Here is a 143,328-nt window from a genome sequence, read left to right as displayed (position 1 = left end):
TCTTCAGTCTTATGATGGGGGACATTTGTGTTTTTTATAGTTTTTGGCTATATACACATATGATGAGGGACATTTGTGTTTGTAGTTTTTGTTGCTTGGAACATACTTGTACATATATCTAGGTGTGCATATGTACCAGTTTATGTTATATACCTAGGGAAAAATATATCTGCAACATTAATTTTTAAAAACCAAGTGGCTTATACCACCAGGATGGCTGAGTGTTCTCATTGGTCAATATCCTTGTTAACATTTGATGTTGTCAGATCGCCTGTGAGGTGGTTGTATAACAGTATCTCATTGAGGTTTTCATTTCTACAACTCTTCATTTAATTTTTACTCATGGATTTTGTTTTTTGAGGTACCTTTTCCAAGTGTTATGCCTCTTTTTTTTTTGAGATGGAGTTCTGCTTTTTTATTTTTATTTTTTTGAGATGGCACCCCCTCTGTTGCCTGGCCATGCTGGAGTGCAGTGGCACAATCTCGGCTCACTGCAACCTCCGTCTCCCAGGTTCAAGCGATTCTCCTGTCTCAGCCTCCTGAGTAGCTGGTACTACAGGCGTGCGCTAACATGCCTGGCTAATTTTTATATTTTTAGTAGAGAAAGAGTTTTGCCATGTTGGCCTGGCTGGTCTCAAACTCCTGACCTCAGGTTATCTGCTTGTCTTGGCCTCCCGAAGTGATAGGATTACAGGTGTGAGCCACTGCGCCTGGCTGGAGTTCGCCCAGGCTGGAGTGCAGTGGTACAATCTCAGCTCACTACAACCTCCACCTCCCAGTTTCAAGTGATTGTCTGGCCTCAGCCTCCAGGGTAGCTGGGATTACAGGCGCCCACCACCACGCCCAGCTAATTTTTGTATATTTAGTAGAGAAGGGGTTTTGCCATTTTGGTCAGGCTGGTCTTGAACTCCCGACCTCAAGTGATCCGCCCACCTTGGCCTCCCAAAGTCCTGGGATTACAGGCATGAGCCGTTCCCGGCCGTGTTATGCCTCATTTTTCTGTTACATTGTCCATCTGTTTTTTGGAAGGAGCTTTATTTTTGTAGGAGATCTGTATATATTCTCTCTTTTTTTTAACCAATTTTAAATATTGCAGATGTCTTCACTGAGTTTGACTTTTCTTTTTTGTTTTTTTTTTTTGAGATGGGTCTCACTCTCTCACCCAGGTTGGAGTGCAGTGATGTGATACCAGCTCACTGTAACCTCCACCTCCTGGATTCAAGCCATCCTCCCACCTCAGCCTCCTGAGTAGCTGGGACTACAGGCAAGTGCCTCCACTCCTGGCTAATTTTTTTATTATTGGCATATATGGGGTTTGATCATGTTGGCCAGGCTGGTCTTGAACTGCTGAGCTCAGGTGATCCGCCCACCTCAACTTCCCAAAGTGCTGTGATTACAGACATGAACCACCATGCCCAGCTTAATTTTCTTTATATTGTTCCAAAGCTCCTAAATTGAATATCAAATTTACCAATTTTTTTCCATTATAGTGATTTATGTGTTGCTTAAGAAAGCTTTTTCCTATCATGTCATGAAGATATTCTTCTATTATATCTTCTAAAAGCTTTATAGCATAGCCTTCCTTTCACATTTACATCTTTAATCAACCTAGAGTTGATTTTTGTGTGAAGTAGAAGTGTTCCAGCACCATTTACTGAAAGGTTAATCTTTTTCCACCAATCTCTAGGGCCACCTTTATTGTATGCCGGGTGTTTATATATGTATGGGCCTGTTTCTGAGCCATTTTATACCACTTTTCTATTTGTCTATCCATACCTCATTATGTCCACATCCTGATACCATTGAGAGCAAGTTCTACCTTTTTTTTCAAGGTTGTATTGGTTATTCTTGGCCCTCATTCTGTTGCCCAGGCTGGAGTGCAGTGGCATGATCTCAGCTCACTGCAACCTCTGCCTCCTGGGTTCAAGCGATTCTTCTGCATCAGCCTCCCAAGTAGCTGGGATTACAGGCACGCACCACCATGCCCGGCTTATTTTTGTGTTTTTAGTAGAGACAGGGTTTCACCATATTGGCCAGGCTGGTCTCAAACTCCTGACCTCGTGACCCGCCCGTGTCGGCCTCCCAAAGTGCTGGGATTACAGGCATGAGCTACCACGCCCGGCAGTCCTTTGCATTTTTATGTGTAAACATTAGACTCAGATTGTCAAGTTCCACAAATCTGTTGTATTTTTGTTTGGAATTACATTAAATTTAGAAACCAGTTTAGAAAGAAATTATGTCTCTTTTTTTTTAAGCTTCTTTTTTATATTAGAAAAAATTTTATGGGCAGCCTCCCAAGCCAAAGTATGCTTAGGGAGACCCCCAATAATTTACATCTTTACATTATTGGGTGTCCTAACCCGTGAATGGGTATGAGAGCTCTTGATTTCTTTAGGTAGTTTTTAGTATCCTTTAGAACTTTCTAATTTTTCCATAGGAGTCTGAAATTTTTATATTCTTAAAATGTAGACTTGAAAATAGTTTATGCATTGATGCAGAGGTATAATTTAACTTTCTTTTTTTTTTTTTTTGAGACAGAGTCTCGCTCTGTCACCCAGGCTGGAGTGCAGTGGCCGGATCTCAGCTCACTGCAAGCTCCGCCCCCCGGGTTCACGCCATTCTCCTGCCTCCGCCTCCCGAGTAACTGGGACTACAGGCGCCCGCCACCTCGCCCGGCTAGTTTTTTGTATTTTTTTTGGTAGAGACGGGGTTTCACCGTGTTAGTCAGGCTGGTCTCGATCTCCTGACCTTGTGATCCGCCCGTCTCGGCCTTCCTAAGTGCTGGAATTACAGGCGTGAGCCACCGCGCCCGGCCTAATTTAACTTTCTAATAATTTTATATCCAACAACTTTGCTTAGCTTCTAAAAATTCTGTTTCATCCATATTTTTTTCATTTTTCTATGTATGCAGTCATCTGTGAAGAATGCATTTTGTTTATTTTCTAACCTTTTAATTTTGATTTATTTTTACTTTTTGTTTTTTGAGACGGAGTTTCTTTCTTGTTGCCCAGATTGGAGTGCAATGATGCGATATCTGCTCAGCGCAACCTCTGCATCCCAGGTTCAAGTGATTCTCCTGCCTCAGCCTCCTGAGTAGCTGGGACTACAGGCATGCGCCACCACGCCCGGCTAATTTTGTATTTTTGGTAGAGATGGGTTTCTCCATGTTGGTCAGGCAGGTCTCAAACTCCCGACCCCAGGTGATCCACCCGCCTCGGCCTCCCAGAGTACTGGGGTTACTGGTGTGAGCCACCGCGCCCGGCCTCTTTTTACTTATTCTTAATGTGCTGGCTATTACCTCCAGTACAGTGTTCAGTAGAAGTGGGAATAGTGAACTGCCTCATCTCACTCCCAGTCTCAGGGGGAAAAGCACTATTTCACCATTTAGAATGATGTTTATTGTAGGTTTTTCTTGTAGCTATTCCTTATCTGATTAAGGAAGTTCCCTTCTCTCCTTAGTTCACTGAAGGTCCTGTTTTTAAAATAATGAATTATTTGTAGATCGTATTAAATATTTTTTCTATGTCTATTGAAGTGATCACATAATTTCTCTCCTTACCTGTTCATGTGATAAAGTATAATTGATTTTCAAGTGTTAAACCACCTTTGCATGTCGGGAATAGACCCAACTAGGTCATGATCTTTTTTTAATAGAAATTGCTGAACTTGGTTTGCCAATATATGAAGATTTTTTTTTTCTACATTCATGTGTGAGATTGATGCACATATTTTTATTTTTTTATTTTTTATTTTTTGAGATGGAGTCTCACTCTGTCGCCCAGACTGGAGTGCAGTGGTGTGATTTCGGCTCACTGCAACTTCCTTCGCCAGGTTCAAGTGATTATCCTGCCTCAGCCTCCAGAGTAGCTGAGATTGCAGGCACCCACCACCATGCCCAGCTAATTTTTTTATGTTTTTAATAGAGACGTGGTTTTACCATGTTGGCGAGGCTGGTTTCAAACTCCTGACCTCAAGTGATCCTCCCACCTCTGCCTCCCAAAGTGCTAGGATTACAGGTGTGAGCCACCACACCCAGCAATGCACAAATTTCTTTTTTTCTTGTCCTGCCTTTGATTTTGGTGTCAAGGTCATGCTTGCCTTATAAATAAGTTGAGGCGTCTGTCTTTTTTGTTGTCTGGAAGAGTCTGTGTAAAAATGAAGTCATTGCTCTTTCAGTGTTGGGTAGAATTTACCAGTAAAGTCTGGGCCTGGGTAATTTTTTTGTGGGAAGGTTTTTGATCAGTGATCCTAGAGCTGTATTCTCATTTTTCTAGAGTTAGTTTTAAAAGTTACTTTCTAAGGATTTGTCCATTTCATCTTGTTTATTAGTATTAAACTTTATTATTTTAATATTAAAGCATCTACTGAGATGCCCACTAGTGTGAATTTTTCTTTTTTAAAATTGAGGTGTGTGACATTCACATAACATGATCTGTTAGCTCAGGTGATCCACCCACCTCGGCTTCCCAAAGCGCTGTGATTACAGGCATGAGCCACCATGCCCTACTTCATTTTCTTTATATTGTTAGGTTTGCTAATCAGAAGTTAACCCATGTTCCCTACGTTGTTCCATGACACATGTACAATGCATCTCACTATGTGAGTAAATAATCTGTTGTAAAAGGAGACTCAGATATTTATTACTTACCATAATATATTTACATATGGCAGCAAAGGAGCAAAATTATTAGAATGTAAGTGTATAATACATACTCCAAGATGCTCAGATATTATTTACTGATAGGTTAATTTGTTAATCAGAGAATGGTATTTGAACACAGTACTTTTAAAACACTGCCTTTTTTTTTTTTTTTTGAGAGGGTGTCTCTCTCTGTTGCCCAGGCTGGAGTACAGTGGCCTGATCTCGGCTCACTGCAACCTCTGCCTCCTGAGTTGAAGTGATACTCCTGCCTCTGCCTCCCCGAGTAGCTGGGACTACAGGTGTGCGCCACCACATCCACGTAATTTTTTTCGTATTTTTAGTAGAGACAAGATTTCACCACGTTGGCCAGGCTGGTCTCAAACTCTTGACCTCAGGTGATCCACCTGTCTCAGCCTCCTAAAGTGCTGGGATTAGAGGCATGAGCACCCAGCCTGTTTTTTTTAATAACAGTTTCATCAAGATATAATTCACATACCATACAGTTCACACATTTAAAGTGTGTAAGTCAGTGGGTTTTAGTATATTCCTAGAGTTGGGCAACTATCACTTCACTTCCTGTTTTCACCCCAGAAAAATAATCTCTTATTCATTACCTGTCACTCTTCATTTTCTGTCAATCTCGCACCACCTGAGGCAACTACTAATCTACTTTCTATCTCTATAGATTTATCTGTTCTGGATATTTTGTGTAAATGGAACTATGAAATAGATGATCTTTTGTAACTGGCTTCCTTCACTTAGCATGTTTTCAATATTGGAGAGTGTATCAGTACTTCATTTTTTATGGCTGAATAGTACTTCATTGAATGGATATATACTGTATTTGTGTGTTCATTCATCAGTTTCTACTTTTTGGCTACTGTGATTAATACTACTATGAACATTCTATTTTTTGTGTGTGTCAACGTAGAAAATATTTAGCAATGTCTTGAGATTATGGACTTTTATGCTAGTTATATTTTATTTTGGCTTCTTATAAATAATATATGGGGAGGAATCCTAATCTAATGAATAAATTCAAAATAATATGAAAATATTATTTGTAGATAACTAATATAACCATAACTAGTGTCTATTCTTTGTTGGCATTGTTTACTTTTTAAACCTTGGTTACCTTTTTAAACTATTCATGAATAGCTCATGAATATAGAACCATTAGTTCTATATTTGTGATAAATCAGTTATTCTTTTCAATTATTTTCTTTTTGGTTTTAACATTTTTTTATTTTTTTAACTCTTTTCTGACAGGAGCTACTGATTTCTGTTGTTTATCACTTAATATAATTTGGCAACATACTTGATAAATTCTGTGAGAACTGTATAGCATGGTAACCAGGTTATTCTTTGGTACTTGTATACACCTGTACTTATTAAAATGGTCACATTCCATTCCCTCTTTTTGATGGGTTCTTATTCGTTGGTCTCGTCTCTTCTGTTAAGTTACTTAACCAAATCTGTGATTGGTACATGGTTGAAAAAGGAAAATTCAGTTGTTTTTAAATCCTGCCTTTTCAAATTATGATTTACATTTTTAAAAGTACCCATATTCAAATGAAAATTACTCAAATTCCTAGGTATGTTCAAGATCAATAAATTTAGAAAAAGCTTCAGAGTCTTTGAAAGGAAACATGGCTGCTTTTCTAAAGTAAGTATCTTTCTTTTATTTTTTTTCTTTCTTTCTTTCTTTCTTTTTTTAACTTTGAACTTAGTCCTATGAAAAAAATATCTGTATTATATTTGTTTTTGTCTTGGGTATCTTTTAACCAAGGAGTAACTGGTGTTTGAGAACCCATTAAGTTCAAATTTGTATAGCCACGTGAGACGTTAGGATTATATAGTTACCTTTTTTTTAATATTGTAGCATTGACATCACAATTTTAAATAAGGACCAAAAGGAAATTTTAAAATCTATTTTAAAATATCGTTATACAGCTTCTTTAATGGTGACTTTTTAAATAGCTTATTAAAATTGGTTGATATGATTGTTTTTCTCAAACTAAATTATACACTTTTTTGTTTCACAATATTTCTTACTGATCTAGGAATGTGTGTCTGGGGTTGGAAGATCTGCAGTATGTTTTCATGATTTCTTCACATGAGCTTTTCATTACATTGTTGAAAGATGAAGAACGAAAGCTACTTGTTGATCAGATGAGGAAGAGATCCCCTAGAGTAAATCTGTGCATTAAACCTGTAACTTCATTTTATGATATCCCAGGTTAGCTCTCTAGTCTGCCAGCCAAAATATTGGCATGTTTTGCCCCTCTATTCAAATTAACATTGAAATATATTTGAGGATTCTCTCTTATTTGTTTTAATTAACACTTGCGTTGGTAATTAATAGAAATTCACCTGTCTTCCATATCAGATTTCTGTATAAGCAGCTATGCTCTGGAGCTCTGCCAAGCCAATGATTAGTGCAGATTCAGGCCTAGATACATAAAAGATTTTAGCTGGGGAAATAGACCAAGGTAACACTGCTGCCAATATGTTCATGGAGGTAAAAAAAAAAAAAAAAAAAAAAAAAAGAGGGGGAGAGGAGTGGTGAGAGATGCTGGGACCAAAAAGACGACAGACTTTCGTGCATGTCAGTCTGTATCACTGTGCTAGTATCTGCTAGCTGAACATTTTTGTCAGTATTGGCATTTTTGCCTTATTTATTTGATTTTTTTTCCCGTTTTTGCCCTTACAAATGTAAGTAGAAAATAACAAGGCTATTTTAAAATAAGAAACATACACTTCAACATTTAATATAGATGAGAGAGAATTCAGTTTAACAAAAGCAAAATTTTAGTTTCTTTGACCTTCACTAGATTTAAACTGGTTGAATGTCCAGTTATAAAGGAAAAGGGTAAGGTTAACACATACAGAAATGCTGGAAATGCATTATTGAAGACTGTGCCTGATAGCTGAGCTGTAATTAGGTATTTTGGTAATCATTTTTGGTTCTCTGGGAAGAGCATGCCCCTTTCTCTCAAAAACCACATGCTTAATGTTTATTACTCAAAATTAACATTTTATATATGCTTTTGTTAACACATTATGTTCAAAAGTAGTGTATAAGTAGTGTATAAGTGTGTATAAGTTAATTATTTTCATATATTCCACATAGTTCTTTGCATGAATTAAATATTGATTTTATCTTGTTTATATTTTTCATTATCTTTATTTTTAAAACGCATTCATTTATTAAATGTAGATATAGTAAAATTGTGTTAGGTTTTCTATGTGAGGATAAAGTTAATATGTAATTTACACAATGTTGAATCAGTTCTCAAGATGATAGCAGCTTTTAATTTATAGATGTAATACAAAATACATAATTTTAAGTAAATTTTCATTCTCATATGTATATCTTTGAATTAAATCGCTGAAATATAAATCTTTTTTTAGCTTCAGCAAGTGTCAACATTGGTCAGTTAGAGCATCAACTGATATTGTCAGTGGATCCTTGGAGGATTAGACAAATTTTGATTGAATTACATGGTATGACTTCAGAGCGCCAATTCTGGACAGTGTCTAATAAGGTAAACCCTATGTCAAGGAACAAATAAGAAAATTGCCCTTGTTTTCTGAGGTAATTTAATAGAAAAGCTGTTCCCTAACCTTTTTGATAATAAGGACCTCTTTTACTTAACACTTTTAAGACCTTCATATGACCATAATTGCATTTTTAACATCCATTGACAGAGAAAATAGGAAATGTCAGAAACAAAAAGATACCATTGAATGAATAACATCTAAAAATCAGTTTTTCCATTTATTGACAAAATATATGCATTTTATTTCATTTATTTATTTATTTTTTGAGATGGAATTTCACTCTGTCGCTCAGGCTGGAGTGCAGTGGTACGATCTTGGTTCACTGCAACCTCTGCCTCCCAGATTCAAGTGATTCTCCTGCTTCAGCCTCCCAGGTAGCTGGGATTACAGGCATCTGTCACCATGCCCGGCTAATTTTGGTATTTTTAGTAGAGATGGGGTTTCACCATGTTGCCTAGGATGGTCTTGAATTCCTGACCACAAGTGATCTACCCACCTCTGCCTCCCCAAGTGTTGGGATTACAGGTGTGAGCCACCACGCCTGGCTGCATTTTAAAAATAGTTGTAAATATATGTTACTGGTATATTATTTATGCATTCTGTAGCATAATATTTCATCATGGAGCATTTTTGGCTTTAAATGTTCCTTTAAAAATTTCCAGCTAATACATTTACCTGTTTCTGAGTTTATCTATTAGAAAGTTTTCCTGCATAGAAAGTGCAAATGAAAATAGCTTTTAACATGCCATGTCAGTGGAATGTAGCTTAGAGATACAAGGGAAGTAATCTACAGATACAGTAGAAAGTAAAGCAATATCGTAATGCTCCTAATTAACTCCGTACTTACTCTTCCTCTGCTGAAGATGTAGTAAAAAGGCAGCCAGAAATGTATGGGTTTTTTTTTTGGGGGGGACAGAGTTTCATTATTGTTGCCCAGTTTAGAGTGCAGTGGCGCGATCTTGGCACACTGCAACCTCTGCCTCCCGGGTTCAAGCAGTTCTCCTGCCTCAGCCTTCCGAGTAGCTGGGATTACAGGGCTTGCCCCACCACACCTGACTAGTTTTGTATTTTTAGTAGAGACAGGTTTCTCCATGTTGTTCTCCATGTTGGTCAGGCTGGTCTCAAACTCCTGACCTCCTGACCTCAGGTGATCCGCCTGCCTCATCCTCTCAAAGTGCTGGGATTATAGGTATGAGCCACTGCGCCCGACCTGTATTTTTTAAAATTGGGTTTAAACATACAAGTAGCGTGAAAAGAAAAAAATTGCTCTAAAAATTAGTTGGGGTTTTTTTTTTTAGTATTGATGCTATTTGTTAGTGTGAATTTTTAAGATGAAGGCCAGGTGCAGTGGCTCATGCCTGTAATCCCAGTACTTTGGGGAGCTGAGGTGGGTGGATCACTTGAGGCCAGGAGTTCAAGACCAGCCTAGCCAACATAGCAAAACCCCGTCTCTACTAAAAATACAAAAATTAGCCGGTCATGGTGGCGTGCACCTGTATTTCCAGCTACTTGGGAGGATGAGGCAGGAGAATCACTCAAACCTGGGAGACAGAGGTTGCAGTGAGCAGAGATCACACCACTGCACTCCAGCCTGGGTGATGGAGCAAGACTATCTCAAAAATCAAAAACCAAAAATTTTTAAGATGAACAAGTATAGCATAATAGTTATGATAGGGGATTCTGGGACTAACTGCCTGCTTGAGCTTGAATGCCAGCTCATACTTAAATAGCCGTATAATCTTGAACAAGTTATTTAACTTGTTTGTGTTGTAGTTTTCTCATTTGCAAAATGACAGTAGTAGCATAATAATACTTACCTTGGTATTGTTGTGAGGATTACCTGAATTAATATATATAAAACTCCTAGTCTTTGTCTTTTTTTCCTAATAGTAATCCCAATCCATTATTTATTACTTGTTGATTGTAGTGAATGTGTTCATTTTCATTAGTGTTATATTATGGCTGTGATTTTCCTTTCTCTTTAAGAGACGACCTGTGAATTATTTTTTTTTAATGCGATTGAAGATTATTGAAAGATTCTTATCCAGATTTGGCTTTCTCTCTCTGTGTGTGTGTGTGTGTGTGTATATATATGTATGTATGTATTTTTTGTTTCTTTTAGTGGGAAGTACCTTCTGTCTATAGTGGTGTTATCCTGGGAATTAAAGACAATTTAACAAGAGATTTGGTTTATATTCTTATGGCCAAAGGTTTGCACTGCAGTACTGTTAAGGTGAGTAAAAGTGTGTATCAAACACTTGTTAAGAATATGCTTTATGGCCAGGTGCCGTGGCTCACACCTATAATCCCAGGACTTTGGGAGACTGAGGTGGATAGATCGACTGAGGTCAGGACCAGCCTGGCCAACATGTTGAAACCTTGTCTCTACTAAAAATACAAAAATTAGGTCGGTGCCTGTAATCTCAGCTACTCTGGAGTCTGAGGCAGGAGAATCTCATGGGAGGTGGAGGTTGGAGTGAGCTGAGATTGCATCACTGTACTCCAACCTGGGTGACAGAGTGATAGTCCATCTCAAAAAAAAAAAGAATATGCTTTACTAATTTTAGCAGGAAGTCAGGAACCAGAACTTACCTTTTCCTAATCTTTAAAATCACAGTCATAGGCTTAAAAGGATATTTGAAAAGGCATTTTGGTTTGTTCTCTTTCCTTTACTGTTATAATTATACTAAAATAGTCTTGATCAAATGAATACTGCTCTGTGCTAAAAGTTTAGAGAACATGCAAAGATATTATTTGTGTTCTTTAGGATTCAGCTAGTAAAGATTGTGTACCAAGATTAGAAAACAAAATTTTTAAAAATTACTTCTGTAGTGTATTTTACATGAGTTTGTAGTCTGGGATGTTGAGACTTAAGTGTAATGTTAAATCATATAAGACAGTGCAGTTGCGTGACTGATCATACACTGAGTTCTTTAGGAAGGTTAAAGACAGCATCTGGAAGGCAGAAGTGAACTAAAATTGAGGCTTAAATAAGTTAACTACATCCCCACACCAGCAGCATCTGTGACATTTGGGAACTTTTTGTTTGAGACAGGGTGTTGCTTTGTCGCCCAGACCAGGTGCAGTGGCATGATCACTGCAGCCTGGACTTCCTTGGCTCAAGCAATCCTCCCACCTCAGCCCCCTAAGTAGCTGGGACCACAGGCATGTGCCACCATGCCCAGCTTATTTGAAAGAATTTTTTTTTTTTTTTTTTTTTGCAGGGGCAGCGTCTCCTTATATTGCCCAGGCTGACCTTGAACTCCTGGGCTCAAACAGTCCTTCCACATCAGCCTCCCAAAGTGCTGACATTACAGGCATGAACCACTGCACGTGGCTGGAACTTGCTGGAATAAAAATTTGGGGGCCGCATCCTAGACCTAATGAATCAGAAATTCTGGGATGGGGCCCAACATCTTTTTAAATAAGCCCTCAAGTAATTCTGTTGCATGCTAAAGTTTGAAAACTGCTGCTGTAGACCATCATTGTCAATGGAAACATAATGTAGGCCATGTGTGTAATCTATAATTTCATAAAAAAGTGTAATTGATTGAAATAATTTATTTAACTCAATATGTCTACACTATCATTTCAATGTGTAATTGATATAAAAAGTTGAGATGTTTTGTATTTTGAAAATGTATGTGCTAAGTCTTCAAAATCCAGTAAGTGTTTTATACTTACAGAATCTCTCAATTTGGACTAGTCACATTTCACATGCTCAATAGCCACATCTTATCTAGTGGCTGCCATATTGGACAGTGCATCATGAGACAATTGTAAGCCATTGAAAAGTTTTAATAGGAGGAATGTAGTTAGCAGCTTTTCTCCTTCCACACCTAAAATAACATTTACTGGGCACAAAGACTGTTCTGCAATTTCATATATGTTTATTGTTTCATTTATTCACAAAAACTTTGTGGAAGGTATTATCTCAGTTTTAAAGGTATTAAATTGTGCACACAGCTAGTGTCACAAGTGTTAGAAGGGATAGAAGAGAACATATTAGAGAACTATTTAGGAGATAAAATCTGGAAGCAATTGGTAACTGACTTCATGTGGAAGGCAAGAGAAGGAGAACGAATCGAGCATGATGCTCAGACTTCTGGTTTGAGAGTCAGAGAACCAGTGGCAATGCTAGCAAGTGAATGTGCAGAAACACATTTTTGCAGGGCAGATTATGAGTTTATTTTTACAATTTTAATTTGAAGCTACAGTTGGAAACAGCCTAAAGCTTGGAGAATGGTCTGGACTGAGTTACAGATTTGGGAGTTACCAGAGATCACCCAGAGAGAATATAAAGAGCGTGAGACCCTCGGGAATGCAATACTAAGTCCAAGAAATAGTGGTGTGATGGGCGTGAGGACCAGACAAATGTAGAAGGTGTAATAGCTAGGGGAAAAGAAAATGTCAAGAAAAGGGCAATACACAGCACTGAGTTGCAGCCCCCTAATTCCTGTAAGATAACAGAAGAGCGTTCAGTAGATTGGACAATTAAAAGATCTTTGGCTTGGCCGGGCGCGATGGCTCAAGCCTGTAATCCCAGCACTTTGGGAGGCTGAGACGGGCGGATCACGAGGTCAGGAGATCGAGACCATTCTGGCTAACCCGGTGAAACCCCGTCTCTACTAAAAATTACAAAAAACTAGCCGGGCGAGGTGGCGGGCGCCTGTAGTCCCAGCTACTCAGGAGGCTGAGGCGGGAGAATGGCATAAACCTGGGAGGCGGAGCGTGCAGTGAGCTGAGATCCAGCCACTGCACCCCAGCCTGGGCGACAGAGCGAGACTCCACCTCAAAGAAAAAAAAAAAAAAGGTCTTTGGCTTGTGAGGGCTACTTCTTTGTAATGATAGGGGTAGAAGCCAGATTATGGGAGTGAATGAAGTATGTGGAGCGATAGAATCTAGTCTTTGGAAACATAAGAGATGTGTAGGAAAGGACTTGGATCATAGCTGATTTATTTCATTTTATTTGTTAGCCAATTTTATAGGCTAGTAAGGTGGTGTGCAAAGATTTTGAAATGTGTAATCCTTGAATGGTTTAAGATCTAATTCTGAATATGTTGGATGGAGGAGGGTGCTTGTAATAGAATTTTACACCTGTATAATACAGAAGTCTTTGGTTATTTTATACCTTTTATAAAAGTTGCATAATACAGCAGGTATTTTATATTGTTTACTGGATTTTTTTAAATTACAAAGGTATTAAATATGTATTGGAATAAATCAACAATACAGAGATGAAAATCCTATCGAGCCTTACTCCCTGAGAAAAGCAACGTTAACCATTTGAACTAATCCTTCTCCTCTCTTTGCTCTGTCATCATAAAGGCACACATTTTTTGGCGCCAAAGGAAAGGTGACCCAGGCTATTCTTTTTCTTTTCATAGGACTTTTCCCATGCTAAACAGCTCTTTGCTGCTTGTTTGGAGTTGGTAACAGAGTTCTCACCAAAGCTTCGTCAGGTCATGCTGAATGAGATGTTGCTTTTGGATATTCATACACATGAAGCTGGGACAGGGCAGGCAGGAGAGAGACCGCCATCCGACCTTATAAGTAGGGTACGAGGCTATCTGGAAATGAGGCTTCCTGGTAAGACTGGTTCACAAAGACAAATTTCAGAAACTCAGTACTTAGATAATTGTGGGGGAAAATTTAAAAGCACATTTATTTGAGTTTGTAATCATCTTTTTTTTTATTTTTGAGACAAGAGTGTGGCTCTGTCACTCAGGCTGGATGTAATGCCGCGGTCTCGGCCCACTGCAATCTCTGCCTTTTGGGTTAAAGTGACTCTCCTGCCTCAGCCTCCTGAGTTGCTGGGATTTCAGGAACCCGCCATCATGCCCGGCTAATTTTTGTATTTTTGTAGAGATGGGGTTTCACCATGTTGGCCAGACTGGTTTTGAACTCCTGACCTCAGGTGATCCACCTTCCTTGCCCCCGCAAAGTGCTGGGATTAGAGGCATGAATCACCACACCCAGCTGAATTTTTATCATCTTTGAAAAAAGTTATTTCACTCCTAAAACAGAATTTGGGTTTGGTGTTCACTTGAGAACATTGGGAAAAATGAAGGAAACTGTTCGTTTCTGGGTTTCTGTAACAAGGTACCACAAACTGGGTAACTTAAAACAATGGAAATATATTATCTCCCAGTTCTGGAGGCCGGATGTCTGAAGTCAGGGTGTCTGCAGGGCTGTACTGCCCAGAAAGGCTCCAGGAAAGACTCTTTCCTTGCATCTTCCTGGCTTCTGGTGGCCCAGCAGTCTTTGGTTTGTGGCTGCATTGCTCCAGTCTCTGCTGCTGTCTTCACATGGCCTTCTCCCTGTGTATGTCCATGTTCTCTTCTTATAAGGACACCAGTCATTGGATCCAGGTTCAGCCCTAATCCAGCTGACTTGATCATAGCTAATTACATCTGCAAAGACTATTTCCAAATAAGGTCACATTCTCAGGTTCCAGGTACACATGAATTTTAGGGGATACTTCTGCACACTAGAGAAACTATATTGCAATTTTCAGGTGTTTGAAAGAATCAAAATGTCCTTTAGTATGCAGATTGAAGTTTTATTTCCTCATTACAGCCATAAAATGCCTTCACACTGATTGCCATTGGGCTAGAAATTCACTGGTGGCTACTTTAGGAACAGATCTTGAGTGTTTAATTCTAATTGTAAATGTCTTACTATGAAAAGGGGCTTACCATATAAATGATCATCTGTGACACATATAAATCTTTCTTAGTTAAAGCAGTTTCTTATTTGTCTGCTTTAGGAGTATTTAGAGCAATTAAATCATACTGTACACATTTAATAGTATAAACAGTGGAATTGCATTATAAAGGAAGGTGATAGTAATGTGTCAGAATAGAAGCAAGTGCTACCATCTTGAGTCCTATGGGGTTAACTTAATTTCTCATTAAATCTAATTTCCAGCAGGGGCATGCAGTGATAGATCACAACTTTTTAGTACCCTATAGAGAGAATGCCTTTGAGCTTTAACACATCAGTGCTCTTAAATATTATAATGTCTTCATGAGAATTGATCTAATAATATGCTGGCACTAAAGGACACATGCTGCTGTATACATGTTTACTTTTTAAAAGTGGGAGGTAGGTTTTCCATGCATGGTTTTTCTGAAATGAGACAATGTTTAAACTTTAATGTTTGTTGAGTGCTAACTACGTGTCAGGCATTGTTCTAAGCTTCAGGTGCATAACTCATTTAGTCCTCATAGCAGCTCTGTGAAATAGCTGCTGTTTCCTTATCCCCATTTTGTAACTAAGAAACCAAGGTGCAGAGAGGTTGAGGAATTTGCCCACAGTCACACAGGAAGAGACAGAGCTATGACTTTACTCCATCAGCCCAACTTCGAAGCCTATGCTTTTACTCTTTGAAATGGGTGAAAGTTCCTTTAAATTATTAGTCTCTTTGTACTACCTTTTTGGCTTATCAGTTTGTAGTTCACATCCCTTTTTTGGGGATAGGGAGGGTAAAGGACTGATAACTCTGCATATAATTTTTGTAAACTCCTAACTTACTAAATGTTCAGCAACTTGTCCTATAGCTTGTGCTTATGATCAGTATTTAAAATAAGGAGGCTGGGTGTGGTGGCTCATGCCTGTAATCCCAGCACTTTGGGAGGCTGAAGCAGGCAGATCACTGGAGTTCAGGAGTTCAAAACCGGCCTGGACAACATAGTGAGACCCCATCTCTACAAAAATGCAAAAATTAGCCAGGTATGGTGGCATTAGCCAGGTGTGGTGGGACCTGTGGTCCCAGCTACTTGGGGAGGTTGAGGTGGAAGGATCGCTTGAGCCTGGGAACTCAAGGCTGCAGTGAGCCATGATCACACCATTGCACTGCATTCTGGTGACAGAGCGAGACCCTGTCTCTACAAAATTTTGTTTGTTTTTTGAGACAAGGTCTCACTCTGTTGCCCAGGCTGGACTTGAACTCCTGGTCTCAAGTGATCCTCCTCCTTGGCTCCCAAAGTGTTGGGATTACAGGTGTCAGCCACCATACCCAGCCTGTTTTTTTAATTCAATTGAAATCTGAGCAAGTATTTGCTTTGTTCTTATTTTAATGTTGTGATGGTAATTCCAACTGTTTTCCTCTTTGCTTTTTAGATATTCCTCTTCGTCAAGTTATAGCTGAGGAATGTGTTGCCTTTATGTTAAACTGGAGGGAAAGTGAATACCTTACACTCCAAGTTCCTGCATTTTTGCTTCAGAGTAATCCATATGTTAAGGTAATTAATGTTTAAATAAAAGGATTGTGAGGATAGTATTATACTTGTTTCTTTAACTTTATACTAGTTTGGGAACTTGTCTAATTTCTGTGATACAAATGATTGGACAAATGCTTGTTGATTTGTAGTTAAAGGATAGTTTTTGGTAATTCATGCACTTGACCTTGTTCTAATATTTCTTTCTAATGCCCTATAATTCATGAGCATGTAGTCACAGATTATTTAGTTAACAGATAACACGTTGGTGTAATCCTAAGATAATGAGAGATTCACTTTCTTTGCTTTGGTTGCTATAATCACACTCTAGAGCTGATGGAGTCCGTCAGGGATGCACTTTTCCTTGTTTCCATTTGAACATTTTATTCTTCTTTAGAATTTTACCCTTCTAAGTTTGCTAACTCTGAATCTCTAACAGGTTTGCTATTAGTAATTATTCCCCTAATAAAATAATTTATTTAGTAAATTGGTAGTAAGTTGTTTATTTTGTTGTCTTAATTATATCCTTTGCAACCTGAAATGCTTCTGAGTACAGAAAATATCAAAACTAATGAGAAACTGGAGGTTTCTTCTAAGATTATATCTTTCATGTGTTAATATTATACTGAATAAGTAGTAGGTTTTTCTCACTTTCTGGTGTTACAGTTAAAAAAAAAAAAAACAAGGTAGGCCAGGCACAGTGGCTCATGCCTGTAATCCCAGCACTTTGGGAGGCCAAGGTGTGTGGATCACAAGGTCAGGAGTTTGAGACCAGCCTGGCCGATATGGTGAAACCCTGTCTTTACTAAAAATGCAAAAATTAGCCGGGCATGGTGGTGGACACCTGTAGTCCTAGCTACTCAGGAGGCTGAGGCAGGAGAATCGCTTGAACCCGGGAGGCAGAGGTTGCAGTGAGCCGAGATCACACCATTGCACTCCAGCCTGGGCAACAAGAGCGAAACTCCATCTCAAAAAAAAACACCAAAAAACAAAGTTAAACATGTAGTGATTTAACATTGTAAGTCCCGCTCTCCTTTTTGGGTATATTTGGTCCTTCAGATTTTCTCATTATTTTATTTGTTCCTATTACCTTTTGTTATTCTTCCTCGTTTGTCCCAACTTATCTTTAGTAATACAAAATCCTTTAAATCTGTGTTTATCTGGGAACTCTTGTAAAACTGTACCACTTCGTAACATTTGTGTTTGGTTACTTGTTTCTTCCTTCATATTTCATGTATGTCCTTTTAAAAACTGAACTCATTTCATTTTAACCCTTTGAGGATTTATTGAGAGTTTATTGATTTTTTTCAGTTTTCCACCTCTTTTTGTTATCTTTACACTTGCTCATGAAAATTGCCATACTTGAATTATCCTTTTCTTTGAAATTTCAGACATTGAATCATATCTATCTCTTCTTTTTTTTCTTTTTTTTTTTTTTTTTTTTTTTTTTTGGAGACTGAGTCCCCCTCTGTCGCCCAGGCTGGAGTGCATTGGCACAGTCTCGGCTCACTGCAACCTCCACCTCCCAGTTTCAACCCATTCTTGTGCCTCAGCCTCCCAAGTAGCTGGGATTACAGGCGTGCACCACCACACCCGGGTAATTTTTTTTTGTTTTGTATTTTTAATAGAGACGGGTTTCGCCACGGCTGGTCTCGAACTCCTGACCTCAGGTGATCCGCCTGGGCCTCCCAAAGTGCTGGGATTACAGGCATAAGCTACCTCACCCAGCCTGAATCATTTCTGTCTCTTTAGTGAACTTTCTGGAATGTGAGTTCTTAATTTCTTGGGTACTTGTCTCATTATGCCCAACAGTCTTTTCTTAGCCTTTAAGAAAATCAGATGAGGGAACCATTTTGTTCCAAGGTTACTATCTCTTACAGTTAGAATCGTAGCTTGTCACTGAGTGCAAAGACAGTAGAGTAACTCTTCTCTTTACCTCTGGCAATGACTTCTGTGGAGCTGTGCACCAGGAGAGATAGGCGTGTGTTTGTGTAATGAATGCTTGAGGGTCTACAATGTGTAAGGACACAGGAAATTGTTTTGTTGGTTGCCTTACTCTGGGAGAGGCTGTCTCACTGCTTCCTGCAGTTCCCCTGATCTGGTCCAAAAGCAGGAAGGATGTGTGGTGACTTTGCGAAAGAATTGTCACTTAGGTGTCTCCTCATATGTCATCTGGTGGTTAGGGTTTTGTGTGCCACCTTCCATACATGATTGCCCTCTCACTGCCTTGTTAATGTCAAGGAAAAAGGAATTAGAGAAAGAAGTTTAGAATGAGGGATGGTGTTTTGAAAAAAAATATAATCAGAATCAGTGTCCACACTTCCAGTTTGGCGTGGAATACACCACACACACACGCACACACGTGTAGGAAAAAGTCTGAAAGGATATTAACAGCTATTATCTCTGGATAATGGGGTATTAGTGATTTTAATGTTTTCTATTCTGTTATATTTTCCTACTCATATATTATGTAATCACAAATAGGAACAGAAAATTCTTAAGCATGTGACTAAAATGCACCCTTTTGAAATAATATAAAACTGTCTAGTCTGCCCCTTAGATCAGAGAGAGTGGTAGTGTCACATAATGGAAAGGGCACAGGTTTATAGGCACTCGGATGATAAGAGCCTAGGTGGTAGTAGTAGGGGTTGGCAGCCACAGTGGTCCTAGTGTAGGCTAAAACCTTAGGTTGTTCATGTGGCCTACCAGCCCTCTTAAGGTGTGCATGCTTCTCCTCCTCCAGGTGCAGCTCCCCTGCCCCTTGGTGTTCCAGCCCTGTGCTGGCAGCACCAGCATGCCCACGCCATGTTTCCATTTTGCACCTGTGCACATGCTGTTTGTCATCTTAGCCAGGATGTCCTTCCCAGCTTTGCCTGTTCGTGTGATTTCTTTAATGCTTTCCCATATTATTTTCTCTGTAAATGAGTAAATCACTTCCTCTTCTTGCTTCCTTTGTACTGTTGTACTGTTGACTATTTCTTTTGTTGTGTTTATGCTGAATAATAAGTTATTTATCCACTTGTCTTCTCTATAAGACAATGAACTGCTTCAGGACAGTTAATTTTTATGTTGTGCTTTCCATGATGCCCACCCATAGTCGGTGCTCAAGAATGTTTGTGGAATTCAGTTGATTTGGGGCCTAAGACCTCTGAACATTTTAAAAATGTAATTTATGTAATAAATTCAGTGACCTAAAGCATATGATCCCTGACAACAGAAGATGAATTTGAGCTAAGAGCACCAGTATCCCTGGCGTTACACTGCAGTGAATAGTTGCATGTATCGTGATTCCATTTGTCAGAGGCGAGTATTTTAGGTGAGCGTGCAGGATGAAATATCCTACTAGGCCATTGGTCCATATCCATTCACCTGGTATAGGTAGGATTTTTATGTTATTCTCATGAGCTTTGGAAAGCCACAGTACTCTCGTTAATTTTCTTAGGCATGATCACAGAGTTGTGGTTATGGAGAAGAATGTCCTTGTCCTTAGAAGATGTATATGGAAGTATTTAGGGATGAAATATTGTGTCTAACTTAGTTTAATATGGTTTAACAAAACAATTTATGTAGATATATAAAGCAAACATGGCAGAATAGTCACAGCGTGTCAGGTATTTATTGAATTTTTTTTTTTTTTTTTTTCTGTTTGAAATTTTTCATAACAGAAGATGTAGAGAAAAACCACCAATTTTTGTCTTTGTTGCAATCTTGCTGCCGCCTTAAAAAAGCTGCCTTAAGCAGTACGGACCCCTAGAAAATTTTCTTTTTTTTTTTTTTTTTTTTTGAGACGGAGTCTCGCTCTGTCGCCCAGGCTGGAGTGCAGTGGCCGGATCTCAGCTCACTGCAAGCTCCGCCTCCCGGGTTCACGCCATTCTCCTGCCTCAGCCTCCCGAGTAGCTGGGACTACAGGCGCCCGCCACCTCGCCCGGCTAGTTTTTTTGTATTTTTTAGTAGAGACGGGGTTTCACCGTACTAGCCAGGATGGTCTCGATCTCCTAACCTCGTGATCCGCCCGTCTCGGCCTCCCAAAGTGCTGGGATTACAGGCTTGAGCCACCGCGCCCGGCCTAGAAAATTTTCTAGGTCCATTTTAAGTAGAAACAAGGGGTTCCTGATGGATTTGAAATTATCCTTGTTACTGCACCCTCTACAAGAGCCATGGAGTATAAAAGTTAATATGAACAAGAATAACGTCCCAATTCTGAATTTGGCCAGGTGCCATGGCTCACGCCTGTGATCTCAACACTTTGGGAGGCCGAAGTGGATGGATCACTTGAGGCCAGAAGTTTGAGACCAGCCTGGCCAACATGGTGAAACCCCGTCTCCACTAAAAATACAGAAATTAGCTGGGCGTGGTGGCACATGCCTGTAATTCCAGCTACTCGGGAGGCTGAGGCACAAGAATCGTTTGAGCCTGGGAGGCGGAGGTTGCAGTGAGCCAATATCATGCCACTGCACTCCAGCCTGGGTGCAGAGCAAGACCCTGTCTCCAAAAAAAAAAAGAAATTCTGAATTTATTGTAAGTTAGTTTTTCTCTTTTGCTTTCAGCTTTTCCACTCTTTATTTCTGGGTGCTCCCTACGTCTTAGGTCCTTGAGGCTGCATTTATTCACACCAGTCACTTTATATAACCTGTCCTGCCTTAATTCTACCTCCTCAGATGAGCAGTAGCTCCATTCCCAGTTGCTACCAATTTTCTTAGAGAAAAATTGCTTTAAATCTGTATCCCTTAATTCCACCAACTTCAGTTTCCTTATTCCTTTCCTTATTTTTTTCATTGAAACAATTTTTTTTTAGTGATAAGAAGTTGTATGTGTGCATATGTGTGCAAGGGAGAGAGAAAAATCTAAGTATTTTAATCTCACCCCCTGGGCTTTTACTACAGTTAACATTTAGGTGTATGCCTTCCATTACACAATTTTTTCCCGATGTAACGTGGGATAATACTATGTGTATTTAGCATCTCGGGTTTTTTTCCACTTAATAAATCACCTATCTCTTTGCATTGTCTCATTTTCATTTTCACTAGACTATAACTGTTCAGAGACAAAGTTTGTATGCTCGAACCAGAGGATCTTTCTCAGATTCAGATCTGTCAGTAGACAATGAGCCCTAAATTCCTCAAAGGTTGTACAGAATGCACAGCATAAAATAACTGTGCTTAGTATGTTTGGGCAGTCATTCCATGTTTCCTCCAGTGTGCCTTGATAATAGAACTAATGTGCATGACATTACAGATTATCTTTTGTGTGTTTTGTTTTTCATGTTATAGCTTGGACAGCTTTTAGCAGCTACATGCAAAGAACTTCCAGGCCCTAAAGAAAGTAGACGGACTGCCAAAGACCTTTGGGAAGTTGTTGTTCAAATCTGTAGTGTGTCCAGTCAGCACAAACGAGGAAATGATGGCAGAGTTAGTCTAATAAAGCAGAGGGAATCTACGTTAGGTATCATGTATCGGTATGTATTGGTATGTTTCTGTCAGTTGTGTTCGAGTTCTTAATATTTATCCTGTTTATACTATTGACCTATTAAAGGTTGATTTCAAGAACATCAGCTTTTATTGTGTATATCATAAAGTTGGACAATCTTACGAGTTCTGTAGTACTCGTCTGTGATGAACCTGTCTGCCTTGGCCACTTTTGGAAATATCTTCTGTTTATGTGTCATTTTAAGAAACTATTAGTCATTTAATCAACTGGAATTAAAAATCAGTAGTGTTTAAGGTTGGATAGTATTGAAGACTTCACATGTGATTAAAACAGGGAAGAAATGTTATTAGGTTAGTATGACGATAGAATATTACATTCCTTTTCATACTTGCCGAATTGGAGCATTAAGAATAAACCTTCATCTATAATTTACTTTCTTGATTTTATTTTTAATTTCTAGTATTTAATGTATATTCAAAAATTTTTGTTTTGTAGGAGTGAACTGCTTTCTTTTATCAAAAAATTACGAGTAAGTTTTATTAAAAATTGCTCTAATTACTATTGCTGGTTATTGTAGACTATGACTAAAAATCATTGGGTACTTCAAATACTGATTAAATTATTGTTTGTTTTTTAATTTAAATTTTTTTTTAAGAGAGAGGGTCTTGATCTGTCACCCAAGCTGGAGTGCTGAGGTATGATCATAACTCACTGCATCTTCTAACTCTTGAGGTTAAGCAGTCCTTCTGCCTCAGCTTTCTGAGGAACTGGGACTACAGGCACATGTCACCATGCCCAGCTCACTTTTTGTAGAGATGAGGTCTCCCCTTGTTGCCCAGGCTAGTTTCTAACTCCTGGTCTCAAATGATCCTCCCTCCTTGGCCCCTCAAAGTGCTGGGATTACAGGTGTTAGCCACCTTGCCTGGCTTCTGCTTAAATTATTAAAGTGGCCTGTTAATGTGCTTTTCTTCAGTGATCATTATTGTTGGGTGGGATAATCTGATTGGAAAAGTTTTTCATTTACTTTACCATGTTTTAGTGAACGGAGCAGGTATTTCTTTAAATTGTAAAAAAGTCTTCATAATAGGGACTAGATGTGTGAAGCCTGGCTTTAATTTTTGCTTAGTAGGATCAATGTCATATTTATTTACTGGACATAACCTGGGTTTCACCCTTTTAACATTATTTGAAGGAATAAAAAGTCACTTAAGGGTCATGTGAGGAGTTGAGCTTGGAGATAGCACCATAAGCCAAACATTTAAATATGCTAATTTTATATAAATTATGTGCTATGATCCACCCCCCTGCCCACATGCGATTAAAAATAAAGTTGATTTTTAGTGTGCTAAAGCACATGCTAAAACAGATGCTAAATTTTAAAAAGGCAAGGGTCTTTTAAATTGCTTGATGTCTGTGAGGTTGACAGGAGAAAAATAAATATACACACACACTGTTTAAGGATTCTGTGTTTTCTTTCTCATAGGAACCACTGGTTTTGACTATTATTTTATCACTCTTTGTGAAACTTCACAATGTTCGGGTAAGTATTTCATAATTTCATTTAAAAAATTTGAAAGAAATTTCTTTGTAAATCACACCTTTTTTCTTTTTAAAGGAGGACATTGTGAATGATATTACAGCTGAACACATTTCTATTTGGCCATCTTCCATTCCCAAGTAAGTAGTGGTATAGCTTATATTTTATTAAATGAGTTATGTATTTGGAAACCATTCTGACTAGCAAAGATACCTTTAGATAGTTTTATTAAAGGACCAGAAATCTGCTGAGATTCTACAGTCTTTGTGTTTCTCTATTTGTGTGTGTTTTTTTTTTTTTTTTTTTTTTTTGAGACGGAGTCTCGCTCTGCCGCCCAGGCTGGAGTGCAGTGGCCGGATCTCAGCTCACTGCAAGCTCCGCCTCCCGGGTTCATGCCATTCTCCTGCCTCAGCCTCCCGAGTAGCTGGGACTGCAGGCGCCCGCCACCTCGCCCGGCTAGTTTTTTGTATTTTTTAGTAGAGACTGGGTTTCACCGTGTCAGCCAGGGTGGTCTCGATCTCCTGACCTCGTGATCCGCCCGTCTCGGCCTCCCAAAGTGCTGGGATTACAGGCTTGAGCCACCGCGCCCGGCCATGTTTCTCTATTTGATAATTATTTTCCTATAAATTGTGGATAAGGCATAACTTTTTTTTTTTTTGAGGCGGAGTCTCACTCTGTTGCCCAGGCTGGAATGCGGTGATACAATTTCTGCTCACTGCACCCCCCGCCTCCCGGGTTCAAGTGATTCTCATGCCTCAGCCTCCCAAATAGCTGGGATTACAGGTGTCCGCCACCACGCCTGGCTAATTTTTGTATTTTTAGTAGAGACGTGGGTTTGCCATGTTGGCCAGGCTGGTCTCAAACTCCTGACCTCAAGTGATGCACCTACCTCAGCCTCCCGAAGTGCTGGGATTACAGGCAGGAGCTACCACACCCGGCCCAGCATAACTCTTAAGTAGGAGTTAAGATTTATCAGCCTTAGAACAGAAGATAAAGTGGTCCTGATTGTCAGTAGAATTTGAAAATTGGGGCCAATGAAAGAAAGACTTTCTATCAGGTTTCCAGCATCTTACTTCTTTTACGAGTATCCATTTGAAAGTGATTTGTTTTTTCATAATTTTTTTGTATGTCTCATCCAATGCTGTAGTTATCAAAAGTCTCCCAATCTCTTTTAGTTGCTGTAGGAACTAAGCTAAACTTTTTTAATTACTTTGAGAAATATTCCCTTTTGCGTGCATTACCTAAGAATCACAGTAAGATGATGGGGACATTTTTTAGGGAAGGAGAAAGTGTTCATTTACTTGAAGGAATCATTTACATTTTTCTTTTCCCACACATAGCAACTTCTCATATAGGGGAATCCACTTGTTTCCTCCCAAGTGTTTTTCCTCCCTGCCTTCCCTCTCACTCTTCTTACTTTGTGCTTGTTCAAGCCTTGTGTTATTACTCTTAGTGGCATCTTTGAGGAATAAAAGATTTCAGTGCACAGGCAAGCTGATAATAGAATAACAGTAAAGAATTTGTTTCCATCTCAATCTTAGAGATTGGAAAAGCTCCCTTGTCTTGTCCAGGGATTTGGAGGGTCAGAGCAGGTGAGTGCCCCTGCCTTCCACTTACTGAGGCTTGTTTCCCAAGGGAGCACCATGCTGCATGAAGCACATGTGCGTGCTTCACAGCATTTGAACTGCAGAGTCCGTCATGCTGTGTTTCTGATTTTTATATAAAATCTGTTAGATAGCAGTCCAAGAATCAGGTAGAGACACTTTTTCTTTCTTTTTTTTTTTTTGAGACATAGTGTTGCTCTGTTGCCCAGGCTGGAGTGCAGTGGCAAGATCTCACCTCACTGCAACCTACATCTGCCAGGTTCAAGCAATTCTCATGCCTCAGCCTCCCAAGTATCTGAGATTACAGGTGCACGCCACCACCCCCAGCTATTTATTTTTATATTTTTAGTAGAGATGGGGTTTCACCATGTTTCCTATGCTGGTCTTGAACCCCTAGCCTCAAGAGATCCGCCAACCTTGGCCTCCCAGAGCTCTGGGATTATAGGCGTGAGTACCATGCCTGCCCAGTTTTTGATTTTTTTTTTTTTTTTTCTGAGACAAAGTTTCGCTCTTTTTGCCCAGGCTGGAGTACAATGGCGCAATCTCGGCTCACCGCAACCTCTGTCTCCCCGGTTCAAGCGATTCTTCTGCCTCAGCCTCCCGAGTACCTGGGATTACAGGCGTGTGCCACCACGCTTGGCAAATTTTGTATTTTTAGTAGATACAGGGTTTCTCCATGTTGGTCAGGCAGGTCCCAAACTCCTGACCTCAGGTGATCTGTACCCCTCAGCCTCCCAAAGTGCTAGGATTACAGGCATAAGCCACCGTGGCCAGCCCAGTTTTGCATTTTTAATTGGTGGTTTCAATGGTTGCGTTTTTGGGGTTTTTTTGGGTTTTTTTTGAGACAGAGTCTCACTCTTGTCACCCAAGCTGGAGTGCAGTGGTATGATCTCGGCTTACTGCAACCTCCACCTTCTGAGTTTGAGCAATTCTCCAGCCTCAGCCTCTTGAGTAGCTGAGACTACAGGCATGTGCCACCACACCTGGCTAATTCTCTGTTGCCCATGCTGGAGTGCTGTGGCATGATCTCAGCTCAGTGCAACCTCCGCCTCATAGGTTCAAGCAATTCTCCTGCCTCAGCCTCCTGAGTAGCTGGGATTACAGGCACATGCCAGCACACCCAGCTAATTTTTGTATTTTTAGGAGAGATGAGGTTTCACCATGTTGGTCAGGCTGATCTGGAACTTCTGACCTTGTGATCTGCCCCCCTCGGCCTCCTAAAGTGCTGGGATTACAGGCATGAGCCACCACGCCCCACCCAGTGGTTGTGTTTTTTAGCCTCTGTAGTAGTACCTCTGTGGCCTAAGTTTAGACTGCCATGATTGATTTCCAGCGTGTTTATAAATGAGGCATAGGAATTGTTTACCCTAGGGTTTGTTTACCCTAGGGTTTGAGCCCTAGCCTTTTCACTTAGAGGTATATGCCTTCAGTAAGTTGCTTTCTGTGCCATGTTCCCCGTCTCTAAAATAATACCTGCCTCAGAATTGATGAAATAGTACATTTTCTTTTCTTTTTTAAATTTTTTTTAATTTTATTTTTTATTTTTTGTTTTTTTGAGACGGAGTCTTGCTCTGTTACCCAGGCTGGAGTGCAGTAGCGTGATCTCGGCTTACTGCAAGCTCCACCTCCTGGGTTCATGCCATTCTCCTGCCTCAGTCTCCCGAGTAGCCAGGACTACAGGTGCCCGCCACCACGCCCGGCTAATATTTTGTATTTTTAGTAGAGACGGGGTTGCACCATGTTAGCCAGGATGGTCTTGATCTCCTGACCTTGTGATCCACCTGCCTCAGCCTCCCAAAGTGCTGGGATTACAGGCGTGAGCCACCATGCCCTGCACAAAATAATACATTTTCTAAGCTAGATATTTAGAATAAAGGCTGGTACATAGTAGGCTTAACTATTATCTTCATGATGAAAATACTTTAATGTAAATTGACCCAGAGAAAACAAAATATGACTAAATGTTTGACTAGAGAAAAGTATTTCTCCTGAGTGGGAGCCTTTATTGATTCCAAGAATAGTGGAAATGGCACTGGATTGAAGATTACGTTTTTAAAACCAACTATTTGATATATAGAATTCATAGACTTGTAATATTTTGTAAATGTCTATAAAATTATAAGCCAATTTAACTTATATAACTATTTAAGTTTAAATAAATAATTGACTATTTGCTAATAATCCCACAATTCATTTTCCACTGTACTGGGCACAGTGGTGAGTTAGGGTAAACTGTAACCCCTCAGGGCAACAAAAGTACCTTGTCTGAATTCACCTTGTAAATGATAGAGCCATGTGTCTGAATCCACAGCTTGTATTCTCTACCCTTGTGCTTTACTGCTCTTAGGAGGTGGAAGCAGTTAGCAGTTTCTTGAGTGCCAGCCTCGCTTTTCTCTTCACAGTTCCATCTTCTGTACCTCAATGTGTCCACATTTAGTGAGGCTCACAGTACCCTTTTCTTGATTCTTGGGGGCTGCCAAATGCACTGACGTGATATACTTGGACATCCAGCCCCTCACCCCATTAGGGCCCCTGAAACATCTCGAGGGGAGTCGGTAACTCTTGCAAGAAGCCTTAAGGTGGATGTAAGGCCACATGGCAACATTATCAGTGTCTGAGTCCTTGATTTTTTTGTGGCTTCTCATAGATAACAGAACTTAAAAATCATTTGGGGGCCAGGTGCAGTGGCTCAGGCCATCCCAGCACTTTGGGAGGCTGAGATGGGCAGATTGCCTGAGGCCAGGAATTTGAGACCAGCCTGGCCAACATGGTGAAACCCCATCTCTACTAAAAATACCAAAAAAAAAAAAAAATTAGCTGGTGTGGTGGTGGGTGCCTGTAATCCCAGCTACTCAGGAGGCTGAGGCAGAGGAATCGCTTGAATCTGGGAGGTGGTGGTTGCAGTGAGCTGAGATCGCGCCACTTCACTCCAACCTGGGCGACAGAGTGAGACTCCGTCTCAAAAAAAAAAAGAAAAATAATTTGGGGACATTTTATGAGTCTCTTTTGTTGCCCATAAATTGTGCTAAAAGCAAAGGTAAGTGTCTTACTACTTTTATATGCTTTAACCATTTGTAAAAGATGCAAATACACTTTCTTGGTGCAGCCTTGTCTACCTTTGACATTTTGAAGAAAAGAGAACAAATATCAGATTGTTTTCAACCCCTCATAAAAAGTTAGCCCGTCACACTTTCTTAGACTTAGTTGTGTTGATAGTTCTTAAGTACATTTACTCCTAGTATTTAGCATTATATTTATGTTCACCTAAATCTTGGCTGAGTCTTTTTGTTTTTAATAAATACATGCATGGAATTTAAAGTTGACTTTTAAAATAGAGATTAATGTTATGTGTCTTTCCTTTTAGCCTGCAGTCTGTGGACTTTGAAGCTGTGGCAATCACAGTGAAAGAGCTAGTTCGATACACACTCAGTATAAATCCAAATAACCATTCCTGGTTAATTATCCAGGCAGATATTTACTTTGGTAAGTGAGATGTTTAGTTGCTTTGTGTTTTGTTTTTATAGCACTTTCTGAAGTAAAAGTAAATATATGACCTATTTTATTACAATACTTGTTAAGTTTTCTTGAGATTTACTTTAGTAAATTCAAGCGGTAAAAGTATTTATACTTTTTTTTAGTGTGGAACCTTTGGTTCAGATGCTTTTAATTTTATGTGGACTACCTTTATTATCTTTTTTAAAAAAGTAGTGATTTTTTTTTTTTTTTTTTTTTTGAGATGGAGTCTCGCTCTATCGCCCAGGCTGGAGTGAAGTGGCATGATCTTGACTCACTGCAACCTCCGCCTCCCAGGTTCAAGCGATTCTCCTGCCTCAGCCTCGCAAGTAGCTGGGATTATAGGCACCCACCACCACACCTGGCTAATTTTTGTATTTTTAGTAGATATTGGCTTTTGCTATGTTGGCAAGGCTGGTCTTGAACTCCTTACCTCAGGTGATCCGCCCGCCTCGGTCTCCCAAAGTGTTAGGATTACAGGCGTGAGCCCCTGCGCCCGGCATGAATTTTTTTAATCTAATTGGTAAAACATCTTTAAGGAGAATGAGGTTTTCTTTTTAAAATGCTGTTTAGAGATTCTAAACTCTCTCCAGATACACTTGATCATTATTTTTATTCTTGGAGATAGATCCTAACTCTCCCCATTACCCCTGTGCTGGGTTGTATGTGATAAGGTTTTCCCACTTGATATGAAACTTTCAGTGCTTCTGTTACTCTACAGATCAAATAAAATTTCTGACTAGAATCATTTCAGAATCTGTGTTTTAGGAGTTGGTTTTTAATTAAGATTTTTTCCTATCGTATTTCCTAATGAGTTGAATTTTTTAAAGGGAAAGTTCAAGATATGAAGATAAAAGGGATAGTGGGCTGAACACCCATGTATCTACCACCCAGCTACTAATTAACAGTAATTAGCTCATGGCCAGTCTTGTTTCATGTGTGCCCTTTCCCGCATCATTCTTCTCTCCTCTGGATTATTTTGACGCAAATGCTGATTTTAATGCTCATTTCCACCCCAGTCCCCAAAAGAAGCTATCGGGTTCTTGATATCTATCAAATTCAAGATATCAGCTTGATAGCTGTCAGGTTCTTGATATACCGATTCTGAACTACTTCACAAAATTATAATTTGTTTCTAGTTTGGACATTTGGGAAGTAAAATCTCCAAATACTAAATTCTGTGCTAGGACATTTGGCAAGAAATATGAACTAACGTTTTATTTCTAGATCTGTGGTTTAATCTGCTTGTGTTAACTTACGAAGTTTCACCTGACTCTTCACAAAGGAAGCCCTGTTTTTCAACTGTTACCTCTAATGCTTTATGTCTGTTTTTCTGTTTCAGCAACGAATCAGTATTCAGCAGCTCTTCACTATTACCTCCAGGCAGGAGCTGTGTGTTCTGACTTCTTTAACAAGGCTGTGCCCCCTGATGTTTATACAGACCAGGTAAATTGTTTTCATGGGCTGGCTGGCTTCTTGCCTACCTGTATATGTTCTTCATGGGCCCCCTTTTGGCTGAACTTACCCATTTCCTTGTAATGTGATCGTAAGTCCCAGGTTCATGACTCTAGAACAGATTGCTCTCTGTATTTTCATTGTCCCTATTTCTAGCACTTATTGCTGTCTTGATTCCCCCAAAACACCTCAAATTCAACTTGTCCAAACTGATTTGTATCTTACTTTACCATAAAGTAATAAACTCCTAATACACTCCTAATAAATTCACGTGCCCTTTCAAAAACAAACAAAAAAAAACCTGCAAAATACCAAACAAACTTTTTTGTTTAACCATCTGAGTTGTTCAAGCCCAAACCCTGGCCATCATTTTTGACTTTTTTCTTTACTGATCCTCCTGCCACCATCCAGTTAGCTCTCAAATCATATGGATTCTATCTCCTAAATCCCTGGTTTTTTTTTTTTTCTTAATTTCTTTGGTATATATTTAAGATATACAGAATTATGTTTTAATATACACAGTGAAATGATTACTACAGTCAAACAAAAAACATATCTGTTGCCTTCCTTAGTTACCCGTTTTTTGTGATAAGAGCACCTAAAATCTACTCTTAGCAAATTTTTAGTATACAGTACAGTATAATGAATTCTAGTCTTCATACTGTATATCAGCTTGCTGGACTTACTGTAATAGCAAATTTGTGCCCTTTGAACTACTTCTTCCCATTTCCTCCCCATTCCTGCACCTGGTATCAAATTTTATACATTTTTTTTTTTTGATATGCGTTGCTATTTCCTCCGATGTAGGCTACCAGTATCATAACTTAAATGATATTTTAAAAATACTTATAATGGCTTTTGAAATAAGATTGAACATTTATTAGATTTTTAGTTTTTTTTTTTTTTTACAGCACTTTTAGGTTCACAGCAAAATTGAATAAAAGGTACAGAGTTCCCATACACCCCCTGTTCCTCCACACACAGCTTCACATTTGTGAAGTGGCACATTTGTTACAATCCATGTTAGCTGGTTTTTGAAAATAATGAGAATTTTGCTTTTGTAGGTAATAAAACGAATGATAAAATGTTGTTCTTTGCTGAATTGCCACACACAGGTTAGTTTATAATATTATGAAGTTGTTTTGTTTTTATGTATGTTAGAGTTTATAATAAAGCATTGAACTGGAAATTGTATTTTATTTTACATATCGAAATCACTTAGGGTATGTAAGAGTTTGGCATATTCTTTAATTTTTTTTAATAGTTTATACAGTGTCAACTAAAATGAAAGTATGAATTAAAAACATTGACCTTTAAACCTCCTAAATGGGAAGAAAGCATTTTTCAAGTTTTTAAAGATACTTTAGATTAGAAATGTGCATTAGTCATTAGGGAAATGCAAATCAGAACCATGAGATACCACTTCCTACCCACTGCGATGGCCGTAATCTAAAGACATTTAAAAACAAATGTTGGTGAGGATGTGGGGACACTGGCACCCTCATATGTTGCTGGTGGGAATATAAAATGTTGTAGCATCGAAATGGTGCAGCCTCAGGAAAACAGTTTCCCAGTTCCTCAAAAAGGTAAAAAGAATTATTATATGACCCAGCAGTTTCACTCCTAGGTATATACCCAAAAGAATTGAAAACGTATGTCCACAGAAAAAGTTGTACACAAGTGTTCACAGCAGGCTTATCCATAATAGCCAAAAAGTAGAAACAACCCTAATGTCTATCAAATGATGAATGACTAAACACAATGCAGCATATCCATGCAATGACATATTATTCAGCCATAGAAAGGAATGGTCAGTAATGTTGTGTGATACAGCATGGCTGAACCTTGAAAGATTATACTAAGTGAAAGAAGCTAGACACAAAAGGCTACATAGTCTATGATTCCATTCATATGAAATGTTCAGAGTATGGAGACAAAGTAAATTAGTGGTTATCAGAGGCTTGAGGTGAGAGGGAGTGGAGAGTGACTGCTAATTAATGGACTTTTTTGAGGGAAGTAATGAAAATGTTTTGAAATTACATAGTGGTGATGGTTGTACAACTTGGTGAATATACTAAAACCCACCAGATTGGGTACTTTAAGAAGGTAACTATTATGGTTTGTGAATTAAATCAATAAAAACTATTTTTTAAAGAGATGGACATTATGACCTGAGTGAAATGTTTTCTATGTTAAGCAGACTGGCAGCCTAAATTTTGCCAAAATGAGCATCTATACTTGCCAGCTGTGAAAGGTTTAATTGCACGCTCTGTATGTCCTTGAATGTCATGACACTTTTGCTTGGCAGTTTTCCACCCCCTTCAGTTTTCTGAACTGGCTTTTTGCCAGCTTCTCATTCAAACAGACCTCTAAAAATTTGTGGTTTAGGTCACTGATGAAGAAAATAGTGGTCAGACAGACACGTGTATAAAGGTTTTTGAACTTAAAATTGGATGGAATCCATAAATGAGCTGATTCAATGTGATCTATAAGGTTTCTTCAAGAATATATTCTTCATATAAATAATTCAAGATTACCCTGTAAAACCAAGCTTTCATTACATGAAACCATTTTCAAATCTTTGTTAATGTAGGTGGCCATTTTATGTCAGTTCCTCAGAGAAATTGACTACAAAACAGCGTTTAAATCTCTGCAAGAACAAAACAGGTATGAATAATTTTTTTTAACATAATGAGGTCAACATTTTTCTGCTTAAGAAGTAACCGAATTCTGTCTTTCAGTCATGATGCTATGGACTCCTACTACGACTACATATGGGATGTTACTATTTTGGAATACTTGACTTGTATCCTTTCATCAATGTGTGTGATGTTAGAATGATCCATTTCTATAAGTTAAAGGAATATTTAATATTGTATATTTTCCAAATCAAAACTGAAAATGAGTTGAGATTCTCTCATTATATTTAATACTGTCAGATTTATTTTTCTTAACTGATTATTTAGATCTTCATCATAAAAGAGGAGAAACAGATAAAAGACAAATTGCAGTAAGTTACCTTACGCCTTTCTTCAGTGGTATAGTTTCCAGAATATTAAACAATTGTTAAGATGTGAACCAACAAAAAATAGATTTTGTGTGCCTAGTTACTGCCAGAACTTTATTATCAGTGTTTACATCATAAAAGATCCTTTTTTGATGATTTTAGCTGTTCCATGTCATTATATGTTATTTTAAAATATTAGAGCATGTCATTTCTCAGTCCCAAACCTTCTAATGGCTTATCATCTCACACAAAGTTAAAAGTCTTACAATGGCTTATAAGGCTATATACAAGTTGACCTCTAGCCTATCCATCTGACTTTTCCTCCTTGCTAATTTCTGCTACACCAGTACCCCTCCTGTTTTTTGAACAAGCCAAGAACATTCACCACCTAAGAAGGGCCTTTGAAATTTTCTCTTCCAAGAACATCCAACTTCCCTCAGGTGTCTCCTCAGTCCTTTCCTGATCATCTTATAAAGTAACAATGTCTGCTTTCCTTTTCCCTCCAGTACTCTTATTCTCATTTCTTTTTACATTTTTCTCTGAAACAGTTGTCAACATCTAACATACTGTATGTTTACCTAATATCTATTTCCCCATGAGGATAAGGACTTGTTTTGTCATAGTTGTTACCTAGAATGGTGTCTGGCACATATTAGGTGCCCCAGAATCACTGATTAGATGAACTCTGTATCTAAATTTGATGTATGGGCCAAAACATTTTAAATTGTATGGCCATATTTACTTGTCTAACATTTACTGCAGCAGTATCACCACATATCTTTTCTTTGCTCTTTCACTTATATTTTTAAAAATGCTATTTATTAAGTGTCTTTTAAACTTTGTACTTGGACTAAAGTGTATGCCCATTGTTTAGAAGAAACAGAATAATAACAGCACTTAAAAAAAAAAGGAAAAAGAACATGAAGGCCAGTTCTACTTGATTGGAGGCTATTCATTCTCCCTTTTCTGATTTACCTGGGGCTGGAAGGCAATATTGAAAAATTTTCCTAGCTCCCTTTTGCTATATCCAAACCACTTCTACTTCTATCATTTTTTGAGACCCTTATCCTTCATACCTTACTTCCTTACTAGCTCATGTAAGCATCTGGTTGTTCCTCTACATGTGTCAAAAGACGTGATGAATTTACCTGTCACCCTGATGTCACCAAGGACTTTACAAGTCCTTGTCAGCCTCAGGTCTATGGAGTGTTATTTTTACTCTGTACCAGCCACTCACAATTATTCTACGTAAGATCTTATACTGCAACCCACTTTCTGCCCATAACCTATCCTTCTCTTACTTCCTGGCTCCTGAGCCCCTCACGATCAGTGAGATGTTCAGGTTTTTGACATTTTTTTCCCAGTCATTCCCTTCCATCTTCCCTTCTCTACTTATCTCAAGTACGACAAATACCATTCTGCACACTGAGAAATACTGATTCAGTTGGTCGGAAGTGGGACCCTGGAATCCCTTTTTTGTTTCCCGGGTAGTCTGATGATGAACCAGGTTTGGGAACCCCTGCTGATAGAGCTACTCTTGATCAATATTTTTAGCATCTTCACTTTATCCTTTACCTGACCTGGGAAAGCCCTAGCCCTGCATAAGTTCAGTAACTTATGTGTTTTATTTTCTTGGGCCACTGAGACTATTGGAAAAAGTTCTACAACTGGTGCCACTGCCAAACTGGTCTCCAGCCTTAGTTGGCCCGTCAGCTTTTTTACCTGCCACTAGTTTGGTGGTCCACATTCTCTTTGTGGACTCTAATTTTTAGACTTTCCTGTTTAAGCCCCTGTCCTCTCTCTACCTTTTCCATACTTCTTTACCTCCTCTATGCTTGGCATATACCAGTGAAGACTGGCCAGGCTCTGTCCTCATGGATGTTAGTCTTGGGAATGGTGACCTTGTGAGTGCTAGCTTCAAATTCCTATTTCATTTGCTGCGTCTTGCCTTTAAAATAATCTATAGCTGTACTCATTGTTAAGCCCACTATGCAGCCCGTAAGAGGTTATACTACTCTTTGATGAAGGCAAATTTTTATGTTTTGAATTCTCTCCCCTCAGTAACCTTTTAATGAGTTATATGATTTCCTATGTCGTCAGCCTCTCCATAGTCTATAAGATATTTCATCCTAATACAAGTTTTTGTTGTCTGTGCCTCCACCTCCGGCCCCCTTATCCCTCTGAGCCTAGCTTTTGAAGCTCTTCAAGCCAGCAGTTTGACTAATGCCATCACTGCTCTTACTTTTCTCTCAAGAGCCACCAAACACCAGATCCACTGGATACTTTCCAGTCCTTTTCCTGATTACATCTTCCTTCCTTCTTGAAACTCTTTATTCCTTTGGCTTCCCTGACATTTTTATTGGATTGCTTTTTCTATTTCTTCCTTTTCTTTGTTGTGGGTGTCTCCCTCTGCCTACTCCTTAAACTTGGTTTTCTCAAGAAGTTAGTCCTTGGGTTACTTTTCTGTAACCCTACATTCTCCCTAGGTAATTTAATCCACTCTCGGTTTTGATTAGTGTCCACATGGGGTGTATTACTTCTCTCAAATATCTGGCTCCGATTCCAATTTCTGTCTCACACTTCGGGTTTTTATAGCCAGTTATCTTTGGGATACCTGTGTGAAACAACTCTGGTTGTACTCTACTACCAACTTTTGCCACATGCATTCCTTCATGTTGAATGGCATCATCCAGCAATTTCTCCTATTCCCTAACTTCCCATACCTGATGATCATATCTGAATTATCATCTCTCTCTTCAAGCCACATATCAGAAGTCTTATTGTTTAAAGAAATTCTAGGCCAGGTGCAGTGGCTCACGCCTGTAATCCCACCACTTTGAGAGGCTGAGGTGGCAGATCACCTGAGGTCAGGAGTTTGAGAGCAGCCTGGCCAACGTGGTGAAACCCCGTCTCTACTAAAAAAATACAAAAATTAGCTGGGCCAGGTGGCGGGCATCTGTAATCCCAGCTACTTGGGAGGCTGAGGCAGGAGAATCCCTTGAACCTGGGAGGCAGAGGCTGCAGTGAGCTGAGATCACACCATTGCACTCCAACCTGGGTGACAAGAGTGAAACTCCGTCTCAAAAAAAAAAATTTTTTTTTAAGAAAAATCTATAGATTTTAAGGTCCTAAACACTCCATAGCAAAAAAAATTGTGTGTATATTTAGTTGGTTGAGGCACTTCTTTCTAATCGTGAAAAGTTGAGCCACTGTATGCCACTATAGTGCTGAGCCACTAGTTATTTTTGCACATTAACAAGTGAAGCCCTAGTTTAACTCTAAAAATTACTATGTAGAACTTACTTATACTTTCAAATAAATTTACATGAATTTACTTAATATATTAAAATGCCACTTAAGTAATTCCATAAACTATGGCTCAGCAGTCCATCTTTCCTTGAGAGTGGCCCTGGTTAATCTTTTTTTTTTTTTTTTTTTTTTTTTGAGACTGTCTCTCGCTCTGTGCCCAGGCTGGAGTGCAGTGGCGCAATCTCGGCTCACTGCAAGCTCTGCCTCCCAGGTTCACGCCATTCTCCTGCCTCAGCCTCCCGAGTAGCTGGGACTACAGGTGCCCGCCACCATGCCTGGCTAATTTTTTGTATTTTTAGTGGAGACGGGGTTTCACCGTCTTAGCCAGGATGGTCTCGATCTCCTGACCTCATGATCCACCCGCCTTGGCCTCCCAAGGTGCTGGGATTACAGGCGTGAGTCACCGCACCCGGCCTGGTTAATCTTTATGTTAATTTTTTTCCAAGACTCTTGGGTTTTACAATTAGAGGTTCAGTTAATCATTAAACTTTATCATTGTTAGCATGTAGATAGCTTTATATTACTTGTACCAACAAAACTTAATTTTTGACACATCTCTAATAACATCACTTTTCTGTTTTGGAAGATCAAAGCCATCGGCCAGACAGAGTTGAATGCAAGCAATCCAGAAGAAGTGTTACAGCTGGCAGCGCAGAGAAGGAAAAAAAAGTTTCTCCAAGCAATGGCAAAACTTTACTTTTAAGCAGTTAAATTTTTTTAACTTTTATTTTTTAAACAATGAGCTAAAAATAAACAGTATTAAAAGGTTAAGTTTATATAATACATATGTACACAATTAGTGGTGTTTTCTTTTCAGACAAAATACTGAAACAAATATTAGTTTAAAAACAAACTATACAGAAGACTTCATACCGTAACAATAGCTTAAATTTACAATTTCTTCAAAGGGAGAAGAGATTCACATATCTGACAACAAACTAGCAATCTAGTTTTCTAATTAAATCTACTTTATGATGCTGGATTTTTTTTTTAAAGCTAATTTAAAATATTTAGAAATAGCTAGCCTATGTACAGCAAGTTTTTGTGTCTTTTTTTAATAAATAGATTTCTAGGAGTCAGTATATATTTGATACTCTTCCTTAAGAAAATAGAAGTTTAGGTCAAGTGTTCAGCTTTATCACTTTGACACTGTCCTTATCTCACAATGGAGGAATTTAGAAAGGACCTTAACAATGTTACAAACATAAATAAAGCCTTAGTCACACTAAATTAAAAAAAAAAATTCCTTAGGGATATCTTAGAGTAATAAAGTGACTTCCTCATATAAATAGTTTGAAAGGGTACTTAAGTTTTTCACCCAAATTGTGATATACAAAAAGGTTATTACCAAGCAACCTACATGTCAATAAAGCCCCAGTTAGGAAGGAGCCACAGCATTTACCTTGTTTATCATTTCTTTGGTACTCCCACTGTTTAGAGCACAGGTTGAACACCATGTTCATCTAAGCCTTATTAGTTAAAAAATGTGTTATGGCAAGGCAAATAAACTAGTTTAAAAAACATTAAATTTCACCATTTGTAGAAATTCAAGTTTTATAATAGCTTGCTATAGCAGCTATAGATAAATTAGTCACCTTATTACAAAACTAAACTTTTGTAAACAAGTTTAATTTTCAAGAACCAAATTGCACTAGTCAAGAGTATAGGAATTTTGAGAATCTAACAACTAGATTCAAAGTACTATATCACTTAGTATATACCCTTTAAGGTAGCACTTACCCAGTCGAAAACTCCAATGATAAAATTCCTAGTTTATCAAGATAAACATAGTAACACTGGATTAAAGGAAAAACATTGCTATGGTATAGACTGTGGTTGGCTTCTATCCAGTAACCTTGGGAATGAACACATCTTTGTAAACAAGTCCTGCTGTTTCTTTAACAGCTAACATAGGAAATAATTAAATGTATTCTTTAGTGCCAATTGTAAGTTTTAAAATCAAAGAATGGCAGTGTAACTTATGAATTGGCTAGGACAATCAATCACAGCACTATTTTCCTGTAAAACTTTAGTAGTTCAGTGATACCAGTTCTACCCAATACTTGGTGAATTCCAACTTGTTTGCTTAGTTATCTTCTTTAGTGTTTTCCTGGTGGTTTTTCGGTGCTCTTCGGTGGTGTCATGATGCCTCCATTGCACACTGGTGACAACTGTCCCCCTTTTCTGAAGGTGTTTATGTAATTTACTTCTTCCTATACATGGGAAGAAATCATAGTCAAACCAGACTTCTGGGTACTTATTTGAGATTATTTAGGTCTAATTTTAATAGTCTTTTTATGTCTTTGCAAGTGTGAAGGGTCATATTCTGAAAGTTTCTGTAACATGTTATATATATTTTTAACTCTTATTTAGACTGTTGGCATTGATCTTGAGACACTTCACAAATCTTGCTTTGATTTCAAAGTAATTTTATTAACTTTTCTACATTTTGAAATCAGTGTGCCCATTAGAACTTTCTTTCCCCTGATCATCTTATATAACTGCCTGAAGGAGAACTCTATTTCTACCATCAGTTTCAGTTACTTACTAGATTCAGATAGCAAAGCCAAAAAACTCAAAAAAACATACCAGCATAGCCAAATAATTTGTATGTGTCTGGATATTATGTCTGTCTTCCATAGGAATCTTCTTAAAAGTCTTCAGCTTCACTGGACTAGTACTTTTTACTACATTGACAAAAGGTACCATCCAATCTACACATTCTGAAATACTGTCCCACTCCAAACCTAGATAGAAAAAAGTTAGAAAAGCATGAAGGTTGTACATCAGAAACTATCTTATATATGCCTGATATACTTGGTACTGGTTTTGAGACAGTTATTTTAAAAAGAAACCAAAACAAATCATAACCAAAAAGTTTAGTATGTCAGAACAGATTATCACTCTCAAACTATTTACATGACTATGTTGAAGGGAAAAGGGACTTCAGAACTTCTTAACCAGTACCTTCTACATGTGAAATTGAAATGGTCAAATCCCAAAGAACTCTTAAAGCAGAACTATAATGTTGATTCGTTTCAACTGTATTTAAATTCCATTTGGTCTTTTTGTAGATACACATTCAGGATTGGAAAGTACTTCTAACAGAAAGGTAATCACCGAGCAGCTAATTTTTTTTTTTTTTTTTGCCAAAGTTTTAAATTCATATTTAGCAGAATGTTAAAGTTCAGAGACTATAGTCCCATTAGTAGTTGTGAAAAGGTAAGAAGACAACAAATAGAGAGTCTTACCTGAGGCTTTCTTAACCACTTCAATGGAGGTAAAATGGCACAGGGCAGCAGCAGTCAGTATTCTGTACTGGAACTCTAATGAATCAATGGCTAGAATACACAGATCTAAAAGCTAACAAAGGAAAAACAAAAGTACAAGCAATTTAGGAGACGGATGAGTACTAAATGTCTCTTGCTAAAACTTTAAGGGACCTAGAGATAAGCCACCAACCTGAAGGAAGTAGACAAGGAAAGACGTTGCAGTACAATGTGACATGTACTAGCAGGAAGGGCACCTAAATCCAGATTGGAAAAGATAGTGATGGCCTCAAATTGCCATAAATGAGTCTTATAAAGTAGCCAGGAAGATTGGGAGGCAGAGAATGTTCTAGGTATAGGAACATCACTTGAAATTCAGTTCATAGTTCAGAACTCCTAAGGTGAAAAATATGAAATAAGCAAGGAGTACCTTTCCTTCTTTTCTTATCAAGAAAGATGAGGGGTGGTGGCTAGAGAGAGGCATGGCCTAGATTGGATCACAAAGGGTCTTTAAGAAGTCAGAACTTTATAGGCTGATTCTTGAAGCTACTGGACGATTTTTAAATCAAGAAAGTTCCATTTTAAGAAAGATACCTTAGAATGCAGTAAAACAGACTAGAAGAAAACCTGTTTATTAAGCAGTGAGATTAGTTAAAAGGCTGTATAATCTAGGCAATAAGAGCTGAACAAGTAGCAGTGGAATGGTATAGTGTAAAAGGACAAGATTTCACACATTTGAGAAGATACTTGTGCAGCGGAATTAAATTTCAATTCTGTTTGTCCTCATTGGTCCAGAAAGTAAGAGAAATGGGAGAAGAGTTGGAAATTGGAAGTGAAATATTACTGTTATATACCTCTAGAAACTCTACATTGTTTATTGGCTTATCAAAGATTTACCCTATCAGAAGGGTATAGCTGCCTAGGACAATCTGGGATGCTAAGAATTCTGGATGAAAAAATTAAGCTTTTAAGCTTTTAATAAAAGGTTTTATAAACCAATTCCAGTATACTTAGTGGTTATCCAATTTGAGTATTCATAATGTGCTAGATGTAAGCACTATTGCCCACAAATTTTAACCTAGGTGACTTAATATTCATCCCCAAATGTCTTCCATATGTTGAATTTTTCACTTCCCACACAGAATAAGAATGTAGATTTTCTTCACTTTTGTTATATGACAGATACAGCAGCCTTAAGCTTACTTACGAGAAGTAAGCAAGAAAGAATGGGATCTCCTTTTTTTTTTTTTTTTTTTTTTTTTTAAATTTGAGATGGAGTCTCACTCTGTTGCTCAGGCTGGAGTGCAGTGGTGTGATGTCCGCTCACTGCAACCTCCACCTCCCAGGTTCAAGCGATTCTCTTGCCTCAGCCTCCCAAGTAACATGTTGGCTAGGCTGGTCTCAAACTCCTGACCTCAAGTGATCTGCTTGCCTCATCTGCCCAAAGTGCTGGGATTACAGACCTGAGCCATACCTCCCAGCCAGATCCTCCTCCTCCTCATCTAATTACTTACTTTGTTAAATATGCTAGCCTGGAAAAGTTTACTTTGAATTTGTGTTCTAAAAAATTTTTTTAACAAAGTAATTTTAATTCTGATATTTAACTTGATAGGTACTCTGTGTATCCAAATGTAAAGACATCATACAGAATAATTCTGTGCCATTATAAAGCTTAAACACAACTAGCTAAAAAATGCTTTTCCCCTTTATATCCAAAAAGATACTTTAGTTTGGACTCCTAAAGAATGAAAGTACTCAGAAAAGTGTAAGGACTTTGTTTTCTAGAAACATTAAGCACATAAACGTTGGGGACAGAACTTTATGCATCAAAAGTTTTGTTCTAGAATTAAGGAGTGAAGTCAATGTTATTTTGTGATATAGCTTATTTAAGACTATACACTAAAACCTGTAATTAATAATAATATTACCATTGAATCAATAAAAATGTCAGTACCTGAGCTATTTGAATGAATGTTTCCTGAGAATACTGAGGTAGAAGAACTTTAGGAGCATCTTTAAGAGCATCAACTTGGAGAAAGAGATTTAGCCAGGAGATGATTGTTACAGGACAAAGTTCCCATTTTAAAGCCTGTTAACAAAATTTAAAAATGCCTGTTAATGAATGTAGACACATATATCACATTATATAGTAGAGTTTAGAGGTTAAGTAAATTCCCCATCCAACCATAACCATTGTCAATATTTTGATGCATTAACGTCTTAGAACTGGATCCTAATACCTCAGTTTTGACTTTTTACATTGTAGTATTTGAGATTCAATCATAACTACTTATGTTACTTAGTAACATGGTTTCTTTTTTGCAACTAGGAAAATATAATTATTACCTTTAATATAATGAGTTCCATCCTTAAGATATCCTCTTCACTGCAAGCACCATCAGTGACGTAAGCAAACTCTTGGAGTTTAGGAGCGTAGATTTCCTTTAAATTGTAATTTTTTTATTGAGTACAATTGAGATAGAAATTAATTACAAATGTTCCTCAGTTTACAATGGGGTTACATCCCAATAAACCAAAATATCGTTTAAGTAGAAAGTACATTTTTATTTTCTTGGAGAAATAAGCAAAAATTTAAAAAGTACATTTTCTTTTTTTTTTTTTTTTTGAGGCAGAGTCTCACTCTGTCACTCAGGCTGGAGTGCAGTGGTGCAGTCTCGGCTCACTGCAACTTCCACCTTCCAGGCTCAAGTGATTCTTGTGTCTCAGCCTCCCCAGTAGCTGGGATTACAGGTGTGTGCCACTATGCCCAGCTATTTTTTGTATTTTCAGTAGAGAGAGGGTTTCACCATGTAGGCCAGGTTGGTCTCGAACTCCTGACTGCAAATGATTTGCCCTCCTCGGCCTCCCAAAGTGCTGGGATTAACCACCACACCTGGCCAGAAAGTGTACTTTCAACTTACGGTATTTTCAACCTATGCAGACATAGCCCTGTTGTATGTCAAGGGGCATAATGAATGCAGGTTGTTTTCAACCATCATAAAGTCAAAACATTGTAGGTCAAACCATGGTAAGTAGGGGACCATCTATATACAAATCACACACAAGCTTCAGATTTAAGGACAGCTTCACTAAGTAAATGTAAATCTCAGTAAAATAATTCTATAGTCAAACTTAGTAAGACATTTTCATATCTAGGTATCTAGTAACTATTGATTATCAAGACTTCATAGAATTGACTTTGAATTTTCATTAACACAACTAGAGTATCTTATGTCATTTCAGTTAAAGAACAACCAAACTTGTTTTAAGATTGCCTGATACATTGGTCAGATCAAAAGGAGACACCCTGCTGGGTGCAGTGCAGCAGCTCACACGTATAATCCCAGCACTTTGGGAGGTCGAGGTAGGAGAATCATCTGAGCCCAGGAATTTAAGATCAGCATGAGCAACAAAGAGAAACACTGTCTCTACAAGAAAAAATAGCCAGGCATGGTGGTGCATCCCTGTAGTCTCAGCTATTCCAGAGGCTGAGGTGAGAGGATCGCTGTAGCCTGGGAGGTCGAGGCTGTACTTGAGGTGTGATAGTGCCACTACATCCAGCCTGTGTGACAGCAAGACCGTGTCTCAAAAAACAAAAGCAAAGCACCAAACAAATAAGGTCTAGAAACTAAAAACATTTCCTTTACCCTAGTACAAAAATATGGTTAGTCAAAAAATACTTCATGCAGTTTGGCTAACAGGTCCGTTTTAGCACTCCAGAGAAGAATTAGAATCATCAAAGGATTAGGTGTCTTCCACATAGGAGAACAGGCTAAAAGACGAGGATTTCGGTCTAGAAAGTTGTCTAAAACAGTATAATTTCAAGTAAGGATAGACTGAACACAAGTTTATGTGCCAAATTCAGCAGAATTTGGGGATGGCTCTTAAAGCTCAAAAGACATTTAAAAGAAAAAGGAAAACACTTAATATATGATCACAATCTCTCTTCTTTCAAAATGATACCAGCTATAAAAGTCTTAGGTGAAAGTATTGATGATAACCATCACGTATTAAGAAAAGTAAATTGAGCTTATGCGAAGGAAAATCTTAAGAAAGGAGTTGCCTTCTATCATGGCAGCACCATCAGATACAAAAATATTAGGCTGGCCAGGCGTGGTGGCTCATACCTGTAGTCCCAGCACATTGGGAGGCCGAGGCGGGTGGATCGCCTGAGTCAGGAGTTCAAGACCAGCCTGGCCAACATGGTGAAACCCCATCTCTACTAAAAATACAAAAATCAGCTGGGCGTGGTGGCAAGCGCCTGTAATCCCAGTTACTCAGGAGGCTGAGGCAGGAGAACCACTTGAACCCGGGAGGCAGAGGTTGTACTGAACCCAGATCATCCCATTACACTCCAGCCTGGGTGAAAGAGTGAGACTTTGTCTCAATAAAAAAAAAAAAAAAAAAAAAAAAAGCTGGATAAACCATTATTCTAACCCAACACAGTATTCATTTCATTTCATTTTATTAGCTGTTTAGTTTTCAAAGGTCATTCTGTTTCATACAAATGCTATAATTATGTATATAAATAGAGCATCAATATGTTTCGTTTGGCAGAATGAGCCATGGGACATTTCACTTAGATACTAATCCCAGAATCTAAACCAGAGATTTATAATAAGGCTCAGACATTACAGAGGGAACTATGATAATTTATCATTTATCCCTGTGATAATGTTCAGAAAATGTACTGAGAAACAAAAACATTCACTTTTCTAAGGAGTTAATATAAGACATAGTATTCTTTGGGATTAATACGTTGATTAAAAAAAAAGTTTGGGATAAATATATCTAAGGATAAACTTTGAGAACTTACCTCAAGTTTGGAAGCAATGAATAATGAGGTAATTCCAATGAGTTGAAGCATATTTTTATTTATATCCTTTTGTGTCAACATAAATCTATCAAAAAAGTCTTGTGCAAGATAAAATGTTTCCCTATGAAGTGTGTATACTTCACATACCTAGAGAAGATTCCAAACATTTAAATATTATCCTCTGAATTTCTCAAATTAGAAAGTCATCTCTCAGCATATCAGATTTTAAAATATGTTTAAGCCAAACTGATAGCAAAGCTAAGATAGGAAAGGAAAAAAAGAAACTAACATGTGTTATTAGGATAAACAAATCTATTACTATCCACATTTACTAGTTTTATCGTTTTTCTTACCTCATTTATTTTTCATATTTTACTGCACTGGTTAAAAATTATCGAAGGATACTGAACGTTTAACATTGGTCATAAAATCTTATCCCTTGTTTCTGACTTTAATAGGAATTGCCCTGATGTTTCACTATTGTTAATAATAATAATAAATAGTATCTGTCATTTCCACACTTTTAGGAAAAGCTTGTAATTCTCACAGTAACTCCTTAAGTAGGTGCCATTATCCCCATTTTGGAGGTGAGGAAATAGAGATATATACCAGAGTTTTTTTTTTTTTTTTTTTTTTTTTGGAGACAGGGTCTCGCTTTGTCACCCAGGCTGGAGTGCAGTGGCTCACTGCAACTTCTGCCTCCCAGCTTCAGGTGATTCTCCTACCTCAGTCTCCTGAGTGGCTGAGATTACAGGTATGTGCCACCATGCCCAGCTAATTTTTTGTATTTTTAGTAGAGATGGGATTTTGCCATGTTGGCCAGGCTGGTCTCGAACTCCTGGCTTCAACTGATCTGCCTGCCTCAGCCTCCCAAAATGCTGACATTACAGGTATAAGGCACCACACCTGGCCACCTGAGTTTCTAATAATAAGTTAAGAAAATCTCATTTGCTGGCCGAGTGCGATGGCTCACACCTGTAATCCCAGCACTTTGGGAGACCAAGGCGGGCGGATCACTTGAGGTCAGCAGTTCAAGACCAGCCTGGCCAATGTGGTAAAACCCCGTGTCTATTAAAAATACAAAATAAAGACAGGTGTGGTGGCCCGCGCCTGTAATCCCAGCTACTTAGGTGGCTGAGGCACAAGAGTCACTTGAACCCAGGATGCAGAGGTTGCAGTGAGCCGAGATTGTGCCATTGTACTCGAGCCTGGGTGACCACAGCGAGGCTCCACCTCAAAAAAAAAAAAAAAAAGAATGTCGAATTTCAAAAAATGTCTTTTGCATCTATTGAGATCTTAGCATTTTTCTCATTTACTGTTAAGGTAATGAATAGATTTTCAAATGTTGAATCAAGTTTGTATTCCTAGACTGAAGAATATACTAAGACAGAGTTTAACTGCCAGATTTGATATATTCTGTATGCTGTTCCATACATAATCGTATTTAGGAAAAACAGGAATAAATTGAATAGGATAACCACTGGATGAATATCGGTATAACAAAAAGGAAAAAAATTAAAAATTAACGTAATTATGCTTAGGTTGATTCCATGATCACTAGACACTCAGAAAAAGTCAAAACCCAATGCCTTCTTGTGCTCACAATTAAAATACAATCTTTCCTTCTAGTCAAAATAAGGAAAAACATGATCTGATGCAAAAGGACAACATGGTATAGTCTTAAAAACTGTTCTGATAGCTTCTGAGATCTATTCTGCCATGTGCTACTCCTCCAAAAAGTCTATGGTCTTTTTCCCTTAGAATGCTTCATCTCTGTCTTAAAGACAGACTACAGAGTAAATATCCAAGAGTTGGGGGAAAAATCAGTTTGTCATCAACATAAGTAATCATTTCCTCAATAATAATTTTAGAGACTTTTTTAGAGCTATTATCCAGAGAAAGGGAATGGACCTAAATAAGAGAGAAAATTCTGGCACAAATCTATAGGGGCTTCAGGATCACTATTCCTTCAAATTAATGGTATATTTCAGAAAAGAATAGAAGAATATAATAAAGAGAAGGTACCTGGACTATAGAGGGCTTAGAGCTTCCAGGTATCCATAATCTCATTACGGTTTAGGATATAGAAATCAGGATTCCTCATCATCAGTTGATTTTGTTAATACAGAAAAAGACTTCAGAGGGCCCTGAAGCCTAGTTCTAGTTCTTCACTTTGTATAGCATAATTCAAAACCTAATCAACTATACATTCCATTCACCTTGAGTATCTGTGGCACCTAGAAAGTGGCTGGTACAAAGTACCCACAGATAACAGGAATTCTGGATTGAGTTTAGTTATATGTAGTAGGTTTGTCATTTTATAGAGTCACTTTCCACTTTGGGTACCATCAACTACAGTAAGTACCTCAAAGAAGACAGCTTCCTGGGGATGAACAATAAACTCTGGAGAGTACATGGAAAGCATATTTACAGCTAAATATTTTCCATCATACAGAGACAAAGGAAATTTGTATTGGTGTAACATACCTCTAAAAGCCAGTCTAGAAGTATGGACCTCATCTGTGGTTCCAAGTCAGAATGCAGAACTTCAAAATGTTTTTCATGAACATATCTGCTCTCCTTTTTTAACATGTTTAGCCAGACTTCTTTTGAACATCCCCAGCTATGGAAAGAGAGGGAAAAAAACATAAATTTTTTTTTTTTTTTGAGACAGAGTCTCACTCTGTGGCCCAGGCTAGAGTGCAGCGGCACAATCTTGGCTCACTGTAATCTCCACCTCCCGGGTTCGAGTGATTGTTGTGCCTCAGCCTCCCAAGTATCTGGGAGTTATAGGTGCCTGCCACCAAGCCTGGCTAGTTTTTGTATTTTTAGTAGAGATGGGGTTTCACCATGTTGGCTGGGCTGGTCTCAAACTCCTGACCTCAAGTGATCCACCTGCCTCAGCCACTCAAAAGTGCTGGGATTACAGGTGTGACCCACCATGCCCAGCTAAAAACCATAATTTAAATTGTGCAATCCATGTAATATACAAATTCTGTTTCACATAGATAAAATTCAACTTTCAGACACTGAAATGCAACTTTTTTTTTTTTTGGAGACGGAGTCTTGCTCTGTTGCCCAGGCTGGAGTGCAGTGGCTGGATCTCAGCTCACTGCAAGCTCCGCCTCCCGGGCTTACGCCATTCTCCTGCCTCAGCCTCCCGAATAGCTGGGACTACAGGCGCCCGCCACCTCACCCGGCTAGCTTTTTGTATTTTTTTTAGTAGAGACGGGGTTTCAACGTATTAGCCAGGATGGTCTCGATCTCCTGACCTTGTGATCTGCCTCCCAAAGTGCTGGGATTACAGGCTTGAGCCACCGTGCCCGGCCTGAAATGCAACTTTTAATTAGAACTTGGAAGAAGCTCTTAAGAGTAAATTAGAAAAAAACCTTCTACCTTAATTTTTGGAAACCATTTCCTTTGCATGAATAAATAGAAGCCTGAAATAACAGTGGGAACCTGGACTATGATCATCCAAACTTGCAAAGGGAGTGCTTTCTAGTCCCACTTATTTATACTTTACAAAGGTTGCTGATAAAAGATAACCATGTTGCTTTTCCCCTAAGTGGTCTGAGGTAATCTGTGAAAATGGTTGGCTATTCACTTGACCTGGAAAACCCCAAAAAATCATGCAACTTAAGAGGTTCAAATCTTTGTGTTCACTGTAAGAACACTCGTGAAACTGCCCAGGCTATCAAGGGTATGCATATATGAAAAACCACGAAGTGGCCAGGCATGGTGGCTCACACCTGTAATCCCTGCACTTTGGGAGGCCGAGGTGGGTGGATCACCTAAGGTCAGGAGTTCGAGACCAGCCTGGCCAACATGGTGAAACGCCATCTCTACTAAAAACACAAAAAATTAACTGGGTGTGGTGGCATGCCTGTAATCCCAGCTACTCAGGAGGCTGAGGCAGGAGAATCACTTGAACCTGGGAGGTGGAGGTAGCGAGATCACACCATTGCAGTCCAGCCTGGGCAACAACAGCAAAGCTCCGTCTCCAAAAAAAGAAAAGAAACACCATGAAGTATTTTTAAAATGTCACTTTACAGAAACAGCATGTACCATTCTGACATTACAATGGTGGAGTTGGTAGGTGTGCCGAGGCCAAGCAGTGGGACTGGACACAAGGTTGGTGGTCCAAAGAGTGCTGAATGTTTGCCACACATGCTTAAAAATGCAGAGAGTAATGCTGAACTTAAGAGTTTAGATGTAGAGTCTCCGGTCATTGAGCATCTCCAAGTGAACAAAGTACCTACGATTTGCCAGCGGACCTACAGAGCTCATGGATTAACTCATACATGATCTCTCCCTGCCGCATCGAAATGATCTTTAGTGAAAAGGAACAAATTGTTCTTACACCAGAAGAGGAGGTTGCCCAGAAGAAAAAGATATCCCAGAAGAAACAAAAACTTACGGCACAGAAGTAAATTCAGCGTTAAAATAAATGCAATTAAAAGTGAAAAAGAAAAGTTTTCTCAAGAGCAATACAAAAATTTAAATACGTAAAGCATGTGATCACAGTCAAGAAGTCTCAATCACCTCTAAATAGATCATCTATAGCAGGATCACCTATGGGGTGGGTAAGGTGGGACAGAGTCCAGGGAAAGGGGGATTGGTGAGTTTAAGTGCCTGATTCCATTAAATTCCTTATTAAGGCCAATCATAATACACTACGTGTTTTGTATAAGCTGTACCTTTAGTATACTCATGGACTAGAAAAAAGAAGTATAGACCTTACTAAGTTTGGTAAGAAATAGGGTTGATACATCTATTGAAAAAGCTTCCTTTGGGTTGAAGCTGCAAGAAACAAGAATAAAAATTTTAAAGGAAAAAGCTGTACATGAAAAAATGTTTCTATCTTAACAAAAAACTAATTCAGTCCTGTTGAATCTTTATAGTACTCAGCAAGCAAATGAAAATAATTTTATGGAATCAGTGTTTTAAATACCCGTATCATTTGCACTACTCTCAGATAAAATGACATATGTTTAAATATTAGTAAAGAAAACAATTTTTACGAGTTTTTCTATTTTATGACAGCAAAGACAAAATAGTGCCATGTATTAAATTCAGCACAACTTTATATCTTTGAAATAAAATTACTGAAATTTTTCTTACCTTAAATCAGGCAAAGGTGAAGGATTAATAAAAAGATTTTTAAATCTGTAATTTGTAAATCTGGAGAAATCACTTGTTCCTATTTCTTTGTGAGGTGTTTCAATGATAATGCAAGGACTGATCCCCCCAGATAATACAGGTGGCCAACAATTCTGTCATTAAAAATAAAGAAGAATATCAATTTGTGCAAGGAAAACCTTAGTTTTTATAATGGATCTTTTATAAATGAAAGCTAATATGTCTAAAGAATTGTAATTTTAGCTAACATAGATGGCAATATAGCTAATTTGACATTCATATTTTATAAACAAGCCATATAACTCATGTTGATTTTTATAGAGTAACAATGTTTTAGACAACAAAATGCAATTCTGGTAATAGAAGACACTAGGTGTTGAAGGAGGCAGTAATAAAATGCATCCGTAGTCTAAAATACTAATCACTTTCAAGATCACAGAATCGCAGTTCTCTGTATCTAGCAATAGTAGCAGGGACCTTTTTTTTTTTTTTTTTTTTTTTCCAAATAGCTCTTTTTAAAACAAGTGTGCTCTGATACTTTTGAATATTTGAAGGCAAAACCTTAAAAATGGAATCAATTACTTAAAGGATCCTTTTCCCAATAATGCTGGTTTCAAAGGCAATCACTATCTCCAAAGTGCTTTCTGTAAAACACATAGGAAGAAGAGGTACCAAAGGGCTGCGTGCCAGGCTGTCAATGATCTCACATCCTATTTATGCCCAAGAAGCAGCTATTAGGATCGTCTACTAGAGTCTGCGAGGGAACAAAGAGCAGTATATTGGACAGATTAGGCGGGCCCTGGTGCACCAGGCAGTTCCAAGAGGGAGGGATTTACAAAAAGGAACCAGCTGCTTGAAGACACTTACTCTGCAGCTGTAGTAGGATTCGGGCATATAGAAACCACCCAAAGATAAGCGCCTTCCTGCTGACCTCTAGGGGCATTAAAAGTAAAAGTGTCAGAGGAATCTATTGCAAAGCAATAAACACATAATTCTATTCTTATTCGTCTATCCTCCATTTTCCCCCCAAACCCACCCAGTCCAGTTCTGCATTACCCTAATTTCATACTGATGTTTCTTGGTGACCTCCTCTCTTCTTTTTTTGACATCCTGGAAAATAGAAAAGACTATTGGTAAACTGAAGTCCCAGCATGGCATTTCGTTCCTCCCTCTTTCTCCTTAAATCACCTGGGTGGTTTTCCTCTTCTTGGCCTGGATTATCTGGACTTCTTGGGGTGACTCCGTCTGGCTGGGCTGGGGCTGCTGCTTAGCTTGTAAACGGCTACTGTGGTGAATTTTTAAAAAGGAAGTGTAATTAGTAAGTTAAAGGCGGCAACTAATTTGAAACATGTCTCTAAGGCAGATGTTACCTTCGTCTTGACATTCTCTTCTTTCAGGTGTGTAAAACCTCTGAAGGGGGGAGAGGAAAAGCCGCAGTCAAGTACATTGTCATTCACATTCTCCAAGTGCTGATTTGGAGGTGAAAGCTCAGTCCCTCCGAAGGGGCCCTGGGCCGTGTGACCCTGCCATCTTCTGTGCTATGTTAGCTAGCTCATGGTAATTCATTTTGGATACACGCCTGCATTTTCTTAACTGAATGTACAGCCGGGACGCGGGTGTCCAAAAATTTACCAAGCACTCCTGGCACCTTGAACGCGTAGGGAGGCACATCTTCCTTAAACGGGTTTTTCTGGGTCCTCCACCCTCTCCCCCGTACACCGGGAGTGGGGCTTGGGTAGCGCCCCCGCGTCCCGCCTCCCATCCTGGACGAGCGCGGAGAGGGGGTTGTGGAGGCAAAAGGCTGTGGAGAAGCCGGTTCCGCGCCAATTTGGAGAGCGGCGGTGGCGGGGAAGCGGGGGGCGGAGGAACCGAGACTGGTGTCACGGCCTTCAGTCTCCTTTCCCTCCTTCCCGGTCCCGCAGCCCTACCGCCGCTCGGAGAGGCGCCGGGACCCCAACTCCAGATGGGAAGCGGGGGGCGGGGGGGAGGGCAGGAAAAGGAGCTAAAGAAAGGGGAGACTGGGCTGGCCGGGAACTTTTCTCCCCATGGAGGGGACCCGGCCTCCCATTCTCTCTCCCACGGGATAGCTCCCTAAATGAGGGTGGGATAGAGAAGCCCCTAGAATGAGGGGCGGCTCTCCATGCCCTGCCGCTTCCCGGCCCCCTGCCAAGATTCCTGACAGAGACGGAACGCGGGCACCCATGACCCCCAGCAGTCTAGTTCTCAGCCCTCCCGTTTTTCCTCCCTGAGGCTCCCGCCTGTGGTAAGGGATCGGCCCAACTGGGCTTTCTTTCCTCCCGCATCCCCCCTTCGCGCAGCACCTCCTCACCGCCAGACCCGCTACCGCTCGGCTCAGCTGGCGCCGGCGCCAACACAATATATAGGCCGGGCCGGGCCCGCCCCACACGCATGCGCCTCAGACTGACACCTCCGGACAGCGCGCTCCCCTCTCCCGCCCGTCCGCCCGCGCGCCCGCGCGCCGCGCCCTGCTTTCAGTGCGCGCCCGCCACCCGGAGCAGCTGTGGGGTGCATTCTCCCAGGCCTTCGGCCTGCGTCCACCGCGCTCCACGGCGCGGCCAGCGGCGGCAGGGAAACTCTCAGGGGCTCCTTCTCCGCGGCTGGCCTCCCCACCGCGCGGCTCCCGCATCTCCCGCCAGTTTGCTCTTGCTCCCTCCCACTGCATTTCGGGGTATCAGGCTGCAGCTCAGCCCGGGCGCATAACAGGGCGACGTGACTCGGGCGACTATAGGGTGGCTGGGAAGTGACCGTCCTGGGGCGCGCCCTAGCTGTCCCGCCAAGGCCTCAGGGAACCCGGGTCTTTCCTGAGCGACGCGGGGACCCGAGGGCCCGCCCCTCGGGGAGGAGAGAAGCGTTGGCTGAAGAGCTGGCCAATGGGAAGCGCGGGCGGCAGCACAACGTGGAGTGGCTGCAGAATGTAAACATCGCTCAGCAGCGCGCAGAGCCACGTGCGACTCTGCGCTCCTCAGTCCCGGCCCGCAACCACTCAGAGCCCGCTCCGCCAGCCCTGCGCTGCACGCTCAGGGAAGGCATCTCCAGCCCGCCTACCCAGGTATGTATCAACCCTGTTTTCCGGCTCCCTGCTCCCCCTACCGGGTTTCTCGCCCCATGGGTGGGTCGCTCCCTCAGCCCGCCGCCCTGCCCCTGCAGTGGCCTCCAGCTGCCACCCCGCAGTCCCCGCGCAGGAAACGCTCGCGCCACGCCGCGCCCTCCCTTGCTCCCTCTCTAGTCCCCACCTCCAATTCCGGGGTCCCCGAGGGTAAAACCCCTCTTCGGAGAGGAGCCCGAGAACGGCATTACCCCTCCCCATGAGCGCGGTGGTCCCCGGGGACATGGCCGGGTGGGAAGAACGGTCGCCACCACGTGCAGGCCCCGGGCCTGCCTGCCGCGCCCCGCCCAGCCGCCGCCGCCAGCGCGCCCTGCGGAGCCCGCGCGAGCCGGCAGCGCGGGAGGGCGCCGTTCGCGCCCGAGCGCTGTTGGGAGGAGGCGGGCCCGACGCTCTTCCTTTACCGTTCCCGGAGTGTTTAAACTTAGGGGTCCCTTCGCTGCCTCTATGAATGCCCCCACAACTAGCGCACCCCAAAACTGCACATCATCAAGTCAGACTTGCAGCGGGTATTCCGCAAAGAGGTTTTGCTGCGGGACCGGCGAGGCGGGGAACAGATCTGGGAACAAAGATCCCCCGGGTGGAGGAGCAGTGCGAAGCCCTCTCGGAGACCCGCGGCAGCTCGGGCGGGCCACGTCTGCCCCGGCCCTGAGCGAGCGGGAGGGCGAGCGGGCCGCGCCGGGGAGACGGAGCTGCGCGGGCGGGAGCCCTTCCCGAGATGCACCGGGAGGCGGCGCCCGGCGACTCCGGCTCCCGCCCGGTCTTTTGTGCTGCGCCGCTGGAACGCGCTTGAGGCCCGGGAAATAGCCGCCGCCGGACGGTCGCTTTGGGGCGGGCGAAGTCCTTTTCCACACTTTTTCCATTCTTCGTCTCGTGACGCCGACAAAGTAATTGTTTCTCTCCCTAATTTACCTGTAAGAGCTTTGCCCAAGGTGACAGCATCAGGAGAAGTTCATGCCTTGTCAGTCCCGAGAAACTTTCTGCCGTTTCTAACGATTAGGATGGCTCTGGGCGGTGCAGAAGTTGCCTCCCTTTTGCAGTCACTCAAAATGCAGTTGCCGGTATAGCTAGCTTAAAGGTCCAACAGCATGATGTCAAGAAAAGGGGTCAGGGGTCTCCCAACAAGCGTCACCTGATAGTGAGCAGAACTGGTGGCCCTCGTGGTTGAATTTGATTAAATGTACTGAAAACCAGTATGTCGAGCGACGTTTGTGGGATTCATCTTTGAATGATGAATGTATGCTCAGTACTGAGTTAACTAGTAAATTGGTTTTAAAAGACACTGCTCTTATAAATGTCGTTTGCCATACTCTTGGCTATTATGTGAACAGAATACAATCATAGTAAAGGAGAAATTAGAAAATTCCAAGACTTCTTTGTGTGGAGAGGAATAGAGTGAATTCTCCCATATTACAGGTACCTGGTCAGTAGACAAGTGGGTCTGTTAAAAAAAGAGAAAATAAAGGGCGGGGGGCGGGTATGTTTGTTTTTAGCTTGCTTTTTTCCTACTTATCCGTTTTAAAATTCACCTAAAGTATTTTCCCCTATTGTACATGTAAAGTTAAAACACCATGGTAAATAAACTGTTGGCCTCTACCATGCTTCTTTGGGGTAACTGTTTTGATTGCTCCGACGTTCATTTTCAGGAGGAAAAAACCCCAGAAGATTCTTGGAGGCACAGGCTTAAAAAAAAAAAATTCAGGCTTAGCCCACCCATTTCTTTATTCTGTACATTTTCTTTAGTATATCTCCTCTGTCGAAGCTTCACAGATCCTTTTCTCTGTGCTACAGTTATGCTCATCTTACAGGACAAAAATTAAATGTCTTTTATTTCCAACTAGGCCTCGGAAATTGTTTTGTTCACCTTTTTATAGCCAGTATTCAGCAGTTCAAAGGCATAAATAGTGGGATTTGGGTAAATGCTGGTTTGAATTATGTGTAGGATATCCCATTACAAAACTTTAAGTCTCTAGGTTACCATGATGGATGATAGATGGATGGTGGAATTATTCCCAGTAAATATCAGACTCTTAAAAACATTAATAGACTCTATTTTTTAGAACAGTTTTAAAGAAAAATTGATCAGGTGGAACAGGACTTGCATATACCCACTCCCATCTCCCACCCACCACACATGCACAGTTTCCCCTGTTATTGACATCTTATAGTATGGCACATTTATTACCCTATGATGTGTTTGCTATTAATGAATCAATGTCGATGTGTTATTATTAACTAAAGTCCATACTTTATTCCAATGTCTTTAGTTTTTACCTAATATCTTTTTACTGCTCTAGGATCTCATCCAGGATAACCATAACATTTAGATGTCATGTCTTAGGTTCCTCTTGGCCATGGCAGTTTCTCAGACTTTTCTTGTTTTGATGACCTTGACAGTTTTGAGGAGTGCTGGTCAAGTATTTTGTAGACTAACCATGAGACAAAAACATCAGGTGAATTCCAGTAGAGGAGTTGACTGGGGTTATGGGTTTGGGGAGGAAGATTATAAAGTACCATTTCCATCACATCATACTAAGAGTTCATACCGACATCATGATTTATTACTATTGATGTTGATCTTGATCACCTGGCTGAGGTAATGTTTGTCAGGTTTCTCCGTTGTAAAATTATTCTTTTTCCTCCCTTTCCATACTGTGCTCTTTGGAAGGAAGTCACTGTGTGCAGCCCACACCTAAGGAGTGAGGAGTGATCTTTTTTAGGGTGAAGTATCTGTATTATTTTAATTTATTCTGCATTAGAGATTTGTCTCTTCTTCCCCATTCATTAACTTAGTCATTTATTCCTATCAGTATGCACTCATGGATATTCATTTTATAATTTGAATTATAATTCAATAATACTTTTATCTTGTTGGTTAGATTGTTCAAAACTTTCACCAAGGTATTTTTCACATGGTTTTATTGTCATGAGACTCATTTGAAGCTAAGCAAAAATGAATGGTGCTTAATGATAATCAGTATTTCTCACGTAACAAGAAAGGAATAAAACATTTTTTTCCCATTTAATGAAACTTGCTTATCCTTCATGCTTATCTAAAACATACCTAAAGGAAAAAAACACTTTGTATTTTAGTAGAGATGAGGTTTCACCATGTTGGTCAGGCTGGCCTTGAACTCCTGACCTCAAATCATCTGCCCGCCTCGGCCTCCCAAAGTGCTGGGATTACAGGCAGGAGCCACTGCACCTGGCCAATTTTTAAAATTAGAATCAGGTGAGGTGCAGTTTTAAAAACAATTTTATTGTTAAAATACATTTTACTATAAGATAGTTTTGACTTCACATACTATGTGGAAGGGTCATTGGGACCTCTAGATGTCCACAGAACACACTTTGAGAACTGCATAGATAGTTGCCCAAACCAGAATCCTGGGAGTGAACTTAGTCATTCCTTTCTTCTTTTTTTCTGAGCTCCATAATCATAGTTAATATTTCCTGGGTAAGATAGTGTGCTAGGCTGTACCCCAAGCCTTCACATACTATTCACTCCTTCAGTCTTCCACCAACACTATGAGACAGGTGCTAGTGACTATCATTCCTGGTTTATAAATGAGGAAGCTGAGGCACAAGTGTAGTTTGCCCAAGATCCACAGTAGAGTCTAACTCCAGCTCCCCTGTGCTGTGCTGCCTCCATTTATCACCAAATTCCTTTCTGTTCTGTTTCCAAGTCATTTCCGTATTCATGCTTTATTTCCCTCTGCCTTATTTCAGGACACCATTCTCTCTTCAGTGCAATACTCTTCTAACTGGTTTTCCTGACATGCATTGCCCCTTGCTGTCTGCCTTCCAACCTATTGCCAAACTGCCCTTCCAAAGCACAGATGCCACTCCTTAAAACCTTTCTGTGCCTCCAGTTGGATTAACAGTCAAACCCCAAAACTTAAACACACAAGACCTCTTGCGCCCAGGAGATCCCCCTACGTGGAGCTCTCCACATCCCCTGCCCTTCTTACCTTGGGACCTTTGCACCTGCACCTAATTCTCCCCACCTCCATTGCCTTTCCCCAGCTAGATCCCATTTATTCATTAATACTCAAACACTGCCTTTTCTAGAAAGTTGTCTTGCCCTGTTCTGAAGTAGGACTTTCCTTTATACTATCTGTTCTCCAACTTATGCTTGCCTCTACCCCTGCTTGTGTCTGCCAGGCTGTAGGGAGCCCCTGAGGGCAGGGGCTGTCACTTTCAGGGCTGTCCTGCGGCCTGGTGGACCCCAGCCCTCTTTGTGGAATAAATAGAGGGGAGGGGGCAGAAGTGTGCTCTTGGGGTGGCCCTTGGAACCTAACTCCAGGAAACACTTCCTTGAAAGAGCTTTGCAGCTGGCACCTTGGAGGGCTCAGCAGGGTGGCAGCAGAGCACTGCCTCTGCTCCTGAGCTCTGAGTACACCAGAGGCACCAGGGAGTCTAGGCAGATGAGCCTCTGGCTCTGCCAGCGCTGCGCTTGGCTGCCACCTCAGAGGGAGGGCCCTTAAGAAGGAAGGCATTGTAGATTGTGAGACGTAGACAGCACACCTCAGAGATGGTCAGTTCAGCTCCTTCATGATTCCTGAAACTCCACAGTGAGGAGAGAGAACAGAAAAGTTGGGCAGTGATGGAAATCCAGAAGCTCTGGGAGGTTGGAATAGGTGGGAGGGCACAGAGTGCTCTGGCCGGGGCCCTGCTCTCCACTGAGGAGGATGTGGAAGTCACCAAGAAACACTGTTCTCTGTCCCCAGAGCTTGAGTTCTGTTGGACTGGGGAACAGAGGATAAATGTGGAATGGATAACTATTGTTAAGCATGATGCAAAAGAAAAGATGATATGGCGGAGGGGACTGCAGGGGCGGGGAGTGATCTGGGGAGGACTCACAGAGGAGGTGACATTTTATTTAGTTCAATCATTAATTCAACAACACTAGGGCACAGTGAAGCTAACAATTCCTGCCCTTTAGAGCTTAAATCTAGTGTAAGGGAGGGGGAATGTCATAGAAACTAATAAATATGTCAGATAGTAATAAGAACTAAGATGAAAAATAGGAGCAGGGTAACAGATAACAGGAGATGCTATGTTAGCTCTTCAGGGAAGGTCTCCTGGTGAGACATTTGAGCAGAGAACTATGAAGAGAGAGAGAATAAGCCATGCAGATAGGAAGGAAGAACTTCCTAAGCAGAGGAACAGAAAGCCCGGAGGACCTTGGCATATTTAGTGCACAAGGAATTTCATATGGCTGGAATGTAGTGAGCAAGGGGGTGATGGAAGGAGATGCAGTGGGAGAGAATGTTTTAAAAGCATCCAGCTGGCTGCTTTGTGAAGCATAGACTCCAGCAGGGGAAAAGAGTAGAAGCAGGGAGACTGGATAGGAGATGGGTGCAATGCAGGGAAGGGGATGGTTTGTGGGAGCAGGCTGGGTGGTGGAAATGGGGAGAAGCACACAAAGGATATACGCTGAAAGTAGAGCTGTGCTGATGGATAGATTGAGGTGACAGAGACAAGTAAAAGGCAAGCAACTAGATGGGTGAATGGCTGTCACTCAGAGGAACAGCTGTGGGGTAGGACAGAATCAGGAGTTGGTTTTGGACAGGTTAAATGTTTTAAAATTTCCTCTACATTTTATTGTTATTATTTTGAGACAGAATCTTGCCCTGTCACCCAGGCTGGAGTGCAGTGGTGAGATCTCAGCTCACTGCAACCTCTACTTCCCAAGCGATTCTCATGCCTCAGCCTCCCGAGTAGATCATATTACGGGCATGCCATCACCATGACTGGCTAAGTTTTTTTTTTTTTTTTTTTTTTTTGTATTTTTTGTAGAGTCAGGGTTTCGCCATGTTGACCAGGCTGGTCTTCAACTCCTGGCCTCAAGTGATCCGCTGGCCTCAGCCTCCCAAAGTGCTGGGATTGCAGGCGTAAGCCACTGTGCCCAGCCTATTATGAAAAATTTTAAACATCCAGCAAAGTTGAAAGGATTTTATAATGAATACCCATATGCCATACTACCTACATTCCACTATCAACATCCACTATGCTTACTTCATCACAGATCTCTCCATCTATCCATCCATGATTCCATCTTATTTTCTGGTGCATTTCAAAAAAAAAAAAAAAACAAAAACAAAAAAACAGGATATATCAGTACACATCTCCCTAAGTACTTTAGCATGCATAGCATTAGCAGTTCAATATGAAATGTATAGCCTGGGCGTGGTGGCTCCCACCTGTAATCCCAGCACTTTGAGAGGCCAAGGCAGGTGGATCACTTGAGACCAGGAGTTCAAAACCAGCCTGGCCAACATGGTGAAACCCTATCTAAAAAACAAAAATTAGCTCAGCATGGTGACCCACCCATGCCTGTAATTCCAGTCACTCCGGAAGCTAAGGCACAAGAATTGTTTGAACCCAGGAGGTGGACATTGCAGTGAGCCCAGATCATGCCATTGCACTCCAGCCTGGGTGACAGAGTGAGGCCCTGTCTCAAAAAAAGAAAAAGAAAAGATAAACCTTAGGTATATAATCTTAATACATAGACTTGTGGAACCCAAACTCTTGTCAGGTTGTGGAACATTACCATCACAGTGTTTTTGAATTTCATTCATGTTGTTGCATGTATCCGTACTTTGCTCCTTTTTATTGCTTAGTATTCCATTGTATGGATATATGCTACACTTTGTTATTTTTAAATTATTAGCTATTGTGAATAAAGGCATTGTGAACATTCTTGTATGTCCACAAGGAAGCCTTTTTATGGACATACATACATTTTTTTTTTTTTTTTGAGATGGAGTCTCACTCTGTCACCCAGGCTAGAGTTCAGGGGCACCATGTCAACTCACTGCAACCTCCCTCTCCTGGGTTCAAGCAATTCTCCTGCCTCAGCCTCCCTAGTAGTTGGGATTACAGGCACCCACCACCACGCCCAGCTAATTTTTATATTTTTAGTAGAGACTACTAAATGGGGTTTCACAATGTTGGCCAGGCTGGTCTTGAACTCCTGACATCAGGTGATCCGCCCGCCTTGGCCTCTCAAAGTGCTGGAATTATAGGCGTGAGCCACCGCGCCCAGCCCATGTTCATTTCTTTTGAACATATACCTAAGAGTGGAATTGTGAGGTCACAGGCTAGGTATATATTTTATTTTGAGAACTAATAGGGGCTGGGTGCAGTGGCTCACACCTATAATCCCAGCACTTTGGGAAGTGGAGATGGGAGGATTGCTTGACCCTAAGAGTTCGAGACCACCCTGGGCAACCCTCGCTCCACAAAAAATAAAGAGGTTAGCTGGGTGTGGCGTTGTGCCCCTGTGGCCCTAACTACTCAGGAGGCTGAGGTGGGAGGATCACTTGAGCCCAGGAGGTCGAGGCTGCAGTGAGCTGAGATTGCACCACTGCACTCTAGCCTGGGCAACAGAGAGAGACCCTGTCTGGAAAAAAATAAAGAAAACAACAACAAAACCGGCATAGTTACAATGAAGTACAGCCATGTGTATCAACCAGGATAAATCTCAGAAACAATGTTTTTCAAAAACAAAAGCAAATTATAGGTCGTGTTCAATATGATACCATTTATATAAAATTTGAAAGCATGTGATACAAATTACATGTAGTTGTAGATACATACTTATGCAGTAATAGCATAAAAGCATGCTTCACCAAAGTAGTCATCAATTTCAGGACAGTGGCATCTTGGGTGGGGGGAGGTGATGAATGAGATCACAGGGGTTTATAATAGACTTCGGCTATATCTGTAGCATTTGTATTTCCTTAAAAGCATCTGAAACAAGTAGGGTAAAATGTTAATAGTTAATAAACTGAGTGGTGGATGCACAGAGATTAATCTCTACTTTTTGGTTCTGTTATTTGGTAACTTGTTAGTTTTTAGGGTGCTGTTTCTGAACTATTTACTCACTACCCCCAACCCCCATCCACCCTGCAACCCCTAATTCTGTAGGTAATTGAGGCTGGGCTGAATCAGGATGTGTGGGGCGGACAGCACTGTCCTTTCCCACTCTTGTGACTCCCTCTTCTTAGAGACCCGGGGCAGAGCACCTCTTCCCTGCTCCTGGCTCCCTAGCCCTGAGATAACTTCCAGGCCTTCCTTCCCCTCTTGGTTCCTAAATCTAGGTCTGTGAACTGGGACAAGCTGTCCTTCCAATCCCAGTTCCAAACCTTGCTTAACATTGAACCTTGAACCATGTTTTAAAATAATTTGTTCTGTTCCATTGTTTTTCTTCAGAGACTCTAACTTTATGCAGTTTCATTTGCCTATCACTTCTCTAATGATTTTAAGTTTCTATATTTTACTTAATTCTGTTATGTCTTCCACAGTATCTTTCACAGTAGTGTCTCTTCTCCCTTGTGTTCCTTGTAATTTGTTTTTTTTTTTTTTTCCTGCAGTGTTTCTGTATTTCTGTCCCATTTCTTTCCTAAAGCAGTTTTTAATCTGCCGGCTCCTTTTTCGTGCCCTCCTGTGGTTTGTCACCTTCTGCTGCCTGACCACCCCTTCCTTGAGTTCTTTATTTCTGCTTTGTCATCTTCCTACATAACTGTCATTGCCTTATTACATTTTGTTTGAATCATAATAGAATATTGGGTTAAAATTTTCTTCTTCTGACCGGGTGTGGTGGCTCACGCCTGTAATCCCAGCACTTTGGGAGGCAGAGGTGGGCAGATTACCTGAGGTCAGGAGTTCGCGACCAGCCTGGCCAACATGGTGAAACCCTGTCTGTACTAAAAATATAAAAATTAGCTGGGCCTGGTGGTGCATGCCTGTAATCCCAGCTACTTGGGAGGTTGAGGCAGGGGAATCGCTTGAATCTAGGAGGCAGAGGTTGCAGTGAGCTGAGATCGCAGCATTGCACTCTAGCCCAACTGAAGGAGACTCTATCTCAAGAAAAAAAAATTTTTTTCTTCTTTGTGGCAAGATTTTTTGGATGAGTTTTCTTTCTGCAGGGAGGAAGTTTTGCCACTCTTTTTCAGATTTTTTTTTTTTTTTTTTTCTGGGAGAACCTTTTGTGGATTTAAAAAATCTTTTTTTTTTTGATGGGTCGGATTTTTCTGAGCCAACAGTTAGCAATTGAGTCCTGTGATGTGAGAGGGGAGGCAGCTTTCCTTGATTCTCAGCTCGAGGGCTCCCTCCTCTGTTGTAGTGAGGCCTACTCTTTACTGAATGGCACCTCTGTGTAGCCAGACCTCCTCTAACTTGAGGATCCTAACCTCACTTGGGTGGGTTTCACGAAGCCCAGAACTTCCCTGGCCCTTCCCCAGCCTCTGATTCGGAGGCATCCTGCCCCTTCCTGCCAAGGTACTCCTCTGTCCGTTGGAAGCTGTACTTCCCAAAGCTACCTGGGTGTCCTCTAGGCACTCTGGTGATTTCCTTCTTCCTCTCCTAGTGTTCTTGTCCTCTTCCTTCTTGGTCCTGCTCACAGTGGTTCCCATCCAGGGTGAGTCCTCTCCTCTTGGGGTTGAATTTTCCTGGGGATGGCTGAATTTCCACCACCAGCTGGACTCCTGTGCAGCTTCTGGTGTTTCCTATGGCACCTGCCCACACGTTGTAGATTACTGTGCTGGTTTGGGGGTGACACTACACACAATGTGAAATTTGTAAACTTTGTCACTTCCTCATTTCACCGAAGATACAGTTTGTAGGTGTTTCACACCTTCATTCTTGTTGCCCTGTAGATTTTTTTAAAAAAATTATTTATATTTTTTTCATGTCAGATAGGTAATGTACCAGCATCATAACAAGGTTCAAGGGTGGCACATCTCACCCGTGCACGTGAATACCCAGTCATCATGTTTATGAACTCCAAAGGATCACCCTACAGATTCTGAGCAAAGCTGTCACCATGCTCCCATCAGGCTGCTATAGAGTCCTTAGCAGGTATTCAAGGCCCTCCACAGTCTGCCCTGCCCTCTTTGGTTTTTCTCTGTTCTCTTTGGTATGACCACTGCTCCAGCTGAACTAATCTATTCACTATCCCAAGAACTTATCCCACACATCCCTTTCCCTGTGTCCCTGCTGTTCCCATGACTGCACTGTCACTTCAGGGCTTCCGTGTGGTAGCTGTTGTTTGTGGTGACCCCATATGTATTTCTCCCCTCTCCCTTTCTGCTGGTGTGAGAACCTAACCCACCACTCACCAGCAGGGCCAGGTGTGTAAACCCAGTTTGTTGATTGTGGTACCCTTTCCCTTGGCAACAGGGATTGTTTCAGGAAAGGATAAATGTTCCAAGCAGGGCCAAAGTCCTCCCTCCACACAAGCTAGCCAGGAAGCCTGCCTCTTGCCTCTAGGGTCACTGTGTCAAAGAATGTTCACCTGGAGGACCTCCCATCTGCAGTACTAAAGGACATGCTGACACAGAGCAGAGGGAGTGTCCTGGTTTAAGTCCTGGATCCACCTTGGTGGTTCCTAGTAACGTAAGCCAGCCCATCACATTTTAGCTTAAGATTATTTTGAGTCAGTTTTGTCATGTGCAACTGAGAGAATCATGACAAATACACCTGACCTTGTTCTGCCATTGCCCCTGTGCTTTATCTATTTGTATACATTACACTATAGGGTAGTTGTGATTGCCTGTTTATTTGTCTGTGTCTCCCACTAAAAGTTCTTAATTGCACCATCACCATCATGTGTCCAGCACCTAGCATTGTGCCTGGCCAGTGTTGGACAGTAAATGAAAATTCAGTTGAAACTACATGTCTGCCTTACCAAATTCTTCCTCAGGGTCTTAGACTACCAAGTCCTTCATGAAGCCTTCCTGGCAAGTGAGAGAATGTATGTAAAATGTCTCGCACTGTGACCAGCACAAAACAGTCTCTCACAAGAGCGGCATCCTTCTCTCCTGTGGTTACTCCAGCCAGAAGTGATGCCTTTCTCCTTGTAGCTCCTATATCTCATTTAATCAAATGGCATCAACTCATACTGTCTAATACTAGAGTTTGCATTTCTCTTAAGTTTTCAATGTGAATATAAATGCCAGGAAGCAAGGACTTTGCACAGTGCATCATGCTAAAGAATCTGCCGTTGTTGGACATACTTCTGAATGCATATGTGAGCAATAGTTAGAAGTTAGATGCAGGTTAGTGATCCATTATTGGCTGCAGGAATCTTCATGCTGTGTGAGACACAGATAGATTCAAAGGACCCTAGAAAAGGGTAGAGCTCAATCATATGTTTGCAGAGTGTATGAATGGTGTTTGAAAATCTAAAGCCATAACAGCTTACCGCAGCCAAAACATAGCTGTGATTATCCCATATACCCAAACATCTCACTCCTTGGTAAAAGCTGCTACTTGTCCAAGTTGAATAATTGGAATGAGAAATGAGGTGAGAAAGTCAGAGTTTATCATGCCTTCAGTTCTGATAAGGGGAACTGAGTACTACCAAGAGAAGGGGCCAGAAGCTCTGGGTCTAGAACTTTGTCTCATACGTCTCATATCAGCCTCATACTTTTCTTTGCCTGTGTCTTCCATATGTAATTAGTAATAGTCTGGTTGATTCAGCCTTTCATTTTTTAGTCCTGTGACATATCCCTCAGGAGGTACTGAGAACATGTGCCTGTGAGTCAGCCTTTCTAATAGAATGTGAGCTCCAGAAGGCCAGGGACTTGGTCTGCTTTGTTCATTGCTGAATCTCCAGTACCTAAAACAGTGGCTGGCCCCTATGTATTAGATCATAGCAGGTACTACATTCATCTCTCTACTAGGGTGAGTACAGTTTATTTCCCTTGTGTGTGCCTTGCTAAAATATTTATTTTTAAATTTCTGTATTTGATACACATTGTGAAAATTTCTGTATTTGATACACATTTTCAAGTCTAAGTCCCATGACGTAAGTGTGACTGTGACTCCCACTAAAAGCTCTTAATTGCACCATTGTGTGCTCAGTACCTCGCATTGTGTCTGGCCAGTGTTGGACAGTAAATAAAAATTCAGTGTTTTATTCACTGAGGTATATAGTGCCTAAAACAGAAGACATTCCATAAATATTTGTGGAATGAATGACTTAAGTATTTGATTAATGAAGTTTAAGTTGAGCAAAGAAATGAGAACTAGTAGCTTGGATTTACTAAGAATACTATGCCACGTTTATTTGTTTGTTTATTTTTAAAGACAGTCTCACTCTGTTGCCCATGCTGGAGTGCAATTGTATGATCATAGCTCACTATGGACTCAACCTCCTGGGCTCAAGCAATCCTCCCACCTCAGCCTTCCAAGTAGCTGGGACTACAGACGTGCACCGTCTTCCCTGGCTAATTTTTAAATTTCCTGTCGAGATGGAGTCTTGCTGTGTTGCCCAGGCTGTCCTTGAACTCCTGGCCTCAAGTAATCCTCCCATCTCAGCCTCCCAAAGTGCTGGGATTACAGATGTGAACCACTGCTCCTGGCCTATGCTACATTTATTTTAACATTTTTATTGTTCACAAGTTATTTAACAGGCATCCCCTTACTTGAGTCTTGCAACAACCCTATGAGGTTTATTTTGCCAGATTTATAGCTGAGGAATAAAACTCAGGGGAGTTAAAGGGCTTCTCTAAGATTATTTAGCTTGCAGATTGGGACTTGAACCCAAGTCTTGACTCCTAGTTTTATATTTGTATGAATTCGTCCAAATGTCATAAGAAATTATCCACATTTTGTAACTAGAATTACAGAATCTGAGAAACAGAAGTGGCTTCGCACATCACAAATCCTGAACCCCTCATTTTTCAAAAGAGGAACATAAGAATTGGAAAGTTTATATATGTATCCAAAGGTACACATCCAGTTTAAGAATTTCAAAAAGCTGGCCAGGCACAGGGGCTCATACCTGTAATTCCAGGAGTTTGGGAGGCTGAGGTGGGTGGATCACCTGAGGTCAGGAGTTCGAGACCAGCCTGACCAACATGACGAAACCCCATCTCTACTAAAAATACAAAACTAACCAGTGTTGGTGGTGCACGCCTGTAATCCCATCTACTTGGGAGGCTGAGCAGGAAAATCTCTTGAACCTGGGAGGCAGAGGTTGCAGTGAGCCGAGATTGCGCCACTGTACTCTAGCCTGGACGACAGAGGGAGACTCCGTCTCAAAAGAAAAAAAAAAAAAGCACTTTGGGAGGCCAAGGTGGGCAGATCACAAGGTCAGGAGTTCAAGACCAGCCTGGCCAACATAGTGAAACCCCGTCTCTACTAAAAATACAAAAAATTAGCCAGGTGTGGTAGTGGGTGCCTGTAATCCTAGCTACTCAGGAAGCTGAGGCAGGAGAATCGCTTGAACCTAGGAGGCGGAGGTTGCAGTGAGCCGAGATCGCACCACTACACTCCAGCCTGGTGACAGAGCAAGACTCCGTCTCAAAAAAAATTTTTTCAAAAAGCTGGCCAGGCATGGTGGCTCCTAGCATTTTGGGAGGCCGAGGTGGGTGGATCACTTCAGCCCAGGAGTTTGAGACCAGCCTGGGCAACATAGTGAGACCTCATCTCTAAAACAAATTTTTAAAAAATTATATATATATATATATATATGAATTACAAAAAGCTGGCTTCTCCAGCCAGTGCCTCTGTGTGTCACCTGGTTTCACTCAGCCTGAGAGAGTGCATTGAGCTTGTGAGAGACCAAGTTGCTGTCTGCTTTGTCTGCATCAGAGGCCCCTGAAAACTAGGCCCCTTTCTGACAGGAGCATGGCCCTTCTTGGAGGAAACCATAATCTCGCCCTCATTTTTTTTTCCTTCTGTCTTGTATACCTTGCAGAGGGGTAAGGTGGGTGGGAGTTGTGGAAAAGGTATCCAGCCAGGGTTCCGTACTCCTGCCCATTTAGGAACTTTTTTTTTCTTTCTTGAGATAGAGTTGCTCTGTCACCCAGGCTGTAGTGCAGTAGCACCAGCTTGGCTCAATGCAACCTCTGTCTCCCAGGTTCAAACAATTCTCGTGCGTCAGCCTGCCAAGTAGCTGGGATTACAAGCATGTGCCACCATGCCCAGCTAATTTTTGTATTTTTGGTAGAGACGGGGTTTCACCATGTTGGCCAGGCTGGTCTCAAACTCCTGACCTCAGGTGAACCACCTGCCTTGGCCTCCCAAAGTGCTGGGATTACAGGTGAGCCACCGCGCCTGGCCTGAACTGGTCTTGATAGAGTCTTCTGATAACCTATTTCTTTCTTTCTCTGATACCTCCTTGTGTAAGCCCTACCCCAACTGAGAGTTCACATTGCACAGAATCAAACAGAATCTTGCCTTCTGTCCAGTGGAAATGACTTTATCAGAACTGTCAGGAAGATAGATTCCGTTGTTTGGCCTTGCATATCTCTATGAGTCAAAACCTGACAATAGGAACAGCTCAGACCTAAAACGTACAGAGATTACATTCAGTAATACCACTTTTCATTTAGTTTGTGGAAATCAAGGTTCCAATTTGTCTAAGAATATATGTTCAAGAAAGTTTACTATAGCTTTTTTTGTAATAGCAAAAACGTAGAGATAATTTGAATTTTATCAGGAAGTGTTTTAAAAAGTATGGTTCATCTGTAATATAGAATATATCATGCAATTTTTAAAAAATGAGTTGAGATTACCTATATGAACTTGAAAAGCGGTGATACATTCATAAGTGATAAAAATTGCAGTGTAGTGTTAATGGAAAATGTTACAGTAAGATCTTTCTTTGGAGAAAAATAAGGAAATCTTTCTATGTGTGTATACATGATTTTATGATCCTGGAGAAAGAAGTGGCAAGATGCCGCCTCAGCTATTAAAATTTGTTACCGTGAGAGCAGATTTGGCCTAGGGGAGGAGACATTAACACGTCTGTATTTGACTTTTACAGCAAGCCTGTATTGATATTGTGATTCTTTAATAAAGTGAAAATTTTGAGGAGCATGGGTTTGAGATAAACAGATGGATTATAAGCTAGTTTTTATCACTTAATATTCATGAGAGGTTTGGAATTAATAAATTATCTAATTTCAGCCTTCATCTGTAAAAAGGGAATAACACCTACCTCACAGTGTATAATTAAAGGAAATATATGAAGCTTGTGACATTATCCTTTTATAAATGTTACTTTCTTGGCTGGGCGCGGTGGCTCATGCCTGTAATCCCAGCACTTTGGGAGGCCGAGACGGGCAGATCACGAGGTCAGGAGATTGAGACCACTGTGGCTAACACGGTGAAACCCCGTCTCTACTAAAAATACAAAAATTAGCTGGGCGTGATGGCGGGCGCCTGTAGTCCCAGCTATACAGGAGGCTGAGGCAGGAGAATGGCGTGAACCTGGGAGGCGGAGCTTGCAATGAGTGGAGATCGCGCCACTGCACTCCAGCCTGGGCGGCAGAGTGAGACTCCGTCTCAAAAAAAAAAAAAAAAAAAAAAAAGTTATTTTCTTTTTCCTTCCACACAAGGGATTTGGAGTAGAATATTAAAATAAATGCAGGGTGCGTTGGCTCTGCTACTGGTGTGTGTTCTGTTCGTGTTCTCAACTTGGCCTTGGCCTTCCAAAGAGGTGGATTAGTGTCTCCACAAAGATCCAGCAGATAATCACTATTTCTCCCTTTAATCTTTTTAGAGACAAAGTAAGAATAATATGCAATGGTGCATTGGCCCTCTATGGGTTATTTACCTGGTACCTCAGTTATTACTAACCCAGCCGAGAAGCAGGAAGGAAGGAGATGGGCCTCTGAACAGCTAAAACAGATGTCTAAAGTTGAGGCTCTCCTGGATCATTTATTCTTAATTTAGATAACAAAATGAAGTTTTTCCAGCTTTGGCACGTTAGTGAGGATGCTATGGCAGGTACCCTGGGAGCAGCCAGAAGTGACAGCCTGGTTTGAGCTGAGGGGTCTGTGGAAGACTGATACTCAAACACAAGAGCTCAAGAAGCCAGATGGTCTGAGCCCACACTTGGTTTTCACAGTGAATAACTGCTCTTCATAATGACAAAGCTGCATTATTAGAAATTAATTCGTACTTCATATAATCTTGCAAAGGCTCTTAGAGTGTGATATCATTTAGGAGGTATTACCACCAGATGTGATTAAACTCCTTCAGTTTTTCTGCAAAGTTTTGTTTTTGTATCAGTGCCAGAATTTAACAGTGGTCTCTATCCTACGAGGGAAAGATAGAGTAGCTGCCTTTAGTTAGAAATGTACATAACCAAGAGTGACAGGCATTAGAAATTGTTCAAAAAGGATCTTAACCTGAAACAGTGCAATGATTTCCTACAAGTGCATTATTTGCCTTTTGAGTAAAATAAGGTCCACTGTCTATTATCTATCTTTGCAGCCTGATGAGTTTTAGAATTCAGAGCTTTTCAGATTTTTTGAAAGGAAATATGTATGTATACAATAACCACACGTCACGTCACATAAAAGCCCTGGCAGGGTCTAAGGTAACACAGTATAATGAAGCATTAATATTTCTGCAGTAAAGTGTATGAAGTACTAATTAGGACAAACTGTGTAGTTTATTTAAATAATAAACCAGTAAACTGGGTGTGATGGCTCATGCCTGTAATCTCAGCACTTTGGGAGGCTGAGGCGGGCAGATCACGAGGTCAAGAGATTGAGACAATCCTAGCTAACACGGTGAAACCCCGTCTCTACTTAAAAAAAAAAAAAAAAAAAATACAAAAAACTAGCCAGGCATGGTGGCGGGTGCCTATAGTCCCAGCTACTGGGGAGGCTAAGGCAGGAGAATGGCATGAACCCAGGAAGTGGAGCTTGCAGTGAGCCGAGATCACGCCACTGCACTCCAGCCTGGGCGACAGAGCGAGACTCGGTCTCAAAAAAAAAAAAAAAAAAAAAAAAAATTAGCTGGGCGTGGTGGTGTGTGCCTGTAATCCCAGCTACTCTGGAGGCTGAGGCAGGAGAATCGCTTGAACCTGGGAGGGGGAGGTTTCAGTGAGCCAAGATCATGCCACTGCACTCCAACCTGGTGACAGAGCAAGACTCCATCTCAAAAAAATAAATAAATAAATAATAAACCAGTCAATGAAAGAGTGGAACAAATATAGATTGTAAGTACTCTAGTAGTCATTTTTCTAAGGAAAACATTTTATAACTCTTTTAATATATATAGGTTCAAATTCAGCTAAATATGCCTGTGCATACAAGGATGAACATGTGTAACCTCTAGTGTTTGTACATCCTAGAGGAGAGGAACATCAGTGCCTGTCCCAGCAGCAGGCTGGGGGGGGACATCTGATGCCAGCAGGAGCAGGATTAAATGCTGCACTCTAGCGGCGCCCTTTTTAAGGACTCCTTGCTCCCCATGTCATAATGGTTCATTAATCTGGGTTCCCGTCAGTTCCTTTTTAATTATGAAAACTGCCGTAAACTCATGTTCACTGAATAAATGTACATGGCTCAAAGCCCACCACTGACTGATCACACATTTTCACCATATCATCTAGTGATTATTGTTCTACCCATTTTACAGTTTCCTCTTCATCATCACTATAACCCTCATGATTATCTGTATTTAAAACCATTTCTGCACCAGGCGCCGTGGCTCACGCCTGTAATCCCAACACTTGGGAGGCCAAAGCAGTAGGATCGCTTGAGGCCAGGAGTTCAAGACTAGCCTGGACAACATTGCAAGACCTCATCTCTACAAAACAGTTTTAAAAATCAGCTTGGCATTCTGGCATGCACCTGTAGTCCCAGCTACTCAGGAGGCTAAAGTGGGAAGATTGCTTGAGCCCAAGAATTTGAGACTTCAGTGAGCTCTCATCACATCCTTGCACTCCAGCCTTAGTGACAGAGCGAGACCTTGTCTTTTTTTTTTTTGAGACCAAGTCTTACTCTGTCACCGAGGCTGGAGTGCAGTGGCACAATCTCAGCTCACTGCAGCCTCTGCCTCCTGAACTTCAGCGATTCTCCTGCCTCAGCCTCCTGAGTAGCTGAGACTACAGGCATGCACCACCACGCCCAGCTAATTTTTGTATTTTTAATAGAGACAGGGTTTCACAATGCTGGCCAGGCTCGTCTTGAACTCCTAACCTCAAGTGATCCGCCCGCTTTGGCCTCCTAGAGTTAGGATTACAGGCGTGAGCCACTGTGCCCGGCCTGAGACTTTCTCTCTTAAAAAAAATTTTTTTTTTCTTTTTGTAGTGGTTTCTCCACTTAAAACAGACACATCAGGGTCTTCACTGTCAATGTGGAATATTTATTTGATATCGGTTTTATAGTTTAATGGATAAACTTTGGGAATAAGGTAGTCTTCTTATTAGTGATATAAAATCCTTTGAAGTCTTCATCTGTAGATTTGGTTTCAAACATCACTGTAAGCCAGCATCCATGCCACTGCAGGGAACTCACGCAGCTGCTGTGGAGTAGTTATTGACCAGCCAGAAAGTACTTACCTGGTTACTCATGTTTTGTTTGCAGAGTAAGGCCTGGGTGAGTTACATATTCCTCTCAAACATTTTAGATGTTGCTCTTTCCAGCCACTGCCAGTTTTATGTCATGTGGCCAACAATAGTGGCACACCCCAGAACAGTCAGCCAGTTCCTCAAAGCCTATGGTTGCTCACTCACTAGTGTTGTGAAATGTTTTTCCAGAATGTGCCACCAGGAAAGAGCTGTTTCTTCAGCACTTTCGATTTGCTGAAGACTAAGGTTCTTGGCTGGGCACGGTGGCTCACACCTGTAATCCCGGCACTTTGGGGGGCCAAGGCAGGTGGATCACAAGGTCAGGAGTTCGAGACCAGCCTGGCCAACATGGTGAAACCCCATCTCTACTAAAAATACAAAAATTAGCTGGGCATGGTGATGTGTATCTGTAATCCCAGCTACCTGGGAGGCAGAGGTGTCTCAGAAAAAAAAATAATAATAATACAAAAGTGAGTAACGTGTGGAACCACATATACATAGAGGTACACAGCTCAGAGCTTACAATTTATGTTTTATTATTACTATTTATTTATTTTAGCTTCATCGGGTACATGTGCAGGTTTGTTACATGGATATATTGTGTGATGCTGAGGTTTGGGCTTTGATTGAGCTCATCACCCAAAGAGTGAACATAGTACCCAATAGGTCATTTTGCAACATTTTTCCCGTATTTCCCCCCTCCCTGCTTTTGGAGTCCCCAGTGTCTATTGTTCACAACTTAAAAAAAAATTTTTTTAAGAGATGGGGTCTCCCTGTGTTGCCCAGGCTAGTCTTGAACTGCCGAGTTCAAGTGATCCTCCCACCTCAGCCTCCCAAAGTGCTGGGATTACAGGTGTAAGCCACCACCCCCAGCTGATTGTTCTCATCTTTCTGTCCATCTGTACCCAGTGTTTAGCTCTCACTTAGAAGTGAGAACACCTGATACTTGGTTTTCTGTTTCTGCATTAATTTACTTACAATGGCAGCCTCCAGCTGCATCCATGTTGCTGCAGAGAACATACTTTTGTTCTTTGTTATGGCTGTATAGTATTCCATGGTATATGTGTACCACGTTTTTTAAATCCAGTCCACTGTTGACAGGCATCTAGATTGATTCCATACTTCTGCTGTTGTGTATAGTGCTGTGATGAACATGCTAGTGCAGGTGTTGTTTTGGTAGAAGAATTTATTTTCCTTTGGGTGTATACCCAATACTGGGATTGTTGGGTCGAATGGTAATTCTATTTTTAGTTATTTGAAATATCTCCAAACTGCTTTTCACAGGGGCTGAACTAATTTGCAGTCCTACCAACTGTGTTTGTTTCCTCTTCTCTGCAGCCTTGTCAGCATCTGTTACTTTCAGGGCTTACAATTCAGAATGAGATCAGACAGGTACACAGATCATATACTCACAAGGGGCTTCAGAGAAATGAGTGGTTAAGTTTCTGTCTAGGAATTGGGGAAGAAATAGGAGGACTACAGAATAAGTGATACTTGTACCAGACCTCGTAGGATAGGTGGGATTGTATTGGGTGGTGGGAGAGATTGTGAGGATATCCCTCCTTTGATATCTGTGCTCTCCTTTTTTATTAGCAATAGAACCCCTAATTTAGCTGAAATAAAAATTAAATTTCCATTTCTGCCTTAAAGCTGGGAGAGGCCATTGACTGAGTTATGGTCAGTGGAATTTAAGCAAAATGGTACATACAACTTAGGCAGTGAGGCATAAAGTGTGAGGAGTTTTAAGGTTGTTGGGTAGCTGGGGGAAGTAGCACGATAGTGTAGAAAAAAAAAAAAGAAGTTCATGCAGTTTCTTAGAGCCTGATGCAATACCTTTCCATCTGTTGTTTCTCAGTAGCACGTTCAACGTGGAATCTAAGATGGTCCTGACAAAACAACAGAGGCAAGCCATGCCCTTGTCCCATGGGATTAGTGCCAGCCAGCCAGCAACAAGAAATTTCCTGCAATAGGACTGTTATCCACTAGTCCATCAGTCTGAGGGGGTAAAGGTCAGTGCTGTAGCTTTAACATCTCATAAATGACCCATCCTGGCTGTCATCCTAAGTGTTAGCCACTAAAGTTTACTTAGTATCTACATTTAAAGGAATTACCATAAAGTAAGCCAAATTTTAGCTTATTCCACCTATTAAAAAACAAAAATGGGCCGGGTACAAGGGCTCATGCCTATAATCCCAGCACTTTGGGAGGCCGAAGCAGGTGGATCACCTGATGTCAGGAGTTCAAGACCAGCCGGGCCAATATGACAAAACCCCCTCTCTACTAAAAATACAAAAATCACCTGGGTGTGGTGGCATGTGCCTAAATTCCAGCTACTCAGGAGGCTGAGGCAGGAGAATCGCTTGAACCTGGGAGGCAGTTGCAGTGAGCCGAGATCTTGCCACTGCACTCCAGCCTGGGTGACAGAGTGAGACTCCATCTCAAAAAAAAAAAACAAAGGCCAGGCGTGGTGTCTCACACCTGTAATCCCAGCACTTTGGGAGGCAGAGGCGGGCGGATCATGATGGCAGGAGATTGAGACCATCCTGGCCAACACGATGAAACCCTGTCTCTACTAAAAATACAAAAAATTAGCCGGGCATGGTGGTGGGCACCTGTAGTCCCAGCTACTCAGGAGGCTGAGGCAGAGAATTGCTTGAAGCCGGGAGGCGGAGCTGGCAGTGAGCCGAGACCGCGCCTCTGCACTCCAGCCTGGGTGACAAGAGCAAGACTCCATCTCAAAAAAAAAAAAAAAAAAAAGCCACAAATAATAAACTTGGAAGACAAATGATTAAACAGTGTATGTCAATGTAGAAGGTTCTGTAATAAAAAGTAACCCAATCAATAATCTAAGGATTGTAGTCCTCTTGTTTTTATCTATTCTAGCGTGTCTTGTGAGAGCTACAGAGGCGTTTACAAATATCTTTGCATTAACCTGAAATCAGCAAGGTAGTCTAACATACTTACTGGAGTTCATACTGTAACACACGTACTGCTGTGAAATACAACTAGAATCCACATTTCTTAGACTAGTATATTTATCTCCTAATATAACAATTGCGAAATAAAAATTAAGTTCTGCCACAGTTGACAGTAACTTTGGGTCCAAAATGAATTCTTTTTGTGTAGTGATCAGGTGGTTGAATTACCAATGTGTATTGGCAATGGCATCTCCCAAAATTGGTTTTAAAATAGAAAATTCAACCACAAAGAATCTCTCAGTCTTAGAAAAAATTTAGCATATCAACGCTATACAGCTTATAGAAAATGTCAAAGAAATGTACAAATTCTATTAAAAAAATAGGGCAAACATTTTAGTTGGAACATAAAACTAATGTCTTCTTCTTTATCAAATCCTCCCCTAAATGTTATGAACACATGCATTAGTGTTTTTTCAAGCCCATTTTATAACAAGATGTACAAGTGATAATTCTTAAGTTTATTCAGTTTGCTTTAAGAATATAAAATACATCCATCTCTTCATCATGTTTGCTTCTTATATGCAAGAATATTAGTGGAAGCCTCTTTATGCTTATGGTCCCTCAGGTATTTCTGCAGATCTCTGGTGGCTGTGAATTGATATTCTGCAGCACATGTTGCCAAGTGCCTGTTTTGTCAAGTTTTTTTTTTTGATCAGCGAAACTTTGTAAGTTGTTTCTTAGTTCCAAGACTTTCTAACTTGCTGTGGATTTCTGGGTAAATACTTGTAATTTTTTTTTCCAGAATGAAATTCTTCCTGACTTTTAAAACTCAAACTTCTAAGTGCACCGACCTGACCGATTTGACTCCCTGATCAGTGCCATGGAAGCAGTTCAGGTGCACCAGAGACACAAAGCCAGCCTCAAAGAATCACTCTAATCTAAACATAGAGGGCTCTTCGTGTCCTCTAGGGCCCAGACTTGGTTTGAAGCAGAGAACCCTGGCCTGCACTTCCCAGGGTTTCCAGAGGTGATGGTGCAGAGTAGGCCCTGGGAGACTGGTGGAGAAATAAGCTGCCAGGGAAGCCACCACTTCAGACTCTGCTAATGTTATTTCAGAGGCTGGGATGATCACAGACAATCCTGGTCAGCTCTTTAATTACTAATTCATTTTTCACCTTTGCAGACTTCTCTAGAGGTTATTGTTAGCCTGTGAGATAGCTGTATCATTTCATTGATTTCTATGTTATGACATACTCTTGGATACAGTTGTCAAACGTTTCTTTGACAGGAATAATTTTATTCCTGTAATTAAGCATTAGAGAGCACCCCACACGGGGATACATAAGCCAGAGTGTTCTGTCTGTATCCCCAGGTTCACCCAAACTGGAGATCTCATTCTTTGCTTCCTCCTTTTGCCCTCTTCCCCTGCACCCCAATCACACTCGTCAATTCTGTGTTCATAGTATCTCCAACATCCTTCTCTTTCCATCCCATTCCCTGTGTTTTACCCTTGGGAGGTGTTTAGTAAATGCTGACCAACTGATACAATTTCATTTCCCTTTTTATTCCTTGCATTTGAATATGACACTAGTTTTAATTTAGTTAAGTGTTAAGTTTTATTTAAAACCTTTAGGCTATGGTGTATTGAAGTAACTTTGGGACACATTCTCTTTAGCCAGATAATTCAATGACAACAAAACTTGAAAAGCTGAAGTTTTGTTCTTGTTATAGAGGAACCAAATTCCTCATTTCTTTTAGGAGTATCTTTTGAAATACATGTTATTTCCAGCTTAAAGAACTTAGAAATAAAGTCTTACCCCAATAGATGACTAGATGTGCCAGTGTAATTATTTGAAAGTATTTTTAGAAAGTATTATTTAGATAGAGTCTTGCTCTGTCACCCAGGTTGGAGTGCAAAGGCACAATCACAGCTCACTTCAGCCTTGATCTCCCAGGCTCAACCAGTCCTCCCACTTCAGCCTCCCGAGTAGCTGGGAGTACAGGTGTGAGCTCCTGTGCCTGTGATTACTTTACTTTTTTATTGAATGTACCCCATAATTATTGGTTCTTGTTTATTTTTTCTTTATTTTTCTTTTTATCGGGCAGCCACCTGAGCCAGGGTAGGCTCAGAGAGACTTCTAGTTCTTGTTTTCAAGTAAGAAGTCAAACAGTTTACAATGTCATTCATTTTGTGCAGTTCCCATGATTTGCTCTGTCATTTTCAGAGCTACCAGGAATACATAGTGTTGAGTCTGCCCACTTGCTTTTGGCTACACTTATTCCATCCCAGGGACAGAGAGGATGCTCCACGCCCTCAAGAGTGATAGCCACTCCTCGCAGGCCACACTGGAACCCCCTGGTGGCACTGAACAGTACTATCCTGTCTCCTGGAAACAGGCCAATATCCTGCATCTGTAACGTGCAGCAGGAGAGCCCTGATGTTCTCAATGCTGACCTGAACGTCAGGAATTCCAGGTGCTCTGAATTATCTGAATTTGTCATCCAAATCAACATTGTAAACCAAGCAAATTAGCAACAAGGTCTAAAGCATTGCAGTGACAAGTTAAGAAATCCACACTTGGACCTAAATGTTAAGTCACAAAATTTCTAAATTAAAATGGAGCAGATTCAGGAAGGCTCTGTGGGATTTTTTTTTTTTTTTTTAAACATAGAGTTTCCTATAGTCTGTTCACTTTGGCAGGTCACACTTCATGTTAAAATGCTCTTTTTGGAGGATGTGACCTCCAAAAGAAAATGTTAAAAGGGGGTACAGATGGCTGCTATAAGAGTTTGCTCTATAGTGATAACACTACATGGATAAGATAATAGTAAGTGTGTGTGTATATTTTTTACATATAGTGATAACACTATATAAGAACCATCTGGATAGAACTCAAGGTAGTGTCTTGGATCACAGATTGAAAGATCCTAACCAGGTGTCTTAGTTCATTCCTGCCCTATAACACAATACTCTAGACTGGTAATTTATAAATAGAAATATATTTCTCACAGTTCCGGAGGCTATGAAGTTCGAGGTCAAGGCGCAGGCAGATTTGGTGTCTGGCAAAGTCTCACTCTACCTTCAAGATGGCTCCTCTTGCAATATCCTCACATGGCAGAAGGAGGGGAGGGGGCCAAGTAGTTCCCTGAAGCCTCTTTTATAAGGACATTAATCTCATTCGTAAGGGCAGAGCACTTAGGGCCTAAACATTGGAGCAGTGATTGGAGTCGCTGCGTGTTCCCCACCCAGGGTGGTACATGAACCCCAGTATGCAGTAGAAGGGAACAAGGGGAGGGCTGGGGCTTGAGTCGCCACTGCTTTCCATCATGGCTGCTGTAGCCCAGTGTTGCTGCAGAATGTCTGCCCAGGCATGGGTGCTGCAGGATGCCACTCCAGAGCCCTATTATACTTGACCCTCCACCCCCAGCCTCAGCTTGCTCCTGGAAAGCTGCACACTGCTCGTAGGCTGTGTTGCCAACCAGCCTCTGCGAGCATCCCGCAGCTGCCTCCCATTTGTGGCGGGGGGGGGTCTGCATTCAGCTGCAGCTGAACCTCTGAAGAAATGAAAGCCTTGAATTCCCATCCCTGCTCATAGGTTTTAGCCGCCTATTAGGACCAATCTCCACACTTAAAGCATTCACCTTCATCCTCTCTAGCTCTGGGAACTCCTTGCTTAATCCTCTTCAGTAAGGCTAGAATTAGCCTTAAGAAAATTTAAGAAAAAGCTCTTAAACTCCTTTACTGGATGCCAATGAGACATACAAGCAGCCTACTCACAAGTGAGAGATTAAGCAAAAAGGAATTTTATCTCACATAATAGTCCAAGGGTAGAGCTTGATCAAGATATTATGTCACTATGGCAAGTCATCCCTCCTCTCCTTTTTGCACATTGGCTGTATCTCTGTCAACTTCCCCTACTTGTGGAGCAAGATAGTTGCCATGGTTCTCGAATCTTCAAGTGTTTCTTGACCGAAGTCAAGTGGAGATGAGTCTCAGCTTCCCTCGGCAGTCCTAGAAAGCCTCAGTGTATCTTACTAACTTTGACTGGGGCACAGTCCTATCCTTGAGCTATCCTGTGGCCAGGGGGAATGCGTATCTGATTGGCCAGACCTGATTCATATGCTTACTCCTGGAGCAGGGAATAGTTAATGCCATCTGAAACTAACCTCGATTCTGGAGGGAGAAATATATCCCTAGAAGAAAATTGGGATACTATTATCAGAAGGGAAATGGATGCAGGATGTTCACAAATACATCCCTTCTTTACTCAGTGTTTTTCTTAATTATAAATAAATTCTTGGCCGGGCGCGGTGGCTCAAGCCTGTAATCCCAGCACTTTGGGAGGCCGAGGCGGGCGGATCACAAGGTCAGGAGATCGAGACCACAGTGAAACCCCGTCTCTACTAAAAATACAAAAAATTAGCCGAGCGCGGTGGCGGGCGCCTGTAGTCCCAGCTACTCAGGAGGCTGAGGCAGGAGAATGGCAGGAACCCGGGAGGCGGAGCTTGCAGTGAGCCGAGATCGCGCCACTGCACTCCAGCCTGGGCAACAGCGTGAGACTCCGTCTCAAAAAATAAATAAATAAATAAATAAATAAATTCTTCTGGCCAATGCTCTATACAATTTCTTCTCTACTGTCTTCAAGATCCCTAACAGTGCTTATCAAACTTTAAAATGCAAAGAAACCATCTGGGGAATCCTACTAAAAATGCAGATTAACATCCTTCAGTAGTGTGATGATGGCTGAAATATGGGAAGAGCAGGTGCCACAGGAGCTCCAATAGGGCTGCTCGCTCATTAGCCTCAATTGCCTCTGTGAAATAGGAGACAGAAGGCCAGCAGTGGCTTAGGGCAATGGTCTCAAAGTGTGTTCCCTGGAATAGTAGTGGCGGCATGACCTGGGAATTTATTAGAAACACACATTCTCAGGCTCTATCCCGGATTTACTGAGTTAGAGACTTCAGTAATGGGGTCCAGCAATTCGTGGTGTTTTTTTTTTTTTTTTTTTTTTTTTGAGACGGAGTCTCACTCTGTCACCCAGGTTGGAGTGCAGTAATGCGATCTCGGCTCACTGCAACCTTCACCTCTGCCTCCCGGGTTCAGGCAATTCTCCTGCCTCAGCCTCCCAAGTAGCTGGGACTACAGGCACGTGCCACCACGCCCGGCTAATTTTTTGTATTTTTTTAAGTAGAAACGGGGTTTCACTGTGTTAGCCAGGATGGTCTTGATCTCTTGACCTCGTGATCCGCCCACCTCGGCCTCCCAAATCACAGGCATGAGCCACCGCATTCAGCCCAATATGTGTTTCAGTAAGCCCTGCAGGAAATTGTGCACACTGAAGTTGGAGAACCACTGGGTTAGGGCCTTGCTGTTCATGGCTCTTGAGCTAGCAGCATGCATATCATGCTAGAAATGCAGAATCTCTGGTCCCATACACAACAGACCTACTGGATTAGAATCTGCATTTTTTTTTTTTGAGGCGGACTCTCACTCCGTCACCCACACTGGAGTGCAGAGGTGTAATCTCGCCTCACTGCAACCTCCGCCTCCCGGGTTCAAGCAGTACTCCTGCCTCAGCCTCCTGAGTAGCTGGGATTACAGGCGCCCTCCACCACACCCAGCTAATTTTTGTGTTTTTAGTAGAGATGGGCTTTCACCATGTTGGCCAGGCTGGTCTCGAGCTCCTGACCTCAAGTGATCCACGCACCTCAGCCTCCCAAAGTGCTGGGATTACAGGCGTGCGCCACCGTGCCGGCCAAATCTGCATTTTTAACAAGATCCCCCAGATGATTTGTTTGCATTTTAAAGTTTGATGAGCACTGTCTTAGGGATCTTGAAGAGAGTAGAGAAGGAATCGTATAGAGAATTGACCAGTTGCACACAAAAGCATTGCCAGACTGGCACTTGAGCTTGTACCTCCTCCATGTCTCATGGCCGTGATCCCCACAAGAGTTATTTTTTTTTCCAGTTGCTCTTAAGCGGCTCAAATGTAGAAGCAAGCCTTGCATTCAGATTAACTTGTAGTTGGAGGTTAGCAGAACAGGCATGTCAGAAAGAGAAAAGACTGAAAGTTGACATGCGACCATGATAATGGCCAAAATGGTGCAGATGTGAGTGTAGGCTGGATAGGAAGGAGAGTGGCCATGAAAAGGTGGTGACAACCTGAATGTTTCTGATTGCTTGAAGCAGGTAAGGTGTGAGAAAAAGTTAGCAGAGTAGTGGTCCAAGATTGCTATATAGAGTCTGTGGAACTGTTGATAGGCCCAGAGAAAACTGTCCAACAGAACCTTCTGGATGATGGAAATGTTCTCTATCTGCACTGTCCAGTATGGTAGCCGCTAGCCACACGTGGCTGGGGAGCACTTGAAATATGACTGATATGACTAAAGAACTGTTGGAAACATTACTAATAGTTCTAAAGGCCAAAGCTATACAAAAAGATTCTCAGAGAAATGTTGCTTTCTTCTCATCCCCACTAACCTATTCCAATTCCTCTCTTCTATTCCAACCCTTTTTAACCCACCCCCGTAACCACTCTTTCATTTCTGGCTTTTTCTTCCTGTATTTCTTTTGCATAATGAGCTGATAGTGGTGTGTTTTCTTATATTCCCTTCTTACATGAAGTGTAGCTTACTACAGATACATTGAATTTTGCTTTTTTTTTTTTTTTTTTGAGACAGTCTTGCTCTGTCACCCAGTCTGGAGTGCAGTGGGGGGATCTCGGCTCACTGCAACCTACACCTCCTTGGTTCAAGCAATTCTTCTGCCTCAGCCTCCTGAGTAGCTGGGATTAACAGGTGCATGCCACCATGCCTGGCTAATTTTTGTATTTTTCGTAGAGACGGGGTTACACTGTGTTAGCCAGGATGGTCTCGATCTCCTAACCTCGTGATCCACCCGCCTCGGCCTCCCAAAATGCTGGGATTACATGCGTGAGCCACTGCATAGCATTTAGGTTTTTCAATTTTGCATTTACAGCAGACAGTGCTTCAATTTATAACCTTGTGGTCTGTACAAATTCACAGCAAAGGAGCAAGATAATTTAGGCCACATATCAAACTGTGAAGCCTTGATGTGCCCATCTCCAAAAGCCACCTTCATATTTGACTACCCACTTTTAGACTCCATACAGTTACTGCCTTGAGACCTGATTAAGCTGCTAGATTCCCTGGACACTCTGTAAGTGGGCCTAGCAACGGTCTTCTCAGCTGCAGCCATTCCCCTGCCATTCCAGAGTAGGGTTTTTGTTTTTGTTTTGGTTTGTTTTGGTTTTGGTTTTTTTTTTTTTTTTTTTTTTTTTTTTTTTTTTTTTGAGATAGTCTCACTCTGTTGCCCAGGCTGGAGTGCAGTGGCACGATCTTGGCTCACTGCAACCTCCACATCCTGAGTTCAAGCAATTCTCCTGCCTCAGTCTTCTGAGGAGCTGGGATAACAGGCATGCGCCACCATGCCTGGCTCATTTTTGTATTTTTAGTAGAGATGGGGTTTTGCCATGTTGGCCAGGTTGGTCTTCAACTCCTGACCTCAGGTGACCCATTTGTCTCAGCCTCCCAAAGTGTTGGCATTACAGGCATGAGCCATCATGCCCAGCCCAAAGTGGGGCTTTCATTTCAACCTGCATCTTCTCAAGTCAACGTTCATGACCTTATTTTCATCTTTGGGTGACTCCTTCTTACCCCTGGCACCTGATCTTTTCATTTCAGCAAAGACTCAGATAATAAAAATCTGTCTTTAAATAAGCTACAGTTGTAGAATGCTGATCTGCCCCAAACATTCATTCATATGGGAGTTATTCTTTGGGCTTCCTGTTCAATTATTCTGAATGTTTACTGGCCTGTTTAAACTAGAGCTCCACAATAGGGGTATCAATGGCATCAGGGAAGGCCATATTGCCCTAAAACACTTCTATAAGATTCTATCTCCACTCACTTGGGAGAAGATCCATTGGGAATTCATCCACCTGGCTTTAAAAAGGCTAAGAACCAGTGTATTACATTCTATATTTTTAAACATTGATTGGAGGGAAAGATACTGGTTGGGGATCACCCTCCAATTCCTGTTCACTTAAGTGATTCCTCATTTTAGGTTAAAAAAAAAAAAAATCTTTTTTTTTTTTTTTTGAGACAGAGTCTTGCTCTGTTGCCCAAGCTGCGCAATCTCAGCTCACCGCAACCTCCGCCTCCTAGGTTCAAGGGATTCTCCTGCCTCAGCCTCCCAAGTAGCTGAGACTACAAATGCACACCACCCTGCTCAGCTAATTTTCATATTTTTAGTAGAGATAGGGCTTTGCCATGTTGGCCTGGCTGGTCTCAAACTTCTGGCCTCAAGTGATCTGCCTGCCTTGGCCTTCCAAATTGCTGGGATTACAGGCATGAGCCACTGTGTCCAGCCTTAATATATGAATTTTATACAAGCTTTTAAATACATATTTAAAATGCATATTAAACATCTCTTTTGGACAAACAAAACTAAACAGTAAGTTGTACCTCCTTTTAATATTAATGACTCTAAAGATAAAATAAAAGAATCTGGCAAGTGCGAAGTTAAAGGACATTTTATTTACTGACAGATTGAAAACTGTAACTCCAGGTAGTGCAAAATGCACCACAACCCAATTACAAAGAACAGGTGTTAACACACAATGTTTAAACAATGCTACACTCATTTTTGGCAAAGTGCTGTATTGTTCAGTCTGTGTACAAAACTGACCATCTATGAACCAATCAGTATAAAAAATTTCTATAAAAACAAAAAATTTAGACAGTGGCTCAAGAAAACAAGCTGCCATTTATGCATAGATTGATGTACAGTAACCTAACCAAATGTCCCTTTTGAATTTTCAAGTTGACGAAAAAAAAAAAGTGTGTCCAGAAACACATTAAGAAGGCACATGTACAGTCTACAATACTCTTCAGTCTCCATAACTCATGTCCTGCCCCTATAAAGAAAATATGTTCACAATTTTACTTGAAAAAAAGCCACTTAAAAAAAAATAACACATGCAATTATTAAAAGTTCAAAATCTCTGGAGGAAAACACAACCAAAACACAAGCAAAACCACTCATACACTCCAAGCCTGAAACACACATCTAACCTCCCCAGGTACTGGTTTGGTTTTCAGAGGTTCACCTAGAAAACAAATATTAAAACTTCAGGCAAAACAGAGCAAAACTGGACATTTAACAATTACACAATTTTTAAAAGTGTCGTAAAGAAAATTCTCAATGATATACAAAATATTGTCCACTTAAGCTGCCTGCCTTTCAAGAGTAACTCTCCTCCCATGCAAAGGATACTGTTGGACATAAAAGATATCCTCATCTGCATGCTTTCCAGTACCTCTTTCTCCACCTTAAACCACTTTAATTGGTGTCAAATTTCAAGTGAAATTGATATATGGCAAGGCTGACACCACTGTATCATGTAGGTTTTCCAAATAAAGCATTTTATGTATAATTTTAAGCATTAAAATAAGTAGGTAGAGATGCCATTTCTAAAATATCAGCATGGCTGATGGCAGTGAAACCATCCAAGATAGAAGCCCAACTTTTAACAAGTTTAACCAGTATTTATGGGCCTTATAAAATAAAAAAATAATTTTAAAGTAACATTAACAAACATATACTAGTGTCTCCCAGTACAAGGAGCAGTCTCTTAATTGACTCAAAGAACAAAAATTAATACGTGGAAACTCTTAAACTTTTCCCACTAATCTATTTAAATGTAAGTATCTTCTAGTTGGAGTCCTTTATATTTTTGTTTCCAACTCAAAGCAAATGAGAATAATGAAGATACTCTTCCTTGCTCGTTTTTCTTAAGAGTACATAAAGATAATATATAATGTATTTCATCGAGGAGAAAGAGAAGTAGCAAGGATTTTAATGAAGACATAATGATTACAAACCAGTGTACTATACAGATTTGAGAAGCAGAAACAATGCTGAACAGCCTGCTCAAGTTTTAAATAAACTGTCTTCTCACTCAAAGTACTGATACAACAGAGAAGGTATGTAAACAGGAACAGTTTGCATGGGGATAGGAAAAATGTACAGGAAATTAATATTTCTTAAAAGGTCCCTGCGATAGGAAGTCAAAAATCCAATCACTGTGCATCTTTCTGCAAAAAATTCCCCACCCAATCAACCATATAAATGCATTGCCACAGAAGATAAATAATGGATGGCTAATTTTCCACTTACAGTGCAGTACACAATTAGTTGAGGAAGAAAAATAAACATAAGATATATATTATAAAATGTTTTATCAACAAAAACAAACTTTGAGAAACATGGTGCACTGTAAAAGCTAAGAAACTCATTCACGAAGCACTGCTTGTGTACACCACGTATTCCAGACTTTTTCCAAGTAACATTCTATGTTAACAGTTTAGAGCTACTAATTCAGAGGGGTCTTATTTCTCACTGCTTGCATTTTAAAGAAATATGACTAAAGCACATTGTAAACCACTAATATTTATAATAGCAAAAAAAAAAAAAGCTCATAATAAAACGCATTTTGGCCGTGTTTCAGAGAATACTTAACAGGTCAACATCGTTTTGTGTTGTGGTTGGCCTTGTGTCTTACACACAGGAGATGTCTAACATCTTATGACCAAGAGTTTCAACTGAATTATATAACCATTTTCTTCAACACTTACATGTGCCAATTTTAGGCAGAAACCACAGTATGATATTCCGGGTGGTGTGGTAATCCCAACCTTGAAAAAAAGCCCAGTGAATGTAATTTTTTGTTTTCCAGGTACAAAGCGTAAAAAACTAGCCCCAGATAAGGCCAACAAAAAGTCAATAAGGAAATCTGGAAAAAAGGCCATTGCAGTTAATACACAAATCTGTTCATGCTGCCAAACAAAATCTAATGGCTGAACTTCTGTAGCTTGTGAGGTACTAACAACTTACATGCAACGTATGAAAAAGAGACGCCGTGTATTCAGAGGTTTACATCCTGAAGACATTAAGCTGGTCTATTTTCAGGTTACCAATGCATGGCCCTATAACAAACATCGTATAAAACATACACACCTTCATGGAAACTCTACCTTATCTCCCAACTCTGGTAAACACAAATGGTAAGAAAACAACTTCTAACTCACTTTGACAAAACTTTACAGACTTGGCCCCTAATTAGACAACAAATAAATAAAGGGGAAGTCAAAACAGAAAGGGCAATAAGGAGAAAGGGGGGATCTAGACTCTTGTTCTAAGGAGACATTCTGGCACTTCATCACAGCCAGTAGAAGAACAATGTAAAACCTCCATCTAACTACACATTTGACCTCTTCCACTCCAAACGCTCTAGTCTAGTCAGAGAAGAGCACAGCTCTTCCCTGAAAGTCTCCCAGGGTTCCCTGCATCAAGCCACTACGGGGTTATTGAAAAATATAATACTTCACATAAGTTTATGCTGCTTTTCTCCTTGAAAACATTTTACAGACCTGTACTCATTTAATTAGGGTTGCAGAGGAGATGGAAAAACAAGCTGTTTGATTATGTAGGCAACACTTCTGTCAGTAGAATTGCTTTGGATTGTGAATGTGTTTACTTCAAAGGAAATCAGTCAGAGTGGATGGCTCAGCAAAACCCATCACAACTGCGGAAAAAGGAAGTGACTGGCTAGAGGTAAGGAAATAGATTTTCTCTAAGTTAACTGGCCAACGTGTGAATCGAACCCTGCACCCTGGCCTCATTAGCACCAACACTGTGAAGAACAGCTGTGGCAGAGAAAGTGCCACGGCCCCACCCCATCACCAGATTCAGTAGAAAGGCCCTTGGAATTTCCTACAAGGTTCAGTTCTGAACAGCCCCACTTCAAATCAGTATAGAATCCTCACAGTGACTCTGTGAGGGAGGTAAATGTCACTGCTCCCCTGTTGGTGGGGGAAACAGAGGCCAGAGTGGTTAAAGATTTTGCCTGAAGTTAAAAAAAAAAAAAAAAAAAAGGTCATTTGGACTGCAGGGAAGAATACTTACAAGGCAATAAAAAAGAAAAAGAAAAAAGTTGAGCCAACCTGTCACTCTTCACTCAGATACCATGAAAGACATCAGCAGACATTCCCCCACACCCTTGCTTGCCACTTGGCAGGACAGGCTCCATGACAGAGGATTTTTCACTCTGTATGGAAATATAAAGCCTATCTCTTTTCCCATGGGCAGAGAGAAATACGAAGTCACTCAAGTGCCTGGACAAGTATTTCCGAATTTATAGTTGAGAGCAAGTTGAGGAGTGGGCAGAACTGGCAGGAAGGAATCGTAACAAATTAAATACTGCACTAATGGGTTAGTTACAGACATGAATTTTTCCAAATAAAATTTCACAGGTCTAATTTAATCCCTCTGCACGGGACAAGTGCCTCTGTCTACAACACCTGTAATGTCTGTACCACGTCATGCAGTCACATTGGAATCACTGAATGCACTCTTCACTAAAGCTTAATGTACCTGAATTCCAGATGAACTGCATGACTAATCTGGGGAAAAACCATACGCACAGAATACATTGTTTTCTTTCAAAAGAAAGTCCAGCCATAATTCCATTATATCCATGGCAACTATCACCTGTTAATGCTCATATTAGTGTGTAAAAATGTATTCATCATATACAGAGAGATTATCAAGTACTGGTCAATAAAGTGTATAGCTGACCCTGAGAATAAATTTTTGCTTGCTCAAAAGATTAATACAAAATAAAATGAAAATGAAAGATGCCTATTCTCGTACTTGGGAAGAAATGTCTTTAAAATGCTGACTAATGTACACCCTAATAGATTTAAAGACACCCCCAAACACCAAACACTGTAATTATATTGATATGTTTCCAGAAATAATCTGAAAAAGTGTACAAAAAAGTAAATGTTAAAGGCAAGGCATTATGTGATACACAGCATATAAATCTGGTTTTCAAGATAGTGTCTAAATACACTGATAAAACTGTGATTGGTTATCAATTGGTTGTAAAGAGAGAACACTTTCATTGTACATATACACACATCCATACACATATGCACAAACCAAGAGAAACCAACCAATAAAACTTAAAATTCTTAGTAATTGTACTGACGCGGGCAGGGCTGATGAACAACCCAGCCATTGTGCTTGACTTGCCGAGAGTGGCAATCCCTGGTAAGATTTTGGCGACGAAGGCTATTTCTGTTAAGAGGCTGTCTTTCACTATGTTCTTTTATCCACTGGGAAGGACGAAAGCTCTTGGGTTGTTCCAGAAAAGTTGTATGAGCAGCAAGAGCTGCAACATAACAATGAATGTGCTGCCCCATTTCATTTTGAGCTTCCACTCTGAAACAGAAAAAAGTGGGGATGTATTAAATAACAGAGTATGTTATTAACGAAACTGGAAAAGTTACTTAGCAATTCAGTTTGCCGTGCTAATTTGTTTATGGCTGAATGAGAGTTTGTGTTTCATGGCTGACAGACAAGTTTATTATTCTGTGACCCCACTGACTGATAGTGGTGGAGAGGAGAGCCAATTGTTACTTACTAGAAAGATGCCATGTAAGCCCCAGATGGCTCACTAAGTAGACTGTTTTCTAAAAATACACTTTATACTTTGAATTTCATTTACAGAGCACACACATTTATATAAGCTTGTCTGGGAGGGGAGCTAACATTTATTGAATATCTGCATTTGCCAATTCTTTTGCAAATATGTATTTTAATTCTTACCATAATCTTACAAGGAAAATATTTTAATTCCCAAATTTTACTGATCATAAAGCAGTGTGCTCACAATACCTTCACAAGACATTTCCTGTCTATAAGTAAAATGTTCCAGGAAACATGCTTTAAATCTTTATTTAATATGGAAATTCTACCTATTTACCATTTTTCTAGATAAGAAGCTATAGCTTATTATAGAATAAATCTCCTTATTTATCTCACAACAGGGCACTTTTGAGATAGTATTTACATGGCAATATTATAAGACTCTTGAATAACACAATCTTAAAATATGGCTACACATAGTATGATTATGTTTTCCATATAAAAAAACTAATCAAGTGGGATTGCTATAAACTATGTCAACACGTAACATGAAGAGCTTTATGATTTTTAAGGGTTATTTTACAAAGGAAGGGCAGTGACACATTCTGCCTAAAATCACTTGAGGAAAACACTGTTATCTTTTATTACATATATATATGTATATACAAACTTTTTTTAAAGTAGAATTTTAAGAGGCCACATTAAGAAACTAATAGAAAAAAAGTTAATATAAAGAAAGTTATTTTTAGGCTGGGCACTGTGGCTCACTCTTGTAATCCCAACACTTTGGGAGGCCAAGGCGAGTGGATCACCTTAGTAGAGTTCAAGACCAGCCTGGCCAACGTGGTGAAACACCATCTCTACTAAAAATACAAAAATTGGCCAGGTGTGGTGATGCAAGCCTGTAATCCCAGCTACTTGGGAGACTGAGACAAGAGAATCACTTGAATCTGGGGGGCGGAGGCTGCCATGAGCCGAGATCGCACCATTGCACTCCAGCCTGAGTGACAGAGTGAGACTCCCTCTCAAAAAAAAAAAAAAAAAAAAAGTCATTTTTAAAAGGTCAGCATTTGGGTCCTTTGCCTCCCTATGCATACATATATCACACAGTCTCGAAGTGAATATACTTACTCTGTGCCCGTGAGTCTTATAAGCAGCTTTTCCTGGCCCTACAAATGTTAAATGGTGAACTATTAAATCACTAGTAAGATTTAAAATGCTATTGTAACTTTACTATTAGGACGTGGTCAACTTTTATTAAAACTGGTTTACTATGTGCCATTAAAGGCACATACATGTACTTAAGATAACATGTAAAACCTTCAAAAGCAGTATTTATAAAGGCTAAAATGCAATGAAACATATACCCCGAATCCCACTGTAATTACAAAGCACCTCAATTTTCTGTGCTTTATGCTAATATCCCCAATGACAGACACAATTGAAGCAATTTGACGTCTGAAAGACATATGATTTATTTCCTGCTAAGAAAACATTTACTACAAAGCTAGCCTAATTTTGGTAACACCTGATTTCCATCTTGATTTAGCAAGACTTCCTTATAAGAATTTCAAATCCCAAAATAAGGATGTTAAAAAAAAATCATAGTTACTATTTTAAAACTGTAATAATTTACAGGAATTTCCTGTGTGCAGAAAGGATTCACATAAAATTCAGTGCATTCTGGCCAGGCATAATGGCTCATGCCTGTAATCCCAGAACTTTGGAAGGTCAAGGTGGGTGGATCACTTGAGGTCAGGAGTTCAAGACCAGCCTGGCCAACATGGTGAAACCCCATCTCTACTAAAAACACAAAAAATTAGCTGGAGATGGTGGCACGTGCCTGTAATCCCAGTTACTCGGCAGGCTGAGGCAGGAGGATCACCTGAACCCAGTGTGGAGGTTGCAGTGAGCTGAGATCGCGCCACTGCAATCCAGCCTGGGCGACAGGGTGAGACTCCGTGTTAAAATAAATAAATAAAATTCAGTGCCTTCTTTTGATCCTTTATATATGGAAAAGTACGTATTTATCCCTATATGTTATAACTGTCATATATGAATGCAAAGACAAACAAGATACAAAAACAACATTCTCACTGTACCAAAACTAGAAACCCATAACAACCTTGAAAAGGAAGGAAGAAGAAGGAAGGAAGAAGAAGAAGAAATCTACTGAAACAAAATGGTGGAGATCATTGCCTAAATAAGTAGTTTATAAAATAGTATATATGGGCCGGGCACAGTGGCTCATACCTGTAATCCCAGCACTTTGGGAGGCCAAGACAGGTGGCTCACCTGAGGTCAGGAGTTTGAGACCGCCTAGTCAACATGGTAAAACCTTGTCTCTACTAAAAACACAACATTAGCCAGGTGTGGTGGTGCACACCTGTAGTCCCAGCTACTTGGGAGGGTGAGGCATGAGAATTGCTTGAATCTGGGAGGCAGAGGTTGCAGTGAGCTGACATCACGCCACTGCTTTCCAACCTGGGTAACAGAGCAAGACACTGTCTCAAAAACAAAACAAAACAAAAAAACTATACTGCTGGGCATGGTGCCTCACGCCTGTAATCCCAGCACTTTGGGAGGCCAAGGCGGGCGGATCATGAGGTCAGGAGTTCAAGACTAGCCTGGCCAACATGGTGAAACCACATCTCTACTAAAAATACAAAAATTAGCCAGGCATGGTGGTGTGTTCCTGTAATCCCAGCTACTCAGGAGGCTGAGGCAGGAGAATTGCTTGAACCCGGGAGGCGGAGGTTGCAGTGAGCCGAGATCACACCATTGTGCTCCAGCCTGGGCAACAAGAGTGAAACTCTGTCTAAAAAAAAATATATATATATATATATATATATATATATATATATATATATATATGGCACATTGCCATTTAGGTTAAAAGTTTATGTGTACATATAGGCACAGAAAAAAAACCACACAATCTGGAAGGATATACTCTAGGTTGTTAAAAGTATTCATCTCTGGGTCATGAAAATGTCATTTCCAATTTTTGCATATTTGTATTTTCTAATTGTTTACATTGCATCTGTACTGTTTCTGTAGTAAATTCTTTTGCAAAGCTGCTGACTACACATACAAAACACTGAAAAGTAAACATACAAATGCCAGTAAGTTTAAAGTGATTAATTATTATAAATTTTTTTTTTTTTTTTTTTGAGACGGAGCCTTGTTTTGTCACCTAGGCTGGAGCGCAGTGTGGTGTGATCTCAGCTCACTGCAACCTCCGCCTCCCGGGTTCAAGCAGTTCTCCTGCCTCAGCCTCCCTAGTAGCTGGGAGTACAGGTGCCCACCAGCACGCCTGGCTAATTTTTGTATTTTTAAGATGGGGTTTCGCCATGTTGGACAGGCTAGGTCTTGAACTCCTGACCTTGTGATCCGCCCATCCCAGCCTCCCAAACTGCTGGGATTACAGGTGTAAGCCACTGTGCCTGGCCTAATTATAAATTCTTGAGTGGCATTCCTCAGAGGTAAAATCAGAATCAGGAGGAAAGAATTTTCAAGAAAGGAATCTGAAGCAACTCTAAAGCAATTAAATCAATAGCAACTCCAAAAAGTTGTATTTTAAATTTTTGTTGGAATGCCTGAAACGCCTCTTAATAAACTTGTAGCACTGAATACAGTGCCAGTTAAAGTAACATTCCCCACCCAAGACCTTACCTAGGATATAGCCTGGCATCATATAACATACAAGAAAGTTGTTTTCATTTTGGTACAAGCAAAATGAAATGAAATATGTAAAATCATCTATAATATTAAGACTTGAGAGTATAGCAAACTCTGGTAAAGTTAACAAATTAATGTGCTGCCTAGGGTTTGTTTATATCTGGAAAACAGGAAACAGTAGATAGGGAGAGAGCTAGACAGACAGACAGATACAATAGATACAATACTTTTCTTAGTAGAGTCAGAGCCTGGACATGACAACACTAACAATAGGGATATTCTGAACTGCTCCAAGGATCCAAATCCACCTGGACCCTCAACCTAAGACAGGGAATGCCAACATTCCCAAAATACTTTAACAGGAAACATTCCACTAAGGTACACAATAGGACAGTGGGACTTTCAGCTAATTAACAGGGTAATGGGGTTTACTTTAGTGGGTGGGAACAATCTCAGATATTTCCTGGATATATTCTCTGGACAAAGGCCACATAATGTCTCTAAATTTGGGGAAACTTAAAAAGCCAGAAGGCAGAGATTACAAGAAAAGTAACCAACAATTGCTTGGGGCAATAGACAGATTGATTAATCAAGATAATGACTGACAAATGGGCAAGGATCTATTTCTGTCTCTGCTGGGAACCGAAGGCCTCTCCTATACAAGTGGGCAAAATGGTTGGGGGTGGTGAAGATAAATTCCTGGGACTCCTTGGTATGGGAGCTCCATGTGCTGTGGTATCAAGATCCATTGGTAAAGCCCTGATTCAGGCTACAATTAGATTGGAGAACATAAAAATGCAAGTGCTGATAGGATTATGAAAGTTAGGATGTTTAAGTGAGCTTTACATAAAGAAGTTATATCCCCTTTACTTAAATGTTTTATGAGAATGGATATGTCTGGCTGGAGACACACTTCCCCTACCTAGTACTGTAAAACAAAAGGCATGTAAATCTGCCCTTCATGACAATATTAACTGGACATGCTAAATGGGGACGAACAGCACTGCCCAGGTCCACATAGTGTATAGTAGAAGCTGGATTGGTGGTAGGGACAAATTATCTGTCTGATAGTCATGTGGAAGGGAAACTGGCGCTTATGGCAAAAGACTGTGAGCACCTCTCAGTAACAACTACTGGCACTTTGCACTAGAGAATTTCCACATGAGAGGCATTTAATCCCTCGCTAAAGGACATTAACTGACGCTACCCCTATGACTGAAGGACATAAAATGATCTTGAAACCTGAAATACCTATGCTGTCTTTGGTGATATCAGAGAAACACTAATTGGGAGGGCAGTGCCCAGAAGAGTTCCATAAAAAATGGAAATGGTTTATACAGGATCATGTTACGTAGGGAATGTAAGGAGGCTCCCACAAGCAGGGAGCCTCTCTCCACCTTGGACTGACTCTGGAACTGTGTGAGGAGCTGGATTCCACAGTGCTAGTAGCTCTCAACTGACTGACAAAGAGCTGCTTGGTTGTGCATGGCAGTTCCAAGGTGAACAGACAGCATCCTGTTTGGAAGGATGCTACTTTGATCAAAGGAGGTAAAAACAAATCGGCTCTGTGGGTTGAACTGCACGCTGGTTTCCTAGCGATGACGGAAGCCCCTAGGTTTGGGTTTTTACTGACTCATGAGCAGTGGTCAATGGACATGGTCAGGCAGAATCACAATGAAAACCTGGACTTTTAAAGGGATGGCTTCCATAGGGAGCACAACCCTATGGAAATCTGAGGGGTACATTAGGATGTGCCAATGGCCATCAGAAGAACTCCCTTCCAGGTTTGGAAGGTGACTGGGACTGGAAGCAGATATATCCCCATGTGCTCCCTGGAGGTGCCCTCCTGGGTTCATTAAATGAGTGGTACAGGCAATGCAGAGACGGGCTGCATCTAGACATTCCTCTTCTACCCTCTCAGGCACAAATACCAATGAGAACCGTTTTGCCAGTCAGCAAAAGAGACAGACTACTGATGAGGGGCAGATTCCCCGGTGGGAAGGCCCTGAGCATAGCAACAAGTGAGACTGGTGCTGGTATCCCTGGGGAGCTACAAATGGGTCTTGAGAAGAAGAGACAGTCTCTGGAGTGGGCTTTTCTTACCCAGTGGAAGATGCAAATGCTCAGAGTGCCATAAAAAACCCAGAACAGAAGATACTGCATGGATGTAGATAGTTGACTGTCATTTCTTCAAACCAAAGGACACACTATATAGCCCATAATGCCCAAAAGCACTCTGGGAGGCAGAGGCGGTGGATCACCAAAGGTCAGGAGTTCGAGAGCAGCCTGGCCAATATGGTGACACCCCCTTTCTACTAAAAGTACAAATATTACCCAAGTATGGGGGCGAGTGCCTGTAATCCCAGCTACTTGGGAGGCTGAGAAAGGAGAATCACTTGAACCTGGGAGGCAGAGGTTGCAATGAGCCGAGATCCTGCCACTGCCCTCCAGCCTGGGTGACAGAGTGAGACTCCATCTCAAAAAAACAAAACAAAACAAAACAAAAAAACCCAAAAACAAAATGGGGGGATAAAAGAATGAAGGGCTGGTTGTCCCCACAAGATTTTCCTGTTTTTCTGGTGATATGAGGAAGAAGGGATAGGGAGGATGCTGGTATGACTTATGCAATTCTAGCCAAGGGTTGAGTGTGCTAGTATAATGGTTTTAACTTTTTCTTTCTTTCCCACATTACCTCAGTTTTTTTCCCTCTACCAGATGCAATGGTCCTAGGACCAGTGCTGTAACTACAAGTACTGGAAGCAGGGATGGTTCCTGAGCAAGAAGCTGTAATTATGTTTTTAAACCTCATGTCAAAAGTCCTAAGGCCCTTATGGGGTTACCTACACCCCATCTTGCAAAACTGGAGTCAACAATGAACGCAGCTATATTGTCTGGTGGTAAAAACAGCCCACTAATTTTGTACCTGTGTCACCTTACTCTATCTGAATGGGAGTGGACTGAGGGAGAGGTACTTGCTAAACTAGTATTGCTACCTGCAATCTAGACCAGCACAGTGGCTAAACCTAACATCCCTTCCAGAGATGGAAAAGTTTGGGTATAAATGAAGAAAAAGGATAAAAGAATGAATAAATAGGTTATGATTGGGATCAATTCATCATATTAATACCTTGAAACAGGCTCAGAGAAAAAGATGACATTGTCTTTAAGCCCAGGTATACCAGATGCCTGAAAGGGTGAAGCTACATGTTTGCCAAAACCATTTCTGCTTTTGGAAACCAACAAGATCAATAAACCTGCAAACCTGAGTGGCCTCGCCCTGGGAGACATGCTCATACAATACAATGACGGATGTAATGAATTATAAACTGAATGGGATTCTGGTGTTGTGCCAGTAGTTTTTGAGTTCCATATCCTTTTGTTGTAAGGAATCCAAGTTTGAAGACTGAGGCTGGACTGTAAAATATATATACTGTAAAATATATATTCAGTCTTGTCAGTCTCCTGGCATACCACTCCTAAAATCCTTGGAACCTCCAACATGGAAAGTACATGCTAATTAGTTGACTGGTGGTTGGCAGCAACTAGACAGCTTCAGGATGGGATTTGGTCACTAGAAAGACCAAGTTAGAGTTGGGACTTTTAGCCCCACCCCTCAAACTCCAGAGAGGGGAGAGGGTCTGAAGGTTAGGCCAATCACCAATGGCCAATGATTTAATCAATTATGCCGATGTACTGATGCCTCCATAAGACCCCAAAAGTACTGGATTCAGGGAGCCTCTGGAGAGCTAACGTGGAGTTTCCTGGAGGGTGGGGTGCGCCGAGGACATGGAAGCTCCATGCCCTCCCCACACGCCTTGCTTTATGCATCCCTTCATCTGTATCCTTTATAATAAACCGGAAAACATGTTCTCCCAAGTTCTATAAGATGTTCTAGCAAATTAATCAAACCCAAGGAAGGGGTCATGGGAATACCAGTTTACAGCTGGTTGGTCAGAAGCATAAATAAAACCGGGGGCTTGAGATTGGCATTGGAAATGGGAGGCAGTCTTTTGGGACTAAGCCTTCAACCTATGGGACACTAGAGAGTGTCCACTGCTGGAGGACTGCGGTGTGTGGAAAAAACCCACACATCTGGTGTCAGAAGCACTGGGTGACTGTGCAGTGTGAGTACTGCAGTAAGAAACTGAGTTCATTAAATTCTCAGACAAGGTTTTCAAGGTTACATCATTTGATGCGACGTAGCTAGAAATACTTGGAAGAAAATAAATTTTAAGACATAATATTCTAGTTGAATTTGATACCCTAAATAATCCAGTCTATAAAGTCAGAGTTATGTTCTAAGATACTTAGCAGAAATGCCAGTCTTATTTCTAATCAGTAGCAGAATTTTGTAAATGAGAATGCTATTATATAACTGGGGCCATGCTACATCTAACTTTCTTAAAAAATCGAAAATGAACAAGTTTTTGTTTTTGTTTTTGAGAGAGTCTTGCTCTGTCACCCAGGCTGATGTGCAGTGGCACAATCTTGGCTCAATGCAACCTCTGCCTCCTGGTTCAAGCCATCCTCCCACCTCAGCCTCCTGAGTAGCTAGGACTACAGGTGTGCACCACCACACCTGGCTAATTTTTTGTTATTTTTTGTGCAGACGGGGTTTCACCATGTTGCCTACAGTGGTCCTGAACTCCTGAGCTCAAGTGATCTGCCTGCCTAGGCCTCCCAAAGTGCTGGGATTACAGGTGTGAGACACCATGACCAGTCAACAAGTTATCTTACGGATCATCTTGTGTACTGTGCACACACATGCTTTCATAAATCTCTAATAAAATTACTTTTGCATCTTCTAATAACTTAGGTTTGAATTAGAGACAAAATGCATGCTCAGTGGACTGCCTACAGAGAGTTAAAATACTTGTAACGTACCTGGGACTACTTGGATTATGTAATTCATCAGTCCCACAGGTGGCCTCACTGAGACCAGGGCAGGAGTTATGCACAGCATAGACAGACATGCTGGGATGTTCAATGAGAAGGTTTTCCATAGGACTCGTTTCCACCTTGATAGTGGTTAATCCACCTGCAGTAAAACACGGGGGTGGGGTGATAAACCAGCTCTCCTCCATTGGACATGACTCAAACTGGAGGAAGCAGGAATCACTTGTATCAGCCAAGCACTCAAGAGATGCCGGTAAACAGGAAAAGACTGAAGGGTGCTCAGTAGGTGACTCTTCACTGATGTCCTCCTCCTCTTCTTCTTCTTCTTCTGCTGAGAAGCCAGTGCAAGTATCTAGATTGTAGTCCATATTACCGTCCATGTGTGTTGTAGAAGAGTCCCACAGGAGGATGATTATCACATTGGGCAGTCATTATAAAGTCACCCATCAAATTCACAGCACAGAAAAAAGAAGAAATGATACTATTAGCTGATGCTCACATATCTTTTATTTAGTTCAGAAACAAACCCATTTATATTCATCTATATGATTATAAAATTATTTCTGAGCACAGAAATTGTGTGTGTGTGTGTCACTATATGGGATGGATTATGTTGGTTTTGCAGGAGTGATTTTAAGACTGTTTCTATTCTGCTGAATAACTGTGTAATGAGCCAGATGGGTTACTACCTGTCTAATACAAAGGTCTTCTATTGAAGTGCCCTTGATCTAATCAATCTGTAAGAGTTGCAAAACTAAAAACTGATGTCAGTCAATTTCACTGACATTATCTAGCACAGGTGGTTTCCTGTAATTTTTTAAAGACAAACTCCTGCTTACTTTTAAGGCTTAAAAACCCTCAGTTACTGGTTTTCTTATGCAAAAACTGAGATGCAAGTTTCCATTTTTACTGTGAAGATGAACCACCAAGTAACCAAGTGTACCTTACCTATGAAGTCAACAAGAATCCATTCATCATCTTCTTTCTCACTGAATTCTGGTTCTTGGTTGGAGGAAGAACTGACTTCACCCACAAACATTTTATTCAGCCTCTGGAACATTGTTAAGGCAAGACTGAGAGTTTGGCTGGATGTCTTTTACAGCTGAGATTTCAAAACCTTGTCTTCAGTTGGCCCGATGGTACTGACAGGAGATTAAAGTGCACAGGGTGCTTATCAACTTAGGTGAAAAGCAAGAAGAGTCATTATCCCTAAAATAAAACATAAAAAGAAAGTTATTTCAAATCAGCATACACATATGTATATAAGTACATACACACATACCCTTAGAAAAAAGCATATACCTTGGCCTACATTCTATAGCTATTCCCTTTCTGCAGGAGTCAAACACAAGAAATGCAACATAATGTTTTGTAAATACTCAAATTCAACCTATAAATATCTTAAAATGTGAAAAAAAAGGGAAAGAGTTGGTTCTTTTTCATATCTATGCTTTTATAATAAGGGATGAATTTGAATAATATCCTTCAAACTTTTCTGCAAGCAGATGAGCAAATTGTAGATATTAACAGTCTTGGTATATGTTATTCAACTGCCCAGAAGTCCCAGCAACAGTGCCTGGTGATCACCATTATGCCAGGCCCTCACCCTCCTCTGGCTCATTTTCTCTTCTACTCTGTACTTCTTGTCTATAACTGTAAGCATACCTGATTACACTTAAAATCTGTAAGCCCAGCAAGCACACTTTGACCTTCTAAATTCCTACAGCTGGCATGAAAAAATTTACACTGCAGAGAACTAAGCTTGGCCAAACCTAGAACTGGAAACACGCTTCCTATGTGGCAGCTCAGCAGGTGGGTGCTGAGGTCAGCCACCTGCATTCAAACCCTGGCTGGCTGACTACTTGCTGTTTGAGTTAGGAAGTTATGTGACTTCAGTTGGCAACAGCTCCTACCTTAGGGAGTTCTGGTGAGTTCTAAATGAGAAACTCCAGGCTGGCTTAATCCTATTCCAGAGTTCTAGATTTATTTATCCATTTCTACCTGGCAACCTGATGGGCATATCAAACCAGACACATACCAAAATTAAAAGATACAAAAATTAAAAGATAGCTTTTAATTTTTTCCCCACAAACTTATTCATATACACTGCCCTTCATCCCTTTCTCAGGAAGCAGCAGCAGCTGGCAATTATTCAGGCCAAACACTCTAGCAAGTCAGCCTTCATGCCTTTTTTTTTTTTTTTTTGAGACGTAGTCTTGCTCTGTCGCCCAGGCTGGAGTGCAGTGGGGCGATCTCGGCTCACTGCAAGCTCCGCCTCCCAGATTCATATCATTCTCCTGCCTCAGCCTCCTGAGTAGCTGGGACTACAGGCACCCTCCACCATGCCCGGCTAATTTGTTTTTTGCAATTTTTAGTAGAGACGGGGTTTCACTGTGTTGGCCAGGACGGTCTCAATCTCCTGACCTCGTGATCCGCCTGCCTCAGCCTCCCAAAGTGCTGGTATTACAGGCGTGAGCCACCGCACCTGCACGCCTTTTGCTCCCTCCTACCCACCCCCATCCCAACCATCAGCAAGTCCCGTCAACCCCAGCAGCACAGGCAGCTCGAATCTGCCTGCTTCCCTTCACCACTCTCATCCTAGTTTAAGCCAAACTGTTGTCTGAGACTTTGTCAAAACCGCCTACTAGACAGTCTCCCTGATCCTACTCTTGTTAAAGACAACGGACTTAGCAAAATACTTAGAATAAAGTCCTCAGTCCAGGTCAACTATTAGTCTAGTATTTACTGAGTACCTGTTATGCATCAGGTACAGTGCTGGGCACAGGGGAGACAGCTGTGAAAAGGGCCCTCCCACCAGTTTAACAATCCAGTGTGATGAATGCCATGGAAGAAGTATTTGGTGTTCTCCAGGCCACCTGGGTGGACTCCTGCAATAAATGACTTTTCTCGAGTGGCTGAGGTCACTAATGGAGGAAGGGGGCAAAGGAACACTATGGAAGCCTGCGCATGAGTGAGGATGTGGCACCTTCAGTACCACTCAAGGTGCAGAGGGAGGGTCACAAGAGCAGGCTAGGGGAGCTGAGCAGGAACCAGGTCCTGCAGAGCCTTGTAAGCCAGGAAAAGGGGAAGGGAAAAGTCAAAGACCCAGGTTTCTGGCTTGGCCTACTGAGGGGATGGTGGAACCATTTAGGGAAATAGGAATGAATACTGCAGAAAGCACAGATAAGGCATTTCGAAAATGGTAAATTGGAGGAATATGCAAAATAATGCAGCTGGAGATGTCCAGCAGGCAGCGGGATATAGAGCTTTGGAGTTCAGGAGTGTTGTCTCAGCTAGGGGCACAGATTTGGGAGCTGTTGACACAAAGACGGTGATAAAAAGCATAGGAATGGATGAGGCTATATGTGGAGGCTCATGTCTGCAATCCTAGCATTTCAGGAGGCTGAGGCCAGAGGAATGCTTGTGCCTAGGAGTTGGAGACCAGCCTGGGCAACAAAATAAGAACCTGTTTCTACAAAAAAATTTTAAAAATTAGCCAGGTGCAGTGGTGTGCACCTGTAGTCCTAGCTACTTGGGAGGCTGAGGTGGGAGGATCCCAAGTCCAGGTTCAAGGCTGCAGTAAGCTATGATTGTGCCACTGTACTCCAATGTGAGTGACACAGCGAGACCTTGTCTCAAAAAAAAAAAAAAGTTATATATATGGATGAGATCAGCCAGGGCTGAAGAAATGCACCTCACTAATCACCACCTCTTTTTATCACAAGCATCAGCCTTGAATCTACAACTTCAGGCTCCTGACAGTTCACTTTCAAAAGTAATCTTTAGCTGTAAAAGTAGTTGGGATCTGTAGCTGAGATTCCTGGTTCAGTTTGTTGTGTGTAAACTGGACTGCTACAAGTGTTTGGCACACTACTACACAAGTAAAACATTTCAAATAAATGACACTAGAACACTTTGTGGTCACAATTCATCTTCTTCAGCCATTAATGATTAAAAATGGGTAAACAGGAAGTGTCACTTGCATAACCAGTCTTCCTGAAACCTTCTGGAAAGCAACACGGCCAAATCATGAAGGCTGGAGCTATAGCAGAATTCAAAGTTAGCTTTATGCTCTATGTAAGAGAAATCAGAAGAAAAGTGGGCTGTATAGTTTGTTTGTTTGACCCGCTGTGGTGTGACAGTTATATCCCAAAATGAGTTATCATAAGGTCTGATGTAAATAAAGATTTTTGAGGATACATGCTAGGAGGGAAAAACATATTTTCAAAATTCTTCCTCCATTTTATTTTAAATTGTGGAGGCAGATATTGGCCCCACGTACAATTCTGTATCTGCTGAACCAGTTGAGAGAATAAGCCCAATTCTCCAGCATAGTGCTGGACTCTAGCCCTGAATCAGCTAAAGACACTGGGAGGGGAGAACCACACAGGGGAACCTTTGCTCATCATGAACGAATGCCTTGTCCCCTACCTGTGATGCTGCATGAGAGTAAGGCACTGGGGCCCAGGTCAGATAACTGGCAGCTATAAGGCCGAAAACATTGCTGGGGCCACTGCAGTTCTGGCAGCTGCTGGGTTCCCACATGCAAATTGCCCCCTCTGGCCACAGCTCCAAACCCAGGAAGGCAGCTTCTGCCTGGAATATACACAAATAGCAAGTCAGCTACAGGAAAGGCTTCTCTGGAGGAGCTTTCTAGGGAGCAGTACAAGTCAGTGCTCTTTTGGTTTCCCAAAGTCAGAGGCTGCCTCCAGATGTCCCATATCTCTGCAAGGACAACCAACCTTGGGCAATAGAGTGTTGAGAAGCCCAGCCAAGTGAAGGAGGAGCTCGTCCTTCATCTCACCCAAGCTACTGCTGGTGTTTCCATGGCACATCTGCTGACACCCATGGGAAGAACACAGAATGGAGTTCCTGGGGAGGGTGAAAGGGCCTGGTCATCCACAGCAGCAGTTCTTGCTGTGGCTCTACCACAGGTGGCTGGAGCTAAACTGGCCCTTCTGAGCTTCAGTCTCACCATTGGGAAAATAGGGAGACTGTGCTGAATCACCTCGTTTCACTCTCTTTCCCCACAAACTTCTAGCACAAAAAAGTGAGGCTGGTTTAACTAGCAAAGCCAAGTTCCCCTGGCCCTGCTTCCCACAGGTGTCACAAAAGGCAAGGAGCTATTGGAGAGACCCTCCCAGCATTGCTAAAACTGTCCATTGAGGTAGCCACAGGCACATTGTGTAAATGAACACTTGAAATGTGACTAGTATCATCGAGAAACTGCATTTTTCGTTTTACTAGTTAATCCATTTACTAAGTTTAATCTAGTTAAAAGCTGATAGTTTAGTTTTCTGAAAACTTTCAAGTATGTTTGGAACAGTTAGCGTGCATTAATCCACTTTTTCACCTATAAATTTTATGTCTAAATATAGAGCAAGTAGTTCAAATGAAAACTTTGTATCTGAATTGAGATGTGCTCTATGTGTAAAATACACACTAGAGTGTATTTCAAAGACTTAGTACCCCCCCAAAATGCAGAAGTTTTTATATTGATTACATGTTGAAAAAATAATTTTAGTATTATTAAATACATTAATAAAATTAACTTCACCAGTTTCTTTTTCCTTTTTTAATATGGCTACTAGAAAATTCAAACATACATATGGCTCACATTATTTATTTCTGTTGAACAGGGCAGTTCTAGAAAAAGTCTTAAAGGTCTACCTTCCTACTGATGACCCAGAGACTATCCCTGCCCAGTCACTGCTATTGTTGACCTTGGCTCCTGCCCAGGGATGGAGGCTGTCAATTGGGCTGGTTCTACGTGGAGGTAAATGGAAAAGTAGAGCTTTAGACTCCTCTCCTCTCCAGATCACTAATATTCACAACACGAGGGCAATCATAGAACGAAAATAAAAATTCCAGAGAAAGTATGTGTCCTAAGAGGACAAACTTACAAATCCAGTTCTGGAATTCAGCAAAGAGGTGAAGCAAAGCAGGTTAGGTGGAGTAGCGCTGTTTTTCTTTAAGGCACCTGCAAGCTTTCAGCTTTAACCAGCCTCAGCCCAGCAGTTTCCCCAGCAGAGAAAAGAACCCCCAAATACAGAAAAGAAACAAAGTGTCTGGGCCCTAGCATTTCAAGAAGGCAGCTTTGTCCCTGTTCTGCTTGGCTCAAAAGACCTCCATCCCTCCCTTTAAAAAATAAATTATGTCTTTTTAATTATAAACTGAACAAGACATTATAAAACGTCTAGAAAATAAGAAAAATAAGTATTATTCCATTGCTTTGTTCCCATCACTTAACATATTGGTGCCTTTTCTTCTGTTTTCTTCTATAGATAAGGTTTCTTTTTATCTTGTGAATGCACTGTTTTGTATCTCACTGTTAACATTTTATCATCAATGGTTTGCATATTACTACATGAGTAGAGATGCTTTGTAGGCAGAGAAAGGTGGCTGATGGAGTCTAATACTCATGGGGAAAAGCATTCTAGTTTGACCACTTACAAAAGAAACTGCTAGTTTGGAAGATCTTGTTAGCATAATTTATTTTCTCACTTTTAAGATAGGTAGCCCACCAAGAGGCAGTATGTTGTGGTACTTAAAGACTGGCTCTGAGGCTGGGCGCAGTGGCTCATGTCTATAATCCCAGCGCTTTGGGAGGCCAAGGCAGCAGGATCACTTTAAGCCAGGAGTTCAAGACCAGCCTGGGCAACAAAGCAAGACCCCATCTCTACAAAAAATAAATTAGCTGGGTGTGGTGGTATGCACATGTAGTCCCAGCTACCCGGGAGGCTGAGGTAGGAGGATCGCTTGAGCCCATGAGTTTGAAGCTGCAGTGAGTTATGATCCCACCACTACACTCCAGCCTGGTCAACAGAGTAAGACCCGTCTCGAAAAAAAAAGAAAAAAAAAAGACAGGCCATGGAGTTCGCCTGCTCCGTTTGAAATCTTGGCTCTGCTACATGCAACCTATGTGAATTCAGGATATTTACTAACATCTTGGTGTCTGTTTTCTCATTCTTAACATAGGAATGACAGTTATAATACCTACTTCACAGTGCCAGTGTAAGGATTAAGTGTATACTACTTAGAATAGCAGACCTGAGTAAATATTAACTACAAGTTCATTCAAAGCCAGTTGTGAGACTGTCAACAAGTCATTCGGCATTGCTGCATTTGAGTTTATCCATAAAACGTCTACTTAATAATTAGCTACAATTTACAGAATGCTTATTGTATGTAATGGGGCCTTGAAGTACTTATTTGTCCCATTTTACTGGTGAGGAAACCCAGGCTGAGGAATTAACTAACTTGTTCAAAAGTGACAGAGCAGGCTGAGGAATTAACTAACTTGTTCAAAAGTGACAGAGTTGGTTGGGGTGGAGTCAGCATTAGGGCAAAAATCCATCTGATTCCAATTCCTTGTTTTCCCTACACATGCTCTTTTAGGCTCCTAGTCTCAACTGTGGGTCTCTGAACTTCAGAAAACAGCCCTTTTCAGTTAGTTTTGGCTGCCAGTAGGCGGCTCCAAAAAACATCAAAAAAAAAAAAAAAAAAAAAGCCGCAAGTTTGATGATCTAACTTCTAAATCTGTGTACAGTTGTGGCTCCTTCACAGTTTCAGGAAATCAGGTGGCTAAACGTACCGTCATTGAAAAGCAGCCTCAGAATTCCTTCTTTTTATCCCACCCTCTTCCACTATTTTAAAAACATGCAGATTCTAGTAATTTAAAATGGGTTTTGAACTGGAGAAAAACCAAGCCAAGAAAGTTATCTCTGCTTGTTCCACTTATATGAAGACTAGATTCAAGTAATTTAAAATGGATTTTGAACTGCAGAAAAACCCAGGCCAAGAAAGTTGTCTTTGCTTGTTCAACTTATATGAAGTCTGTTCAACTAGTATGCAAGGGAGGTTATTTCCCCAGGGATCCACCCCTGCCTGCCCTGAAGGCTAAAAGACAGTGGACAAAGACAAGAGTAAGTGGTAATTCACAGCCTGATAATCTTGAATTTTGAAACCAGAAATCGGAGGAAGCAATGGCAGAAAAGAACAAAAGAGAGGATGAGGAAACAAGTCCTTGGTCACAGAAATTAGTAAGGTCCTGGTTCCAGGCAGGGGCCTTTTAAAATTATGCTGCCAGTTCAGAATTACATTGATTGCGACTTAAAAGCTTCCCAGTGCTTTCCACATCTGCAAATGAAAATGTGTTTCAATTACCAAGCTGGTGATTTCAGTATCTTGGGGGAACTGATTATGACTTCTGTTCAATGACCCCAAGGGTCACATTTTCCCCCCTTTTCCCAAAACTATTGTGCATTCAGAAAAGGCTCTTTTAGCAATGTGCCCAAGTCCTTGGGAGTCACAGTTGTAAAAAGGCTCTTCCTTAATCCATTCTGAATTGGAATTAACCTACTGAGCAGATATAATCAGGAAATACAAGCAAAACAAAGGCTCTCCAGGTAAAATTCGGCTGCCACTGTGAAATACAAACACCATTTCCTTTTATTAATTGGTTGTGTGGCCTTGAGCAACTTAATCTCTCTGTGCCTTGGGTTTCCTATGTGTAAGATAGCCGGGCCTATTTCACATAGGGTTATGAGAATCAACTGGGGCAATAAAACATAGTATATGGCACATACTCAGCGCTCAGTAAGTGTGAGCGATTCAAAGGATCTCAATGTTAAGGGCCAAGGAGAGTACTCTTTCCACAGGTGCAAAGGCAGGTAGCGAAGAGTGAGATCAAGCCCGGTCAAGGGACAGGCCGCGGACAGGCGGGGGCCGGTGACCGGGTCACGCAGCAGGTTCCCCGTAGCCGCAGGGCCTCCGGAGCTCGGAGGGCAGGCGCTGGGGACAGGATGGCAGGGCCAGGACAGAGCGCCGGGCCACAAGCCCAACCGCCTCTGTCTCGGGAGATGCTTCCCGGAGGTGGCCGCGGGAGCCCTGACGCCGAATGCCGAGCGGGCGGCCCCATCCAACGGCCGAGCGCAGGCGGAGGAGGAGGAGTGGAGGGGAGTGAGGAGGAGTGAGAGGAGGAGGTCCCGCCGCGGCCAAGAAAACAGGCCACGCTCGGGGGAGGAGGTAGAGACCAAACACCCAACCGCCGCCCAGCGCCGGGGCCAGGCCGGGCCCTTGTCCGCGCCGCCGTCGCTGCCTCTGTCAGCCTCCGTTCGCGCTCTGGGCCCCGGGGGCCGCCGAGGACCAACCGACGGGGTGGGCGGCCGGGCCCGGCGACGGCGAGGGGAGGCAGCGAGGAGGTTCGAAGCGCAACCGGCGCCCCAAGGCAGGGCGCGCGGCCAGCCCCGCCGGGGTCGGGAGCGGGCAGCGCTGCCGCCCCAACTGGCAGCGAGGCGGCCCTGGACGCCCGCCCGTCCCCCGGCACTTACGTGGGCCCGGGCCGTGCGGGGCTGCGCGGGGAAGGGGGCGGCCGCCGGCTAGGCGGGGAAGGACGCGGGTGGCGCGGGACTGCTGAGGTAGCTGCGGTGGGGCCGGGCTGCGCTTCCCCTCGCTCAGGTCCCCGGACGGCAGGCGCTGGGCCGACTCCAGCCCTCGAGTCGCTGCACCCAGGCCGGTCAGTCCAAGTCCTTTTGTTGTTGTGCAGCGCTCGCAACAGCTGATCGGCCGCTCCGCCCGCCGTCCAGCCCCGCTGCCCCGCCCCGGGCCGCGCCAGGCCGGGCCCCACCAATCGGCGGCGCGGGGGCCCCGGGGCCGCCCTGCAAGAGGTTGTCACCAACGCACGTGACCTGGCGCCCGGCCGGCGGCGCGCTCAGCTCCGAAACAAGCCCGGGCAACAAAAACCGGGATCCGAGCGTGGAGGCCTGGGCGAGCGGAAGGGTGGGAGAGTGGGGCTAGGCCTGGGAGGGAAGCGCTGAGGCCGGGGCCGGCTTCCCGGGAGCCAGCGGGAGCGGGGCGCGTAGCAGGCGGGCTAGGAAGAACCGGCCGGCGACGGGAAGGGCAGAGGAGGAGCTCCCCCTCAGCGACCCTTCTGGCCGAGTGAGGGGTCGAGGGTTTGAGGCACAAAGGGCGCAGAACGTTTTCTGCTGTGAGAGGAACATTAAGAATCCTGGGAGGGCTGGGGCTAACGCCTCCGGGAGCCCCACCTGGCCTGCCTAGGGTTCGATGTGCGGCCAGGGTGCTGGGAGGGGGCCGCTGCTGGGCCCCAGATAGAGGGATGGAGGCCATTCAGTCACGGAGCCAGGCCCCACCTGCTGTAGAAACCGCCACCAAGAGCTGGCCGGGCTTGCTGTACGCTCTGGATTCCGCCTGCCTATAGACGAGGCACAAGGGACTGCGAGACCAGGCCTGAAGGCAGAGAGGTCAGCAGGCTCGGGGGCCTCTGCTCCAGCGGACAACAAGCGCACCTGGCGGGAAGGGCCGCCTCCCCAGGCGCTGCAGCCCAGCTCTCATGTGACCCAGGGAACTTAGCCCTCTGTTCTGTTTGCATACTGCAAAGTGTGGGCATTCACGCCGGGCCTGCCAACTCACCAGGTTATTTAAAGTGACAAGAGAGTGAGACAGTGGGCATGAACGTGTTTTCCAAACCAAGGCTCTGTCCGCATATAGGTGGATTAACTGTCTGGCAAAGGCAGGTGAGTGACGTTGATGCCTATTAGCTCTAATGTGGATACTGTTTGGACCGGGATGTAGTTCTGTGACCCGGGGTGAACTGTATAGCAACCCTCGAGGGATTCCTGTCACATTACAGTATCTGAAAGACACTCATATTCTGACCCTCACAACATAGTCCATTTCCAACAGTACTGGTTTTAAAGGATGTAAATTGCAGTGCAGAGAATTGTCAGACACCAAGGAGTAATGATCGAAATATGATGGTCATTGGACCTTGTCTTGGGAGAAAGAGCTAAAACTGTGATCTAGATAGTCTCACAGACTTGAACATGCTTTGGACTTTAGGTTTTTGCAAATCAGGCTCATTCTAATATTTTCTCCCAAATGCTGAGGTAGGAGCCCTATGATCTCTTGTTTCTCCCTAGGAATCCATTGAAGAGGCCATCTCCACATTCAGAATCAAGGTATGACTATTACAAGGGGCTGATTTTTAAAAAGAAAAAGGCCTACCTTTTTCCAGTTTGACAAGGTTTATCATGGTTAAAGCAACATGTGAAATCATACGATCTTGTTATGATAGAAGAAAACAATATGAAGTAGATCATTTTTCCAGAGATGACCACAACAGTGTCTCCATCATGAAGTGGGTGTATTTTTCTTCCCTTTGAATCTGGGCTGACCCTGTGATTGCTCTGACCAATAGAGTGTGGTAGAAAGAATGTTCTAAGACTTCCAAGCCTCGGCATTAAGCAAAAGCATTTAAGCAAACCCGATAGCTTCTGCTTTGTACTCTGGAAAATGCCAGCCACTCATAAGGAGAGACCACCCTGCTAGCCACAGGGAAAGGCCATGTGAAAAGAAAGATGCCTGGCCAGCTCTAGCTCTTCAGCTCATCCCAGCTGAGCTATGAGACACATGAGTGGAAAAGCCCTTAGGAAGTTCCAGCTCCAGCAGACACCATATGTAACAGAGATAAGCCATCCCCACGGAGCACTGCAAAATGACAGCATTGTGAACAAGTAAATGATTATTGTTTTAAGGCACTAAATGTTGGGGTAGTTTTTAAAGCAGCAATAGATAACCGAAACACAAAGCTAACAGAAATGCCCATCACAGATCAATGACTCTAAGCTCTACCAAATAGAGTGTTTGTGATGAAAACATCTTATCTCAGGAGTCACTTGCTTTCTGTTTACTCTCTTGCTGATTTATACTCTTCCCACCTGGTGCTTGTTTATCCCAGTGGTGCACCAAGGAGGGAGTGCCTCGGGGCAGCATAGGTAAAGTCTGTCCCTAGGAGGGAGGAGTATTTTACCACATTGTTTGGAACTGTTGGAGCATAATAATAAAAAGCAAACTGACTTTTAGTCAATTTTATTTTAAAATTCTTTGCAGACACACAAATTTACTGTGTACTGCCGGTAGCTGGGGCAGATCACTCCTGCTGTCACCCTCCCTGGTATGCCACTGATTTACATAAATGCATGCAGTAAAACTCAGGAGTAATGTCATCTCCATAGCCTAGAGCTGTCTGAACACAACCAAACTGTCAACTTACACAAATGCAAGCAAGCTTTTCATCTGTTCACTGACAAAGACCCAGCCAGGTTCCCCGCCTGGGCAGATCCAGTGAATCCAACCATCCCTTAATTCACAGAATAATTCTTAGCGTGTTGCTATAGTACCCACTTCCAGGCTGACCCCCTGCTGTGGGGGTGACCCTTTCCCCATCTGTCAGAGTCCTCCTGTCTGTTTTCCATGGAGCTCAATACACTCCCTTATCTACCCTAACAAAAGGGATTCAACCTCAAGTTTTGTTTTGAAGACTCACAGTGCAGGACCACATTCACACCAACAAACAGATACAATGCAACTAATGCCTCTGCCTCCTGCTTATGAAAGCAGGCTGTGGCCATCACCCTGCGAGTGGCATCGAGGCTGCTAAAGAATGTTGTTTCTTACCAACTTGTAGGATGGCTACTTGGGGCAGCCTCAGAACAAAGCAACAAGTTGTTCAGTCTGTACTGAGGAGAATCTCAAAGTGAAGTCCACTTAGGTCTTTTTCTAACTACCCATCAATAGTTAGGATCCGCTGGGCTTCTACTATGGACACAGCATGTTGCCAAGTGTCAGGGAAAGACAAGAAATTTTTAAAATTGCATTTTAGATAAACAATCACTTAGCATTCCAGTGACATCTGCTGTCTTAAGGGAAGAAAGGGTCTGTCTGGGTCTCCAGAAAGCCTGGAACAAGGAAGCAAGAGATTCTGTGATTTCTGCTTTCTGAAGTAAAAACAGAAAACAGACGTTTAACTGGGCTGCCAGTTACCATCTCAGAAAGGAGTCAAGAATTGTTCCAGGGCAATAAGTGTAAGAGCTTTTCAAGACCCTGCAACCTTTGTGACTTTTGTATGTTTGTCTGTTTGTTTAACCCTATTTCCACATGGTGATTTGAAATAAAATCCTTAAAAAGGATCTGTGTGCTGGCTGAGGCAGCAGAAAGGAAAAAGGAGGAGGGCCCTCTTCATTCAGTAGCCAGTGCTAGGGAGGAGTCCCCAAGAACTGGGGTAGCCTGCCCTGGATTGTGACTAACGATCACTCCAGGCCTAGGATATTTTCTCCAGTTTCTGGAAAGTCCTTTCAAGGCTTCTTAGTTTCTGGCTGAATGTCTAGATAACCGAATTATTTAGAACTTAGAGCAGAGGCTGGGCACGATGGCTCACGCCTGTAATCCCAGCACTTTGGGAAGCCAAGGCGGGCGGATCACCTGAGGTCGGGAGTTCAAGACCAGCCTGACCAACATGGAGAAACCCCATCTCTACTGAAAATACAAAATTAGCTAGGCATGATAGTGCATGCCTGTAATCCCAGCTACTCGGGAGGCTGAGGCAGGAGAACCGCTTGAACCAGGGAGGCGGAGGTTGCAGTGAGCTGAGATCGCACCATTGCACTCTAGCCTGGGCAACAAGAGTGAAACTGTCTCAAGCAAAACAAAACACATTCAAGCAGAAAGCAAGGTCATCCCTTAATGGATATGGCCTAGAGACGTGATACAGAATGGCCCTTCATACACCACCCTAGCTCCAAGGAGCCCTGAAGCTTGAAGAGGCACTGTGTGGGGCAGATGTGACTCGGTCTTGGGGCGGTTGTTGGACATTAGTTGAAGTGTGTGAGCAAAGGACTTTGTAACTCCCGCTGCCAAAGCGACTTCTTCACTCACAGTGCTACTTCTGGGCACTGCCCAACAGTCCACATATGCCAGAGGCAACTCGAGGTGGGTCTGTAACCATGAATTGCTTTGTTAGGATGACAGCTTGAGTACAAGTGCCTTTCTGCTCTTCTCAAAAGGATGCAGATGATATGGTTACTACTTACATAAGCCACACACTGCCTAAGTCATCTACCTAATCTACCTATTTAAGGAAAACTTGTTGATTGGATTCTTTTTTTCTTTTTGCATGAATGAACTACCTTAAATACCCATTTCATTTTGCAAGATGAATTTGTGCTTTTAAATGTCCATGTTTCTCATGGCTTTGGCAAAGCCAGCCTAAACGTTTTGATCATCTGAGGCAAGGTTTTTGATTTCTGTAGTACCCTTTTGGGGCCTCTTTTCCTGCTTTATTCCTCTTTGATAGGAGTAGGCATTTATTTCTCTTAAATATCCATTACATTTTGCAACATGAATTTGTGTGTTTTTGTTTTTTGTTTTTTGTGTTTTTTTTGAGATGGAGTCTTGCTCTGTCACCAGGCTGGAGTGCAGTGGCATGATCTTCACTCACTGCAACCTCTGCCTCCCAGGTTCAAGAGATTCTTCTGCCTCAGCCTCCTGAGTAGCTGAGACTACAAGCGTGTGCCAGCTCACCCAGCTAATTTTTGTATTTTTAGTAGAGACGGTTTCACCGTGTTGGCCAGGATGGTCTCGATTTCTTGACCTCAAGATCTGCCCGCCTCAGCCTCCCAAAGTGCTGGGATTACAGGCATAAGCCACCACACCCGGCCTATTCAACAATTATTTAATGAGCACTTATTCTATGTCAGGCACCAGGCATACAGCAGTGAACAAAACAGATAAAGTCTTGGCCCTCAAGAACCTTCCATCTAGTAGAGGAGATACAATAAACAAGTAAATATGTAATTTAGTGTGTGCTGTGAAGAAAGATAAGCTGGGTAAAGGCTTAGAGAGAAATTGGTGGGGAAGTCAGGAGGGCCTCTCTGAGGAGATGGCATTTGAGCATTGAGAACCAAAGGGCATAGAAGAGTGGTCCAGGAGCAGAAAGAGCAAGTACAAAGGCCCGAGATAGAAGAGTCCTTGCTGTGCCTAAGAGCAGTGCGGTTCTCAGCAGTGCTACACAGTGTAACTGAGGATTTGGCATGACCTGGTATCTCATGGGGACCTGACCAGACCCATAGGTTTACAAGCTAAAGAGCCGTAGAACTTTGAATTCCTTTGCTGTCTTTTGGGTTTTTACAACACTTCCAGAAAGGCCCACAGATCTCTGAGAGTCACTTTTTGTGTTTTTTATTATTATAACGTGAAACTAAATTGTAGAGCCCTGAGAACAGGTCTCACAGAATGGGCCTCAGGTAATCAATTCTGTTGCATGCTGGAGATAAATACACTCTGTGCTGTCTGGTAAGGAAGGAAGGGACAGATAATTATGGAGTTCCTGCTCTGGAATGGGGACAGTTGCTTATCTTCTAAGTGCCTCAGTTTCCTCACATGTAAAAGAGGGACAATAATACCAGCTCAGAGAGACAATAAAGGCAGAAAGGTGCCTGGCACATGTAGGTCTTTGGTAAGTGTGTGTTCTTACCAGCACATAGACCCTTCTTGTCCTATTTCTTTTTGTGTTGCTGTAACAGAATACCTGAGAATGGGTAACTCATAAAGAACAGAGATTTATTTCTTACAGTGGTGGAGTCTGGCAAATCCAAGGTCGACAGACCTACAGAAACACAAGAAAGCGTGTGCACACACATGAGAGGAAGGGGATCAGACTCATGCTTTTTATCAGGCATCCACTCCTGTGATAACTAATCCACTCCTGGGATAACAGCATTAATCCATTTATGAGGCATCTCTTTTTTTTTTTTTTTTTTTTTGAGACAGAGTCTCGCTCTGCCGCCCAGGCTGGAGTGCAGTGGCGTGATCTTGGCTCACTGCAAGCTCCGCCTCCCGGGTTCACGCCATTCTCCTGCCTCAGCCTCCCGAGTAGCTGGGACTACAGGCGCCCGCCACCTCGCCTGGCTAGTTTTTTTGTATTTTTTAGTAGAGACGGGGTTTCACCGTGCTAGCCAGGATGGTCTCGATCTCCTGACCTCGTGATCCGCCCGTCTCGGCCTCCCAAAGTGCTGGGATTACAGGCTTGAGCCACCGCGCCCGGCCGAGGCATCTCTTAAAGGTCCACCTCTCAACACTGTTACACTGGGGATTTAGTTTCTAACACATGAACTTTGGGGAACACGTTCAAACTATAGTGCTTCTCATATGAAGGATTTTCTCTCTAATCACCATGTGGAAAGAGGATGGTATTTATTTATCTATTTCCCTTTTTTGAACCCCAAATAGATTAAAAGGAAATAGGATTTTAAAAGAAAATAAGAGGAAAAATGCTTAAAAGCTTTAATAACTTCTGAGTGCTTGAGCCCCCTCAAACCATAAAATTAACAGCAAAGTATCTTCATCTTCTTTAATAAGTGTCTAAGCACAAACCAGAGAGGTGGTCTTGACCTATGCTTGAATTTGTGCCTACCTAACCTGCATTTTATATTATGTGAATGTTTAAAACCATAGTTTGGAAAAGAAGTCCCTCCCCAGCACACACTGATACACCTGGGTTATTTTACCTGCTCAAACACAAGTGCAATAGAAACCAATCAATCCTGTAAATTAAACTCCTGGAAGCCATATAATCCATAACTCAGAATAGAATTTAAAGTGAGAAGCAGCTGAATCAGCTGAATCTAATGGTTTAAGAGCCCTCATTCTAGAATCAGACCTTAGTGCAAGCTGAATGACTTTGGGCTTGACCTCTCTTAGCCTCCATTTCCTGATGCATAAAATGGGGATTATTAGAATGCCTCCTTCAGTGGTTCCGAGGTTGATGAGATAATGCATGTAAGCACTTAATACAATGCTTGGCACTATAGTAAGAGCTTATTAAAAGGTCATAAGAGTAACCTGAGTGTGCTGGGTTCTCCAATGTTTGGGCAAGTGTTATATGAGCTGGGGGGGGGGGTCAAGGACGGCCTCTCCGTAAGGTGAGTTCTGAGCCAAGCTCTGCATGATGAAAGGGGCAAGCAAGCTCTGCATGATGAAAGGGGCAAGCAAGCTCTGTGAAGCTCTAATCAGTGACTGGTAACAGAAGGAACAGTGAGTGTGAAGGTCCCACCACACCACAGGGGTGCTTAGAGGACCAGCAGTGTGGCCGGAGTGCAGCAGTGAGGGAAAGAAACTGGAGAAGGAGACCAGATCAGAGAGGTGGGCAGGGTCTGGTTCAGGAGGGAACTTGCAAACCAGAATGAAAAGTCTAGATTTCATTCAAAATGTGATGGGAAATGAGAAGATTCAATACTTTCAAAAGAATACCCCTGGCTGCTGTGCAGAAAACTCATGTAGTGGGTAAGATGGAAGGCAGGGAAATAAGATGCAGTAATTCAGAGGAGGGAGGGTGGGGTTAGGACCAGGATGGCAGCAGTGGAGGAGGACGTAAATGAATGACTGAGATGAAGATTTATTTTGAAGATAGAGACAATAAGGCTGCTTAGTGAACTGATGTGAAGTGTGAGAGAAAGAGAATCAAGGATGGTGCTTGGGGTTCTGATAACACACGGTGAACAATGATGCTATTTAAGGGAATGGGTGCCAGGCACAGGGGCTCATGCCTGTAATCCCAGCACTTTGTTAGGCCGAGGTGGGCAGATCACTTGAGGTCAGGAGTTCGAGTCCGGCCTGGCCAATGTGGTGAAACCCCGTCTCTACTAAAAAATACAAAAATTACCTGGGCGTGGTGGCAGGTACCTGTAATCCCAGCTACACGGGAGGCTGAGGAAGAGAATAACTTGAACCTGGGAGGCGGGGGTTGCAGTGAGCTAAAATCATGCCACTGCACTCCAGCCTGGATGACAAAGTGAGATTCTATCTCTAAAAATAAAAAATGGGGAGAAACAAAGAAAGGATGAGGGAGACACATTGAGCTTGAAATGCTTTTTATATCCAGGTGGAAGTTCCAGGGCAATTGAATATTTGGGTCTGGAGCTCAAAGAGGAGGTGGGAGTGGTGATGTAAATGTGTAACTTATCAGCTTTAATATTTATAGCCATAGGCCGGGCGCAGTGGCTCAAGCCTGTAATCCCAGCACTTTGGGAGGCCGAGGTGGGCGGATCACAAGGTCAGAAGATCGAGACCACAGTGAAACCCCGTCTCTACTAAAAATACAAAAAATTAGCCGGGCGCGGTGGTGGGCGCCTGTAGTCCCAGCTACTCAGGAGGCTGAGGCAGGAGAATGGCGTGAACCCAGGAGGCGGAGCTTGCAGTGAGCCGAGATCGCGCCACTGCACTCCAGCCTGGGCAACAGCGTGAGACTCCGTCTCAAAAAAAAAAAAAAAAAAAAAAATATTTATAGCCATAGAACAAGATGGAAGGAGCTAGGGAGAGATTATGGACAGAGGAAAGGGCTGAAAGCTGGGCCCAGGGCTCTGACATTTAGAAGAAAGAAGATAAGGGATATCCAGCCAAGAAGAGTGAGAAGGGACAGCCAATGGGGTGACTGAAAATAAGACAGCATGGTGGCCTGATCCAAGTACTGAAACTGTCTTTGGAAGGAAAGTATGACCAACTGCAGAGAAGCCAGATACGATGAGAACAGCGAGATGGCTTCTAGATCCAGCAAGATGGTCTACAGCAGATGTACTGATAGCAATAACTTCACTTACACATACCCTGAGAATGACCTTGTAGTCTAAGAAGATGTGTGTTTGGAGTTACAAGCTGAGGAATGTGGAAGTGGCCAACCCAGAAATTCACTCATTATTCATGAAGGACATCTGAACCCCCGGGCCACCTCTTGGAATGAGGGTTGTACAGGGGAAAGAGGCTCTTTGTTTGGGATTAAATGAAGGTTGCTAGGTGGAGGTTGCTAAGTGGAAATGCCATACAAACTGCATGCTTTTTACAAATGGTGGTGGTGCTTCTGTCCAGCTCACTGCCATTGGACCATCCCTGTTTGTAAATCCACCCAACAAACCCTACGTCTCGTTCATTGTCTCCAGGTCTCTTCTTCAGCCTCTCTGACATGGTGCTAGCCCTACTGGAGTCAGCAGGGGTCCAGCACGACAGATGGTGGTCAGTGGTGACTTTGGCACAGGGAATTTGTGAGGAGTGTTGGTGGCCATGGAGTCCTGACTGGAGTGGGTTAAAAAGAGGGAGGAAAATCACAAGAAAGAGAGACTGGAGGTGAGGAAGCAGACATAGAAGGTCTAAATGCATTTACTTCTGGAGCTGCCATAACTAAGAACTGCAGATTGGGCAGCTTACAGAACAGAAAGGTATTTTCTTGATAGCTCTGGAGGCTGGAAGTCCAAGATCAAGGTGTTGTCAGGGCTGGTTTCTGCTGAGGCCTCTCTCCTTGGCTTGTGGATGGCTGTCTTCTCCCTGTGTCCCCACATGCTCTGCCTGTGTTGTCTGCGTCCTAATCTCCTCTTCTTGTAACGACACTAGTCATACTGGATTAGGGGCCACCCTGATGACCTCTTGATCACTTCTTTAAAAGCCCTATCTCCATATATAGTCACATTCTTTTTTTTTTGAGATGGAGTCTTCCTCTGTCACCCAAGCTAGAGTGCAGTGGCACGATCTCAGCTCACTGCAACCTCCACCTCCTGGGTTCAAGCAATTCTCCTGCCTCAGTCTCCCGAGTACCTGGGATTACAGGCACATGCCACCATGTCCAGCTAATTTTTGTATTTTTGGTAGAGACGGGTTTCACTGTGTTGACCAGGCTGGCCTCAAACTCCTGACCTCAGGTGATCCAACAGACTCAGCCTCCCAAAGTACTGGGATTACAGGCGTGAGCCACCGCGCCCAGCCATATATAGTCACATTCTGAAGTGCAAAGGATTAGGGCTTCAACATATGAATTTGCGAGGTGCACAATTCAGTCCATAACACTAAGCAATTCTTTCCTTAGAAACTTTGTTGTTAAGGAAAGCAAAAGATCAAAGTGGAACTAGATGTGAATGGGAAGGCAGGGAGGTTTTGTCTTTACTTTGGGCTTTTACTCTGGGAATTACAACTACTGGTATTGCTGGTAAGAACGGTATGGCAGAGAAGCTGAAACTGGCTGCTGGCAAGAGGGGGTGATCACGGTAGCAAAGCCTGAGTAACTGAGAAGGGATGGGATCAAGAGGTATCCAATGACTTACTCAGGTCACATAACCTGTGAATGATGGGGCCGGCACTTGACCTCAGGAATCCTTACCCCAAGACTCTTCAGTCCAACCAAGCTGCATTTCAATTCCTGTCTTTGAGAGCAGCAATAACCATAACAATCTCCCAGGATGTAAAGGAGGAAACGTATTCACTTATCAAATTACAGCTGTCCTGGCTACCTACATACTAGGTACTCAAGACTTGAAGAGGAGGAAGGAGATCAGTGGGTTCTTGGAAGGGGAAGAGGACAAACAGATAAGACTCCATTTGCCTGATTGACAACTAAAACACCCTTAGGAAGTCCAGTTCCAAAGGTGGTTGAATATTTTGAATCCCTGACTTAGCATTGGCCAATTTTTGTTGTTGTTGTTTGTTTGTTTGTTTGTTTTAGAGTCTTGCTCTGTTTCCTAGGCTGGAGTGCAGTGGCACATTCATGGCTCACTGCAGCCTCGACCTCCTGGGCTCAAGTGATCCTCTCACCTCAGCCTCCTGAGCAGTTGGGACTGCAGGTGCATACCATCGCGCCAGGCTATTATTTTTATTTTTTAATTTTTTGTAGAGATGAGATCTTACTATGTTGCTCAGGCTGGTTTCGACTTCCTGGGCCCAAGTAATTCTCTCACCTTGACCTCCCAAAGTGCTGGGATTATAGGCATGAGCCACCATGTCTAGCCTGGCCTGTTTGTATGAACTGACCTTGGCTTTGGGTCCCCACCAGTTTCGGATGTTGACATCTCTTCAGCTTTTCATGTGCAGATTATATTCTCTGTCCCTAGCACCGAGGAGCACGTGGTTTTGTGATTTTACTTCTACAAACTGTCTTATCACAGTACTTGCATGTCAGAGTCCAGATGTAAACAGATCAATCAATGAGTAAACCTTGGCTTCACATTTTGTGCAGACAAACTTAACCGATACATATACAAACAAAGTCTCTTAGCTCCTGCACAGCCTCTGTGTCACCAGATCTTTGCCTTAAAAACACTTCCTTTTTTTTTTTTTTTGGTAGCAGCTTTATAGAGATAAAATTCACATGCTGTATAATTCATCCATTGAAGATGTGCAACTCACTGGTTTTGGTGTTTTCACACAGCTGCCAACGTTTCCTTCTTGACATTGTGGTTTTCACCTGAATAGACAGGTCAAACTCCCAACCTCAGTACGACTCTGCTATTTTCATCATGGCAATTTCCAAACCCATAAAGGTTATCTGAAGGCAAATGTAGATATGACTGGGCCTTCCCTGGTGCCTCGTTAGCAGCTGATGACTTGTCTAAGTTCATCCGGTGGAAACTGCTCCATGTCTGTTATATGGGTGGCTGTTGTGGAACGAATGAACAAGGAATTGAGTGAGCAGTTTTAATACAGTAAAGGATGGATGCCTTGCTTGGTGCACGGACAATGACATCTCAGTATTTTTATTCCAGATGGCAGAATGCTAAATCCCTTTCATTTGTTTCACATCTTCTTACCTCTCTTTCTGCTAAATGCTCCATTTCATTATCCTCCAAAGTGTTTGTTTTGAAACCATGTATGTCAATGTCCTCTTTCCTCTCATGGAAACCACCTGTAGCAGCAACCACTGGAGCTGCTGCAAACATTTGTTTTTGATAACAGTGTATTCTGAACGTCTGTGGTTTCAATTTCTATTTTTGTCCCTGTCTGTTGTAACTTTTCGAACAAACCCGTTATACCTTTTACGAGTAGCTTTGCTTTTCCCAGGCATTTGCACTCTGCCCAACACGTCAGCTACATAAACTGTGACAAGGCCATTGCAAGATTGCTCTATCATTATTACCCAAGAAAATGTCTTGTGAGAGACCAAAACTCTAAAAGGCCAGCATATAGACATTTTTGGCCTTTTATTAATTATATGCAATCATCTCTGAACACAGAAACAGTGTCAAGAGACTATCATTCTTTTGGAATTTTGACCAACAATACAGAGAAGCAAAATAAACCACTCAGTCCCAATTAGAAAATTTTTTCTCTTATTCATCAGTGTTCTCCACTGACACATAAAATTCACCACTACACTCTCTCACATTTCATTTTTGTCTTTGAGCTCTAGGCCTACCTCATACAAAACTCCTCCAACCTTTCATTCATTCAGTAAGAACTTTCACCATTTTAAAATCAGTACAATTGTCTAGTGACTTAGAGTTTTAACATGTTTTCATCTGCGTCGTTTAAACTGGTCCTCACAACAATTCAGAGAATGAAGTCAGAACAACCATTATTGTTGTTTTTTTTTTCTTTTGAGACAGAGTCTCGCTCAGTTGCCTAGGCTGGAGTGCAGTGCCACGATCTAGGCTCACTGCAACCTCTGCCTCCCGGGTTCCAGCGATTTTCCCGCCTCAGCCTCCCCGGTAGCTGGGACTACAGGCGCGTACCAATACACCTGGCTAATTTTTTTGTAGTTCTTAGTAGAGACAGGGTTTCACCACATTGGCCAGGCTGGTCTCCAACTTCTGACCTTGTGATCCACCCGCCTCGGCCTCCCAAAGTGCTGGGATTACAGGCATGAGCCACTGCACCCAGCCTAGAGCAACCATTATTACTCCCATTTTATAGACAGGAAACTAAGGTCTCTTGGCTAGCCAGTAACAAAACTTGTACCAAGAAATTGATTTGAATTCTAGTCCAGGATTTTTTCCTACCACAATACTGACCTTCATATTTCGCTATGATTCTCCAATGTCAGCTGCATCAAAATCCCCTGGAGAGCTTGTTGTATCACAGATTGCGGGCGCCCGTCCCCAGCATTTCTGATTCAGTAGGTCTGGAGTGAGGCCCAAGAATTTTCTCATTCACACCAACACTTCTCCACTTTGTCCCTTGCCTTCCCCTTCTCAGCTTCCCTTCCGGCTAGGGTTGGCCATGTGACATAGTTCTGGCCAATGAGATGTCAGCAAAAGTCTTCTAGGACAACTGTGCTTTCCTGATGAAAAGGGATAGAGTTGGCTCTTCACCCTTTCTGCTTCTTCCTGCCCAGAACAAATACGCAGTGCTCAGAGGCACAGCAGCCACCTTATGTCCAGCACATTAAAATGGACAGGATAGAAAGACAGGAGGAGGCTGAGTCTCTGATAGTCCTAGGTTCCTTACCTCCAGACTGCTTTTTTTTTTTTTTTTTTTTTGAGAAAGAGTCTTGCTCTGTAGCCAAGCCTGGAATGCAGTGGCAAGATCTTGGCTCACTGCAACCTCTGCCTCCGGGGTTCAAGCAATTCTTGTGCCTCCTCCGAAGTAGCTGGGATTACAGTCATGTGCCACCATGCCTGACTAACTTTTGTATTTTTAGTAGAGATGGGGTTTTGCCATGTCGGCCAGGCTGGTCTCAAACTCCTGGCCTCAAGTGATTCGCCTGTCTTGACCTCCCAAAGTGCTGGGATTACAGGCATGAGCCACCACACCTAGCCCAGACTTCTTTTTTTTTTTTTTTTTTGAGACGGAGCCTCGCTCTGTCACCCAGGCTGGAGTGCAGTGGCCGGATCTCAGCTCACTGCAAGCTCCTCCTCTTGGATTCACTCCATTCTCCTGCCTCAGCCTCCCAAGTAACTGGGACTACAGGCGCCCGCCACCTCGCCCGGCTAGTTTTTTGTATTTTTTAGTAGAGACGGGGTTTCACCGTGTTAGCCAGGATGGTCTCGATCTCCTGACCTCGTGATCCGCCCGTCTCGGCCTCCCAAAGTGCTGGGATTACAGGCTTGAGCCACCGCGCCCGGCCTTTTTTTTTTTTTTTTTGAGACAGTGTCTCACTCTGTTGCCCAGGCTTGAGTACAGTGGTGCAATCATAGCTCACTGCAGCCTCCAACTCCTGGACACAAGTGATCCTCCCACCTTGGCCTCCCAAAGTGCTGATATTACAGCATTAGCCACTGCATCTGGCCTTCAAACTCCCTTTTTTTTTTTTTTTGGAGATGGAGTCTTGCTGTGTTGCCCAGGCTGGAGTGCAGTGGCATGATCTCAGCTCACTGCAACCTCCGCTTCCTGGGTTCAAGCAATTCTCCTGCCTCAGCCTCCTGAGTAGCTGGGATTACAGACACCTGCCACCACGCCCATCTAATTTTTGTATTTTTAGTAGAGACGGGGTTTCGCCAAGTTGGCCAGACTGGTCTGGAACTCCTGACCTCAAGTGAGCCACCTGCCTTGGCCTCACAAAGTGCTGGGATTACAGACAGGCGTGAGCCACTGCACCTGGCTCAAACTCCTTTTCATGTGAGGAAAAAAAAAAAAATCTCTAACTATTGAATCACTGCGGTCAGTTTCTCTATTATCTGTAGCCAAAGGCATGTCTTACTGATACAGATAAAAAGAAGGCTAGAAAAAGAAGAGTACATGACAGTGTGGAGACTGCATGAAAAATGGCATTTAACAAGCAGTTTTGAGGACTTACTCTGTAGCTGACATTGTGCTAAGTGAATGAAGCAGGGGTCCTGCCCCCAAGGTGCTCATTGTCAAGGTGGACAGACCACCATGTAAACATATAAAGAATGCACTGTGAGGGGACAGACGTATAAATAAAATGCTATGGAAACCCAGAAAAGGAACCCTACCTAAGGAGGTCAGGAAATGATCCCAGGAGATAACATATGAACAAGGACTTGAAGGATGAATACAGTTATGTCAGGAAGCAAAGAGAAAAGAGCTTTCTGTGCTTGTGTCCCTTCTTTCTGACTCAGCTGGAGACGGGTTGGAACAAAGGCCATAGCCAAACATCTAACTAGGTAATAGGGGATTCCAAAACCCAAGCTGCCTGCAGAGCCAACTTCAGGAAACTCAAAGTCCAAAGAACCAGGTGGGAAATTGTGAAGGTTGGCAAATACCTGTGACAGCAGGTCTAGGGAGCCAGAAATCTGGGGCTGAAAGACAAGAGCCAGAGAGCAGAGGGCATTTAGGGAGAACAGGGCAGTAGCTGGGAAAGACAGGTGGAGGCCTGCTTCTCAAGGAGTTCAGAAGCTCAGTGTACAAGCTCAGCAGGTCAATAAATACCCCATTTCATTATCTTATCATTCAACTTCATTTTCACATTCAGCCCTCATCCTGTTAGGGCTGTGGGAAAGTCATCTTAGTTCTTCCTGGGGATTCCCCCTGCACCCAAGGCTGTGCTAAAATTCTGTTGCCTTAGTTGGCCTCCAGGGCCCTTCAGTCCCTGGTGCTGCTGTTTCTGTGACATAGGAACCCTGGCGGTAGGACCCTGTATTAGTCTGTTTTACATTGCTATGTAGAAATACCTGGGCAGGGCACGGTGGCTCATGCCTGTAATCCCAGCACTTTGGGAGGCTGAAGTTGGAGGACCCCTTGAGCCTAGGAGTTTGAGACCAACCTGGGCAACGTAGGGAGACCCCATCTCTACCAAAAAATTTAAAAAATAGCTGGGCATGGTGGCACATGCCTGTAGTCCCAGCTACTTGGGAGGTTGTGGCAGAAGGATACTTTGAGACCAAGAGGTTGAGGCTGCTGTGAGCTATGATGATTCCACTGCACTCCAGCCTGGGCAACAGAGAGAGACCCTGTTTCAAAAAAAAAAAAAAAGAAAAAGAAAAAGAAGAAAAAGAAAAATACCCGAGACTGGGTAATTTATAAATAAAAGAGGTTTATATGGGTCACAGTTCTTCAGGCTGTATGAGAAGCATGGCACCAACATCTGCTTCTGGTGAGGGCTCAGGATGCTTTTGCTCGTGGCAGAAGGCAAAGGGGAGCAGGCATGTTACATGGCAAGAGAGAGCGAGATGGAGGTGCCAGCTTCCTTTAAACAACCAAATTTCATGTGCACTAATGGATTGAGAACTCACTCATCACCAAGGGGATGGCACCGAGCCATTCATGAATCATCTGCCCCCATGACCCAGTATCTCCCACTAAGCCCCACTTCCAACATTGGTGGGGTTCACATTTTAATATGAGATTTGGAGGGGACAGATATCTAAACTCTGTCACACTCCATCTCCCTGATGGACCATGGGAATGTACACCCAGTGCCTGATACATCCAGAAAGCATGGCACAGGTCTTTGCCACTGATGGGTGCCAGAGATGTCTCTTTCCTCTTCTCAGGCCCAGCATCTCTTCTTGGTGTGGGGGAAATCCCTCCCTGTGACTGCACCACTGCACTCCAGCCTGGGTGACAGAGTGAGACCGTGTCTCCCAATAAATAAATAAATAAATAACAGAAAAGGCAATGAATATGATTAGGACTGGTTTCTTCTCATCACAGAGTTCAGCAGTGAGGCTTTCGGGGTTAGATTCTTGGCTTATTAGACACTCAGGCTCTCTTTTTCTTCTGCCATACTTAAGTGTGTGTGGTCCATGCTCAAATGTGCTTTAGTTTCACAAAATGATCATTTTAGGTCCCACCATCCTATTTCAGGCAGCGGGAAAGAGGAAGAGGCCAAAGGAAAAAGGGGTCTGCCAGCCAAGTGGGGCTGCTTTTAAGGAAGTCTTTCCAGGAGACTCACTATATAACTTCTGCTTACATTGGCCAGAACTTAGAACTATTTTCAAGGGAGGCTGGAAATGCAGTTCTTAGCTAGGCCCATTACTGCACCAACTAAATCAGGTTCCCTTGGTAAGGAATGTAAGGAATGGAAACTGGATAGACCATTATAATCTCTACCGTAAGGAGGTAGGCAGAAGAAAGAAAGAAAAAGAACATATGGAGAGAGAGAAAAAGGGAATGATGCCTTGAAAAGTGTAATCATAGGCTGCTTTTAGTTACAAGTTCTTAAAAACTGAGCCCAAACTAGCTTAAACTTTGATCAAGTAGCCAAAACAATTTACAGGTGGGGCAGATGTGTTTGTTGGGGCTCCGGCTTTGCAACTTCGCTGTTTTCTTGGATATGCCCGTCTGTGTTGGCCCTGCATTCAAGCTGACCTCACAAATGACCATGGAGTGGCTGAAGCAGTTCCAGGACTCACATTTGCACACCACATCATCCACAGCAAGACTGACCATTTTCCTAGAAAAAGTCCTGAAATTAATTTATTCATTCCAAAATATTTCTGAGTACCTACTGTGTGCCAGGTTTTTTTCTAGGTGCCAAAGATAATGACAGAGATCCTTTAGTCATCTATTGTTGCATTATCCTGAAACTCAGAGGCTTAAAACAACAAGTATTTATTATTTTACAGTTTCTGTGAGTCAGGAAACCGGGCAGGGCTTAGTTGGATGCCTCTGGCTTCGGTTCTCTCATAAGGCTACAATCAAAATGTCAGCTGGGGCCGGTCGCCGTGGCTCACGTCTGTAATCCCAGCACTTTGGGAGGCTGAAGGGGGTGGATCACTTGAGGTCAGGAGTTCGAGACCAGCCTGGCCAACATGGCAAAACCCCGTCTCTACTAAAAATACAAAAAATTAGCTAGGCGTGGTGGCATGTGCCTGTAATCCCAGCTACTTGGGGGCTGAGGCAGGAGAATTGCTCGAACCTGAGAGACAGAGGTTGCAGTGAGCCGAGATTGTGCCATTGTACTCTAGCCTGGGCAACAGAGCAAGACTCTGTCTCAAAAAAAAAAAAAAAAAAAAGATGTCAGCTGGGGCTACAGTCATCTTAAGGCCAACCAGGGGAGGATTCAACCTTCAACCCCAGCTCACTCACATGGTAGTTGGCAGGCCCCAGGTCCCTGCTGGTTACTGGCCAGAGATGTCAGCTCATTGCAACATGGACATCTCTATTGGGCTGGGAGTTGCGGGTGGAAAGAAACAGACAGAAGTCAGTCTTTTTGTAAAGCATTCTCAGAAGTGACATCCCATTACTTTTGCCATATTTTATTTATTTTGAATTACTGCCAATAAGTCCAGGCCACGCTGAATGGGAGGGGATTACATAAGGGCACGATTACCAGGAAGTTCAGATCGTGGGGAACCACTCTGAGACTGCTTACCACAATATCTAGTCAGTAGAGACAGGCAATAAACAAACATATATCATATGTCAGGGGTGATAAGTGCTAGGAAGAAAATCAACGCAGAGTAAGGGAAGGCCTTTATTATGAAATGTCATTTGGGTAAAACCTGGCACACGGGGCAGTATGCCATGTGGGCATCTGCGGAAGAGCATTCCAGCCAGAGGGAAGAACAGGTGCAAGCTCCCTGAGGCGGGAGCATGCTTGGTGTCGTTCATGAATCACACAACCAACGTGCCTGGAGCTGAGTGAACAAGGGAGGAGACCAAGTCAGAGAGGTGGGGTGGGATCATGAAGAGACTTAGAGAAGATGGTAGAGACTTTCCTGGAAGGTTCTGCACAGGGGTGTGATGTCATGATCTACTTTACTATTAAAAAATCTACGATGTGGGCAGCAGATGGTACAAAGGGCAAGAGTAAAAGCAGGTAAACCAGTTGGGATTCTACTGCAGTGGCCCAGGGGAGAGAGAGCGAAATCATGGATTGAGTCATATTGATGCAAGTGGGGAGAAGTAAGTGGGTTCTGGATATATTTGATAAGATTTGCTGATAGATTGTCTTAGGGTGGGACAGAAGGAGGAGTCAAAAATGACTACAAGCCTTTCAGAATAAGGCTGTCTAAGGTCAGGATGCCATTTGCTCAGGTGGGGAGGACGAACCTGAGAGAGCAAGATTTTGACCATGTGAAGTTTGGGACACCTGTTAGATAGCCAAGTGGAGATGTTGCAGAAGAAGTTGGAGTCTGGAGTTCAGAGGAGAAGTGGAGGCTGGCAATAGAAATTGGAAAGGCATCAGGATCAAATTGTCATTTAAAGACAGAGGACTAGATGAGATGAATCACCTAGGGAATAGGTATTAAAGGAGAATGAGCCCTGGAGCACCTGGAACCTTTGGAAATAAGAGGATGAGGAGGATCTGGCTAAGGAAACTGAGAAAGAGAAACAGTGACAAAGGACCGATGATTCTGGAGAGAAAACCAATAGGGTCCACCTAGGAGAGCAAGAGGAGAGGCATGCCCTTTCACATGCCTCCAAAGGTCAAGTGGTGCCACTGGATTTGAAAAGTAGCAGGAGGTCATTGATTACTTTAGAGAGAGCAGCTTGCAAAGTCATAAGGTCAGCAGCTGGACAGTATTGGATTTGGAAGGGAAATTAGCTGGGCCCGGTGGTGCGTGTCTATGTTGCCAGTTACTCAAGAGGCTGAGGCGGGAGGATCAGGTGAACCGGGGAGTTCAAGGCTGCAGTGAGCTACGATCGTGCCACTGCACTCCAGCCTGGTTCACAGAGCAAGACCCTGTTTCTAAATAAAATAATTTTAAAGTTGGAAACAAAGCACAAGGGAAAACACTTAAGTTATGAAAAATTAGAATATATTGATATCAATAACAAAACATTATAATAAAATCTAGAACACAGAAAGAGGCAAATTGTTTTCAGTAAATACAGTGAGGCTTAGGATCTTTACAATGGAAAAAAAAAACTCATGCAAATTGATAAGGAAAATACTAAGACCTTACTAGGAAATCAACAAAGGACATGAACAGACAGTTGGAAAAGGAGGAAATACAACTAGTAAACAAAGATAAAGAAAACTGTTTGGCACCATTAGCAAGAAAAGAAATACAGATTAAAACCTTAAGATGGGCCGGGCACAGCGGCTGACACCTGTAATCCCAGCACTTTGGGAGGCCAAGGCAGGCGGATCACGACGTGAGGAGAGCAAGACTATCCTGGCTAACATGGTGAAAACCCATCTTTACTAAAATACAAAAAAATTAGCCGGGTGTGGTGGCGCGTGCCTGTAGTCCCAGCTACTCGGGAGACTGAGGCAGGGGAATTGCTTGAACCTGGGAGGTAGAGCTTGCAGTGAGCCGAGATTGCGCCACTGCACTCCAGCCTGGTGACAGAGCAAGACTCTGTCTCAAAAAAAAAAAAAAAAAAACCCCATAAAATGACGTGTTTTCAACTACCAAATTAGCAAAGAGTTATTCATATCATTTAACCCAGAAATTCCAGGTCAGGGAATCCTAAGAAACTAAGCCAAAATGCAAATGAAAAAGCTAGTCACGATTCTATTTATAATAGTTAATAACAGAAAATAGCCCGGCATGGTGGCTCACAGCTGTAATCCCAGTGGCTCAGGAGGCTGAGGCAGGAGGATCTTTTGAATCCAGGAGTTCGAGGTTATAGTGAGCCATGATCTTGCCTTTGCACTCCAGCCTAGGTGACATCTCTAAAAAAAAAAAAAAAATTAAAAATAACAGAAAATAATCAAAATGCTGAACACCAGGAGACTGGCTTAGAAAAGCATGGCACATTCATACAATAGAATATTGATCAAACACATACCAAAAATGCTTGGGAAGAATTTATGGTAACACAGGAAAATGCCTGTATCATATTAACTTTTTTAAAAAGCAGGATTGTAAATTGTATATACCTTTTCTTCTTACCTATGGGAACATATTTCTAGAAAAAGGGAAACTCACCAAAATGTTCCCTCAGCATCACACAGGAAGACTGGCTACCATTCTTTCATGCAGCACGCCTTTGTCTCGAACTCCTGGCCTCAAGCCATACTCCCACCATGGCCTCTCAAAGTGCTAGGGTTAGAGGCGGGAGCCAGCACAACTTTGTTGAATTCTATACTGGCTTCTCTGCCAAGTCCTGGGAGTACAAAGATAATTCAGAAAGTCCTTCCCTTGAGGAGCTTGCATCTATGATCCGAAAAAGTGTTCTGTGTGAGTAAACAATCAAGCCTCAAAAGCTATAAGCATAATTGGAATCCAAAAATATCACAGCAGAAATGAACACAGCTGCAAGGTAAATGTTGACCGCACAGCTGGGCCTTCAGTGATGCTGCCCAGAGGCAATGGGGAATTTTGGAGCGTACTTAGCTGTCAGTTGAGTTCTCGGAAACCCCAGTGCTAGAGTAAAGATGGCCTTGACTCCAAAGGAATGAAAGTCAAGGTGTAGCTAATAGAATTGATAGAATGAAGCTGATACTCCCAAACAATATTTGTTGCCTAACTTCCTGCTATAAGTGGTTTGGTGTAACAGTGACTTTGCTCAGCCTCTGCTCAGAACCACCAGAGTGACTTCAGATGCATTATTGGGCTTCTTCCATCTTGGGTTACTTCTTGAGCCCCACTCTTTGGCAACGACTAGCTTGGAGGTTCCTGCTGCAGTGTTAGGATTGGGCCAGTGGGAATGCCTCTAGTTTCAGGTTTCTCACAGGTGGAGATGACAGAATGACACCTTGTATTTCTAGATTCTTTTATGTATATTTCACATATATTTTAAACATTCTGGGCCTGGCGCGGTGGCTCATGCCTGCAATCCCAGCACTTTGGGAGACCGAGGCGAGTGGATCCCCTGAGGTCAGGAGTTTGAGACCAGCCTGGCCAACATGGTGAAACCCCATCTCTACTAAAAATGGAAAAATTAGCAGGGTATGGTGGCTTGCGCCTGTAATCCCAGCTACTCAGGAGGCTGAGGCAGGAGAATCACTTGAATTCTGGAGGCGGAGGTTGCAGTGAGCCAAGATTGCGCCATTGCACTCCAGCCTGGGCAACAAAAGCCAAAAAAAAAAAAAAACAAAAAAAAAAACCACCTCTATCTCAAAAAAAAAAAAAAAAATTCTGACTCACCTGCAAATTGAAGAATGAAGTAATTGGTAGCTGGAAATCAACCAGCTGCATTTTAAAATTTTCTGGCAGTGTTACCTCCATCTCGCTTCCTTTACCTATCAAATTGTAGTTATATAACAAATGCTAAATCAAAAAAACAAAGATTCTGATAGTGTCAGAGAGAAAGCTCTCCCAGAAAGCTACTTTCTGAAAAGTCCAACCAGGTTATTCTTTAAGTGTTTTGGTCCATGGTGTAGCAAGGCAGATTTAGAGAGCAAAGAATAGATACAATGTGATTTTTTTCTTGAGACGGAGCCTTGCTCCATTGCACAGGCTGGATTGCAGTGGCTGGATCTCAGCTCATTGCAACCTCTGCCTCCCAGGTTCAAGCAATTCTCCTGCTTCAGCCTGCCGAGTAGCTCGGATTACAGGCGTGCGCCACCACACCCGGCTAATTTTTGTATTTTTAGTAGATGTGGGGTTTCGCCATGTTGGTCAGGCTGGTCTCTAACTCCTGACCTCAAGTGATCTGCCCACCTCAACCTCCCAAAGTGCTGGGACAGGCATGAGCCACCGTGCTTGGCCACAATGTGATCTTTAAAATAGATCAAAGAGGCCACCCTGAAAGAAAATGAGTATTTGATCATAAAATTAAGTACAATTTAAAAATTCAGTTATGCTGTAATCCCAGCACTTTGGGAGGACAAGGTGGGAGGATTGTGTGAGCTCAGGAGTTTAAGACCAGCCTGGACAACATAGCAAGACCCTGTCTCTACTAAAACTTGAAGAAAAATAAGAAAAAGATCATCCGGGCATGGTGGTGCATGTCTGTAGTCCCAGCTACTCAAGAGACTGAGGTGGGAGGCTTGCTTAAGCCCAGCAGTCAAGGCTGCAGTGCCACATGATTGTGCCACTGCATGCAGCCTGGACGACAGAGCAAGACACTGTTTCAAAAATAAATAAATAAACACATAAACAAATAAATAAATAAATAATGTTCAATTCTTAGCCAGGTATGATGCCTCACACCTGTAATCTCAGCACTTTGGGAGGCCAAGGTGGGAGGATCACTTGAGCCCAGGAGTTTGAGGCTCCAGTGAGCTATGATAGCTTCACTTCACTACAGCCTGGGTGACAGAACAAGCCTCTGTCTCTAGCTAACTAAATAAATAAATACTCATTTCTTAAGAGAAACCTTCAATAATTACCATGTGATCGGGACTGAAATGTCTGAAGGCAAACTATCTGGGTTCAAATCCTGGCTCTGCCACTTCCTAGCTGTGTGACCTTAAACAAGCTACTTAATTTCTCTGTGTCTCAGTATTTTTTCTTTATCTGTAAAGTGGAGATGATAGGACCTCCAGCCTGGGCCACAGAGCAAGATTCTATCTCAAAAAATAACATAAAATGAGAGACACCAGAGAGCTCCCTCATGCCTTCTCCCCCTTGAGGACACAGTGAGAAGATGCCTAACTATGAATCAGAAAGTGACCTTTGGGCCAGGCACCGTGGCTCAAGCCTGTAATCCCAGCACTTTGGGAGGCCGAGATGGGCGGATCACGAGGTCAGGAGATCGAGACCATCCTGGCTAACACGTTGAAACCCCGTCTCTACTAAAAAAAATACAAAAAACTAGCCGGGCGATGTGGTGGGTGCCTGTAGTCCCAGCTACTCGGGAGGCTGAGGCAGGAGAATGGCGTAAACCCGGGAGGCGGAGCTTGCAGTGAACTGAGATCTGGCCACTGCACTCCAGCCTGGGCGACAGAGCCAGACTCTGTCTCAAAAAAAAAAAAAAAAGAAAGTGACCTTTGGGCCGGGCACGGTGGCTCACACCTGTAATCCCAGCACTTTGGGAGGCCAAGGCAGGTGGATCACGAGGTCAGGAGATCAAGACCATCCTGGCTAACGCGGTGAAACCCCGTCTCTATGAAAAATACAAACAATTAGTCGGGCATGGTGGCAGGCGCCTGTAGTCTCAGCTACTTGGGAGGCTGAGGCATGAGAATCACTTGAACCCAGGAGGCGGAGCTTGCAGTGAGCCAAGATCATGCCACTGCATTCCAGCCTGGGCTACAGAGGGGAAAAAAAAAGTGACCTTTGGCCAGATGTGGAGGCTCACACCTGTAAACCCCGTGCTTTGGGAGGCCGAGGTAGGAAGATTGCTTGAGGCCAGGAGTTCAGAACCAGCCTGGGCAACATAGCAAGAGCCCTGTCTCTAAAAAAAAAAAAAAAAAAAAAAAAAAAAAGGCCCTCCCCAGACATGGAATTTTTGATCTTGGACTTCCCATCCTCCAGAACTGTGAGAAATATGTTTCTGTTGTTTATAAACCACCCAGTCTATGGTATTTTTATTATAGCAGCCTGAACCAACTAAGATAAAGGTATTCATGGAAGTGAGGAAAACAAATAATGTCTTTATGGGAACTCCAGAAAGCCACCCAGCCAGTCCTCAAGGTTAGCGCAGGAACATCGTACCACCCTGGAAGGTGGCCATTAGTCAGAAACTAGAAGGTCATTCAGGACACTGACCAGCTGTTGTGGCCATACCATCTCCTCATCCCTTTGCAGCAGGTTGAGTTGGTGTCTACTTAGAGCTGAATCTGTTTGTATTTTTTTTTTTAATTATCTTTACTATAAGGGAAAAAACACAGTAAAACAGACCTGGTAGGTGGTAGGGGTGGAAGACACAGAAAAATATCATGACCAGACAAGCTGCCTAGACATGGCTTCCTGCGAGGGAGGACCATGAGTTGGCCTTTACATCACCTGCTTTCCTGATTCAAAGAAACTTTCCCCCAGCAAGACTGGGCCCAGGAGCTCCATTTTCCAATCTCTTCTCTTCCTGGGCATTTAGGAAAGGGTGTATGGTTCTCCAGCTTTCAAGACATTGAAGACAGTATGGAGAAAAAGGGAAGGATGTTATAGCCCTTTGTTTCAATGCCTTCCCCAGCTCTTGCCCTCAGGATTTGTTGATGCTGCAGATAGGAACCCCATGGAACTGGGGCAGCTTAGGCAGCAATAAGCTGAACAATGAGGCCGTATTGATGAGGAAGGAAGCAGCATCACACCTGGCTTGGAAGCTGTCAGGAGGTAGAGTGCCATAGGAGAGATGCTAAGGAACTTTCGGGCAGAGGTACCTGGAGCCTGTAGTCCATCTGCTCCCAGTGTGTCAGTAGTCAAGCCTTTCCTTGTTAAGGGGGTCTCAAAGGACGTCCCTTTCCCCATATGCAGGAAGTACATAGCCTGCCAGCTTCAGAAGCCTGTCCAGCTAGAGGTGTGGTGCTCACTTCCACACCTGTAGGTGTTTGTCCAAGAGTCAACCTGAGATTCAAACCCAAGGCCTTTAGGCCCAAAACAAGTAAGCAAGTAGCAGCCCAGGAAGTCAAACTAAGATCTGCGAGGTTCCAAAATGCCAACTCCTTGCTTCTTCCTTTCTCAGCCTACCAACATAACTGCTTGGAGAAGCCTGCACCAAATCACGTGTTTGCCAGCTACTCGGGTAGCTGTTAGGGCCAGGTAGAGACAGAGGGCAGGTGTGGGTGGGATGGAGCAGGTGGCTTTCTGGAGCTTATTTTTCTCTTTAAAGCTGTCCTAATTGCTATTTTAATCAGATTTTATATTCCTATAAATCTAAGGTGGAGGTTGGGGAGAAAAGAGACGAAGGTATGGTGAGATGTCTACTGAACTTGCTCCTGCCAAGGCCCCTCCCCATATACTCTCAATGAAAGTTGCAGGTGAGTCTCCCATGCTGGGAGTTGGAGTCCGGCAGAGCCTCAGGCAGCAGGGAGCTATAGCAGTTAAAAAGAGCACATATGCAGCCATAAAAAAGGATGAGTTTGTGTCCTTTGTAGGGACATGGATGCAGCTGGAAACCATCATTCTTAGCAAACTATCACAAGAACAGAAAACCAAACACCGCATGTTCTCACTCATAGGTGGGAACTGAACAATGAGATCACTTGGACTTGGGAAGGGGAACATCACACACCGGGGCCTATCATGGGGAGGGGGGAGGGGGGAGGGATTGCATTGGGAGTTATACCTGATGTAAATGACGAGTTGATGGGTGCTGACGAGTTGATGGGTGCAGCACAGCAACATGGCACAAGTATACATATGTAACAAACCTGCACGTTATGCACATGTACCCTAGAACTTAAAGTATAAAATAAAAAATAATTAAAAAAAAAAAAAAAAAGAGCACATTCGCAGAACCCCCGTGACCCGCAGCTGCTGGCCTCCTGGAAGCTTCCTTTGTTGCTCTTGGTTGGAAGACTGTTGTTATTATGCTCTTTTAACTACATTCACAGGGTCTAGGATTGGATTAGAGAAAGGATGAGGGGGCAGGTGGGAGGAAAGAGGCTGAATGAGTGCTGGGAAGCGACGCATCTGAAGCGACTGCCTTCATGGTCATGTCTAGTCTGATATTCAGAGCATTATTGATTTTTTTTCTTCCAAAAATTACAAGTATTTTATTTTCAGCATCTTTTGCTAATTCTTCCTAATTATAATGTGCTGTTATTTTACAGCCACCCATTCTCATTTTGTGAATATGATTCTCTACTTTAGTTTTCTGAGCACAAGAAATCAACTTTGGCTGCACATTGGAATATCTGAGATGTTTAAAAATACTGATGTTTGGGCCAGGTACGGTGGCTCACGCCTGTAATCCTAGCACTTTGGGAGGCTGAGGCAGGCAGATCATGAGGTCAGGAGGTTGAGACCATCCTAGCCAACGTGGTGAAACCCCGTCTCTACTAAAAATACAAAAATTAGCTGGGTGTGGTGGCAGGTGCCTGTAATCCCAGCTACTCGGGTGGCTGAGTTACGAGAATCACTTGAACCTTTGCTTCCACTCCTCCTGTCCTTGGACATCAGACTCCAGGTTCTTCAGCCCTTGGACTCTGGAACTTACTTTAGTGGCCTTCTGAGGGGTCTCAGGCCTTTGGCTACAGACTGAGGGCTGCACTGTTGGCTTCCTGCTTTTGAAGCTTTTGGACTTGAAATTCTGATTTCACTGATCAACAGTTAGGTCTAGGGAATATCTGTTCTGGGGAGTAGTGGGCAATGAACCCTGAAAAGCTCTGTGACATTATGATATAATAAAACATATATGTGGTTTTCCTCCCCAGTCCCTGGCACAGAACTCCTAAAACCCTTGTAATTTCCTGAGTGGCAGGGATGCAAGGTACATCATTTGTTCTAATATTTGGTCTTGGACTCTGGTTCCTGACAAAGAGCTCCGAAATCCTTGGGAATTTCCTGGGTACTAGAAGGGTCATTTGTTCTATTAATAATTAGGCAACTCTTGGGGGGCTCCTGGATAGCTTTGGGATGGGAACTGGTCAGCAGAAAGACCAAGCCATGATTAGAAGCTTGGAACATTCAGTCCCATCCCCTGTTCTCCCCAGGAAGGGGAGCAGAGCTGGAGATTCAGTTAATAACCCATCATGCCAATGTGATGAAGCTTCCATAAGACTACAAGGCTCAGAGAGCTTCTAGGTTGGTGAACACATCTGCGTGCTAGAAGGGTGGTGCACCCCAATTCTTGCCCTCAGGACATGTTTGGACTCACTCTGTGTACCTCTTCATCTGGCTGTTCATCTGTATTCTCTATCATATCCTTTATAATAAACTGGTAAACAGGCCAAGCATGGTGGCTCATGCCTGTAATCCCAACACTTTGGGAGGCCAAGGTGGGAGGATCACTTGAGTTCTGGCAACACAATGAGACCCCATCTCCATGAAAAATAAAAACTTGGGCCGGGCGCGGTGGCTCAAGCCTGTAATCCCAGCACTTTGGGAGGCCGAGACGGGCGGATCACGAGGTCAGGAGATCGAGACCATCCTGGCTAACACGGTGAAACCCCGTCTCTACTAAAAAATACAAAAAACTAGCCGGGCGAGGTGGCGGGCGCCTGTAGTCCCAGCTACTCTGGAGGCTGAGGCAGGAGAATGGCGTGAACCCGGGAGGCGGAGCTTGCAGTGAGCTGAGATCCGGCCACTGCACTCCAGCCTGGGCGGCAGAGCGAGACTCCGTCTCAGGAAAAAAAAAAAAAAAAGAAAAGAAAAATAAAAACTTAGCCAGGCTTGGAGGTGCACACCTATAGTCCAGGTACTTGGAAGGCTCAGGTGGGAGGATCACTTGAGCCTGGAGGTCGAGGCTGCCGTGAACCATAGCCATGCCACTCTGCTGTAACCTGGGAGAGAAAGCATGACCCTGTCTCAGAAAAAAAAAAGCTGGCAAACACAGGTAAACATAAATGTTTCCCTGGGTTCTGTGAGCCATCATAGCAAATGGGCGCCTCCAATTTGTAGCCAAGTTAGAAGTGTGGGTAACCTAGGGACTCACTAGCTGCAATTGGCATCTGAAGTTTGGGGGCAGTTTTGTGGGACTGAGCCCTTAACCTGTGGCATCTGCAGTCACTCCAGGTAGTTAGTGTCATAATTAAATTGTGATACACCTAGTTGGTGTTGAAAGAGTTGGAGGATTCTTCGGGGTAGAATAAGCCCTGAGACATTTTGTGTCAGAAGGGTTGAGTGTAGTAGAGCGACCAACAGTGTGTGTTTGTTTCCTGTTTAAGCTCCCAGGTGATTTTAGCGTGCAGCTAAGACTGAGAGCTGTCTTGAGGATATGAAGTCACTACTTTTCAGGTCCTCGTCATTCTGGTCAGTCTCTTTTCTCAGATGCAAGTCCCCACTTTTGTTGAGATTTTCTCTTTTTGATGGCATGGGCCATTTTCAGAGGCTGACCGAGCTTACCTTCTGCCACGCGGGCTACACCTCTGCCTACACCCTGGGCTTCAAGTCCCACCTGGAGGTGAGGAGCTGGGGCCTCTTGGCTTACTTGTGGTTTCCTATCTCCTCACTTCCTTGAGGAATGCTGCCCAGCCTTTAGAGAGAGGGTCCTTCCTTGTTTTCAAAAGTGGCTGTATTGTCTTTCACACCCCTCTCTTCCTTCCTTCCTTCTCTCTTTCTTTTTGTATCTTTAAAAAAATCTCTTCCTGGGGTCTTATGAAGGAGATTTCAGCATGAGTTTAGTCCACCTTCCTGAAATCCGGGGATTTTACTTTTTAACTTTATATATTTCTGTGTTATTTGAATTATTTTGCCACAAATCATTGCTCTTGTAATATTTCGTCAAATATTTTTATAAAAAGAAATTATATTAATAAAGCCTGTGTAATAACCTTGAAAATGTTTATGACATAATGCTAAGGGAAAAGGCAGACATGTGCAGGAGGATCACAGCAATGTAAAAAAGGATCATGACAAATAACGAACTTTATCCATAGAAGACAGGCTGGAATGGGCTGGGCACCATGGCTCACGCCTATAATCCCAGCACTTTGGGAGGCCAAGGCAGGTGGATTGCTTAAGGCCAGTAGTTCGAGACCAGCTTGGCCAACATGGCAAAAACCTCATCTCTACTAAATATAAAAAAATTAGCTTGGTGTGGTGGCGCACACCTGTAATCCCAACTATTCAGGAGGCTGAATGAAGTAGGAGAATCACTTGAACTGGGCAGGCGGAGGTTACAGTGAGCTGAGATCGGGCCACTGCACTGTAGCCTGGTTTACAGAGTGAGACTCTGTCTCAAAGCTTAAAAAAAACCAAAAAAAGAAATAGTGCTTATGCTTACGTGATGAGATAAATGCTTACTTATGTGTGGGAAAGTCTTTTGTTCTTTATGCATTTTTATTATATGTATATATATATATTTTAAAGAGTACATGCTGCTTTTATAATGGGTGGTAAATCGAACCACTCATGTTGAATGAGTTTAGTCAACTGCAGAAGTTACATATCATAAGAAACAGTTTGTGGGAGACACCCAGGCTCAAAGGAGCTACTGGGGTGTATCCCAAGAAAGGTGTGACAGGAATGTGGTTATTGTTAGGACACAAATAACACTGTCAACTGTGGGTTTTTTTTTTTTTTTTTTTTTTTTTTGAGACGAACCAGACTGGAGTGCAGTGGTGTGATCTTGGCTCACTGCAACCTCCGCTTCCTGGGTCCAAGTGATTCTCCTGCCTCAGCCTCCTGAATAGCTGGGATTACAGGTGCCTGTCACCACAACTGGCTTATTTCTTTTTTTTTTTTTTTTTTAGTAGAGAGAGGGTTTCACTATGTTGGCCAGACTGGTCTTGAATTCCTGACCTGAGGTGATCTGCCTGCCTCGGCCTCCTGAAGTGCTGGGATTGCAGGTGTGACCCACCACGCTCGGCCTGTCAACTGTACATTAATAAACAAGACATGAAACCTTAGTTTAGTGCACAGTTGTTTACCTCCATTCCCTGTTTTCTCCATCAAGCCTACCTTGTATTTGTTTAGGCAGCCACCTTTCAACAACCCATGAAGTGTCTGGAGCTCCACCCTCTGCTCAAGAGGAACGGCACATGACCCAGACCTCTGCCAATCAGCATTTCACATTCCTCATGATCGGTTCAAAGGTGAGCAAGTAATTGAAGTCAGTTAACTTAGTGCCACTGCAAGAGGCTCTTTCCCCCACCCCAGTATTGCCATGGTTTTAATATGGTTTATCCACACAAAACTCACATTGAGGCTTGGACTCCAGTGTGGCAGTATTGGGAGATGGTGCCTTTAAGAGGTGATTAGATTGTTAAGAGAGATGAATGCCTTACTCTTGCAGTGAGTTTTTGTTCCCTCAGTTCTGGATTAGCTCCCATGAGAGTGGGTTGTTATAAAGCAAGGCTGCCTCTTGCATTTGGTCTCTTTTGCTTGCCCTTCTACTTTTCTGACACACTGCAATGCAGCAGGAGGCCCTCACCAGATGCAACTGCCTGATCTTGAACGTCCCAGTCTCTAGAACTGTGAGCCTAATAAACCTCTTTCCTTTATAAATTACCCAGTCTCAGGTATATTGTTATAGCAACAGGAAAAGGATTAAGACATATGTTGTACTTGAACCTTAATGTACTTGAACTTGAAACTTGATGACTGCAGCAGCTATAGCCATCTTACTTCCATGTGAAGCCTAAGAATTAAGCAACACATGGAAGGGAACACATCATTTGGGCCCCAATTTGGCCATGAGCTGCCCTTAGATTTTTTTTAGTTATGTGAGCCAATACATTTCCTAAAACAGGTAAAATTATGTTTTTAGACACTGATAACCAAAACAGTACAAACTATGCTTATGGAGATTTGCTTTAAAAAGGAGAACTAGAGAGAGAGAATTTGTTGCCTTTTGACCAGTGCTTCCTTGAGAGAGCTGATATTCTGATTCCTGACCTCAACCACTATTTGATTGGCAGATGTACGCTTATGCACTGCATAATGACATTTTGGTCAATGATGGGCACTTGAGCCCAGGAGGTCAAAGCTGCAGTGAGTTGTCATTGTGTCACTGCACTCTAATCTAAGTGACAGAGTGAGACCCTGTCTCAAAAAAAAAAAAAAAAAAAATTGGCCAAGCGCAGTGGCTCATGCCTGTAATCAATCCCAGCACTTTGGGAGGCCAAGGAGGGCAGATCACGAGGTCAAGAGATAGAGACCATCCTGGCTAAGATGGTGAAACCCTGTCTCTACTAAAAATACAAAAAATTAGCCAGACGTGGTGGCAGGTGCCTGTAGTCCTAGCTACTCAGGAGGCTGAGGCAGGAGAATGGCGTGAACCCAGGAAGCGGAGCTTGCAGTGGGCTGAGATTGCACCACTGCACTCCAGCCTGGGCGACAGAGTGAGACTCTGTCTCAAAAAAAAAAAAATTATACATCTTTTCTATGCTTAGATGTGTTTAGATACACAAATACTATTGTGTCACAATTGCCTACAGTATTGAGTACAGTAACATGCTGTGCAGGTTTGTAGCCTAGAAGCAATAGCCTCTACGATATAGGTTAGGTGTGTAGTAGGCTAAGCCATCTAGGTTTGTGTAGGTATACTCTATGATATTTGAACAATGACAAAATCACTTAATGATGCATTTCTCAAAACATGTCCTCATCTTTAAGTGATACATGACTGTGTATCTCCCCTGAAGAAATAGCCATTCATTTGATTAGCCTAGTTTGATGAAACTATCTCATCATGAAACCCAACTCCTATTTCTGATTCCAGGTTTACGAAGCTGTCTTCTGATCTGTGGTTTAGCCCTTTGACTGCACTGATTATCAGGCAGGCACCCTCCCATTATGCGTGAACACACTGGCATTACATTTGTTCAGTCAGCCTTTCGCAAGTTTGTTTAACCAATTAGTTGCTAGAGCATGCATGTAATAGAAACCTTGAGATTCTGGCTTCAAAACTGAGAACAGTCCCAGCTCCATGGTGACCCACTGTAATATGGAAGAGCCAACTAAGTTGAGACTCTGTATCTCTCTTTAACTTCAACAAGCTCATTCACCTAAAAGGAGGACTAATAAAGACAGAGTGTGCATGTTCGTTATGTGGTCCAGACAGTACGGGTGAGCCCTGGAACATGGTAGTCCTGGGTTTGTACAGCTACTGTTTTTGGTGTAGTCTTGGGCAGACCACCATCTCCGTAAGCCTCTATTTTGATTCTTCTACTCTAAAGTGGTAAAAATAACACTTTTTGCATGTGGTCATTGCAAAAACTAAAAGGAATGACATACATGAATTCTAGGCAAAATAAAATAATAACTACTCAGAGGCAGATTTTCCATGAAGTTAATAAAGTTTCCTGGGCCCTAACAATGTGTTCACATAGTCCTTTGGTTTCATAAAAATTGTAAATTCAAGATATCTTTGCTATTCTTTTCTCTTTTTTTTTTTTTTTTAAGACAGGGGATCTCACTTTGTCACCCAGACTGCAGTGCAGAGGCACGATCTTGGCTCACCGCAATCTCCACCTTCCAGGCTCAAGCGATTCTCCTGCCTCAGCCTCCTGAGTAGCTGGGATTACAGGTGCATGCCACCACTGCCTGGCTAATTTTTGTATTTTTAGTAGAGACAGGTTTTCACCGTGTTGGCCAGGCTGGTCTCACAACTCCTGACCTCAAGTGATCCACCCACCTCGGCCTCCCAAAGTGCTAGGATTTACAGGCATGAGCCACCACATCCAGCTGATTTTTCTTAAATCAAGTCCCCCGAATCTTGTACTGGTATTATTTCATTTTCATGATCTCATTTAAACCTCACAACAATACTATGAAATAGCTATGGTTGTTACCATTTTACAAATGAGAAAATTGAGGCTTATGGATATTAAGTAACTTTTCTAAGATCATACTATGAGTGGTAGAGCCAAGATTCAAACCGAGGTGGGCTGCATCCAGAGAGTGTCCAGGGTCCACGTCTTAATCACTCACCTGGTTTCCTAAATGTGCCTGTACTGAAGAGTCACCAAGGGGCACTTATTAAAGCACAGATTCCAGGGTCCACCTCAAAGATAGCAAATCAGGGTCCCTAGGGCAGGGACCTAGTTTCTGTGGAGGTTTCCACTCATGAGCCTCTGCTCCAGTGAGCTGTATTTGCCTGTCTCTCCAATCTTGGGGGCAGCAGTTTTTCCTGTGTCCTCACCTTTCTTACAGATGCAAGAAGAGTTGTTGATTTTTCAGCCTGTCCTGCTCTGTAGTTGCTATTAAGATAGAATGGCAACTTCCAAGCTCCTTACGTGCATAAGCAGAAACCAGAGGTCCTATCCAAAACAGTTTTAAATTGTATTGACCATACACAAAAGTAGAGCGATGTGCTGAATCCCTGTGTATCCATCACCTAGGTTCAACAATTATTATAATTTTGCTAATTTTGAGAAGCAGTTTAAAAATTCCTAGAGACCAGTTCTTAACAGTTGAAAAAACAGAGAGTTAAAATAGTCATTCAAATAATTTGGGAAATGAAATTAGTTATTTTTAAGTAGATTACCTAAATGATTTGTGCAAGAGCTTACAAACAGCATAAAACAAAAAACCAATAATGTTAACTACTTTGGTAGCTCTTTTGTGTAATATCACTTTACTCAAATCCCCCCCAATACTCTATTATGTGAAGAGAAATCTGTTTTTTATTACATTTCCTTCTGAAACTCAGAGAGCAAAACAGTCCAATTCAATCACCAAACTTGTGGAGTCCACAGGGCGTTCCCTTGTGCTACAGGAGACCAGAAAGGAGTTGTAAAGCTTAGCCACAGTTATTTGGAAGACTTTATTGGGAAAGTGGTGTTTGAGTGGCATCTATTAAGAGTAGACTTTATGTCTAAAGCAGATGTGGAAGGGGCAGAATTTCAGGTTGAGGGAACTTCATGTACACAGATGGGAGAGAAGGTGTAGAGTTTGGGGGTGTGGTTACATAATAGTGTTTGTGATGGAAGGGTAATTTAAGAGCTGGATGAATCTTAAAGGTGACATCATGGAGCAAAGGTTAAAGGCATAGGTTCTGCTGGCAGACAGACCTGTCTGGTTACCTCCTGCCTCAGGTGGCAGTGCTGATTGCCAACCTAAGAGCCATTCCCAATGTGTGTTCCTTAGTGGTAGAGCTGCCTTCCTCTCTAAAGGCTGGAAATGCTAGATTCTCATTTACCAGCCTCCTTTGCAGCTAGGGGATGGACATGTAATCCAAGTCTGGCCAAAAGGACCTGAAGGGAAATCTGAAGGGGAGTTCTAGAAATAGTTTCCTCCCTAATCAAAAAAAGACACTATAGCAAAAACTTCTTTTTGCCTCTGAACATAGCTGTGTGACGGTGTGAGCACTGGAGCTATGGTAGCCAACCTGTAACCATGAGGACAAGCTGCTGATGAAAGCCAAGGTGCTGAGGCTAACAGAGGAGATAATATAAAATATTTAGTGCTTGATGACATCATTATGCCACTCTACTTATGCGACTCTTTGTTTGGAACATCAGATTGTGTAAAATGATGCATTTTCCTGATTATTTAGGCCATTTTGATTTGCATAACCCCTGGGTTAGTATCAGCCCAGAAAGTAGTAGAAAAGAAAAACAATAATTATATATATATATATGTGTGTGTGTGTGTGTATATATGTGTGTGTGTGTGTGTGTGTATATATATATATATATATATATATATATATTTTTTTTTTTTTTTTTTTTTTTTCCTGAGACAGAATCTCATTCTTTCGCCCAGGCTGGAGTGCAGTCAGTGGTGTGATCTCAGCTCACTGCAACCTCCGCCTCCCAGGTTCAAGCAATTCTCCTGCCTCAGCCTCCCAAGTAGCTGGGATTACAGGCATGTGCCACCATGCCTAGCTAATTTTTGTATTTTTAGTAGAGACGGGGTTTCACCATGTTGGCCAGGCTGGTCTCAAACGCCTGACCTTGTGATCTGCCTGCCTTGGACTCCCAAAGTGCTGGGATTACAGGTGTGAGCCACCGCACCCTGCAACAATATATTTTTATACAATTTTGTACAATTTTCTTTTTTTCTTTTTTGAGATGGAGTCTCACTCTGTCGCCCAGGCTGGAGTGCAGTGGTGCAGTCTTGGCTCACTGCAACCTCTGCCTCCCAGGTTTCGAGTGATTCTCCTGCCTCAGCCTCCGGAGTAGCTGGGACTACAGACGTGTGCCACCATGCCCGGCTAATTTTTTTGTATTTTTAGTAGAGATGGGGTTTCACCGTGTTAACCAGGATGGTCTCAATCTCCTGACCTCGTGAACTGCCTGCCTCAGCCTCCCAAAGTGCTGGGATTATAGGTGTGAGCCACCTCGCCCGACACAATTTTCTATTTTTAAAAAATCTCATGTTCAGCAAAATCATGCATCACAAGCTTTGTGGAAAAAATAGGGTTAAGGGCAGACCACTCAAAACATTAAGAAGTTTGTAAGTAGAGCCCTGATAAAAACAACTGTCCTAATAAATATCTTGACACAGTTTGTTCTCTTTTGGTGTTTGCAGCTAACCACACAGCCAGGCCTTCCTTTGCAGCTTTATATCCGGGTACACCTGTTTCCTCCTGAGATGTGAAGGTCCTTGAGGACATTTGCTTCCTGGAGAGACAATTGTCACCAAAATTAAAAATACAATCTAGAGGTAGCTTTCTGAAATCATTTTAAACATAAAGAGATATGACTTCAAAATTTTTCATCTGAACTCTCAATTTCCTTAAATAGCTTAATATAGTGAAAAATTGAGAGGTTCTTGAAACCACTAAGTCTAATAAAAGAATGCAGTTCCACGGGTTTTCGGTTTTCTGCTTTTTCCTTAGGGTCCTCAAAGATGAGGAAGGCTTTCTCTTTGTGAGAAAGCTCTTTCTAGTCACTTCAAAACATACTAGAAAAATAGCATATGAGCTAATTTGGTTTCTGTGATATGATGAGTCTATTGCCCTATTACCTGTCACATGAGAGCGACTTAGGACTAAGAAAACACCAGTGTGGTTAAATGGTAAATTTTATATTATGCATATTTGGCCACTACATATATTTAAAAATTGAGCATCTACAGGAGCTCTTGTGTATGTGGACTATACCTATCAATGTTTAGTAGTCAGTAAAACTGGGATTTTTAAAAAAAAAAATAACACCATTATGATGATGCTAACATTGGTGTATCCACCACTCAGCTTCAGAAATCAAACTTCACTGATATACTTGATTCCCCATGTGTGTCCTTCCCTGAACACATTCCTTTGTCCCCCAGAAGTACAAACTATACAGGATTCAGTGTTTATCATTCCCATGTCTTTCTTTATGGGTTTTCTAAATTTAGAATATCCCCAGAGACATATAGTTTAAAATTGTTAAGCCAATGCAGCCATAACACAGCATGTGTATTATTTTAGAACTTTTATTGACTTGGTTCATCCACCCTTACAGATGCCATTGGTCACCCAACCCCCTCCAAAGCAGAGGTGTAGTTCTCCCCAGTACTTTATTAGCTGCCTTGAGGTCTTGCTTCCAGTCCCTTCAGAAATTATGGTGGGGACACACACATACACATTAATGGAATAAACACTCTTCCCTCCTCTCCCTTGGGGCTCCCTCCCCCAAAGAGGTCCGTTGTCCACAAGTACTCATTTGTGGGACTCAATATGTTCCCAGCCACAACAGAGCATTATGTTAGAATAGGAGCTAACATGTATGGGAATCAGAGGATGTTTAGAATTACATCTTAGCACACTGAAAAATGCATTGGAAGAGCAGCCTTTATTGACAGAGACAGTCCTGGCTAATAGATCTGCCCAGTTTTAGGCTGCTTAGGGGAACTGGGGTCCTGGAATAAGAAGCCCCACCCGCTTCTATGAAGAGAGGAAAGCTGGAGACAAAAAGAGGAAGCGAGAGATGAATTGCAAAAAACTAATCAGATTGGGACCTCAAGGTAACATTTTGCATAGTAAGTTCTAACAATGTTTTCTTGTTTATATCAGCCTCCTCCTCTTAGCCTGTCTTACTAGGCTGGTGTTTAATTCCAATGCTAAGTTAATTTATTCAACTTTATTATCCTTACTATAGTAGCCTCCACTAGGGTTCTCCCCTACCTCTCAAAGGTCTCATCTAAGTGTGTATAAAGCTATTAGATGGAGGAGAGGAATCAGGATGAACTTCACAGCATTTTCATATGGCCTGTGGGTTTTGGAGCCTATGCTTCGGCAACTGAAGCTGAACTGTGTGGTTGTTGCTAACATTGGTGTATCCACCACTCAGCCTCAGAAATAAAACTTTACTGATACCATTAAACCCCATGTGTGTCCTTCTCTGAATGCATTGCTTTGTCACCCGGAGGTAACAGCTATCCAGCATTCAGTGCTTATCATCCCCATGTCTTTCTTTATTGGTTTTCTAAATTTGGAATATCCCTGGAGACAACTTTGGCAACTGAAGCTGAACTGTGATGGTTGTTGACCTCTGATGTGCTACTTTTTAATCAAGAACTTATTTTCCCTCTTTCTCTCTCAGCTCCCACAGGCCCATTCTGGTGACTCATGACTTGTATACACAGAACTACA

General features: G+C 42.3%; 3 protein-coding genes, 1 long non-coding RNA gene and 1 other non-coding gene across 20 annotated transcripts in view; 1 reads left to right on the top strand and 4 right to left on the bottom strand.

The window, feature by feature from the left end:
* LOC105497228 (integrator complex subunit 8) overlaps positions 1–37,063 on the top strand; it is a 57,299-nt gene extending 20,236 nt beyond the window's left edge. The window contains exons 11-27 of one of the 3 annotated variants that reach the window (XM_071067985.1): positions 6,238–6,308; positions 6,706–6,881; positions 8,057–8,190; positions 10,329–10,439; positions 13,594–13,795; positions 16,331–16,452; positions 21,699–21,883; positions 22,351–22,384; positions 23,339–23,395; positions 23,471–23,532; positions 28,361–28,479; positions 29,852–29,955; positions 31,029–31,079; positions 32,558–32,631; positions 32,706–32,770; positions 32,931–32,974; positions 36,867–37,063. In XM_071067985.1, the coding sequence (XP_070924086.1) occupies positions 6,238–6,308; positions 6,706–6,881; positions 8,057–8,190; positions 10,329–10,439; positions 13,594–13,795; positions 16,331–16,452; positions 21,699–21,883; positions 22,351–22,384; positions 23,339–23,395; positions 23,471–23,532; positions 28,361–28,479; positions 29,852–29,955; positions 31,029–31,079; positions 32,558–32,631; positions 32,706–32,770; positions 32,931–32,974; positions 36,867–36,983 (1,728 nt within the window). In that variant the 3' untranslated portion in view covers positions 36,984–37,063. Of the gene's footprint in view, positions 1–6,237; positions 6,309–6,705; positions 6,882–8,056; positions 8,191–10,328; positions 10,440–13,593; positions 13,796–16,330; positions 16,453–21,698; positions 21,884–22,350; positions 22,385–23,338; positions 23,396–23,470; positions 23,533–28,360; positions 28,480–29,851; positions 29,956–30,875; positions 30,912–31,028; positions 31,080–32,557; positions 32,632–32,705; positions 32,771–32,930; positions 32,975–36,866 lie in introns of those variants that run through there. The other 2 variants (XM_071067986.1, XM_071067987.1) reach the window with 2 other exon arrangements.
* Positions 37,064–37,066: 3 nt separating this feature from the next.
* Positions 37,067–53,235, bottom strand: LOC105497230 (cyclin E2). 8 transcript variants are annotated; one of them, XM_011768184.3, is made up of 13 exons: positions 53,101–53,235; positions 50,875–50,914; positions 50,693–50,789; positions 50,561–50,614; positions 50,372–50,437; positions 49,487–49,638; positions 46,853–46,988; positions 44,366–44,512; positions 41,896–41,991; positions 41,504–41,638; positions 39,532–39,643; positions 38,870–39,027; positions 37,067–38,493 (listed from the first exon to the last, which is right to left on the bottom strand). In XM_011768184.3, exons 2-13 carry the CDS (start codon positions 50,886–50,888, stop codon positions 38,380–38,382), a joined length of 1,281 nt encoding a protein of 426 aa, XP_011766486.2. In that variant the 5' UTR covers positions 50,889–50,914; positions 53,101–53,235; the 3' UTR covers positions 37,067–38,379. The 8 variants fall into 8 exon arrangements, with proteins under 8 accessions (XP_011766486.2, XP_011766492.2, XP_011766487.2 ...); XM_011768190.3 differs by lacking the exon at positions 53,101–53,235 and adding an exon at positions 53,033–53,050; XM_011768185.3 differs by lacking the exon at positions 53,101–53,235 and adding an exon at positions 52,759–52,896.
* Positions 53,236–62,326: 9,091 nt separating this feature from the next.
* On the bottom strand, positions 62,327–62,429 carry LOC112429426 (small nucleolar RNA U13). Its single transcript, XR_003021631.1, has one exon. It is a non-coding gene; the product is annotated as a small nucleolar RNA U13 (small nucleolar RNA).
* Positions 62,430–82,411: 19,982 nt separating this feature from the next.
* LOC105497232 (tumor protein p53 inducible nuclear protein 1) lies at positions 82,412–105,525 on the bottom strand. Of its 7 annotated transcripts, none has more exons than XM_071067993.1 (6): positions 105,300–105,442; positions 100,399–100,563; positions 97,881–97,976; positions 96,916–97,176; positions 95,956–96,319; positions 84,705–87,183 (listed from the first exon to the last, which is right to left on the bottom strand). In XM_071067993.1, exons 4-6 carry the CDS (start codon positions 97,025–97,027, stop codon positions 86,934–86,936), a joined length of 726 nt encoding a protein of 241 aa, XP_070924094.1. In that variant the 5' UTR covers positions 97,028–97,176; positions 97,881–97,976; positions 100,399–100,563; positions 105,300–105,442; the 3' UTR covers positions 84,705–86,933. The 7 variants fall into 7 exon arrangements, with proteins under 7 accessions (XP_011766503.1, XP_011766501.1, XP_070924094.1 ...); XM_071067994.1 differs by lacking the exon at positions 97,881–97,976 and adding an exon at positions 88,522–88,559 and having other exon boundaries at positions 87,044–87,183; XM_011768201.3 differs by lacking the exons at positions 97,881–97,976; positions 100,399–100,563 and adding an exon at positions 88,522–88,559 and having other exon boundaries at positions 82,412–87,183; positions 105,300–105,525.
* Positions 105,526–116,284: 10,759 nt separating this feature from the next.
* Positions 116,285–118,774, bottom strand: LOC139355805 (uncharacterized). The gene is made up of 2 exons (XR_011606872.1): positions 118,587–118,774; positions 116,285–117,233 (listed from the first exon to the last, which is right to left on the bottom strand). It is a non-coding gene; the product is annotated as an uncharacterized lncRNA (long non-coding RNA).
* Positions 118,775–143,328: the final 24,554 nt, after the last annotated feature.

The sequence above is a fragment of the Macaca nemestrina genome, chromosome 8 (assembly GCF_043159975.1).
Source record: "Macaca nemestrina isolate mMacNem1 chromosome 8, mMacNem.hap1, whole genome shotgun sequence".
Classification (NCBI taxonomy): Eukaryota; Metazoa; Chordata; class Mammalia; order Primates; family Cercopithecidae; genus Macaca; species Macaca nemestrina.
The sequence above is the reverse complement of the archived record's forward strand: the minus strand, read 5'-3'. Positions and strand labels throughout refer to the sequence as shown.

Excerpts from the sequence above, each read along its gene's own strand:
- LOC105497232 (XM_011768199.3), bottom strand. The coding sequence starts at position 97,027 with ATGTTCCAGAGGCTGAATAAAATGTTTGTGGGTGAAGTCAGTTCTTCC. Across the intron at positions 96,320-96,915 it reads GATTCTTGTTGACTTCATAG|ATACTTGCACTGGCTTCTCA; the intron begins GTAAGGTACACT and ends ACTACAATCTAG. Across the intron at positions 87,184-95,955 it reads CATAATCCAAGTAGTCCCAG|AGTGGAAGCTCAAAATGAAA; the intron begins GTACGTTACAAG and ends TTTCTGTTTCAG.
- LOC105497230 (XM_011768184.3), bottom strand. Across the intron at positions 46,989-49,486 it reads TCACCTTTGCCTGATTTAAG|CTGGGGATGTTCAAAAGAAG; the intron begins GTAAGAAAAATT and ends CTCTTTCCATAG. Across the intron at positions 39,644-41,503 it reads CATTCATTCAAATAGCTCAG|CTTTTAGATCTGTGTATTCT; the intron begins GTACTGACATTT and ends TTCCTTTGTTAG.